General features: G+C 42.6%; 1 protein-coding gene across 1 annotated transcript; it reads right to left on the minus strand.

Annotated features, from left to right (window-relative positions):
• Window positions 1-12,398: 12,398 nt before the first annotated feature.
• On the minus strand, window positions 12,399-78,964 carry LOC140716073 (immunoglobulin superfamily member 1-like). Its single transcript, XM_073028761.1, has 16 exons — window positions 78,846-78,964; window positions 68,273-68,305; window positions 66,787-67,080; window positions 64,905-65,207; window positions 55,112-55,405; window positions 47,037-47,330; window positions 38,962-39,255; window positions 28,459-28,758; window positions 27,310-27,399; window positions 24,455-24,482; window positions 22,933-22,982; window positions 19,646-19,673; window positions 18,202-18,251; window positions 14,214-14,254; window positions 13,890-13,989; window positions 12,399-13,312 (listed from the first exon to the last, which is right to left on the minus strand). Exons 1-15 carry the CDS (start codon window positions 78,874-78,876, stop codon window positions 13,924-13,926), a joined length of 2,196 nt encoding a protein of 731 aa, XP_072884862.1. The 5' UTR covers window positions 78,877-78,964; the 3' UTR covers window positions 12,399-13,312; window positions 13,890-13,923.
• Between the last annotated feature and the right edge of the window lie 65,215 nt (window positions 78,965-144,179).

Genomic DNA, 144,179 nt, shown 5'->3' on the forward strand with positions numbered 1-144,179 from the left:
AAATAAATAAAATAAATAAATAACAAATGTCTGAGCGCTGCTAATCACAGATGCAGACGGTTAAGCCAGTGCAAGGTTGTCGTGTTAAGATCAAAGTGGGATCGGCTTCTTTCACGAGCATATGAGAATATGACTAAATAAAATGATCAAACGTGAGCTGTTGGCCTTACAGCCTTAACGAAACCAACACACTAATCTTTAGTTGCAAGAGCATCGAACAAGGTAATACAGTAAATGAAATAGGACAGAGATAACCCAAGTAACTATTGCAACAGAGAATGTATCAGTCAAGGGAAGCATATAATTGCTCCGTTTACTCGAGAATATCCTACATGCTCCAGATGTCAAAGATAGTCAAAGTTGCAAATACAGAGAAGTACCTACACTTTAACCCCGGGAGTCCTGTTATCCGCCTCCGCCCCCCCCCCAAAAAAAAACCCTGCGCATCAGTTCCTATGGATGGCGTAAAGTACGAATCAGAGAATAAGTATCGCTCACAATCAAATCACGTATAGGTTGCGAGATGATGCATGGGTCCCTCCACGCAATTCACTTCTCTATGCTAGAATTATGTCCCATTCAATTTTTAAAATAAAAAATGCATGCTTTTTTAAATATAATGCTGGATGTAACCTACTCGGCGGCCCGAAGATGAATAGTCAACTCTCTCAAAGAAAGGACTTATATCTTAAATGATAATAAAAGGAGGATTTTCAACTCCCTTTTTGTTTCTTTGTTCGCGGTGTTAACTTGAGATCAGCATCTGTACAAAATTAAAATCAAGGCATCAATGTTTAAAATACTACATACAACATTTATAAAAGCCTGGTTAGATGCGGTCTTTCTGAGGTTTCCAATTACCCAAAAACCTACACGCGTATTTTTGCAGGAGGAAAGAAATGGGATCACCCTAAAGAAGGGACGTGCAAACTCGTGACAGACAGCGCCAGAGCTCAGAAGTGAATTGTGGATACATGTGACGTAGCTGCGTAGCGGTTTCTTTCACTGCGTCATGAACTGCTGTTTCATCTATCTGGGAACCTTTGCGTGCTCTGCTTGGCGGTGGTTGCTTACTTATTTGCGATATCCCACAAGACTTAGGAGCAGAATAAGGCCATTCGGCCCCTAGCAGTTGCATTGTGATTTGTTCATGGCTGATTTAGTTTTCCTCCCAATTCCATTCTCCTTTCACTCTGTAACCATTGACGCTCTCCCTAATGAACAACTTTCCAATCTCCGCGTTAGTATAGCCAATGACTTGTGTTCTACAGCCATCCTTGGCAAAGAATTCCACAGATTCACTACCCTATGCATAACGAAATCCCTTCTCTTCTCTGTGGTATGCAATTCCCTGCACTGAATTCTCTCTGCTATATCTTTGCCCATTCTTCTATTCTGCGAAAGTCCTACTGTAGACTGCTTACTTGATCACGCTGCCTGCCCTTCCATCTATTTTCCGATCTTCCACAGATATGGCCACCAAAACCACTAATTCGGCTCTCCATATTATTAACTAATAACTAATATGGTCCCCAAAACAACCCCTCTGGTACACAAACGCTCACCGGCAGCCAATCAGAAAGTTCATTGTTTACTGCCCGTTACGCTGCCTGAATTTCAGGAAGCAATAAATTTTTTTTTGTCCAGCTTTTCTGTTGTGTCCCAGGTGTGCTTCAGAGTGTTCAGACGCACACAGATAAACAAGGATGCTTTATTGCTGTTTCTGAAAACAATTGTTTTGACCCGGCACGGTTGTTAGTTTGAACAGAACCCCTAAGCCTTGAGGACAGGTGAACCATTCTCAGCCTGGCCTCTACTCCTCGTCCTCTTTGGCAAAGGTGAGCCAAAGTATAAAGTGCTGACTCCAGCCAACATAGGTCTCTGGGACATTGAGGCACACAAGCTTCCAAATTCTACAACAAGGTTGTAGTGCTCTTGGAGGAGCCAACCAGAAAGCCCCCTACCCCCATTCTAAAGCTTTGCCCCCTGCCGGTCAGCTAATATTTAAGTATTTATTTTATTCAGCATTACATTGCGAAGTAGGAGCCTTTGACCATGCCAAGCTTGTCCTATATCTTACGTTCAGCCCTTGTCAACGGCCTTCTGAACATTCACCGATTCTCATTTAACTAACCTGCAGGTTAATTCCTCAAAGAATTCCGACAGGTTTGTCACCCAAGATATCCCCTTTAGGAAACTATGTTGACTTCGGCCTACGTAATAATTAAATTTGCTTCCAAGTACACGGAAAACTCGTGCTTAATAATGCTCGAGTGATATTTAATCCCCCTAACCGGAACCACTAAACTCAGGCTAACCGGCTTCATAATGGAACAAGTTAAATAACGTCTCAATATTGACACAAACATGGAGGGAGGGGGAGAGGGAGGGGGAGAGGGAGGGGGAGAGGGAGAGGGAGAGGGAGAGGGAGAGGGAGAGGGAGAGGGAGAGGGAGAGGGAGGGAGGGAGAGGGAGAGAGGGAGGGAGAGGGAGAGAGAGAGGGAGAGAGGGAGGGAGAGGGAGAGGGAGAGGGAGAGGGAGAGGGAGAGGGAGAGGGAGAGAGAGAGAGAGGGGCGATTGTGTCTCTGTCTGTGTCTATTTGTGTGCTTGCAGGTGTGTGTGTGTGTGTGTGTGTGAGAGAGAGAGAGGATGAGAACGAGAGGGAGAACGAATGCGCTTGTTTGTATGCGTCTGTGTGCTTTTGCGTGACAAAGAAGATGGAACGAGATAGAGAGAGAGCGTGTGTGAGAGAGGTAACTGAGAGAGCAAAAGTGTGTGTGAGAGAAAGAGAGAGAGAGATTGGGGAAAGAGAGAGACACACACAGCGACGGAGCAACAGAGAGTGAAACAGATAGACACAAAGACAGAAAGAATTGGAGTTGGAGAACGACAGCCCACCTTTTATGTTTGAATAACCGATGGATCTCCTCACCTATTGTGGCAGCTGCCTCTTCAGATTGTGAAAATAAACCAGAGCGGGAGGGGACCATTTCAATAATATCATGACTGATAATCAATTTAAACACAACTTCCCTGTTCTCTATCAATGTCACTCGAATCGTCTCACATCTAGAACGTCATCGAGTGGTGAATGCAATGTGTGTCTGACACCTATAAGCCCTCCAGGACGGACGATTCGATAATATCGCCGTGCTTTGAGCCAGGGAGTAAGGAAATGACTAACGATATCAATCCGCTTGTGGGGACTTTGCATCTACTAATTCCGGACAACACAGTAAAGAGTTTCTTTTTCACGATTCTACCCCGTTAAATCTTTTTAGGGCAGCACGTCAGCGTGGCGGTTAGCACGTAACTTTACATCACCAACGACCAGGGTGCATCTCCCACCGTTGTCTGTAAGGAGTTTGTATGTTATGTCCATCACCATGCGGGTTTCCTCCCACGATACAAAGAATTACGTTTGAGGAGATTTAATTGGTGACTAGGGTGTAATTGGGCGGCGTAGGCTTATTGCGGCAGAACAGGCTGTAATGGTGCTGTTTCTCCAAATGAATAAAATAAAAATATAAAAAGGGGTCATCTCAGAATATTCTAAATTCTAAAGAGTAGAGGCTCAGAGGACACTGAATAAAAGTCTACCCATCCCAGAAACCGCTCTGATGAGGAGTCACTACGATCTCTCTCAGGAGTAAATATATAGGCTGCTTTAAGGAACGATATCTGTAAGCTATGTTTTCAGAAGTGACACTTGTAAATCTAGTTAAGGATGATCGGGCCACCGTTTAATCAGAGGGGCAGCTTGTGAGGGACAACTCTTAAAAAACAAAAGATAATAGAGAGAATTGCTGGGATCCGTTTAGCTTATTTGAGACACCAATTCGCTTAATTAGGCCTAAACATAGTGTTCATGACGTGTCCCAATTAAGCGGAACACACTGTATTTACTACCTCTGCATTACCACAACTTTCTATCTATATTTCTGACAGTCCAATAAAAATGTTGGCTCTCTGCATGCTGTATAGAAGGATAACAAGTACAAGTGGAACTTCACCCTGTCTTAGACCGAACATTCAACAAATCTTTCAAGGAATCCATTCGACAGAATTTTCAATATTTCTGCGTTGTTTTCAGAAGAGGATATGCTCTCTGCCTTACACATTGTAAACTGTAGTCAGCCATGTTGAATCCCAATCCATTCGTCTAAACAAAACTTCAGGAATCCCTTTTCCATCCTCACAGCTACTCTCATTTCCACTTCCAAGGCGCGTGGTGAAATCTCGTTGGATAATTTTGAACGGATCTCAATCAGAACACCAACAAGCTCTCAAAAACCAACATCAGTGAAGTATGCATCAAACGTAGCGCAGATGATGCCTCACAGCCTTTAATACCGGGTCCGATCTCGAATTCTAGCGCTGTGTATTGACAATTTCGGCACCCCACCACTGTTCTCACTCTCTGACTACAGTACAAGATCAATTACCTTGTTCTGTATGTCTCGTGCATTGAAATATAACACTGCAGTCCTGTATTCAACACCCTTTTCAGTTTGCTGCAAATGCTACCAGAAGTTAAATTCTTATCTATTTCTAAAATATTATGTATATTAATTTGCTCTGGAGACTTTTGAAGTCTCCCCTGCACTTTAATTATCAGCACCTCTGCAAACTGTAGATCTGTTGAACCTACTCTTTAGTTTAAAGAAACATTTCAACCCATCCCACAGACAAAAGTTTTGCCCAATCATCTGCTTTCCTTCTTTACAATCTCACTACACATTGGATCTATTTGTATAACAACTGCCCCATCCGCCGCCCTATCACTCTGGTTCCCATTTCTATGCCGAATTAGTTTACACACTCTGCAACATCTTCAGCAAACTTGCCCGGAAGAATACTGCCCAACCTACCCCATGCCCCCGAATCAAGGTGCAACTAATCCTGTTTGTAGAGGTCATATGTTTCCCAGAAGAGATCGCAATGATCCAGTATTCTGAAGCCCTACCCCAATTTTTCAGCCACGATTTCACCTGCCAAAACATCCCTTACTTATCCTCACTGGCGCCTGTGCAGACAGCAGTGTAGAGACAACTACCCTTGAGCTCCTGCTTTCCAGCTTTCTATCTAACACCCCACATTGTCCATTTAGTACTTCATCTCTTTTCTTACTTATTTCGTTGATATCAACATGTAACACAGCTTCTGGTGATTCAGTCTTCCTTGTACAAACATCTCTGATCCTGGCATCTGGTACAATTCGGGTGTCTCTTGCACGTCCACATAATGTCCTGCCTGACCTTCTAACTATGGAATCCCCTATCAGTAGTGCACTCCTCTTCTGCCCTATTTCCCTCTGAGCCACGAATGGAGCCAGACTCACTGCCAGAGATTTGGTTGCCGCGGCTTTGCCCTGGTGGATCATTCCCCCTTTTGCAACACTATCAAAAGTGGTGTACTCAATAATGAGGTGAACGACCAGAAATGTAGTTTGTACAGTCTGTCTATTTGCTTTATCTCCAGTTCCCCAATATGTTGTAAGGAGCTACAGCTGGATGCACTTCGTGCAGATATAATTATATTATTTTATATTATATTTATGTCAGAAGGTATGCACCGGGAGTGAACCCAAATGCAAGACACAGGCACTGAAGTACTCGGTACTGGACTGGACTAGACTTAGGGACGGGACAGGACAAGGAACTGGGAACTAGGAGCCTGGGATTGGACTCCGAGACACAGACTGGACAAGGACCCAGAACCTGGGTCTTGACGCGGGTCTGGACCCCGGAACTAGGCAAGGACATGACGTGGCTGCAGGACTAGACGAGATACAAGGACAGGACGAGATCCCGAAGCCTTGACTTGGTCTTGGCAGAGACAGGAACACAGAGACATGGAACACAGAGCCGGGACCCCTCCTTGGGAACAGGACACTACACAGAGTCAGGACGCCTCCTACGGAACAGGACGTAGGGCCAGGACTCATACACAGAACAGAGGGACAGTTCCCAACACAAGGTAGCGCCAAACGGACAGACCTACCTAGAGAAGACGTGGACACAGAGCAACGATAGACAGTTCCTTTTCTAGACATAGCAGGGCTCCGGTCTTGCTCCAGCGGTAGAAGTTGACAGCAACATTGGCAAGGACGCGGGCGAGGTTTCAGGCAAAGGCTTCCAAAGGAAGGGAAGGGATCCGTCCAGCAAATGAAGTTGAATCCAGGAGCTTTTTATTTAGTAGGCAAAATGAGAATCAGGTACCTCAATTAGAACACTCAATAGAACAAGGGAAAGCCGGAAAACCTGGAATAAGGAACATTGGTCCAGACCGTGAACCGAAAAGTGGACTTCATGGACCAGACCATGACAATTTTGCCTTGACAGTAAAGACGAATGGGATTTGGAGCCGAATGGAGGGAGACATCATCGAAAAGGACCAGAACTCCTCATGACATAGTGGGAGATCATTCTGTCCATCTATTCTGTCAGGGTAATCCCAACTATCACTGCTTCCCATTTTCCCAATGACATACTATCTCAGTCAAATCCTACTGATAGTTATTGGGGGTGGGGACAATTTTACAGTTATTAATAAATCTACAGTTGGGTTTCCCACCATTAAATGACTGCAGTTCATCATCAGCATATTATCACTGAGCTGCCGCATAAAAATTGTTGGTATGTGGCAGCGTTACAATAGAAGACATAAGAAAACTACTGCAGGTTCTAAAGAAAATTAATTAAGTAAATAGTGCAAAAGAAAAGTGGGAACCGGGTGTTCATGGTTTCTTGGACCGTTTGGAAACCTGACGTCAGTGGGGATGAAACTGTTCATAAAGCTTTGTGTGTGAGTCTTCAGGCTGATGTAACATTTCCTAGATGGCAGTAGTGAAAAGATGTTGTTGGTCCCCAATGATGTATCCCGCCTCTTGAAGTGCCACCTTTTGGGGAGTTTGTTCGAAGCTCAGCGGCCACGTGATATTTTTCCCCCGAATATAAACCCGCCCCCCCCTTATCTCAAAGATTTTTCCATGCTCTGTCTCTCCAATTCACCAGCTGTAGGCTGACGGCATCCACGTCGTAGTGATTAAAGCACTGGTTACAATATTTTGTACTTCGCGAGAACCCTGTCTGTTCCAGCCCTTCAGATTTAAGATTTCAGGTTCACCCATTAGCATTCACAGGTTCATTTCCGTCCCTGTAGGCATGAACGTTTGCACGCATTTCCCGTTAAACCGTGTGTTTCCTCCAGCTGCTCGGTTTCCTCCCATTGTCCAAAGACTTAGTGGTTTGTAGATAACTTAGTCGTTGTAAATTGTTCTGCTATGACAACACGGTTGTCTGTGACTCGCCAATATTTAGATCTGTGCATCTCTCATTGCAACATTGAGAGACAAGCTGACCACTTCACAAAAGGATTGCCTAAAGTAGGAAGGCTAACACCTTAGATCAATAGTCGGCTGTATATGTAAAGGACAAGGGACACTCCTTTGATAGGATCTTTGGGATTGTAAGGATGACTTGCAATGGACTGAAAAGCTTGAAAATGTAGATATTAAGGAAGAGGATGTGCTGGAGCTTTTGGAAAGCATCAAGTTGGATAAGTCACCGGGACTGGACAGAATGTAACCCAGGGTACTGTGGGAAGCGAGGGAGGAGATTTCTGAGCCTCTGGGAATGATCTTTGCATCACCAATGGGGGCGGGAGAGGTTCGGGAAGATTGGAGGGTTGCGCATGTTGTCCCCTTATTCAAGAAAGGGAGTAGGGATAGTCCAGGAAATTATAGGCCTGAGAGTCTTACTTCAGTGGTTGGTAAGTTGATGGAGAAGATCCTGAGAGGCAGGATTTAGGAACATTTGGAGAGGCAGAATATGATTAGGAATAGTCAGCATGACTTTGTCAAAGGCAGGTTGTGTCTTACAAGCCTGACTGAATTTTTTGAGGATGTGATTAAACACATTGATGAAGGTAGAGTCGTAGATGTAGTGTATGTGGATTTTAGCAAGGCATTGGTTATGGTACCCAATTCAAGGCTTATTGAGAAAGTAAAGAGGCATGGGATCCAAGGAGACATTGGTTTGTTGATCCAGAACTGGCTTGCCCACAGATGGCTGTGGTGACACAGAAGTGGTTGACCACAGAAGTGGTTGTAGACGGGTCATATTCTGCATGGAAGCCGGTGGCCAGTGGTGTGTCTCAGGGATCTGTTCTGGGACCCCGACTCTTTGTGATTTTTATAAATGACCTGGATGAGGAAGTGGAGGAATGGGTTAGTAAATATGCTGAAGACACAAAGGTTGGGGGTGTTGTGGATAGTGTGGAGGGCTGTCAGAGGTTAAAACGGGACATTGATAGGGTGCAAAACTGGGCTGCGAAGTTCCAGATGAAGTGCTGTGTGTTCATTTTGGGAGTTCAAATATGATGGCAGAATATAGCATTAATGGTCAGACTCTTGGCAGTGTGGAGGGTCAAGCGAACTTCGGGTGTAAGTCCATAGGACAATCAAAGCTGCTACGCAGGTTGACTCCGTGGTTAAGAAGGTATACGGAGCATTGGCCTTCGTCAATCGTGGGACTGAGTTTAAGAGCCGAGAGGTAATGTTGCAGCTATATAGGATCCTGGTCAGACCCCACTTGGAGTACTGTGCTCAGTTCTGGTCACCTCCCCACAGGGAGGACGTGGAAACCATAGAAAGGCTGCAGAGGAGATTTACAAGGATGTTGCCTGGATTGGGGAGCATGCCTTATGAGAATAGGTTGAGTGAACTTGGCCTTTTCTCCTCGGAGCGACGGAGAATGAGAGGTGACTTAGAGGTGTACAAGATAATGAAAGGCATTGATCAGAGGATCAGAGGATCATAGAGGATTTTCCCCAGGGCTGAAATGGCTAACACGAGGACATGTCAGGGGTAAGTTTTTTTTGCGCAGAGACTTGTGGGTGCGTGGAATGGGCTGCCGGCGGCGTTGGTGGAAGCGGAAACGATAGGGTCTTTTAAGAGACGCCTGGATAGCTGCAGTGAGCTTAGAAAAATAGTGGGCTATAGATAAAGACTAGGTAGTTCTAAGGTAGGGACATGTTCGGCACAGCTTTGTGGGCCGAAGGGCCTGTATTGTGCTGTAAGTTTTCTATGTTTCTGTAACAATGTGGACATTTTGGACAGGGATGACAGGTGGTTTGAAAGAGAGATTAATGAAACCATCTTTGTCAAACTGAAAAAAACTCGTCCCTGAACAGAGCGGGTGGGTGTAAGACATCAACTATCAGTCCTAACATCTCTACCCCTGTGTCTCCACAACAGTTCACAGCTGGAAAGATAAGACTAATGTCTCTCATATTACAACTACGACTCTAAAAGATCCTCATGTGATTGCAATACCTTTAAACAATTCACAGACTTTATAAGCTGGAAAACTATCCACCATACATAGAACTGACGAAGCCTCTCGAATGAGTGGCAAAATGTCTGCTAGACAACACAGGAAGTCCAATTGTCTTGATTTACTGCTGCTTGATAGCACGGTAGTAGCAATGTCCGGAATTCCTACGTGCCCAGGGTGTATTTCAGGCCCAACCCTCTTTGTTTGGACGTTGTTTTCCTCTTTGTTTTCCCGGTCGGGTAAAAGTGATAATTATAGCAAAGTCAGAGGCAATAATTAACATGGAATAAATTGGATATATTTTCAGAAGCTGGTCAATTTACTTATAGAAATATAAAAACATAGAAAACCTACAGCACAATATCGGCCCTTCAGCCCACCAAGCTGTGCCGAAAATGTCCTTACCTTAGAAATTACCAGGGTTACCCATAGCCCTATATTTTCCTAAGCTCCATGTACCTATACAGGAGTCTCTTAAAAGACCCTGTTGTACCCACCTCCACCATCTGCCTTCATCAATGTGTCTAGCCACATCCTCAATAAATCCAATCAGGCTCGTAAGGTACTACATGCCTTTGACAAAGCCATGCTGGCTATTCCTTATCATATTATGCCTCTCCAAATGTTCATAAATCCTGCCTCTCAGGATCTTCTCCATCAACTTAACAACTACTGAAGTAAGGCTAACTAGTCAATAATTTCCTGGGCTATCTCTGCTCCCTTTCTTTAATAAGGGAACAGCATCCGCAACCCTCCAAGCCTCCGGAATCTCTCCCGTCCCCACTGATGTTGCAAAGATCATCACCAGAGGCTCAACAATCTTCCCCCTTGCTTCCCGCAGTAGCGTGGGGGTACATCCCGCCCAGTCCCAGTGAATTATCGAACTTGATGCTTTCCAAAAGTTCCAACACATCCCCTTCCCTAATATCTACATGCTCAATCTTTTCAGTCCGCTTTAAGTCATTCTTACAATCGCTAAGATCCTTTTCCGTAGTGAATACTGAAGCAAAATATTAAGTACCTCTGCTATCACCTCCGTTTCCACACTCAGTTTTCCACTGTCACACTTGATTGGTCCTATTTGCTGTCGTCTCATCCTCTTGCTCTTCACATATTTGTAGAATGCCTTGGGGTTTTTCATAATCCTGTCCGCAAAGGCCTTCTCATGGTCCCTTCTTGCGCTCCTAATTTCATTCTTAAGCTCTATCCTGCTGGCCTTATAATCTTCTAGATCCCTATAATTACCGAGTTTTTTTTTAACCTTTCGTAAGCTCTTAATTTCTTCTGGACTAGGTTTACAACAGCCTTTGTACACCACGGTTCCTGTACCCTACCATTCTTTCGCGGTCTCATTGGAACGTACATATGCAGAACCCCACCCAAAATCCCATGAATATTTGCCAGAATTCTTCCGTATATTTCCCCGAGAACATCTGTTCCCAACTTAGCCTCACTTTCTTTCTTTCTTTATCTATCTATCTATCTATCTATCTATCTATCTATCTATCTATCTATCTATCTATCTATCTATCTATCTATCTATCTATCTATCTATCTATCTATCTATCTGTCCATATGTCTATCTCTCTGTATGGATAGTTATCTATCAATATGGACATTCATTCATTACTGTATTGAGATACAGTGCGGAATAGGCACTACCTACCGCCCAACCCGTTTTAATCCGAACCTAATGACGGGACCATTTACAACGACCAATTAAACTACCAACCGGAGGGATTGTGGGAGGAAACTTAAGTACCTGGATGAAGCACACTCGGTCACGGGAAAATTGCACTAAGTTTTTACAGGCAGCGGCTGGAATTGAACCTGTGCTGCTGATAATGTTAAGCGTTTTTGTAGCCGCTACCGTACCCGACGCCCCAATTGATACGCATGTTGTTTAAAGGCAACGTGTCAAATGAAATTGATTAATTATATGCAGTTCATAAACTCTTGAAGCAGCAATTAAACAGAAACTCCACCCGAAGGAGCACAACACTTGATGGATGGGCAAATGTAGAATAATATTTCCATTAACTCTAAAATCAGGATCACAGCCAACCAGTCTCTAAAACCAATTGGTTCTTGGACCAACATGCAGACCCTAAGTTTAGTAACAGTGTGACAACATGGAACACGGTTCTCTGGATATTTTTGTTCTACTTGTGTTCGTTCTTAAACAGATTGTGTATAATTTATGTTTAATTTATATTTTATTTTCTTGTGAATGATGCTTATATGTTGCCCTGGGCGTGTGATGCTCCTGCATGTAAGTTTATCGTTGCACCTGCGCATATATGGACGTGCTGTTGACTATAAACTCAACTTACCCACTGAATCTTCCCCGACAGCTTGTAAACATCTGAGTATCATACAACTAATAAATTATGTTCAGTTGCCATCAATTTAATCTGGGGTTATTATTGCATCTGAAAATCGTTGCATGTGTACCTAGCTTTTTTTCCTCGATTTTGACTTAGGACTGCTTTTGGAATAAGTTTCTACACAACTGTGGGTGTCGAATCACAAATTAGACAATGGAGTAAAGTCATTTGGATTTCGGGTCGACAGGTAGTTGTATCCAGTGATATTGGATTAGCACCATGAGGTGGCGCCGAAAGAAATGATCAGCCACTATCCTGATCAGTGATTGGCCTGGCGCCATGACGTAATGGACTGCTTCCATTACCGTATTTCATTACAAAATCTGAATTCAAATTCTGGGACTGAAATACTGTGATGGCTCTTAACGCAAGCGGCATACTTCACTGTATGTTTAAGTGTACAGTGCTATAAATAAATTATTCTGAACCTGAATCTTAATATGAATCTGAATCAGGCTCCATGGCCTGTTCCTGATGCAACGGACTTGGATCCGAGTCCAAATGAGCTGCACAGAAGGTATGAGAGATATTAATGTTTCAATTTAATATCAGAAAACGTATTCAGGATGCAACCTGAAACTCTTACTCTTTGCAGGCATCTACAAAACTGCGAAAACCCCAAATAATGGACAGAAAAATACCCCCCACCCACGCAGAAGCAGCAGCAAAAGATTCAGCATTTCTCCCCCCTCCCCTAGCTTCGCTTGCTACAGCAAAAAACATCAACCCTCCAGCACCCACCAGGAAAGCAATAGTGAAGCTTCCAGAGACCATGATCTAGAGTTCATCAAAAGCTACTGTCCATTCAAACATTTCGACATCTCAAGCAGTCTCTGTGTCTCACTCTCTCACAAATGTGGGTGACAGGGAGTCATCGCTCCTGCCACACGAAATTGGACACCAATAGCTCGCAGTTTTGGTGTTACAATTTGACGGGTCGCTTGTACAGGCCCCCGACTCGAAGACCATCAGACTCTCACGGGAGAGAAAGAGACAGAGAGAGATCGATCTAATGGGCGTGTGTGAGAGAATGCGAGTGTGTGCGTGTGTGCGTGTGTGTGTGTGGGGAGGAGGAGAGAGAGAGGCAAAGACAGAATTTATGGACGTGTGTGTGTGTGAGAGAGAGAGACAGGAAGTGGGGGCAGAGACAGAGTGTATGGGTGTGTGTGTGTGAGAAAGCGAGTGTGTGCGTGGGAGGGGAGAGAGAGTGTGAGAGTAAGTGACGGAGAGGCAGAAACAGTGTATATTTGGGTGTCGATGTGTGTGAGAGAGTATGTGCATATGGGTGTGTATCTGTGTGTGTGTGAGAAAGAGCGCGACAGAGATTTCTCGACTGCAGGGACCTCGAAAGGCTACGCACACTACCAGCTGTCTCGGTGTTTCAATCTCCCGCGACGTTTCAGTCGACGACAACGGCGAGGAGTCTTGCCGTCCTCAGGGTCTCATCGCGAAGATGCGCGACGAAACATCGAAACATCGAAACGCCAGGACGCTCGGCGAGTTCCGAAAGCAAGAACCCACCAGCCATGTAGAACCGTAGTTTGAGCTGCAGCTGCAAATTATGGTCTCCGACAGGATCCCAGCCACCTTGAAAAGGAGAAAAAAAGAGACACGAGTAGAGAAAAATTAAACTGTTTAGGTCAGATCCGGAAAAACCTCTGGCGCCTTCTTTAGCTCCTCCCACTCCTATTGCAATGGAGATGGCAAAATGTAATTCAAATATGGGATTATCTATGGCAGTCAAGAGAAAATCTGCAGATGCCAGGAGTCTGAGCAACACCCACAAAATGCTGGAGAAACTCAGCAGGCCAGACAGCATCCTGAGTTCCTCCAGACTTTTGTGTGTGTTTATCTATGGCAGTGTTAAATGGTGGGACGGAATCCACGAGTTTGAACCTTTTCCCCAGTTCTCTTTTTTTCTATCATCCGGGAACACAGACGTCAGATTACTTGAGAAACAATGAATGAAACAATGAATTAGCTGGTGACCAGATCGCAAGGCACATAGGTGTGTCTTTGTGCTATGTCTTCAATGGATTGTCAGGAAGGTAAGATGAATTTGCCTTCTTCACTCATTTCAAAACTGTTTGCAACTAGTAAATATTGGTGGGTAATATGGGGCAGTCCAAATTCCACTTGATCATGGTCTTGATCGGCACCTTACCTCTTGGTGAATATCGAGAAGCCTGTTTCCCCTTCTACAGCTTGATTTCTGCATAGACCGTGCTGTCATCGGCGTGGGTTTCAAAGCGTTTTTTCTTGCCCTGAATGTCAAAATTCGTTAGTGAATCATTTGGACGTATTCATGTAATTCACTTCTCTATGTTAGTATGATGTTCCATTCAAATTTCTTTATAAAAAAAAATGCATGCATTTTCAAACATAATGCTGGAAGAAACCTACTGGGCAGCCCGAAGATGAATAGACAACTCTCTCAAAGAAAGGACGCAAATCATAAATTACAACAAAAGGAGGATTTTCAACTCACTTTTTGTTTCTTTGTTCGCGGTGCTAACTTAAGATCAGCATCTGTACAAAATTAAAATCAAGGCATCAATGGTTAAAATACTACATTCAACATCTATAAAAGCGTGGTTAGATGCGGTCCTGTTGCAGGTCCAATTAAACCATAAACCTCCACGCGTATTTTTGCAGGAGGAAAGAAATGGGATCACCCTAAAGAAAGGACGTGCAAACTAGAGACATACAGCGCCGGAGGTCAGGACTGAACTGTGAACAAAAGTTGAGGCAGCTGCGTTCCCGGCATCATGAACGGCTATCTGGTCTATTTGGGAACCTCTGCGTGCTGTGGTTGTCGGAGATTTTGCGGTTTGCCTTCAGGCATTGAAGCAGAATAAGGCCATTTGGCCCCTCTCAGTGCGATTCGTTTATGGTTGATTTATTTTTCCTCCCCATCCCGTTCTTCTTCCACTCAGTAACCTTTGACGCTCATCCTAATGAACAACCTTCCAAGCTCCGCGTTGGCTATAGCCAATCACTTCGTGTGCACAGCCGTCCTTGGCAAAGAATTGCACAGAATCACCATCCCATTTATAACAAAATCCCGTATTATCCCAGTTTTATGCACTTCCCTGCACTCATAATCTGTCCAAATCCCCCTGAAGACTCCTTATTTCCTCACACTGCCTGCCCTTCCACCTATTTTCCTATCTTCCGCAAGCATGGTCCAAAAGCCACCAGTTCCGCTATCCATATTATTAACTAATAATGTGAAAACAAATGGCTCCAACAGCAACCCCTCTGGTACACAAACCCTCACTGGCAGCCAATCAGAAACTTAATTGCTTACTGCCCGTTACACTGCCCCAGGTGTGGTTCAGAGTGTTCAGTCGCACACAGATATAGAAGGATTCTTCATTGCTATTTCCGAAAAAAAGGGTTAACCAGTCAGGTTTGTTAACCCTGAACTGAACTCCTGAACCTGGAGGACAGGTGGACCACCCTTAGTATGGCCTCTACTCCTTGTCCTCTTTGGACAAGGTGAGCCAAAGCATAAAGTTCTGACTCCAGCGAACATAGGTCCCTGGGTCATTGAGGCACACAAAGCACCAAATCCTACAACAAGATTGTGGTGCTCTTGGAGGGGCCAACCAGAAAGCCCCCCCCTCCATTCTAACTCTTTGACCCCTGCCGGTCAGCCAATATTTAAGTATTTATTTTATTCAGCGTTACAATGCGAAGCAGGACCTTTTGACCATGCTATGTTTTCTTATATACCATGGATCTTACGTTCAGATCTTGTCAACGGCCTTCTGAACATTCACCGATTCTCATTTCTTTGAGAATTCCTCAAAGAATTCCTGCAGGCTTGTCACGCAAGATTTCCCCTGAAGTCAACCATTCGGCCTACATAATAATTATTTGGCTTCCAAGTACCCGGAAAACTCGACCTTAACAATGCTTGACTCATGCTTAATCTCCCTAACCTCAACCACTAAAGTTAGGCTAACTGGCTTCATAATGGAACAAGTTGATGACGTCTGAATATTGACACAAAAAATGTATCGAGCTGGAGACACAGAGGGAGAGAGATATAGGGAGGGATAGAGAATGAGAGAGAGAGAAATAGGGAGAGAAAGTAGAGAGAGGGAGGAGAGAGAAGAGAGAGGGAGAGGACGAGAGAAGAGAGAATATAGAATAGAAGGTGAGACAGAGAGAGGGAGAGAGAGACTGTGTGTGAGGGGTGATTGTGTGTCTGCAGGTGTGTGAGGGAGAGGATGAGAAAGAGATGGAGAGCGAATATGCTTGTTCGTGTGTGTGTGTGTATATATATAGATGTGTGTGTGCATGCGCTTGTGTGTGTAAGAAAAAGAGAGCTGGAGAAGGAGAGAGAGACACACACACATAGAGGCGGAGTGATAGAGAGTGAAACAGACAGACAGAAAGACAGGAAGAGTTGGAGTTGTAGGACGAATGCCCACCTTTTATGTTATGAATAGCCGATGGATCTCCTCATCTATTGCCTTTGCTGCCTCTTCAGATTGCGAAAAGAAGCCAGAGCGGGAGGGGACCATTTCAATAACATCATGACTGATAATCAATTTCAACACAACTACCCTGTTCTCTACCAATATCACATCCAGAACGGCAGCGAGTTGTGAATCCAATGTGTGTCTGAGACCTACAAACCCTCCAGGACTGGCGATTCGATAATATCGCCGTGCTTTGAGTCAGGGAGTAAGGAAATGACTAACGATATCAGCCCGCTTGTGTTGACTTTCCACCTACTTATTCCAGACAACACAGAGAACAATTTCTTTTTCAGCGTTTCTACCCCGTCGAACCTTCATAGGACAGCACGTCAGTGTATTTCCCACCGCTGTCTGTAAGGACTTTATATGTTCGGTCCATAACCATGTGGTGGTCCTCCCGGTGCTCTGGTTTCCTCCCACATACCACAGAAATACGGTTGAGAAGGTTAATTGATGACATAGGTGTAATTGAGCGGCGCAGCCTCGTTGTTCCAAAACCGTGTTGTATCTCTAAATACATGCAAATATGCAAGGAGATCATTTCAGAATATTCTAAGTTCTAAAGAGTAGAAGCTCAGAGGATATTCTATCATTGTCTGCTCATCCCAGAAACCGGAATGATGAGGAATCACTACTATCTCCCTCAGGAATAAATATATGTTCAGTTAAAGAACGACATCTGCATGTTTTTTTTCTCAGAAATGACACATATAAATCTAGTTAAATATATACGGGTCACCATTTAATCAGAGGCACAGCTGATTTGGGACAACTCTTGAAGAACACAAGCTAATCGAGAGAATTACCAGGATCCCTTGAGTTTATTTGGGCCTGCTGCTTAATTAGGCCTAAACGTAGTGGCCACGATGTGTTTCAATTTTGCAGATCGCACTTTATTAACTACAACTGCACTACTACAACTTTATTGGAACAGAGAACAAAATATTTCTATCTATATATCTGACTGTCCAATAAATATGCAGGCTCTCTGCGTGTTGTACAGGACAACGAGCAAGTGGAATTTCACCCTGCCTTAGACTGAACATTCAACAAACCATTCAAGGAATTAATTCGACACGATTTCCAATATTTCTGCATTGTTTTCAGAAGAGGATATGCTCTCTATCTTACACATTGTAAATTGTAGCCAGCTATGTTTAATCCCAGTCCATTTGTCTAAACAAAACTTGAGGAATCCCTTTCCATCCTCACAGCTACTCTCATTTCCACTTCCAAAGCACGTGATGAAATCCGGTTAGATGATTTTGAACGGATCTGAATCAGAACACCCAATAAGCTCTCAAAAAACTAACATTAATGAAGTGTGCATAACGCTTTGACAGCCGCATCATAGCATAGCACAGGTGATGCCTCATAGACATCAGTACCAGTTCGACCTCAAATTCCAGCGCTGTCTTTGGGCAATTTCAACAGCGCACCATTGCTCCCATGTTTCAATTTCCTCCCACGTTTCACTTGAAAAGTAGAGGGTGCTTTAAATTCCTCCCATTCGCATAGATGTCTATTTATGACAAAATAGAATAATGTCAACGCTGTAATTCTGCAAAGTGCGGAAGGGGCGCAAATACTCGGCAGCTCAGCCAGTAACCATGGAAATAGCAAAAAGGTCAGTATTTCAGATGATTCATTTCACAGGTGCTGACGGACCTCCTAAGTTATTCCAGTATTTTCAATATACTACTTTCCTCTGCATTATGTGTGATCTTCTTTCGTTCCCTTAGGTTGCCAATTGAGCTCCAGGCACAAAATTTATGAAGTATTCGTCGCTTTTTTGCTGAGAGAGCACAATGTTAATACCTGATATTGGATTCTGAACACAGTTCATAGCGTACTCACAAGACTGCCAGCACGTTGCAATGTCACTTGCATTCTGATAACATCACATGCTCGCTGTACTTCATAACATGACATTAAAATAAAATTAAAATATTGTGCAAAATCTATATGTCACACAATACTTACATACGATATTGTCATTGTCATTCGGACCGTGTTCAGGAGATGGAGCGGCCCTGAAAGGAGCATAAATTTGCAGGTCAACCTTTTTTATCTGGAGAATACCGCAAAGGTATTAAAGATGACGCGAAGGAAGTTACAGGAGATCTATCTGGTTGATTTGTAGACTGAGCGATAACGGAGTTGTCTTCAACATGACAGATATGACTAAGGAAGAATAATGTGCCGTTGTGAATGTTAACGGAAAAATCTAAGTATGGTGCGCTTTCCAAACAGCGGAAAACTAAAGTGTGCCACTGTTAGGCGTACTCAAGGTTACCCTGTGACTATGATGCAATGCAAAGAATGAGACTACAGATATTGTCCATACGAGCATGAGGGATGGGAAGAGCAAAGCTATGCCAGTCCCTGTCACCACACAGGTCTCATCATGTATGAAGCGCCAGTTATCGACATACTGTTTACAATGTTATCCTGTGTAGTAAATGCATCTTATTATTTGCTAATTTATTTACGGTAATATATATTTTATGTGTGTTGTGGGTGAGTTAAAGTATATGTACTCTACTGTGCGCCTTGATCTGGAAGAACATTGTCTCGTTTGGCGGTATATACATGTACATGGTTAAAATGACAATAAACTTGATGTTCAACGTGACTTGAACTTGGGATGACTCAGGGAGTATTCTCAATATTAGCATGTAACGCTTGGGCAATTCTGACTTCAGTCAATCGATGTAAGACCTTTAGTGCTTTCAAAAACTACAATCGGATAACGGCCAGAGGTGTACCATACGAGATCAAGGCGGGAAGAGGACGTGGAAAGATTGTGGCTTGAAAAGTGGAGCGAGAGAGAGAGGTGAGTGGAAGAGGTCGAAATGGTATTAAGAGGAAAGCGAATGATAAACAAATGGAGAAAGCACATTAAGATCCCACAAAGAAGTGAATAATCAAAAACTGAGAAGGTAAATAATGAGGGAAGTCAGCAAGAATTAATTATGAACCGTATCAGATCGATTCTGATAATGCAGCGAGTGTGTATGCGGACTATTGATTGCACAGTCAATCGGTTAGGCCTCCTACATGCGGGATGTATTTTCTTTTGCAGAAATGTGCATGTCTTTAGTTTCGGTGGGCGCGGTTCCTGGATCTCATACTGTGAGGTGTCCATCGTGTACCGTCACTAACATGACACAATATAAACGTTGAACCATACTGCTCCATTGCCGTTCTTACTCTGCGGAAACTCGCGAGAGAGAGAGGCCAACGTAGAGCATGTGATTTATTTGGAGAGACGCTTCAGGGAGCTGCCACTGGGGTCAATGATCAAACGGGAATTCATTTGCGTCATGACACCACTCTACAATTGACACTCCTGAATATCAGGTAAAAGCATTTCGAGATGACGCTCTGAATTCTAAAACTTTCCCCAACGAAATCATGTTCTCACCTGAATTCTGCGCGACCTTTGGACTTCCCTGTAAATTAAACGGAGAATAAAAAGAATTTTTAAAAAAGAAGCAGTAACGAGCCACATGGAGAACAGCAGGCTAGCGTGAACATTTGCAATTCATGCGTCTTCGCACAGAATAAAATCGGGACCAAATCCACAATTGTTTGAAGAATACAAGCATGGCCCCTAAGGTGAGAAAGAGATTGAAATTAAATCAACTAACAGAAAAGAAAAGGAAAACAGTCAAAATATGGCTAAGATGTTGGAAAACCTATCATCGGACTGGATTATTGCGGCTATCATCAACACGATTATGTGCTGTGTCATATTGCGAGAGCGATCACGGTCTATCCATGGTCATAGTTGTCGGAACATTTATCCATCTCAGTGGTTTGTCATTGCCTTCTTCTGGACAGTGTCTTCACAAGATGGGTGACCCTAGCCATAATCAATACCCTTCTGAGATTGTTTGCCTGGCGTCAGTGCTCGCATAAGCAGGACTTGTGATCTGTACCAGCTACACTTACGGCTATTCATCACCGCTCCCATGTTGACCTGATCGTGGGGGGGGGGGTCGGTGGGAGGATGGTCTAGGCAAGTGGAGCACATTGCCCAACGGTGACCTGCAGGCTAGCGGAAGGAGGGAGCCACCCCGTCAGCAACCTGTGAAAAATACTGTACATAATCGGACTCAGGACTCGATGACCTGGGCTTCCAAGTTCTGCATGACGATCTGGGCGCACTGTCAACTTTCCATGTCATAAAGTTCATATTTTTCTTGCAGTTGTAGACATGAGGGAAACAGAGGTGGGGTGGGGAGAGAGGGAGAGGGAGTGGTAGAGAGAGAGAGAGAGTGGGAGAGGCCGAGGCCGACAGCGAGAGAAGACAGAGTATATTGTGTTGGTGAGAGATGAAGACAGGGACAAATAGACAGATAGAGAGAGACTGAGTGAGTGAGTGAGTGAGTGAGTGAGTGAGTGTGTGTGTGTGTGTGTGTGTGTGTGTGTGTGTGTGTGTGTGTGTGTGTGTGTGTGTGTGTGTGTGTGTGCGCGCGCACGCGCATGCGTTAGAGAGAGTGAGGTCTGTATAAATTGAGGTTACAGTTTTTCAGTGTCATGTCTACCAAGCACGTAATGAAGATGAAGGTATATGAAATAGTGAACTGTTAAAGCCATAGATACTCAAAAACGAAAAACAGGGCCAAGGTATGCACTTACCTGATAAGGATGTGACAAGTGTGAAAACCCGAGATAATCAACTAAGGTGCCTATCACGTTCGGATTGATACTGAGAGCCATCTTTGGAAAAGATGATGTTTGTAATATTAAACCTGATTCTGACTCTGAACTTCTGTCCTTAAACTGTGAAGGAATTGTCCATTTCATTGTCATCCTTACATTACATCTCCTGTAAATTCAGCCTTTTCTATTTCGCATGGCAGTCCATAATCTTTTTCTATTTATTGTCCACATTTGGGCGATGAGCGTTAGGCAAGCTTAAGAGGGATTAAAGTGGGAAAACAATCCCACTTTAAAGTGGATACCAGACAACACAGACAAGAGTTTCTTTTTCAGCGTTTCTACCTCGTCAAACCTTCTTCGGATAACACGTCAGTGTAGCAGTTAGCACGTAACTTTACAGCCCCAACATTTCCCACCGCTGTCTTTAAGGAGTTTGCATGTTCTGTCCATAACCATGTGGGTTTCCTCCCAAAATACAAAGAAATACGGGTGAGGAGGTTTAATTGCTGACATGACTGGAATTGGGCGGCGTAGGCTTATTGCCGCAGAAGAGGCTTTAATGGTGCTGTCTCTCTAAATAAATAAAATAAAAATATACAAAGAGGTCATCTCAGAATATTCTAAATACTAAAGAGTAGAGGCTCAGATGATACTGGATCAAAGTCCAGCCATCCCAGAAACGGCTCTGATGAGGAATCACTACAATCTCTCTCAGGAGTAAATATATAGGTTGAATTAAGAAACGACATCTGCATGTTATATTTTCAGAACGGACGCATATAAATCTAGTTAAGGATGAACGGGCCACCGTTTAATCAGAGTGGCAGCTTATGTGGGACAACTCTGAAAGAACAAAAGGTAATCGAGAGAATTGCCAGTATCCCTTTAGCTTATCTGAGACACCATGTCGCTTAATTCGGCCAAAACGTAGTGGTCACGATGTGTCCCAATTAAGCGGAATGCAATGTATTTATTACAACTGCACTACTACAACTTTCTTGTAACACAGAACAAAATATTTCTATCTGTATTTCTGACAGTCCAATAAAAATGTTGGCTCTCTGCGTGTTGAAAAGAAGGATAACAAATGCACGTGGAACTTCACCCTGTCTTAGACTCAACATTCAACAAATCATCAAGGAATTCATTCGACAGAATTTTCAATATTTCTGTGTTGTTTTCAGATGAGGATATGGTCTCAGCCTTACACATTGTAAACTGTAGCCCGCCATGTTTAGTCCCAATCCATTCGTCTAAACAAAACTTCAGGAATCCCCTTTCCATCCTCACAGCTACTCTCATTTCCATTTCCAATGCGCGTGATGAAATCCCGTTGGATGATTTTGAACGGATCTGAATTGGAACACCAACAAGCTCTCACAAATCAACACCAGTGAACTGTGCATAACGTGTAGCGCAGAAGATGCCTCATAGTCTTCAGTACCTGGTTCGACCTCGAATTCCAGCGCTGATTTTTGACAATTTCAGCACCCGACCGCTGTTCACATGCTTCAATTTCCCTCCACATTTCATTTGAACAACTGAGGGCGCTGTAGATCCATCTCATTCGCATAGATGTTTATTATGAAAAAAAATAGAATGTCGACGCCGCAATTTTGCAAAAAGGGGAAGGGGCACAAATACTTAGCAGCCCAGTCAGTAACCATAGAAATGGGAAGAAGGTGAACATTTCAGATGAGATTCATTCCCACAGGTGTTGACGGACCTCCTGACCTATTCCAGCATTTTCCATATACTTCTTTCTTCCGCATTAAATGTTATCAGCTTCATTCGTTCCCTCAGGTTGCTAATTGAGCGCCTGGCATAAAATTTGTGAAGTATTCTGCTCCTTTTGCCGAGAGAGCAAAATGTTAATTCCAGATATTGGATCCTGAACACAGTTCATAGCATACTCACAGGATTGTAAGCACGTTGTAACGTTATTTGCATTATGATAACACCACCCGCTCGCTGTACTTAATAAAACAACAAACAAAATACAATTAAAATCTCATGAAAATCTAGATGTCACGCAATACTTACATACGACATTGTCATTGCTATTGGGACTGTCTTTAGGAGGTGAAGCGGCCCTGAAAGGAACATAAATTTACAAATCAACTTATTTTAATTGGAAAATAATAATTAAATATTAAAAAATAATTAAATATCGCAAAGATACTGGTGGTGGCTAGAAAGAAATTGCAGGACATCTATCTGGTTGATATGTGACTGCGTGATTAGTGAGTTGTCCCCAACTGGGACAGATGTGATTAAACGAGAAGAAAGTGCAATTGAGAATGTTACCGGGAGAATGGAAGTGTGGTGCACTTTACAAACGGTGGAAGACTTAAGTGCGTCAATGTTGCGCAAGCCCAAGGGTCCCCTGTGATTATGATGCAATGCAAAGAATTAGAATACAGATATTGTCCGGACAAACATGACAGATGGGAAGAACAAAAGTATGGCAGTCTCTGTCACCACACAGGTTTCATCATGAATGAAGCACCAGTTAGCGATATACTGTTTACATCATTAACTTGTGTAGTAAATGCATCTTACTATTTGCTAAATTATTTGAGGTAATACGTAATTTATGTGTGTTGTGGGTGAGTTAAAGTATATATACGCTACTGTGCGTCTTGGTCCGGAAGGAGATTGTCTCGTTTGGCGGTATACATGTACATGGTTAAAATGACAATAAACGATGTTCAACTTGACTTGAACTTGCGATGACTCAGGGAATATTCTCAATATTAGCATGTAACGCTTGGGCAATTCTGACTTCAGTCAATCGATGTAAGAGCTTTACTGCTTTCAAAAACTACAATCGGATAACGGCCAGAAGTGTACCATACGAGATCGAGGCGGGAAGAGGATGTGGAAAGATTGTGGCTTGAAAAGTGGAGCGAAAGAGAGAGGTGAGTGGAAGAGGTCGAAATGGTATTAAGAGGAAAGCGAATAAAATTGTATTAAGAGCAAAATGAATGATAAACAAATGGAGAAAGCACATTAAGATCCCACAAAGGAGTGAAAAATCAAAAACTGGGAAGGTAAATAATGAGGAAAGTCAGCAAGAATTAAGTATGAACCGTATCAGATCGATTCTGATAACGTAGCGAGTGCGTATGCGGACTATCGATTGCGCAGCCTTCTACATGCGGGATGTATTTTCTTTTGCGTATATTTCAAGTGTGCATTTCTTTCGTTTCGGCGGGCGCGGTTCCTGGATCTCATACCGTGAGGTGTCCATCGTGTACCGTCACTAACATGACACAATATAAACGTTGAACCATACTGCTCCGTTGCCGTTCTTACTCAGCGGAAACGCTACAAGAGGAGTCAATGTGGAGCATGTGATCTATTTGAAGAGACTCTTTCGGGAGCTGCCACTGGGATCAATGATCAAACGCGAATTCATTTGCGCCCTGACACCACTCTACAATTGACACCCCTGAATACCGGGTAAAAGCATTTCGAGATGACGATCTGAATTCTAAAACTTTACCCAACATTTGAATATGAATGTCATATACATTTAGTTCTGCCGAAATCATGTTCTCACCTGAATTCTTCGCGGCCTCTGGACTTCCCTGTAAATTATACGGAGATTTAAAAGAAGTTTAAAAGAAGCATCAAAGAGCCATACAGAGAACAGCAGGCTTGTGTGAACATTAGCAATTCCTACTTCTTCCCACAGAATAAAATCCTGACCAAATCCACAATTGTTTGATAAATACAACCATGGCCCTAAGGTGAGAATGAGATTAAAATTAAATCAACTAACAGAAAAGAAAAAGAAAATAGATAAACATCACTTAGATGCTGGGACTTTGCCGTTAGATTTCAAGTAGAAAACCCATCGTCAGAACTGGATTATTGTGGTGATCATTAACACGATTTTGTGCTGTGTCGTATTGCGGGAGCAATCACAGTCTATCCATGGTCATAGTTGTCAGAACATTTATCCACCTCAGTGGTTTGCCATTGCCTTCTTCTGGACAGTGGCTTCACAAGATGGGTGACTCTAGCCATAATCAATATCCTTCTGAGATTGTTTGCCTAGCGTCAGTGCTCGCATAACCAGGACTTGTGATCTGTACCTGCTGCTCTTACGACCGTCCACCACCGCTCCCGTGGCTTCAGATTTCAGATGAGCTGATCGGTGGGGGCGGGGGGAGGGGGAGGGGTGGGTGGTCTAGGCAGGTGGAGCACCTTGCCCAAGGGTGACCTGTAGGCTAGCGAAAGGAAGGGGTCACCCCATCAACAACCTGTCAGAAATACTGGGGCATAATCGGACTCAGGCCTTGATGAACTGGGCTTCGAAGATCTGCATGATGACTCAGTGCACTGCTACTTTTCAATGTTATAATGTTCATACTTTTCTTGCAGTTGTCGATGTGAGGGAGGTAGGTTGGGGAGAGAGGAAGAGAGGGAGAGAGGGAGAGGGAGTGGGAGAAAGAGAGAGGGATAGAGAGAGGCAGACAGAGGAGAAAACAGAGTATATTGTGTTTGTGAGAGGGAGTCAGAGACAGTCAGACAGACAGAGACAAGAAGTTAGAGAGAGGGACTATGTGTGTGTATGTGTGTGTGTGTGTGTGTGTGTGTGTGTGTGAGAGAGAGAGAGAGAGAGAGAGAGAGAGAGAGAGAGAGAGAGAGAGAGAGAGAGAGAGAGAGAGAGAGAGAAAGTGTGTTTGTGCGTTTGTGTGTATGTGTGTGAATGTGTGAATGTTTTCTGTAGTGGAAGATTTTAAGACCAGAAGACACAGCCTCAGAACAGAGGGGCGTCCTTTCAGAACGGAGGTGAAAAGGGATATCTTTAGCCAGAGAGTGGTGAATCTGTGGAATTCGTTCCTACAGACAACTGAGGAGGCCAAGTTTTTATGTATATTTAAGGAAGTGGTTGATAGATTCTTGATTAGTTAGGGCATGAATGGAAATGGGGAGAGAGCAGGAGATTGGGCCTGAGAGGGAAAATGGATCAGCCGTGGTGAAATGGTTGAGCAGACTCGATGACCCAAATGGAATGACTCTTTTAATTCTGCTCTTACATCTTATCTGAGTGAATGTGTGCGTGTGCGTGCGTGCGTTGCAGAGAGAAAGAGAGAGAGAGAGAGGGAGAGAGAGTGAGTGAGAGAGAGAGAGAGAGAGAGAGAGAGAGAGAGAGAGAGAGAGAGAGAGAGAGAGAGAGAGAGAGAGAGAGAGAGAGAGAGAGAGAGAGACAGAGAGAGAGAGCTGTTTAAGTTGAGGTTACAGTTTTTCAGTGTTATGTCGATCAAGCACATAATGAAGATGGGAATATATAAAATAGTGAACTGTCAAAGCCATAGATACTCAAAAACGAAAAGGGGGCCAGGGTATGCACCTACCGGACAAGGTTGTAACAAGTGTGAAAACCCGAGACAATCGACTAAGGTGCCTACCACATTCGTACTGATACTTAGAGCCATCTTATGAAAAGATAATGTCGGTAATATTAAATCTGGTTCTGACTCTGAACTTTTGTCCTTAAAGTGTGAAGGAGTGGTTCAGTTTATTGTCATCCTTACATTAAATCTCCTGTAAATTCAGCCTTTTATATTTCGCATGGCAATCTATAATCTTTTGTCATTTATGGCCTACATTTAGGCGATGAGAGGCAGGCCAGTACAAGAGGGACTCAACAGCAGCTTCATAGCAAAGAAAGCCCAGCAGCGTCTCTACTTTCTGCGAAGGCTGAGGAAAGTCTATCTTCCACCCCCCATCCTCATCACATTCTACAGGGCTTGTATTGAGAGCATCCTGAGCAGCTGCATCACCGCCTGGTTCAGAAATTGCACCATCTCGGATTGCAAGACCCTGCAGCGGATAGTGAGGTCAGCTGAGAAGATCATCGGGGTCTCTCTTCACGCCATTACGGACATTTACACTACACACTGCATCCGAAAAGCAAACAGCATTATGAAGGACCCCACGCACCCCTCATGTAAATTCTTCTCCCTCCTGCCGTCTGGGAAGAGGAATCGAAGCATTCGGGCTCTTACGACCAGAGCATATAACAGTTTCTTTCCCCAAGCTCTCAGACTCCTCAATGCCCCGAGCCTGGACTGGCACGAACTTACTGCCCTCTTCTTTGCCTATTGTCTTATTTATTATTTATTGTAATGACTGCACTGTTTTGTGCACTTTCTGCAGTCCTGGGTAGGTCTGTAGTTTAGTGTAGCTTTTTCTGTGTTTTTTTAAAAATGTAGTTCAGTGTAGTTTTTGTACTGTTTCATGTAGCACCATGGTCCTGAAAAACGCTGTCTCATTTTTACTGTGTACTGTACCAGCAGTTACGGCCGAAATGACAAAAAAAGTGACTTGACTGGACTTGAAGTGAGAAAACTATCTTCCTCCTGCTTTCTGTACAATTGGTTCTTATTCATTGGTGTCGCCTACCTTTTTTCCAGCAGTAAACACCCAATACTCCAAACATTAACACCAGGGCCACGACAGGTAAAGCCAGAATCCATGGCTGAATGGACTTTGCTAAAACAGATAAATAGGCGAGATTAGGTCAGGGTGGTTGTTGCAGACACATGCTTTCAGCAAGAAAGCAGAATAAGGTGAGGCATCTGTTGAAGAAAATTCAAAATTGCCTACATTCTATCTGAAGTTGACTGTTAGTCTCACTTCACAGGGTTCTGTTGTTTTCAAAGAATATGCTGAAATATTTAACATGCAAAAGATAAACTTCTACTTTTCGGATTATAGTTCATTCCCAAAGGAGACAAAGTCTTAGAACATTTCATTATGGCTCATATGCGTCCTGTCGTTTCATTAATGTGTTTTTGTTTACTAAAAGGAATACAGGTAGAAATGTTTGGTAACACATTCTAGATTGCTAACACACTTGTCGGTATCAAGAGCATCTTGATGTACAAGGAACTTCGTTATAACAGCGCATCAGAGGGAAAGGGCATGAAGCACGAGGTCGGTATCACGGGCATCTTGTTACATTATATAGATATACAGCGTGGAACAGGCCCCTCCGGCCCCTTGAGCTACACCGTCCAGCAAACCCCCGACAACCCCAATTAAACCCTAACCTGATCACGGGAAATAGTACACGGTACATCTTTGCACTGTGAGAGGAAACTGGAGGACCCTGGGAAACCTACACATTGTATGGGGATGACCTAGAGATCCTCCTTATAGACGACGCCGGTAATGAATTCTGAACTCCGGGGCAATACCGTCGCAATAAACGCTATGCCATTATGCAGAGAACAGGGAGAAAGAATGGCGGGGATGGATAGCAGATGGACAAAAGAGAAGCAGCTGTAGCTGTAGGTTGAAAGGCGCCTAACCCCATGAAGGGTTAACTTCCCAGTAACTGGAAGACCCATAAGTTCAAGATGACAGAGTATTCACCGAGACAGACCAATGGAACTGTTGTTAGTCATGGCCATACCTGCGGTATAATTTGACTCATGTCAGTGGAGTAAAATAAGTCACATTCAACAAGAAATTGAAAGATAAATTTTCCCAATCCATGCTTTTCTGGAAGATGAAGTTTAGCTGCAAGTTTGGTTTGAATGTACTTACCACGTACAGAGAGAAACACAGCATCACTGGGCGCCGACGTTAGATTCCTGTCTCCTGCCAACAGTTGATAGACACATGTGTAATTTCCACTATTTCCTGGATCTACATTCTGGATGGTGAAAGTAGCTGATTTCTTCTGTGCATCTGCACTCCGGGGAACCGAGTCATTCAATTGAACGCGGTTCTTGTATAAGTTGAATGTATCGACCGAGGTGCTTTTCGTGGATGTGCAGTTAAACGTAATGTCTTCACCTTCAGAAACATGACTGGGGACTAGTGATATGATTGGTTTGGGCAGATCTATCAACGAAACACAAAACACATGGAAGCCAATTTTAAATTGAAAGATCAAAGTATATTATTATCAAAGTATGTTTTCATTATACAACCTTGGGATTTGTCTTTTAATAGGGAGCCAGGAAACAAGAAACCCGAAAGATCCCATTAAAAATAAACGACTGTGAACCACGCAATGGGTAGAGAGAAAAAAAATCATGCAATCCATAACGGAAACGAACAGCTGCGGCACACAACTATTTCGATGAACCTAGATACAATAATATGATATAGTAGTAAAATGAAATATTTTGGAACATAAATCTACTCCGCCATTCCAGGTTTATTATGCCTCTTATCCCGATTCTCCTGCTTTTCAACCACCATCTTTGACTCCCATACTAATCAAGAACCAAGTTCCGCTTTAAATCTACCCAAATGACTTGGCCTCCACTGACGACTAAGGAAATGAATACCACAGATTCATCACCCTCTGGGAGAAGAAATACCTTCTCATCTCTGTTCAATAGGACAATCGTTCTACTATGAGGCTGTGCCCGCAGGTACAAGGCTCTCCGAATTTGGGAAGGTCCTCTCCACATCCACTCTGCATTGGCCTTTCAAATTCAAAACCTTTCAATGAGATCACATACGCCTCATTTTTTAAAACTCCAGCCTGTGGGGCCCAGATGCTCAAACGCTGCATATACGTTAACCCTTTATATGCTGAAACCGTCACGTGAAACGCCATTGGAATGTCTCCAATACCAGCAAATACTTTCGATATTTGCCCTCCAGTCCCAGACTCTCCATATATAATTTACCAGAAAGTGCATGTGATTATAGAGGGTAAATATTATCGATTACAAAACAAATCGAATTTAGTGTGGTTTGTGATGCAGGAAAACGACGATCACGAGGACAGAAACACTTCGAGCAGACAATTGCGGATGGGAATTAAACCTGAAATTGACGAACGTTGGATTTAAATTCGGAGCATGAGGGAGATTTAATATGAATATTCTATAAAGCAACTCAAGAATCGTGATAGGACCTTTTTAAAAATACTTCGAACAAACCAGGAAATTAGATCAAAGTGACACTGCCGGACAATATAGAGAAGGGTTGACCCAAAAGCAGAACAGAGAAAACAGGTTAACAATAAACAAAATCATTAGTAATAGACAAGCCACCGGAGGGGGGGGGGGGGGGGAGTAAATAGGAGACAACAGAAACGAAACACAATAGGTAACAGAGTAAACTTTAGGCTGGAAGAGTGAAGATGATGAACAACTGGTTGAAGCTGGATGGTTCAATGAGTGAAAAAGGGTTCCTCCTCCTCCTCCTCCTCCTGCGGTTGGCACCCAGCTTGATGGTGTATTACCGCCATCTTCTGCTCTGGCGTGTGGACCAGATGAAAGACTTACATTCTAAATCCCTTCACCCATTCACACACACACAACCACAAACCCTAATCTACACTTTATCCCTTCTTTCGCCTTCCTAGTACCCTATTCCTGCTTATTCATCATATTCCATAAAAAAACCCTGTAACCCTTAAGAATGTTAATAGTACCCTGACCTGTGATCTCTCACCCATGCCAAATAACCCTTTTAATGTGAATTCCTGCACCGCCAATTCCCTTAGATTAATTCTCATCATCTCTCTCTGTATCCCATACTTCCTGCAACTCGGAATTACATGTTTATTCAGTGCACAGTGCCCCGGCTTTAACCTAGTCCACACAGTTTCTTCTCTTCTGTATCCACTGTCTACCCTAATACCTGTAATACTCTTCTGTATTTGATATAGATGCCTCCCTTTCCCCTCTCTGTCCCATCTTTCTTGCCACATTTGGATGATTTCCCCCCCAAATTATACACTTAGCCTCTGCTTTACTGATACTAATGTGCATTTCTATATTTTCTTTCTTTAACGCCCTCTTTGCCAACTCATCCACCCTCTCATTCCCCTTCACCCCTACATGAGCTGAAACCCATAGAAATTTCACCTGACCTCCCTGATTTGCAACTCTTGTGACTGACTGAAGGACTTGATAAAGTACATCTTGCCAACTGTTTGAGTGAAAAAGACCTTAAACTCGCTAGAACTGAGGATGAGTCTGAGCATATCAACGCTTTGACTAGTCTAGCTTTCTCCACCCATCGCAACACAACCAACACTGCCAATATCTCCACTGTATACACCCCTAACTTTTTAGATGTACTTCTGCTAATTCCAATTTCTTTTGCTGTATAGCCATCCCAAACCCTGTCACTCCTGTTTCAGGTTCCTTAACACCATCCGAATAAATCTGCGAAAACTCACTATACTGTTTCATCAAATGGTAGTTAAATGCACTTACCAAATCACTTTTATATTTTTCTTTCCTTTTTACCTCTAACAAATGCCAGTCTATGTCAGGCCATACAATCTTCCATGGAGCTACAACCGGATAAACTATTGAAGGGCATATCCTTAGATCAAACACTCCACATTTTATAGCAATATCATTCCTTACCCGACTAAAGGTCTCCCTTTGAAACGTCCCATTCTCCCAGTACTCCTGCAACACTCCTTTTGCGGGGTGAGAATCATTGTGCCCCTGCAAATTAGCCCAGTAGTTTACCATCAATTGCATCCTTCTTAGTTCCAAATGCATTACTCCCAATTCTACCTGTAGTGCTGAATCTGATGATGTTTTAAAAGCCCCACTGCACATTCTCAAAGCCTGTGCCTGAATCACATCCAGTTTCCTTATAAGAGACCTGGCTGTTAATCCATATCCTGTATTTCCATAGTCCAACACAGATCTTACTAAAGCCATATACATTCTAATCAACACTGAACAACTTGCTCCCCATTCCCTGCCAGTCAAGCATCTCATCGCATCTGTTACTTTTTTACATTTCTCCTCAACTTTCCTGATATGTCTGCCCACGTTAACCGTGAATCAAATATAACTCACAGAAATTTAAATGATCCAACCCTTTCTAATTCGATCCCATACATCCTTAACTTCTTCCCTACCTCAAATTTTTCCTGGTGAAACACACAGTTTGAGCTTTTTCTACTGAAAATCTACATCCTTAATCATAATCCCACTTCACCGCTTCATCAATTACTCCTTGTAGATTCCTGATTATATGCTCCATGTTCCTGCCTCTTTTCCACAAGGCCTCATCATCCACAAACAGTGACCTACCAATATTCAATGGTACCTTTGTGAAGACATCATTGATCATAATGATGAAAAGTGACGGGCTAATCACACTACCTTGAGGTGTGCCATTTCCCACTATGTACTGATTTGATAATTCTGACCCAATCCGAACTTGAATTTAACTACCAGACAAAAAATCTTTTATCCAATTAAAAACTCTTCCACCAACCCCATCTTGTGCAGTTTAATTAACAGTCCTTCCTTCCACATCATGTCATGAGTTTTTTTCCATGTCAAAAAACACTGCAACTACTGATTCTTTATTTGCCTGGGCCTTTCTTATTTCAGTCTCTAACCTTATCACTGAGTCCATGGAATTCCTTCCCTTCCTAAAACCACTCTGATAACTTGCCAACATTCCCCTCTTCTCAAGATCATACGATAACCTTTCTGTTATCATCCTTTTCATTATCTTGCATATATTTGATGTTAATGCTATTGGCCTGTAGCTAGTGGGTGTTGATGGATCCTTGCCAGTTTTCCTTATTGGAATTACTACTGCTTCTTTCCAAGCACTTGGTAATCATCCCCCTCCCACACTCTGTTGTAAAGATGCAGCAACTTCAAAAGCGCTCCTTCTCCTGGATTTTTTTTTAGCATAACATAGCATATCAGATCTTTCCCTGGGGAGGTTGGTCTCGATCTCTTTATTGCTCTCACCATCTCTGCCAACGTAAATGGTTCATCAATTATATCATCAGTTTCTTCCCTCCTGTTTGACACAGCTGGGTGTTGACTCTTTGTTCTTTTCCTTCTCCATTCTTCAGACAAATTTTCTGAACTATGCATCTTTACAAACGACGTGGCCATGATCTCAGCCTTATCCGTACTGGAGGCTGCTGCTTCCTCCTGAGATATCATTACTGGATATTCCCATTCCCTTCTATCTCCTCCCATCCTCTTAATCATTCCCCATACCTCTCCCACAGGCGTTGTTCTTCCTATTTTGTTTCAAAGCTCCTCCAACTTGCCCTTTTAGCTTGACGTATAGTTCTTCTCACCACTGCCTGTATCTTCGTATATTGAATCAAATGCTGCATATTATGGGTTCTTTAAACTGGTCTGAATGCTCTATTTCTGTTTTTTTTTTTTTTACAGCCTCGCAACATTACACTGTCCACCATGGTACCAGTTTTCTATTCATCTTATTTTTACTCCTGGGTATAGATCCTTCTGCTGCCGTAATAATTGCTAAAATCACCTGACTGTTTAATTCATCTATATTTCCAGAAATGTCAATCCTAGTCAATGCTTCTGCACTCAACTTCTGGAACTTACCCCAATCTGCTTTTCCACACACCCACTTTGGGATTACACCACCTGATCTTACACCCACTGAACATGAAACTGGTTAGTGATCGCTGCCTACTGTTGAAGCAGTCCAAACTCCCCAGTTACTAACTCCAGCCAAGGTATTAGACACTAATGTCATATTTAATACTGACTCAGTTCCTGTTGTTATGTTTATCCTTGTTCCTCTACCATCATTCATACACACTAAATCATTTTCTTCCATCAAATCTTCAATTACCTTTCCATTTGAATCTGTAAACGAATCCGCCCATATTGTGCTACCAGCATTGAAATCTGCACACCACACTGCTTTATGTCTGTTTTGTCGTTGTATCCTTATTAGGCTATCCAAATTCTTTTACATGGACTGTGTTAGTTAACTATAACCACTTCCTCCCCTCTCTCCCACACATCCACCACTATGTATTCCTGATCATCTCCCTTTTCCGGTACCCTATATGGTATACCTTGTTTGATTAATATAGCACAATGCCCTCCTCCCCCTAGATTTCTATCTTTCCTTATTGTATATCCATATACAACAAAATCTAAAGCTGGTTTCAACCAAGTCTCCTGGTTTTATAACAATTTCTTTAATTAACTGCTTGAATTCCTGGCTATTGGTCAGTAAGCACCTTACATTCCATTGCAAAAGAATCACCATAATTAGTATTAACCAATCCATGACACTTCCTGGTTTGACTGATTAGTGAAGTTCTCCCTCACTTCTTCCCTTGTTAATTCTACTAACCCTAAATGGTTCATTGCTAGTTTGACAACCAGGTGATTTTTTTTCACTCTTTGACTTTACCTCAGCCCTACTTTTAATCACTCCTGCAATGAATGTAACTAGAGCCTTTTTGTCTACATAAATTCCATAATTTGTGTTGGAAGCTGTTCAGGGGGATGACCTGGTAAAGGACAACCACAGCGATCGGATCTCTGGCACAGAGCCTGGTTCCGTGATGCAGAAGGGAAAGAGGAAGATGAAGAATGCAGTAGTCATAGGGGATTCCAGAGTGAGGGGAACAGACAGGAAGTTCTGTCAGCCTGATAGAGATACAGTATGGAGTGTTGCCTCCCAGGTGCCAGGGTACGGGATGTCTCAGATCTGGTGAAGAGTATTCTGAAGGGAGGTGATGACCAGTCAAAAGTCTTGGTACACGTTGGTACCAACGACATAGGTAGAAAAATGAGGAGGTCCTAAAGAGAGAATTCAGGGAGTTAGGTAGGAAGCTGAAAGGCAGGACTCTAGGGTAGTAATCTCAGGATTGCTGCCTGTACCACGTGTTAGCGAGTGCAAGAATCGCATTATCAGACCTATTAATGTGTGGCTATGAGACTGTTGTAGGGGGCAGGGCTTCAGATTCCTGGATCATTGGGGCCCCTTCTGAGGGAGGTACGACCTGTACAAAAAGGACGGATGCACCTGGATCAAAAGGGGACCAATTTCCTAGCGATCACATTTAATAGAGCTGTTAGGGAAGGTTTAAACTAATTTGTCCGGGCGATGGGAACCGGAATGATAGGGCCGAGGACGGGGAAAACAGAAATAATCAAAAATAGTGTGCAACAGAGATTACAGAAAGAACAGGTAGGATATGAGGCTTAACTAAAGTCAGTGTCACGAGTTGCAGGGCTATAGAGGCGTGGTCCATTTAACAGAGAAAGCAACAAATACTGGACTGAAACTGTTGTATTTGAATGCACGCAGTATAAAGAATATAACAGACGATCTTTAAATTCAGCTACAGATTGGCAAATATGACCTAATATGACCATTACTGAAACTTGGCTAAAGACTGACTGCCATTGGGAGATGAGCGTCCAAGGATATGTAGTATATTGGAAAGATAGGTCCGTTTACAGAGGGGTGTGTGGCTCTCTGTATAAGAAATAATATTAAATCATTGGAAAGAGATGACATAGGATTGGAAGGTGTTGAGTCTCTATGGGTTTAGTTCAGAAATGGCAAGCGTAAAAGCATCCTAATGACAGTTGTATACAGGCCTCCAAACAGCAGATGTGGACGTGTATTACAAATTATATCAGGAGAGAGAAAAGGTGTCTCACAAAGGCAATGTCCTGATATACATTGAGGACTTTAACATGAAAGTGGATTGGGAAAACCAGGTCTAGACTGGACCTCAAGAAAGAGAGAATTGGTAGAATGTCTAAGGGATGTCTTTTTAGAACAGCTTGTTGTTGACCCCACCAGGGGATCGGCTATGTTGGATTGGGTGTTGTGCAACGATCCAGAGGTGATAAGAGAGCTTAAGGTTAAGGAACCTCTAGGGAACAGTGATCACAATATCACGGAGTTGACATTGAAATATGAGGCGGAAACATAAAATCCAATGTGTCGATATTTTAGTGGAATAAAGGAAGTTACAATGGCATGAGAGAGGCATTGGCCGAAGTTAACTGTAAAGGGACATTCGCAGGAAGGACAGCAAAGCAGCAATGACTGGGGCTTCTGTAAAAAATGAGGGAAGTACAAGACAGATATATTCCAAATAAGAAGAGATTTTCAAGGGGAAGATGGACATCACCATGGCTGACCAGTGAAGTCAGAGAGAAAATAGAAGCAAAGAGAGGGCATACAAGGAAACCAAAGCTAGTGGGAAGATAGAGGAATTGGGGAGCTTTTAAAAACTTGCAGAAGGAAAATAAGAAGGTCATTCGTAAGGAAAAGATGAATTATGAGAGGAAGCTGGATACTAATATCAAGGAAAATACTAAAAGCTTTTAGAAGTATATAAAGGGCAAAAGAGAGTCAAGGGCAGATTATAGGACCAATAGAAAATGACGCTGGAGATATTGTAATGAGAGATGCAGAGATGGAAGAGGAACTGAATGCGTATGTTATATCAATCCTCACAGTAGAGGACGTCTGCAGTATACCGGACATTCAAGAGTGTCAGGGAAGTGAAGATTGTGCAGCGAAAATTACGAGCGAGAAGGTGCACAGGAAGCTTAATGATCTGAGGATGGATAAATCTGCTGGACCTGATGGAATGCACCCTCAGCTTCTGAGGGAAGTAGCTGGGGTGATTGCGGAGGCAATAACGATGATATTTCAAAAACCAATAGATTCTCACATTGTACCGGACAAATGGAAAATTGCAAATGTTACTCCAGTATTTAAGAAGGGCGGGAGGCAGCAGAAATAATACTTTAGACCTGTTAGCCTGGTAACAGTGGTAGGGAAGCTGTTGGAATCCATTGTTAGGGATTAGATTATGGAGTACCTGGAGGCACCTGACAAGATAGGTCAAAACCAGCATAGTTTCCTGTTAGGAAAATCCTGCCCGACAAACCCTACTGCAATTCTTTGAGGAAATTACAAGCAGGGTAGACGAAGGAGATGCAGTAGACGTGGTGTACCTGGATTTTCAGAAGGCCTTTGATAAGTTGCCGCACATCAGGTTGTTTAGGAAGATAAGAGAACATAGAATTACAGGGAAGTTACTAGCATGGGTGGAGTGCTGGCTACTAGTGGAGTTCCACAGGGCTCGGTGTTAGGACTGCTGCTTTATACGATTATGTCAATGATTTGGACTAAATTTTTAATGGATTTGTGGCTACATTTGCCGATGACACAAAAAGTGGTGGAGGAGCGGGTAGTGCTGAGGAAACAGAGAGCCTTAGATAGTTCAGGGGAATGGGTAATGAAGTAGCAAACGAAATACAATGTTTGAAAGTGTATGGTCATGCACTTTGGAGGAGGAGATAAACGGGAAGACTATTATTTAGATGGGGACAGTATTCAAAATGCAGAGATGTAAAGGGAATTGGGAACCCTTGGGGAAGATACCCTAAAGTTTAACCTCCAGGTTGAGTTGACGGTGAAGAAGGCGAATGTAATGTTGATATTCATTTCTAGAGGTATAAAACATAAGAGCAGGGATGTGCTGTTGGGGTTCTATAAGGCACCTGTGAGACCATAATTGGACTACTGTGTGCAGTTTTGGGCTTCTTAATTTAGAAAGGATATACTAACGCTGGAGAGGGTTCAGAGAAGATACACGAGAATGCAAAAGGAACGTTTGGCAGCTCTTGGGTTGTATACCCTGGAGTTCAGGAGAATGGGGGGGGGGTTCTCAGAGAAACATTCCGAATATTAGTAAGCCTGAACAGATTAAATATGACAAAGTATCATGGTATCATGGTAGGGGATTATACGACAAGAGGGCACGACTTCAGGATTGAAGAACTGAGATGTGGAGAAATCACTTTAGTCAGAGGGTGGTAAATCAATGGAATTTGTTGCCATGAGCGGCTGTGGAGGCCAGGTCATTGGGTGTATTTAAGGCAGTGATTGATAGGTTCTTCATTAGCCAGGAGATCAAAGCGTCCGGGGTGAAAGCAGGGGAGTGGGGATGACTGGAAGAACTTGATCAGCCCATCATTAAATGGCGGAGCAGACTCGATGGGCCGAATGACCTACCTCTGCTCCTACTTTGTATGGTCTAACACAGCTGCAGCACCCATCTATGAGCTTAGTCCCCTGCTCGACTCACTTTACTTTTATGACTGTATGGTTGTGCACAGCTTCAATGCTACATTCAAGTTGTACAGCGAGTGTAAAGTTGTGACGAATTAGCATACAGTAGAGAGATTGATCATATGGCTGAGGCGTGCCATTACAACAAACTATTACAGAAGGAGGAAACCAGAGATCTATGAACCAGACCTGATCAGACTATTAAAGGTGGAAAGGGTCAGCAATGTTACATTGCTCAGTGTTATTCCTTCGGAGGACAGGACCTGTACTGGGCCTAACATGTAACTTTAGTTACGAAGAAAGCACTGAAGATTCGGCATTACATTTACAAACTTAACGAACTACTGTAGATGTGTAGTGAAGCCTATGTTGACTGACTGCTGACTGTATCGCAGACACCAAAAACACATTCTACCTTGAAAGGAACATACTACAAAAAGTAATGGATAACCCCAGTCGATCAAGCGCAAAGCACTCTGCACCACGAAGCATTTCTACACGAAGAATTGTGGGAGAAAATCCGCATTAATTATCAGGGACGCCACAATTCTGAACTTGCGTTCTTCTCGCTGCTTAAACAATAAAAATACACGGGACCTTCAGGATTCGCATCACAAGCTTCAGGAACAGTTACTACTCTTCAGCCATCAGCCTCTTGAACCAAAGGGAAACATTTCACTCAACTTCACTTGCCCCACCCTTAAAATATTCCTACAAGCTATGGACTCACTTTCATTGACCTCATCTCATGCCCACGATGTTTATTGCTTATTTTTGTATTGTTTCTTTCTTTTTGTATTTGGAATTTGTTGTCTTTTGCACACTGGCCGCATTGGTATGGTCACTCATTTATTTTATCATGTTTGTTATTCTACTGTGGTTTGGCTGACTATGTCCGCGAGAAAATGTACCCCAGGGTTGGATATGATGCCATATATATCACTACAATAATAAACTTATGTTGAACTGCGAACTTCCAATTGTGCCCATCGTGTTCGAATGTCTGCAAAAAATGTGATTCACGAGGGGAAGATTGAAGGAGGTAGTACGCTTGGCTGTAGTACACAAGCGTCCAACTAAGATGAGTGTGAATGTAAATTTTGTTTGCTGTACAATAGGAGAGCCCTCTCGATCGAAATATTATTGTTCCAATCGCGGGCATATATCAACTGGTTGAATCGGAAAGCGGAGAAATAAACTCACCCACGACCGTAATTGTTAATGAGTTGCTTTGTCTTGAGGATATGCTTCTACCGGACACCGTGCGCGTGTAAATACAATAGTAATCCCTCGGAGCATCTCCTTTGTTCGCGATGGTGAACGTCGCTCTGTCTCGCCGTGACAGCTCTTCATTTACTAGTTGTCCGCCATTGTACAGCTGAAAGGTGCCACCGGAATGTACCCATTCAGTTGTCCAACAAGTAAATATAATCGACTCATCTGACGCATAGACCTTATCAGATCGGTCACTTGATATTTGAGGTTTTGGTGGCCGAACTGCAAGGAAAGAAAATGAATTGATTCAGACTGTGCACAAGCGTACCGAATCAAATTTCTCATTATCTCCGGTGCAAAACACTTTCTGTGCAACTACTTATATCTCATGCCTAATTACCGTTATATACCTCGCCTCCCTCTGAAGTTGTATCAGCAGAAATAGATTTTGCTGGAGACAATAAGTGTTGTATATCTGTATGATTGAATGAACGATCTACTAGAGAGCTTTGCTAAGTTAAATGGTAGCACCTCCAGAGTTACGACCTTGTCAGGACGCTGAAGCAGGGATCCAATCGCAGAACATCTACTGTGCGCACTATGATATTTACAGAGTAGCAAAGTGTGGTGGTGGGGGGGGGGGGGGGTAACAAAGTCGGAGTCAAGGTTCAGGTGCTGATGAAAAATTCCAGGGTAATCAAAAAACCAGAATCAGGAAACAGGGAGAGTCAACATTCAGACAGAGATCACATACAAATGCTGGAAAGGTTCAGGGAAACTCACTGACACAATCTGGCAACAAGCAGGTGAAAACGCAAGACTAAAATACACTGAGCAATAAACAGAGAGACAGATGATAGGTGGAGGACAATGAGGCCAGGTGGCAGCAATACAGATAATAATTAGTGACGGAGTACTCAGTAACACAGGGGCCAGAGTAGAGAAGAAGCGGGGACAGGAGCACATGGCAATACAAAACCACAGACCGAGAGCTAGGGAGAAACACACAAAAATAAAAGTTCATCTGGAGGTACTGACAGACCTGCACGATTGCTACTCGTGTCATGTTTTAGTGAAGGCTGAAATAAGAAAATTATACAGTTTAACACGCGGCCAAGGATTTGCTACAGGAGGGAGAGCATCGGATGTTTGTGTCATTGGGCTCTCTTCTACCGAAGTTTAGAACTGTAGAGAAGAGACGGTTTGCAGCTGAATAGTTTGGGGACTAGTATCCCAACGGAAAGTTTTGCTAATGCTGCAGGGGCTGGGGCAGAGTATTGGTGAGGAACTTTTTCCTCTTCAATTTCAATCATTACTGATTCACTTTCCTTTTTCACTTCCTCCTTTGTTGTTTTCAGTCTGTGAACATGCATTACTTCTCCTCCTTTGATATTCCTCTTTAACTCCTCTATATTTATTCTCATTGGTACCCGCGATGTCACTTTTTTATATCCACCACCATTTCGTGCTCCCACCCTTCCTGTTTATTTCACCTTATGTTTTCCTATCTCTCTTAATTTGAGTGCTTTCTCAAGTTGTTCCTCATTCGCACATCTTACCAATAGTTTGCCGTCATTAAGGACTTTTGCAAATACTATTTCCCCTATCTTATTTGCCAGTGTTGTTGTTAGCAGCAACGGGTTAATTTTCTTCATGTTTCCTAAGCCTTCTCATTAAATCTTATTGTGACAACACCTTCTCTCTGAACTTGTTCATCTTCCTCACTTTCAGAGCGCTCTCCACTACCATTTTTTATTCTTTTACTCCCTTTGTCTCGGTTTTCATTCATCCGTCTCCTCACTGTCTCCTCACTCCTTTTACTTCCCCCTTCACAGCCATCCATTTCTCTCCAGCTGCCTGCCTCTGATCCACTCACCCCACCCCCCCCGCCCCCCAGTAGTTCAGCAACAAATCCTCAGGCTCCCCCCCAGGACACTGCTCTCGATTCCAACTAATGCAACATCAATAGGCTCCAGCACAGCCCCCTAACCTCTTTGGTCTGGGGCACTCCATCAACTGCTCCCCCGCCCACAAAGGCCCGAGTGAAGACCCGGAACCAACACCCACCTCTAAGTCGTGAAATAGGGCTGTGGGTGATAAGGGAATAAATAGGTGATGAACCTGGAATAAGTGGCAGGTGACTCCCATTAGCGTGGAGACTGGGCGTGGTATGTATTTGCAGGCTGGGGAATAGGAGTGGAAGATGACGTAATACTTATGGCATGGAAGCGCGTGGAAATAGCCGGTCGAAACATTTAACAGTCTTGGATATTTATCAGAGTCCAGAAAATATACCACGAGATACATGATGAAACTTGGGAGAGGATCTTACAGAATTTCCCACAAAAAGTCCTCTTCCATAACAATAAACGCAGCGAGAAGTCAGTGAAGGTTAAGAGGTGTGATTCTCTTCAGCAACTACATATTTATTCTAACATGCGCCCAATTTGGCTAGCGGACCAATAGGTCCACATCAGATGCCATGTCACTGGCTCTTCACACAAGTCAAGAACATCTGAACAACATATTTGCATGCATAATGATGTTCTTTTCGACTGCAACTCCGCCCTCAATACCATCATCAGCACAAAACTAATCAAGACCTTGGCCTCGTTGTGCACTTGCATCCTACATTTCTTTGCTTGTACATCCCAATTCAGATTGGCAGCAATATCTCCTCCTCGATCTCCATCAACGGCTATTTTGTGCGAGACCTATCAGCGGCGGCAACTAAGCTCGATGAACTAAATAGAAGTATAGAAGGGATAAGCGGAGCGACCATTGTTGGGAGTAGACCAGTGATGAGAGTAGAAGCAACAGGCTTTTTCTCATCGAGGCTTCGGAGAAAGGGGGCTTCGGCGAGGTAAGTGGGTAAGTGGACTTCGTTTTTTGGTTTATCTTTGCATTCTTTGGAGGAACAGAGAGCATGTTGGTAGGGTTAGTACTTTGCTCTGGGTATCGGATGTGGAAATCCTGGGAATCCTCCAGTCTCCCAAATAGCACCATCTGCGCCAGGTGTACTGAGATGCAGCTCCTGAGAGACTCTGTTAGGGATGTGGAGCTGTCGTTCGATTACCTACAGCTCATTAGGGAGAATGAACAGGAGAGTGAGAAGAGCTACAGGGAGTTAATCATCCCGAGGCTTCAGGAGTTAGATAAGGGAGTTACAGTCAGGGAATCGAGGGAAGGGGCTCAGATAGTAGAGAGCACCCCTGTGGCCATCACTTCAGTAGTCGTTATCTTGTGTTGGAAGCTGTTCAGGGGGATGACCTGCTAAAGGACAACCACAGCGATCGGCTCTCTGGCACAGAGCCTGGTTCCGTGATGCAGAAGGGAAAGAGGAAGATGAGGAATGCAGTAGTCATAGGGGATTCCAGAGTGAGGGGAACAGGCAGGAGGTTCTGTCAGCCTGATAGAGATACAGTATGGAGTGTTACCTCCCAGGTGCCAGGGTACGGGATGTCTCAGATCGGGTGAAGAGTATTCTGAAGGGAGGTGATGACCAGTCAGAAGTCTTGGTACACGTTGGTAACAACGAGATAGGTAGAAAAATGAGGAGGTCCTAAAGAGAGAATTCAGGGAGTTAGGGAGGAAGCTGAAAGGCAGGACTCTAGGGTAGTAATCTCAGGATTGCTGCCTGTACCACGTATTAGCGAGTGCAAGAATCGCATTATCAGAACTATTAATGTGTGGCTATGAGACTGTTGTAGGGGGCAGGGCTTCAGATTCCTGGATCATTGGGGCCCCTTCTGGGGGAGGTACGACCTGTACAAAAAGGACGGGATACACCTGGATCAAAAGGGGACCAATATCCTAGCGATCACATTTAATAGAGCTGTTAGGGAAGGTTTAAACTAATTTGGCCGGGGGATGGGAACCGGAATGATAGGGCCGAGGAAGGGGAAAACAGAAATAATCAAAAATAGTGTGCAACAGAGATTACAGAAAGAACAGGTAGGATATGAGGCTTAACTAAAGCCAGTGTCACGAGTTGCAGGGCTATAGAGGCGTGGTCCATTTAACAGAGAAAGCAACAAATACTGGACTGAAACTGTTGTATTTGAATGCACGCAGTATAAAGAATATAACAGACGATCTTTAAATTCAGCTACAGATTGGCAAATATGACCTTGTGGCCATTACTGAAACTTGGCTAAAGACTGACTACCATTGGGAGATGAGCGTCCAAGGATATGTAGTATATTGGAAAGATAGGTCAGTTTACAGAGGGGTGTGTGGCTCTCTGTATAAGAAATAATATTAAATCACTGGAAAGAGATGACATTGGATTGGAAGGTGTAGAGTCTCTATGGGTTTAGTTAAGAAATGGCAAGCGTAAAAGCATCCTAATGACAGTTGTATAGAGGCCTCCAAACAGCAGATGTGGACGTGGATTACAAATTATATCAGGAGAGAGAAAAGGTGTCTCACAAAGGCAATGTCCTGATATACATTGAGGACTTTAACATGAAAGTGGATTGGGAAACCAGGTCTAGACTGGACCTCAAGAGAGAGAGAATTGGTAGAATGTCTAAGGGATGTCTTTTTAGAAGAGCTTGTTGTTGACCCCACCAGGGGATCGGCTATGTTGGATTGGGTGTTGTGCAACGATCCAGAGGTGATAAGAGAGCTTAAGGTTAAGGAACCTCTAGGGAACAGTGATCACAATATCACGGAGTTGACATTGAAATATGAGGCGGAAACATAAAATCCAATGTGTCGATATTTTAGTGGAATAAAGGAAGTTACAATGGCATGAGAGAGGCATTGGCCGAAGTTAACTGTAAAGGGACATTCGCAGGAAGGACAGCAAAGCAGCAATGACTGGGGCTTCTGTAAAAAATGAGGGAAGTGCAAGACAGATATATTCCAAATAAGAAGAAATTTTCAAGGGGAAGATGGACATCACCATGGCTGACAAGTGAAGTCAGAGAGAAAATAGAAGCAAAGAGAGGGCATACAAGGAAACCAAAGCTAGTGGGAAGATAGAGGAATTGGGGAGCTTTTAAAAACTTGCTGAAGGAAACTAAGAAGGTCATTCGGAAGGAAAAGATGAATTATGAGAGGAAGCTGGACACTAATATTAAGGAAAATACTAAAAGCTTTTAGAAGTATATAAAGGGCAAAAGAGAGTCAAGGGCAGATTATAGGACCAATAGAAAATGACGCTGGAGATATTGTAATGAGAGATGCAGAGATGGAAGAGGAACTGAATGCGTATGTTATATCAGTCCTCACAGTGGAGGACGTCTGCAGTATACCGGACATTCAAGAGTGTCAGGGAAGTGAAGTTTGTGCAGCGAAAATTACGAGCGAGAAGGTGCACAGGAAGCTTAATGATCTGAGGATGGATAAATCTGCTGGACCCGATGGAATGCACCCTCAGCTTCTGAGGGAAGTAGCTGGGGAGATTGCGGAGGCATTAACGATGATATTTCAAAAACCAATAGATTCTCACATTGTACCGGATAAATGGAAAATTGCAAATGTTACTCCAGTATTTAAGAAGGGCGGGAGGCAGCAGAAATAATACTTTAGACCTGTTAGCCTGGTAACAGTGGTTGGGAAGCTGTTGGAATCCATTGTTAGGGATTAGATGATGGAGTACCTGGAGGCACCTGACAAGATAGGCCAAAATCAGCATAGTTTCCTGATAGGAAAATCCTGCCAGACAAACCCTACTGCAATACTTTGAGGAAATTACAAGAAGGGTAGACGAAGGAGATGCAGTAGACGTGGTGTACTTGGATTTTCAGAAGGCCTTTGATAAGTTGCCGTACATGAGGTTGTTTAGCAAGATAAGAGAACATGGAATTACAGGGAAGTTACTAGCATGGGTGGAGTGTCGGTTACTAGTGGAGTTCCACAGGGCTCTGTGTTAGGGCTGCTGCTTTATACGATTATGTCAATGATTTGGACTAAAGTTTTAATGGATTTGTGGCTAAATTTGCCGATGACACAAAAAGTGGTGGAGGAGCGGGTAGTGCTGAGGAAACAGAGAGCCTTAGATACTTCAGGGGAATGGGTAATGAAGTAGCAAACAAAATACAATGTTTGAAAGTGTATGGTCATGCACTTTGGAGGAGGAGATAAACGGGAAGACTATTATTTAGATGGGGACAGTATTCAAAATGCAGAGATGCAAAGGGAATTGGGAACCCTTGGGGAAGATACCCTAAAGTTCAACCTCCAGGTTGAGTCGACTGTGAAGAAGGCGAATGTAATGTTGATATTCATTTCTAGAGGTATAAAACATAAGAGCAGGGATGTGCTGTTGGGGTTCTATAAGGCACCTGTGAGACTATAATTGGACTACTGTGTGCAGTTTTGGGCTTCATAATTTAGGAAGGATATACTAACGCTGGAGAGGGTTCAGAGAAGATTCACGAGAATGAAAAAGGAACGTTTGGCAGCTCTTGGGTTGTATACCCTGGAGTTCAGGAGAATGAGGGGGTTCTCAGTGAAACATTCCGAATGTTAGTAAGCCTGAACAGATTAAATATGACAAAGTATCATGTTATCATGGTAGGGGATTATAGGAGAAGAGGGCACGACTTCAGGATTGAAGAACCTAGATGTGGAGAAATCACTTTAGTCAGAGGGTGGTAAATCAGTGGAATTTGTTGCCATGAGCGGCTGTGGAGGCCAAGTCATTGGGTGTATTTAAGGCAGTGATTGATAGGTTCTTCATTAGCCAGGACATCAAAGCGTCCGGGGTGAAAGCAGGGGAGTGGGGATGACTGGAGGAACTGGAACAGCCCATCATTAAATGGCGGAGCATACTCGATGGGCCGAATGACCTACCTCTGCTCCTTTTTTTATGGTCTAACCCAACTGCAGCACCCGTCTATGAGCTTAGCCCCCTGCTCGACTCACTTTACTTTTATGACTGTATGGTTGTGCACAGCTTCAATGCTACATTCAAGTTGTACAGCGAGTGTAAAGTTGTGACGAATTAGCATACAGTAGAGATATTGATCATATGGCTGAGGCGTGCCGTAACAACAAACTATTACAGAAGGAGGAAACCAGAGATCTATGAACCAGACCTCATCAGACAATCAAAGGTGGAAAGGGTCAGAAATGTTACATTGCTCAGCGTTATTCCTTCGGAGGACAGGACCTGTACTGGGCCTAACACGTAACTTTAGTTACGATGAAAGCACTGAAGAGTCGGCATTACATTTACAAATTTAACGAACTACAGAAGATGTGTAGTGAAGCCTATGTTGACTGACTGTTGACTGTATCGCAGACACCAAAAACACAATCTACCTTGAAAGGAACATACTACAAAAAGTAATGGATAACCCCAGTCGATCACGCGCAAAGCATTCTGCACCACGAAGCATATCTACACGAAGAATTGTGGGAGAAAATCCACATTAATTATCAGGGACGCCACAATTCTGAACTTGCGTTCTTCTCGCTGCTTAATCAATAAAAATATACGGGACCTTCAGGATTCGCATCACAAGCTTCAGGAACAGTTACTACTCTTCAGCCATCAGCCTCTTGAACCAAAGGGAAACATTTCACTCAACTTCACTTGCCCCACCCTTAAAATATTCCCACAAGCTATGGACTCACTTTCAATGACCTCATCTCATGCCCACGATGTTTATTGCTTATTTTTGTATTATTTCTTTCTTTTTGTATTTGGAATTTGTTATCTCTTGCTCACTGGCTGCATTGGTATGGTCACTCATTTATTCTATCATGTTTGTTATTCTACTGTGGTTTGGCTGACAATGTCCGCAAGAAAATGTACCCCAGGGTTGGATATGGTGCCATGTATATCAGTTCAATAATAAACTTACGTTGAACTGCGAACTTCCAATTGTGCCCATCGTGTTCGAATGTCTGCAAAAAATGTGATTCACGAGGGGAAGATTGAAGGAGGAAGTACGCTTGGCTGTAGTACACAAGCGTCAAACTAAGATGAGTGTGAATGTAAATTTTGTTTGCTGTACCATAGGAGAGCCCTCTCGATCGAAATATTATTGTTCCAATCGCGGGCATATATCACCTGGTTGAATCGGAAAGCGGAGAAATAAACTCACCCACGACCGTAATTGTTAATGAGTTGCTTTGTCTTGAGGATATGCTTCTACCGGACACCGTGCGCGTGTAAACACAATAGTAATCCCTCGGAGCATCTCCTTTGTTCGCGATGGTGAACGTCGCGCTGTCTCGCTGTGACAGCTCTTCATTTACTAGTTGTCCGCCATTGTACAGCTGAAAGTTGCGGTGGGAATATACCCATTCAGTTGTCCGACAAGTAAATGTAATCGACTCATCTGACGCATAGACCTTATCAGATCGGTCACTTGATATTTGAGGTTCTGGTGGCCGAACTGCAAGGAAAGAAAATGAATTGATTCAGACTGTGCACAAACGTACCGAATCAATGTTCTCATTAGCTCCCGTGCAAAACACTTTCTGTGCAACTACTTATATCTCATGCCTAATTACCGTTATATACCTCGCCTCCCTCTGAAGTTGTATCAGCAGAAATAGATTTTGCTGGAGACAATAAGTGTTGTATGTCTGTATGATTGAATGAACGATCTGCTAGAGAGCTTTGCTAAGTTAAATGGTAGCACCTCCAGAGTTATGACCTTGTCAGGACGCTGAAGCAGGGATCCAATCGCAGAACATCTACTGTGCGCACTATGATATTTACAGAGTAGCAAAGTGTGGTGGTGGGGGGGGGGGGGGTGTGGTAACAAAGTCGGGATCAAGGTTCAGGTGGTGATGAAAAATTCCAGGGTGATCAAAAAACCAGAATCAGGAAACAGGGAGAGTTAACATTCAGACAGAGTTCACATACAAATGCTGGAAAGGTTCAGGAAAACTCACTGACACAATCTGGCAACAAGCAGGTGAAAACTCAAGACTAAAATACACTGAGCAATAAACAGAGAAACAGATGATAGGTGGAGGACAATGAGACCCAGGTGGCAGCAATACAGATAATAATTAGTGACGGAGTACTCAGTAACACAGGGGCCAGAGTAGAGAAGAAGCGGGGACAGGAGCACATGGCAATACAAAACCACAGACTGACAGCTAGGGAGAAACACACAAAAATAAAAGTTCATCTGGAGGTACTGACAGACCTGCACGATTGCTACTCGTGTCATGTTTTAATGAAGGCAGAAATAAGAAAATTATACAGTTTAACACGCGGCCAAGGATTTGCTACAGGAGGGAGAGCATCGGATGTTTGTGTCATTGGGCACTATTCTACTGAAGGTTAGAACTGTAGAGAAGAGACGGTTTGCAGCTGAATAGTTTGGGGACTAGTATCCCAACGGAAAGTTTTGCTAATGCTGCACGGGGCTGGGGCAGAGTATTGATGAGGAAATTTTTCCTCTTCAAATTCAATCAATACTGATTCACTTTCCTTTTTCACTTCCTCCTTTGTTGTTTTCAGTCTGTGAACATGAATTACTTCCCCTCCTTTGATATTCCTCTTTAACTCCTCTATATTTATACTCGTTGGTACCCGCGATATCACTTCTTTATATCCACCACCATTTCGTGCTCCCACCCTTCCTGTTTATTTCACCTTATGTTTTCCTATCTCTCTTAATTTGAGTACTTTCTCAAATTTGTTCCTCATTTGCACATCTTACCAATAGTTTGCCGTCATTAAGGACTTTTGCAAATACTATTTCCCCTATCTTATTTGCCAGTGTTGTTGATAGCAGCAACGGGTTAATTTTCTTCATGTTTCCTAAGCCTTCTCATTAAATCTTATTATGACAACACCTTCTCTCTGAACTTGTTCATCTTCCTCACTTTCAGAGCGCTCTCCACTACCATTTTTTATTCTTTTACTCCCTTTGTCTCGGTTTTCATTCATCCGTATCCTCACTGTCTCCTCACTCCCTTTAGTTCCCCATTCACAACAATCTATTTCTCTCCAGCTGCCTGCATTTGATCCAATCACCCCCGCCCTCCCCAGTAGTTCAGCAACAAATCCTCAGGCTCCCCCCCAGGACACTGCTCTCGATTCCAACTAATGCAACATCTCTAGGCTCCAGCACAGCACCCTAACCTCTTTGGTCTGGGACACGCCACCAACTGCTCCCCCGCCCACAAAGGCTCGAGTGAAGACCCGGAACCAACACCCACCTCTATGTCGTGAAATAGGGCTGTGGGTGATAAGGGAATAAACTGGTGATGAACCTGGAATAAATGGCAGGTGACTCCCATTAGCGTGTAGAGTGGGCGGGGTATATATTTGCAGGCTGAGGAATAGGAGTGGGAGATGACGTAATACTTATGGCATGGAAGCGCGTGGAAATCGCCGGTCGAAACATTTAACAGTCTTGAATATTTATCAGAGTCCAGAAAATATACCATGAGATATATGATGAAACTTGGGAGAGGATCTTATAGAATTTCCCACGAGAAGTCCTCTTCCATAACAATAAACGCAGCGAGAAATCAGTGAAGGTTAAGAGGTGTGATTCTCTTCAGCAACTACATATTTATTCTAACATGCGCACAATGTGGCTTGCGGACCAATAGGCCCATGTCACTGGCATGTCAGTTGCCATGTCACTGGCTCTTCACACAAGTCAAGAACATCTGAACAACATATTTGCATACATAAGGATGTTCTTTTCGACTACAATTCCGCCCTCAGTACCATCACCAGCACAAAACTAAGCAAGACCTTGGCCTCGTTGTGCACTTGCATCCTACATTTCTTCACTTGTACATCCCAATTCAGATTGGCAGCAAGATCTCCTCCTCGATCTCCATCAACGGCTATTTTGTGCGAGACCTATCAGCGGCGGCAACTAAGCTCGATGAACTAAATAGTATAGAAGGGATAAGCGGAGCGACCATTGTTGGGAATAGACCAGTGATGAGAGTAGAAGCAACAGGCTTTTTCTCATCGAGGCTACGGAGAAAGGGGGCTTCGGCGAGGTAAGTGGGTAAGTAGACTTCGTTTTGTGGTTTCTCTTTGCATTTTTTGGAGGAACAGAGAGCATGTTGGTAGGGTTAGTACTTTGCTCTGGGTATCGGATGTGGAAATCCTGGGAATCTTCCAGTCTCCCAGATAGCACCATCTGCGCCAGGTGCACTGAGATGCAGCTCCTGAGAGACTCTGTTAGGGATCTGGAGCTGCTGTTCGATGACCTACAGCTCATTAGGGAGAATGAACAGGAGAGAGATAAGCGATACAGGGAGTTAATCACCCCGAGGCTTCAGGAGTCAGAGAAGTGGGTGACAGTTAGGGAAGCGAGGGGAAAGAGCTCAGATAGTAGAGAGCACCCCTGTGGCCATCACTTCAGTAGTCGTTATCTTGTGTTGGAAGCTGTTCAGGGGGATGACCTGGTAAAGGACAACCACAGCGATCGGATCTCTGGCACAGAGCCTGGTTCCGTGATGCAGAAGGGAAAGAGGAAGATGAAGAATGCAGTAGTCATAGGGGATTCCAGAGTGAGGGGAACAGACAGGAAGTTCTGTCAGCCAGATAGAGATACAGTATGGAGTGTTGCCTCCCAGGTGCCAGGGTACGGGATGTCTCAGATCGGGTGAAGAGTATTCTGAAGGGAGGTGATGACCAGTCAAAAGTCTTGGTACACGTTGGTACCAACGAAATAGGTAGAAAAATGAGGAGGTCCTAAAGAGAGAATTCAGGGAGTTAGGTAGGAAGCTGAAAGGCAGGACTCTAGGGTAGTAATCTTAGGAATGCTGCCTGTGCCACGTGTTAGCAAGTGCAAGAATCGCATTATCAGACCAATTAATGTGTGGCTATGAGACTGTTGAAGGGGGCAGGGCTTCAGATTCCTGGATCATTGCTGCCCCTTCTGGGGGAGGTACGACCTGTACAAAAAGGACGGGATACACCTGGATCAAAAGGGGACCAATATCCTAGCGATCACATTTAATAGAGCTGTTAGGGAAGGTTTAAACTAATTTGGCCGGGGGATGGGAACCGGAATGATAGGGCCGAGGAAGGGGAAAACAGAAATAATCAAAAATAGTGTGCAACAGAGATTACAGAAAGAACAGGTAGGATATGAGGCTTAACCAAAGCCAGTGTCACGAGTTGCAGGGCTATAGAGGCGTGGTCCGTTTAACAGAGAAAGCAACAAATACTGGACTGAAGCTGTTGTATTTGACTGCACGCAGTATAAAGAATATAACAGACGATCTTAAATTCAGCTACAGATTGGCAAATATGACCTTGTGGCCATTACTGAAACTTGGCTAAAGACTGACTGCCATTGGGAGATGAGCGTCCAAGGATATGTAGTATATTGGAAAGATAGGTCAGTTTACAGAGGGGTGTCTGGCTCTGTGTATAAGAAATAATATTAAATCATTGGAAAGAGATGACATAGGATTGGAAGGTGTAGAGTCTCTATGGGTTTAGTTCAGAAATGGCAAGCGTAAAAGCATCCTAATGCCAGTTGTATACAGGCCTCCAAACAGCAGATGTGGACGTGGATTACAAATTATATCAGGAGAGAGAAAAGGTGTCTCACAAAGGCAATGTCCTGATATACATTGAGGACTTTAACATGAAAGTGGATTGGGAAAACCAGGTCTAGACTGGACCTCAAGAGAGAGAGAATTGGTAGAATGTCTAAGGGATGTCTTTTTAGAACAGCTTGTTGTTGACCCCACCAGGGGATCGGCTATGTTGGATTGGGTGTTGTGCAACGATCCAGAGGTGATAAGAGAGCTTAAGGTTAAGGAACCTCTAGGGAACAGTGATCACAATATCACGGAGTTGACATTGAAATATGAGGCGGAAGCATAAAATCCAATGTGTCGATATTTTAGTGGAATAAAGGAAGTTACAATGGCATGAGAGAGGCATTGGCCGAAGTTAACTGTAAAGGGACATTCGCAGGAAGGACAGCAAAGCAGCAATGACTGGGGTTTCTGTAAAAAATGAGGGAAGTACAAGCCAGATATATTCCAAATAAGAAGAGATTTTCAAGGGGAAGATGGACATCACCATGGCTGACAAGTGAATTCAGAGAGAAAATAGAAGCAAAGAGAGGGCATACAAGGAAACCAAAGCTAGTGGGAAGATAGAGGAATTGGGGAGCTTTTAAAAACTTGCAGAAGGAAAATAAGAAGGTCATTCGGAAGGAAAAGATGAATTATGAGAGGAAGCTGGACACTAATATCAAGGAAAATACTAAAAGCTTTTAGAAGTATATAAAGGGCAAAAGAGAGTCAAGGGCAGATTATAGGACCAATAGAAATTACGCTGGAGATATTGTAATGAGAGATGCAGAGATGGAAGAGGAACTGAATGCGTATGTTATATCAGTCCTCACAGTAGAGGACGTCTGCAGTATACCGGACATTCAAGAGTATCAGGGAAGTGAAGTTTGCACAGCGAAAATTACGAGCGAGAAGGTGCACAGGAAGCTTAATGATCTGAGGATGGATAAATCTGCTGGACCTGATGGAATGCACCCTCAGCTTCTGAGGGAAGTAGCTGGGGTGATTGCGGAGGCAATAACGATGATATTTCAAAAACCAATAGATTCTCACATTGTACCGGACAAATGGAAAATTGCAAATGTTACTCCAGTATTTAAGAAGGGCGGGAGGCAGCAGAAATAATACTTTAGACCTGTTAGCCTGGTAACAGTGGTTGGGAAGCTGTTGGAATCCATTGTTAGGGATTAGATTATGGAGTACCTGGAGGCACCTGACAAGATAGGTCAAAACCAGCATAGTTTCCTGTTAGGAAAATCCTGCCTGACAAACCCTACTGCAATTCTTTGAGGAAATTACAAGCAGGGTAGACGAAGGAGATGCAGTAGACGTGGTGTACCTGGATTTTCAGAAGGCCTTTGATAAGTTGCCGCACATCAGGTTGTTTAGGAAGATAAGAGAACATGGAGTTACTAGCATGGGTGGAGTGTTGGCTACTAGTGGAGTTCCACAGGGCTCGGTGTTAGGACTGCTGCTTTATACGATTATGTCAATGATTTGGACTAAATTTTTAATGGATTTGTGGCTACATTTGCCGATGACACAAAAAGTAGTGGAGGAGCGGGTAGTGCTGAGGAAACAGAGAACCTTAGATAGTTCAGGGGAATGGGTAATGAAGTAGCAAACGAAATACAATGTTTGAAAGTGTATGGTCATGCACTTTGGAGGAGGAGATAAACGGGAAGACTATTATTTAGATGGGGACAGTATTCAAAATGCAGAGATGCAAAGGGAATTGGGAACCCTTGGGGAAGATACCCTAAAGTTTAACCTCCAGGTTGAGTTGACGGTGAAGAAGGCGAATGAAATGTTGATATTCATTTCTAGAGGTATAAAACATAAGAGCAGGGATGTGCTGTTGGGGTTCTATAAGGCACCTGTGAGACCATAATTGGACTACTGAGTGCAGTTTTGGGCTTCTTAATTTAGAAAGGATATACTAACGCTGGAGAGGGTTCAGAGAAGATACACGAGAATGCAAAAGGAACGTTTGGCAGCTCTTGGGTTGTATACCCTGGAGTTCAGGAGAATGAGAGGGTTCTCAGAGAAACATTCCGAATATTAGTAAGCCTGAACAGATTAAATATGACAAAGTATCATGGTATCATGGTAGGGGTTTATAGGACAAGAGGGCACGACTTCAGGATTGAAGAACTGAGATGTGGAGAAATCACTTTAGTCAGAGGGTGGTAAATCAGTGGAATTTGTTGCCAAAGGGCGGCTGTGGAGGCCAGGTCATTGGGTGTATTTAAGGCAGTGATTGATAGGTTCTTCATTAGCCAGGACATCAAAGCGTCCGGGGTGAAAGCAGGGGAGTGGGGATGACTGGAAGAACTTGATCAGCCCATCATTAAATGGCGGAGCAGACTCGATGGGCCGAATGACCTACCTCTGCTCCTACTTTGTATGGTCTAACACAGCTGCAGCACCCATCTATGAGCTTAGCCCCCTGCTCGACTCACTTTACTTTTATGACTGTATGGTTATGCACAGCTTCAATGCTACATTCAAGTTGTACAGCGAGTGTAAAGTTGTGACGAATTAGCATACAGTAGAGAGATTGATCATATGGCTGAGGCGTGCCATTACAACAAACTATTACAGAAGGAGGAAACCAGAGATCTATGAACCAGACCTGATCAGACTATTAAAGGTGGAAAGGGTCAGCAATGTTACATTGCTCAGTGTTATTCCTTCGGAGGACAGGACCTGTACTGGGCCTAACATGTAACTTTAGTTACGAAGAAAGCACTGAAGATTCGGCATTACATTTACAAACTTAACGAACTACTGTAGATGTGTAGTGAAGCCTATGTAGACTGACTGCTGACTGTATCGCAGACACCAAAAACACATTCTACCTTGAAAGGAACATAGTACAAAAAGTAATGGATAACCCCAGTCGATCAAGCGCAAAGCACTCTGCACCACGAATCATTTCTACACGAAGAATTGTGGGAGAAAATCCGCATTAATGATCAGGGACGCCACAATTCTGAACTTGCGTTCTTCTCGCTGCTTAAACAATTAAAATACACGGGACCTTCAGGATTCGCATCACAAGCTTCAGGAACAGTTACTACACTTCAGCCATCAGCCTCTTGAACCAAAGGGAAACATTTCACTCAACTTCACTTGCCCCACCCTTAAAATATTCCTACAAGCTATGGACTCACTTTCATTGACCTCATCTCATGCCCTCGATGTTTATTGCTTATTTTTGTGTTGTTTGTTTCTTTTTGTATTTGGAATTTGTTGTCTTTTGCACACTGGCCGCATTGGTATGGTCACTCATTTATTTTATCATGTTTGTTATTCTACTGTGGTTTGGCTGACTATGTCCGCGAGAAAATGTACCCCAGGGTTGGATATGATGCCATATATATCACTACAATAATAAACTTACGTTGAACTGCGAACTTCCAATTGTGCCCATCGTGTTCGAATGTCTGCAAAAAATGTGATTCACGAGGGGAAGATTGAAGGAGGTAGTACGCTTGGCTGTAGTACACAAGCGTCCAACTAAGATGAGTGTGAATGTAAATTTTGTTTGCTGTACCATAGGAGAGCCCTTTCGATCGAAATATTATTGTTCCAATCGCGGGCATATATCAACTGGTTGAATCGGAAAGCGGAGAAATAAACTCACCCACGACCGTAATTGTTAATGGGTTGCTTTGTCTTGAGGATATGCTTCTACCGGACACCGTGAGCGTGTAAACACAATAGTAATCCCTCGGAGCATCTGCTTTGTTCGCGATGGTGAACGTCGCTCTGTCTCGCCGTGACAGCTCTTCATTTACTAGTTGTCCGCCATTGTACAGCTGAAAAGTGCCACCGGAATGTACCCATTCAGTTGTCCAACAAGTAAATATAATCGACTCATCTGACGCATAGACCTTATCAGATCGGTCACTTGATATTTGAGGTTTTGGTGGCCGAACTGCAAGGAAAGAAAATGAATTGATTCAGACTGTGCACAAGCGTACCGAATCAAATTTCTCATTAGCTCCCGTGCAAAACACTTTCTGTGCAACTACTTTTTTCTCATGCCTAATTACCGTTATATACCTCGCCTCCCTCTGAAGTTGTATCAGCAGAAATAGATTTTGCTGAAGACAATAAGTGTTGTATATCTGTATGATTGAATGAACGATCTACTAGAGAGCTTTGCTAAGTTAAATGGTAGCACCTCCAGAGTTACGACCTTGTCAGGACGCTGAAGCAGGGATCCAATCGCAGAACATCTACTGTGCGCACTATGATATTTACAGAGTAGCAAAGCTTTGGGGGTGGGGGGGTAACAAAGTCGTAGTCAAGGTTCAGGTGCTGATGAAAAATTCCAGGGTAATCAAAAAACCAGAATCAGGAAACAGGGAGAGTCAACATTCAGACAGAGATCACATACAAATGCTGGAAAGGTTCAGGGAAACTCACTGACACAATCTGGCAACAAGCAGGTGAAAACTCAAGACTAAAATACACTGAGCAATAAACAGAGAGACAGATGATAGGTGGAGGACAATGAGACCCAGGTGGCAGCAATACAGATAATAATTAGTGACGGAGTACTCAGTAACACAGGGGCCAGAGTAGAGAAGAAGCGGGGACAGGAGCACATGGCAATACAAAACCACAGACCGAGAGCTAGGGAGAAACACACAAAAATAAAAGTTCATCTGGAGGTACTGACAGACCTGCACGATTGCTACTCGTGTCATGTTTTAGTGAAGGCTGAAATAAGAAAATTATACAGTTTAACACGCGGCCAAGGATTTGCTACAGGAGGGAGAGCATCGGATGTTTGTGTCATTGGGCTCTCTTCTACCGAAGTTTAGAACTGTAGAGAAGAGACGGTTTGCAGCTGAATAGTTTGGGGACTAGTATCCCAACGGAAAGTTTTGCTAATGCTGCAGGGGCTGGGGCAGAGTATTGGTGAGGAACTTTTTCCTCTTCAATTTCAATCATTACTGATTCACTTTCCTTTTTCACTTCCTCCTTTGTTGTTTTCAGTCTGTGAACATGCATTACTTCTCCTCCTTTGATATTCCTCTTTAACTCCTCTATATTTATTCTCATTGGTACCCGCGATGTCACTTTTTTATATCCACCACCATTTCGTGCTCCCACCCTTCCTGTTTATTTCACCTTATGTTTTCCTATCTCTCTTAATTTGAGTGCTTTCTCAAGTTGTTCCTCATTCGCACATCTTACCAATAGTTTGCCGTCATTAAGGACTTTTGCAAATACTATTTCCCCTATCTTATTTGCCAGTGTTGTTGTTAGCAGCAACGGGTTAATTTTCTTCATGTTTCCTAAGCCTTCTCATTAAATCTTATTCTGACAACACCTTCTCTCTGAACTTGTTCATCTTCCTCACTTTCAGAGCGCTCTCCACTACCATTTTTTATTCTTTTACTCCCTTTGTCTCGGTTTTCATTCATCCGTCTCCTCACTGTCTCCTCACTCCTTTTACTTCCCCCTTCACAGCCATCCATTTCTCTCCAGCTGCCTGCCTCTGATCCACTCACCCCCGCCCCTGAGGATTTTAGTTCAGCAACAAATCCTCAGGCTCCCCCCCAGGACACTGCTCTCGATTCCAACTAATGCAACATCAATAGGCTCCAGCACAGCCCCCTAACCTCTTTGGTCTGGGGCACTACATCAACTGCTCCCCCGCCCACAAAGGCCCGAGTGAAGACCCGGAACCAACACCCAGCTCTATGTCGTGAAATAGGGCTGTGGGTGATAAGGGAATAAATAGGTGATGAACCTGGAATAAGTGGCAGGTGACTCCCATTAGCGTGGAGACTGGGCGTGGTATGTATTTGCAGGCTGGGGAATAGGAGTGGAAGATGACGTAATACTTATGGCATGGAAGCGCGTGGAAATAGCCGGTCGAAACATTTAACAGTCTTGGATATTTATCAGAGTCCAGAAAATATACCACGAGATACATGATGAAACTTGGGAGAGGATCTTACAGAATTTCCCACAAAAAGTCCTCTTCCATAACAATAAACGCAGCGAGAAGTCAGTGAAGGTTAAGAGGTGTGATTCTCTTCAGCAACTACATATTTATTCTAACATGCGCCCAATTTGGCTAGCGGACCAATAGGTCCACATCAGATGCCATGTCACTGGCTCTTCACACAAGTCAAGAACATCTGAACAACATATTTGCATGCATAATGATGTTCTTTTCGACTGCAACTCCGCCCTCAATACCATCATCAGCACAAAACTAATCAAGACCTTGGCCTCGTTGTGCACTTGCATCCTACATTTCTTTGCTTGTACATCCCAATTCAGATTGGCAGCAATATCTCCTCCTCGATCTCCATCAACGGCTATTTTGTGCGAGACCTATCAGCGGCGGCAACTAAGCTCGATGAACTAAATAGAAGTATAGAAGGGATAAGCGGAGCGACCATTGTTGGGAGTAGACCAGTGATGAGAGTAGAAGCAACAGGCTTTTTCTCATCGAGGCTTCGGAGAAAGGGGGCTTCGGCGAGGTAAGTGGGTAAGTGGACTTCGTTTTGTGGTTTATCTTTGCATTCTTTGGAGGAACAGAGAGCATGTTGGTAGGGTTAGTACTTTGCTCTGGGTATCGGATGTGGAAATCCTGGGAATCCTCCAGTCTCCCAAATAGCACCATCTGCGCCAGGTGTACTGAGATGCAGCTCCTGAGAGACTCTGTTAGGGATGTGGAGCTGTCGTTCGATTACCTACAGCTCATTAGGGAGAATGAACAGGAGAGTGAGAAGAGCTACAGGGAGTTAATCATCCCGAGGCTTCAGGAGTTAGATAAGGGAGTTACAGTCAGGGAATCGAGGGAAGGGGCTCAGATAGTAGAGAGCACCCCTGTGGCCATCACTTCAGTAGTCGTTATCTTGTGTTGGAAGCTGTTCAGGGGGATGACCTGCTAAAGGACAACCACAGCGATCGGCTCTCTGGCACAGAGCCTGGTTCCGTGATGCAGAAGGGAAAGAGGAAGATGAGGAATGCAGTAGTCATAGGGGATTCCAGAGTGAGGGGAACAGGCAGGAGGTTCTGTCAGCCTGATAGAGATACAGTATGGAGTGTTACCTCCCAGGTGCCAGGGTACGGGATGTCTCAGATCGGGTGAAGAGTATTCTGAAGGGAGGTGATGACCAGTCAGAAGTCTTGGTACACGTTGGTAACAACGAGATAGGTAGAAAAATGAGGAGGTCCTAAAGAGAGAATTCAGGGAGTTAGGTAGGAAGCTGAAAGGCAGGACTCTAGGGTAGTAATCTCAGGATTGCTGCCTGTACCACGTATTAGCGAGTGCAAGAATCGCATTATCAGAACTATTAATGTGTGGCTATGAGACTGTTGTAGGGGGCAGGGCTTCAGATTCCTGGATCATTGGGGCCCCTTCTGAGGGAGGTACGACCTGTACAAAAAGGACGGGATACACCTGGATCAAAAGGGGACCAATATCCTAGCGATCACATTTAATAGAGCTGTTAGGGAAGGTTTAAACTAATTTGGCCGGGGGATGGGAACCGGAATGATAGGGCCGAGGAAGGGGAAAACAGAAATAATCAAAAATAGTGTGCAACAGAGATTACAGAAAGAACAGGTAGGATATGAGGCTTAACTAAAGCCAGTGTCACGAGTTGCAGGGCTATAGAGGCGTGGTCCATTTAACAGAGAAAGCAACAAATACTGGACTGAAACTGTTGTATTTGAATGCACGCAGTATAAAGAATATAACAGACGATCTTTAAATTCAGCTACAGATTGGCAAATATGACCTTGTGGCCATTACTGAAACTTGGCTAAAGACTGACTACCATTGGGAGATGAGCGTCCAAGGATATGTAGTATATTGGAAAGATAGGTCAGTTTACAGAGGGGTGTGTGGCTCTCTGTATAAGAAATAATATTAAATCACTGGAAAGAGATGACATTGGATTGGAAGGTGTAGAGTCTCTATGGGTTTAGTTAAGAAATGGCAAGCGTAAAAGCATCCTAATGACAGTTGTATAGAGGCCTCCAAACAGCAGATGTGGACGTGGATTACAAATTATATCAGGAGAGAGAAAAGGTGTCTCACAAAGGCAATGTCCTGATATACATTGAGGACTTTAACATGAAAGTGGATTGGGAAACCAGGTCTAGACTGGACCTCAAGAGAGAGAGAATTGGTAGAATGTCTAAGGGATGTCTTTTTAGAAGAGCTTGTTGTTGACCCCACCAGGGGATCGGCTATGTTGGATTGGGTGTTGTGCAACGATCCAGAGGTGATAAGAGAGCTTAAGGTTAAGGAACCTCTAGGGATCAGTGATCACAATATCACGGAGTTGACATTGAAATATGAGGCGGAAACATAAAATCCAATGTGTCGATATTTTAGTGGAATAAAGGAAGTTACAATGGCATGAGAGAGGCATTGGCCGAAGTTAACTGTAAAGGGACATTCGCAGGAAGGACAGCAAAGCAGCAATGACTGGGGCTTCTGTAAAAAATGAGGGAAGTGCAAGACAGATATATTCCAAATAAGAAGAAATTTTCAAGGGGAAGATGGACATCACCATGGCTGACAAATGAAGTCAGAGAGAAAATAGAAGCAAAGAGAGGGCATACAAGGAAACCAAAGCTAGTGGGAAGATAGAGGAATTGGGGAGCTTTTAAAAACTTGCTGAAGGAAACTAAGAAGGTCATTCGGAAGGAAAAGATGAATTATGAGAGGAAGCTGGACACTAATATTAAGGAAAATACTAAAAGCTTTTAGAAGTATATAAAGGGCAAAAGAGAGTCAAGGGCAGATTATAGGACCAATAGAAAATGACGCTGGAGATATTGTAATGAGAGATGCAGAGATGGAAGAGGAACTGAATGCGTATGTTATATCAGTCCTCACAGTAGAGGACGTCTGCAGTATACCGGACATTCAAGAGTATCAGGGAAGTGAAGTTTGTGCAGCGAAAATTACGAGCGAGAAGGTGCACAGGAAGCTTAATGATCTGAGGATGGATAAATCTGCTGGACCTGATGGAATGCACCCTCAGCTTCTGAGGGAAGTAGCTGGGGTGATTGCGGAGGCAATAACGATGATATTTCAAAAACCAATAGATTCTCACATTGTACCGGACAAATGGAAAATTGCAAATGTTACTCCAGTATTTAAGAAGGGCGGGAGGCAGCAGAAATAATACTTTAGACCTGTTAGCCTGGTAACAGTGGTAGGGAAGCTGTTGGAATCCATTGTTAGGGATTAGATTATGGAGTACCTGGAGGCACCTGACAAGACAGGTCAAAACCAGCATAGTTTCCTGTTAGGAAAATCCTGCCTGACAAACCCTACTGCAATTCTTTGAGGAAATTACAAGCAGGGTAGACGAAGGAGATGCAGTACACGTGGTGTACCTGGATTTTCAGAAGGCCTTTGATAAGTTGCCGCACATCAGGTTGTTTAGGAAGATAAGAGAACATAGAATTACAGGGAAGTTACTAGCATGGGTGGAGTGTTGGCTACTAGTGGAGTTCCGCAGGGCTCGGTGTTAGGACTGCTGCTTTATACGATTATGTCAATGATTTGGACTAAATTTTTAATGGATTTGTGGCTACATTTGCCGATGACACAAAAAGTGGTGGAGGAGCGGGTAGTGCTGAGGAAACAGAGAGCCTTAGATAGTTCAGGGGAATGGGTAATGAAGTAGCAAACGAAATACAATGTTTGAAAGTGTATGGTCATGCACTTTGGAGGAGGAGATAAACGGGAAGACTATTATTTAGATGGGGACAGTATTCAAAATGCAGAGATGTAAAGGGAATTGGGAACCCTTGGGGAAGATACCCTAAAGTTTAACCTCCAGGTTGAGTTGACGGTGAAGAAGGCCAATGAAATGTTGATATTCATTTCTAGAGGTATAAAACATAAGAGCAGGGATGTGCTGTTGGGGTTCTATAAGGCACCTGTGAGACCATAATTGGACTACTGTGTGCAGTTTCGGGCTTCTTAATTTAGAAAGGATATACTAACGCTGGAGAGGGTTCAGAGAAGATACACGAGAATGCAAAAGGAACGTTTGGCAGCTCTTGGGTTGTATACCCTGGAGTTCAGGAGAATGAGGGGGTTCTCAGAGAAACATTCCGAATATTAGTAAGCCTGAAGAGATTAAATATGACAAAGTATCATGGTATCATGGTAGGGGATTATAGGACAAGAGGGCACGACTTCAGGATTGAAGAACTGAGATGTGGAGAAATCACTTTAGTCAGAGGGTGGTAAATCAGTGGAATTTGTTGTCATGAGCGGCTGTGGAGGCCAGGTCATTGGGTGTATTTAAGGCAGTGGTTGATAGGTTCTTCATTAGCCAGGACATCAAAGCGTCCGGGGTGAAAGCAGGGGAGTGGGGATGACTGGAAGAACTTGATCAGCCCATCATTAAATGGCGGAGCAGACTCGATGGGCCGAATGACCTACCTCTGCTCCTACTTTGTATGGTCTAACGCAGCTGCAGCACCCATCTATGAGCTTAGCCCCCTGCTCGACTCACTTTACTTTTATGACTGTATGGTTGTGCACAGCTTCAATGCTACATTCAAGTTGTACAGCGAGTGTAAAGTTGTGACGAATTAGCATACAGTAGAGAGATTGATCATTTGGCTGAGGCGTGCCGTAACAACAAACTATTACAGAAGGAGGAAACCAGAGATCTATGAACCAGACCTCATCAGACAATCAAAGGTGGAAAGGGTCAGAAATGTTACATTGCTCAGCGTTATTCCTTCGGAGGACAGGACCTGTACTGGGCCTAACACGTAACTTTAGTTACGATGAAAGCACTGAAGAGTCGGCATTACATTTACAAATTTAACGAACTACAGAAGATGTGTAGTGAAGCCTATGTTGACTGACTGTTGACTGTATCGCAGACACCAAAAACACAATCTACCTTGAAAGGAACATACTACAAAAAGTAATGGATAACCCCAGTCGATCACGCGCAAAGCATTCTGCACCACGAAGCATATCTACACGAAGAATTGTGGGAGAAAATCCACATTAATTATCAGGGACGCCACAATTCTGAACTTGCGTTCTTCTCGCTGCTTAATCAATAAAAATATACGGGACCTTCAGGATTCGCATCACAAGCTTCAGGAACAGTTACTACTCTTCAGCCATCAGCCTCTTGAACCAAAGGGAAACATTTCACTCAACTTCACTTGCCCCACCCTTAAAATATTCCTACAAGCTATGGACTCACTTTCAATGACCTCATCTCATGCCCTCGATGTTTATTGCTTATTTTTGTATTATTTCTTTCTTTTTGTATTTGGAATTTGTTGTCTTTTGCACACTGGCCGCATTGGTGCGGTCACTCATTTATTCTATCATGGTTGTTATTCTACTGTGGTTTGGCTGACTATGTCCGCAAGAAAATATACCCCAGGGTTGGATATGGTGCCATATATATCACTTCAATAATAAACTTAAGTTGAACTGCGAACTTCCAAATGTGCCCACCGTGTTCGAATGTCTGCAAAAAATGTGATTCACGAGGGGAAAATTGAAGGAGGAAGTATACTTGGCTGTAGTACACAAGCGTCAAACCAAGATGACATACGTCAAACGTATGTCCATCCAAGAACTGTCATAGGAATGGCAGATAAGCTCAGGGCATGGAACAACAGCTGGAAGCTTGATATTGTAGCCATTAGTGGAGACTTGGCTGCAGGACTGGACACTCGATATTTCGAGCTTTGGTTGTTTTAGACACTGCAGAGTGGGAGCGATTGAAGGATGGGAGGTGGTGTTACTAGTTAGAGAAAATGTCACGGCAGTGCTGTAAGGACAGACTGGAAAACTTGTTTAGTGAGGCTCTATGAGTGGAACGGAGGAATAAGAAAAGTATGACCACGTTAACAGGGGAACATTATAGACCACCCAACAGTCTGAGCGATTTAGCAGAACAAATTTGTAGAGATAGAAGATTGTTGCAAGAAAAATAAGGTTGTTATAGGAGATGATTTTAACTTTCCACATATTGACTGGCAATCCCATTCTGTAAAACGATTGGATGGGAGAGAGTTTGGAAATGTGTTCAGGAAAGTTACCTGAATCAGTATGTAGAAGCCTCAAGCAAAGTCTGTGTGATACTTTAACTGATATAAGGGAATAATATACGGCATGTGACAAAAGTTTGTGCAGGGTAACACTTTGCATCTAGTGAGCATAATGCGTTAGTTTCAGAGTAAATCTGAAAAATAGATTGGCCTGGTGCTCAGTTTGAGGTGCCAACTTAGAGAAAGGCCAACTTAAAGGATCCGGCAAGAGTGGATTGGGACAGGCAGTTTCCTGGCAAAGGTGTACTTGGGAAGTGGGACGTCTGCAGAAGTGAACACCAGAAAGTACAAACCCTGTATGTGTCTGTCAGAATAAACGATAATGATAATAGATGTAGGTAGTGAAAACAGGTGTGGATAAACAAAATATATTGAAAACTGCGCTTCTTTAGCAGACAAGGTGACGAAGATTCCTAAGACCTTCTGCAGATATGTTCAGAGCGAAATAATTGCATGGGACAAAACTGGTCCTCCCGAAGATCAGAATGGTCATCCATGCGTGGCGACAAAAGAGTTGGTGGATATTTCAGGTCATTTTTTTGCATCTGTATTTACTAAGGAGATACACACAGATGGCATCAACTTCATGAATTGCAACGGGATCTGGTTCAGATAGCAGTCAGTGCAGAAAATTTCAAGTTGTTGCAGTTTTGTAGGACCAGCCAAGGTAGGTCTTACACTGTCAACGGTAGGGAACTGACGAATGTGATGGAACAAAGAAATATAGGGGATACTCGTCGATAATTCACTTCAAGTAGCGTCACAGGTTGATACTGTCGGAAAAGGAAGGTTTTGGCATATTGGCTTTCATAAATCAAAGAACTGAGCACTTAAGATGGGATGTTATATTGAAGGTACGTAAGACATTGATGAGTCCTAATTTCGAGTATAGTGTGCAATTTAGGTCACCTAACCACGGGACGCATATAGGTAAGTTTGAAAAATGCAGAGAAAATTTACAAAAAACAAATACTGCCGTATCTGGACGCCCTGATATATATGGAAAGACTGAATAGGTTAGGACTTAATTCTTTGGGACATAGAAGATTGAGCGGAGATTTGACCGAGGTTTACGAAATTATGAGTGGTACAGTTTGGGTAAATGTTGAGATTTCCGGGAGATAATGTGGGGCATCTATCTGCATGAATGCAGGAGGGGTTGTACTTGTCCAATTTACACTGCAGGGAAAGGCAGAAAGGTGTCGAAGGACAGTGATAGAAAGTATAGTTTATTATTCTTTTACATCTTCAGATGACATCTGCCCTTTCAAGTATTTTTCTGTGAACCGTGAGCACCATTACATACTACACATACTTAAGTCTATAAACGTTAAACTTACCTACTAAATCTATCGAAACTGGTGTACTTTTATGCGATTCTAAAATTCTGCCAAGCACATGGCATGTGTAAGAACAGGTGTAAGATTTCGAGCCGGTCCCTATTTCCCGGAAAGTAAATGTGGCGCTGTATCGCCCAGAACTGTACATGGGTTCCCTTGACTCACGTTGCACTCCGTTGTACAGGAGAAAGCTGCTGATCGATTCTTGACGCTCTGGTGTTGTACAGGTAAAACTGACCCATTCATTGAACATATAAACTTTGTCCTTCCGGTCTGGAGACAGTAGAGGTTTCTCTGGACGAGCTGGAGGTAGAAAAGATTCTAATTAATCACACTGCGCATAGAATCAATTTTCTCTTTACAAGTTTTCAAAAGGAATTCATTATTAGACTACATCCGACCACCCAAGTATTATTCTACCTGATGCGGGTGTCAATAGGGGCAATGGATGCTGATGTAAAGAAATTGTGTCATAGAGAGCTGGTTAGCTGTTGTAGCAAAGTGCAAGCATTCTGTGTTGTTAGAATGGAATACTATAATAACCTTACTTATTTTGTTATCAAAATTTTCCAAATTGTTGGCTTGGACAGCAATTTCTGCAACTTCCTTTAACATTTTTCCGCCATTCTCCTTCTTCAATTCCTCACACTGGGCTCTTAACTTTGTCGTCACATGTCTATCACCACCTCCGTCCCTTTATCCAATGGTTAACTCTAATCTCTTACAAGATTCCTTTTTCTCCAGCCTATAATCGTCTCCATCTAATTATAATTGTTTAGCAATATGGCTCTGAAGAGGCCCTTCTGATTCTTAGAGATGTTATGATATTCTCACGCGTGTCCGATATGAGATAGATCTTTCTTAGGATTTAAAAAAAAGCTAATTTTGAATTCCAGCATGTGAATAACAAACGGCACTCCATTTAATGCAATTTCTGAACACTTTAGATATCTCACATTGCATAGCGGATGTCTGCTGCCTTTTACAAATTGGTGAGAATTCGGTACCTTTCGGGTTGGTGTAAAACACATATTCTAAAAATGTAGACTTCACAGGTGGATTTCTTGTACATATTTTATTTATGTAACAGTGATGGGTTCTATATCCGCACTTGCATTGATTATTTTCGGAATGGAATTAGAAATTCCATTGCATAAAACTGTGAAATTGTAAGCTCTGCTTTCGAATGTTGAGAAACCCTCGTGTCCTATTTGATTCTTTATATTGACCTTTTAACACACTCTCTCCTTAATGAATGCACTGTGCATCTATACTATCTCACAATATTTCCTCCTATCTCCCTGAAATAGCATTTCCATGAACTGAACCAAAGAATAGCAGTGCCTCTGGTGTTTACTCCTGATACGTGTAGATTACTGTGAAGCATATCAGAGCCGTGGAAACATTCGAGACACCAGATAATGTTGGTTTGATCAAGTAACACCGACCAAGCAGCAAGATAGAACTCCGGCATTCAAGGAACAATCTATAACATTTAGCAATAAATTGGAGAAAATAAATCGAATTACTCTGCAGAAATCCGGCAAATACGGAAACTTTCTGTTTAATACGCTACAATAATCGTTCAGTGGTATTGCCGTTTTCTGACGTCCGTATACCACCTGCCTGAAACTGTATGTACAAAAATAGTATTCCTGGGAGATAAGGTGAGACATCGGTCTGGATGAATGCAGGAGGGGTTGTACCTGTTGAATTTACACTGTGGACAAAGTTAGAGACGGGTCAAAAGACCATGATAGAAAGTATAGTTTATTATTCTGGTGCACCTTCAGATGACATCTGCCCTTTTAACCATGTTTTCTTCGAATCGCGAGCATCATTGCAAACTATACACACTTAAATTGAGAAAAGTTAAACTCACCTACTATTTGTATCGGCACTGTTGTACTTTTATCCGATTCTACTATTGAACCATTCACATTGCATGTGTAAGAACAGGCATAAGATTTCGAGCCGACCCATCGTTCTGTGATCCAAAATGTGGCGCTGTATGGCGCTGAAGTGTAGGTGGGTTCCCTTGATAAACGTTGCACTCTGTTGTACAGGAGAAAGCTGCTGATCGATTCTCGACGCTCTGGTGCTGTACAGGTTAAAATGACCCTTTCACCTGACACGTAGACTTTGTTCTGCCGGTCCGGAGATAGTAGAGGTTTCACTGGATGACCAAGAGGTAGAAAAGTTACTAATTAATCACACTGCATATACTATCAATTTTGTCTTTAAAAAAATTCAAAAGGAATTCATCATTAAATGACATCTGCCCGCCCAAGTATTATTCTACCTGACGCGGGTTTCAATGGGGGAAATGGATCCTGATGTCGAGAAACTGTGCTGTAGAAAGGGCATCAGCTGCTGTGGCAACGTGCAAGCCGCCTGTGTTGTTAGAATGGAATATTAAATTAACCTTACTTGTATTGTTATTATAATTATCCAAATTGTTGGCATGGACAGCAACTTCCTTTAACATTTTTTCTGCCATTCTCCTTTTTCAATTCCTCCCTCTGGCCTCTTACCTCTTGTCGTCACATGTCTATCAGCACCCCATGATGCCCCGCCTTCTTCCATTTAACGCATAATCTCCCTTATGAGATTACTTTTTTCTGCAGGCCTTTCCCATCTGTCTATCTATAATTTATTCAGCGACATGGCGCGGAATCGTCCCTTCATGTCCGATATTGTCACCTGCGTCGGTCCTGAGATTACTCTTGCCCAGGACTGTTCAAATGCTAATCTTGAACTTAAGCCCACATAATTTTATGTAATTTCAGTTTCCATTAGACATCTTATATTTCATAGAGGATGTATGTTTCCTTTTACAAGTTGGCTGGAATTCGATATTTTTTGGTGGGGAGTGGTTGGTGTTGGCAAAAAGCACAGATGCTAAGGATGTAAACTGCACAGGTTCCAATGTACAATATACATTTCTATTCTCGTGACGTTGATGGGTTCTATATCAGCACTTGCGTTCATTACCCTGGTATGCTCGGAATTAAATTATTGCAGGAATTCCTTTATATGGAACAGTGGAATTATAACTTTTACTTTCCAATGTTGAGAAAATTTTGTGTCCAACTTGATTCTTCAAATTAACCCTTTTTAACAATTTCTCCCGAGGAATGCAGTCTGCATCTCTAGTGGTATATTATAATCTTTCTGCCTTATTTCCCTAAAATATCATTTCCATGAACTCAGTGAAGGAATAGCAGTTGTCTGCGGTGCTTACTGTTGATAGCAGTATGTTTGTATTAATCGTATCAGAGCCGTAGAAAAATTAGAGACAGCAGATATTGTAGATTTGATCACATAATACGTCGACCAAACAGCAAGATAGAGCGTTTATCACTCACCTAGAACATATTCTCCCTGGGCCTTCACGACCACTGAAAATGGAAAATTATAATAAATTACTTCAGCTCCACATTATATCTGCATAAAATCTTCAAAGCCGCTTTACAGAAGCAACCCATCATTATTCCGTGACTTCCTATTGGCAGCGTTCTCTTCTCACAAACCCCATTCTCAGTCCTCTCCATCTGATGAAGCAGCAGCTCTAAAACTTTGATGTCTGTCAGTCAGGCACTCGCTCTGCTGGAGATTCTTCGCCCCATAGAACAGAGTCATGACGGAAACAGAAAGACCAGTTCGGTGGATGGAAACAGCTCAATGATCGGCATTTAGTTATTCCATGATCGCACTCGTATTTCAAAGTCACCATTTCACCGTTACCCGTCATTGTATAAATCACTGGATCTGATCATCTGCTACACACTGAATGGAAGTCTCGGGCATGGACAGAAACACAAAATACGCACACGATCATGGTCAGTCGAATCACATGCTTGCTTGTGGATTAAGCAAGTATTAAAAACACAAAGATTCCCGGTACCTACAAGCGATGAAGCTGATAATTTAGATTAGATTAGATTAGGTTCAACTTTATTGTCATTGTGCGTCGTACAGATACAAAGCCAATTTGCACCATTTCTTGGAAGGAGAGTTCGGTCATGACGTATATAATCTGTACACATTAAAAATCTCTTTATCTATCTATCTATCTATCTATCTATCTATCTATCTATCTATCTATCTATCTATCTATCTATCTATCTATCTATCTATCTATCTATCTATCTATCTATCTTACAATCTATCCGTCTGTTTATCTATCTATATTTCTGTCTATCCAGATTTCACTCAGCTATTCGGTTGGCTGGGACTCAGAGGAGACCAGCGGGTAGCGCGACAGACACCCAATCTCAACAACGAATCGGACCGATATAAACGCGAGTAGTCGGCGGAAGCAACGCTGAATGCCAGTTCGACTGGTAACAAAACGTTTTGGACCTGACCTCCAGGCTCGGCGTACAACTTTACAATCAAAGTGCAACCCGAGTTACCAATCTTATCTTCCATCTATCTGTCTCTCTGTTTGTCTATCTGTCTCACAATCTACTTATCTATCTATCTATCGACCTCTCTCTCTAACTATTCTATCTGTCTATCTATCCACCTAGCCATCTATCTCATTCTATCTACCTATCTATCTATTTATCCGTCTGCCTGTCTATCTATCTATTTACTTCTCTACCTCTCTGTTTAATTATGGTTCAGCAGCTTTGAATTAATTTTGATTGCAAAGCCTCATCATGTGACGTGGGACTAAACGAGGATTATCAAAAACAAATTAGTATTTGCACGAAGTGTAACTAATATTTAGTTCAATTTCTTTGGAGTAATCATGTCCATTTGGGCTGTGAGAGCAAAAGCCATTCTTCTCCGGTTTTAGACCTGTATATATCTCACACCGTCATCCTTCCTTGCAGCCAACCTTCCTTGCATTTAAACCTGTTGGATAAAATTGTGCACGGATCTGTTTGCTCTCTCGGAGAGCTGGAGCAAGTGAAATGGCGAAGTGAGGAGAGGAAAGCAAAGAGTTAATCATTGACAGTGAGGCGGTACATTGGTTTAAACAGGGGTGGGTGTTTGTACTTGCTGAAACGCTACTTTTCTCAGAAGCAGCAAGTTCGAATGTGGGTATTTTGGTCAATCCCATATTTCGCAACAAATGTTAAATGCAGAAGGTTAACAAGTAACTATTGTAGAGCTTCAGCATTGTCGTTATTAGCAACATTTTTCTACCCCGTTCTCTGAAATTACCTCCTTCAATTATTAAGTCGAAGATATTGAATAGGTTATATGGAAAGATTCAGAAAAGACCATTTGTGCAAGTGACTATTGTGCATTACTTTTCCAGTTTTTGAGCCTCGTTTCAGAAGTGCATGAACACGTGACTCTTCTACAGGAACAGGGAAGTAAATGATTGACATTGAAAGTAGCTGATTTGATAGCAAATTATTTACAGCCCTGGGAGTACGTTTGTTGCCTCTCCTAAAACTGTTGTGTGTCTGAAAATGTTTCAACTAGATGCTGAGGGCAGTTTAATTTTCTCCATCTGCATTCTTTTTGCACGGCACTTTCTCTTTCTCTTCATTGCATCTATCGACCTGTCTTTCTTTCTTCCTTTCTTCAATTTTGCCTTTTTTTTCTGCCTCTGTCTCTCTGTTTCTTCTTTTCATTCTTTATTTCATACTTCATTTCTTTCTCACTTCATTTTGTTCTTCCTTCTTTCGGTATTTTCATCTTTCTCCCTTCTTTTGTTTTCTCTTCATTTCTTCTCATCCTTCTCATCCAAAAACACTTTCCCCATGAAAGGCAAATACGAAGAAATCTGCAGATGCTAGATATTCAAGCAACACACACAAAATGCTGGTGGAACACAGCAGGCCAGGCAGCATCTATAGGAGGAAGCACTGTCGACGTTTCGGGCAGAGACCCTTCGTCAGGACTAACTGAAAGGAAAGATAGTACGAGATTTGAAAGTAGGAAGGGGAGGGGGAAATGCGAAATGATAGGATAAAACCAGAGGGGGTGGTTGAAGCTGAGAACTGGAAAGGTGATTGTCAAAGGGGATACAGAGCTTGAGAAGGGAAAGGATCATGGGACGGGAGGCCGAGGGAGAAAGTCAGGGGGAGGGGAGCACCAGAGGAAGATGGAGAACTGGCAGAGCGATGGGGGGGGGGGAGAGAGAGAGAGAGAGAGAGAGAGAGAGAGAGAGAGAGAGAGAGAGAGAGAGAGAGAGAGAGAGAGAGAGAGAGAGAGAGAGAGAAAGGCCCTCACCGCCTTATTTGCACCATTGCTACACCTTTGGTTCCTCCCACTTCCTCCAAACCAAAGGTGTAGCTATGGGTACCCGTATGGGTCCCAGCTATGCCTGCCTTTTTGTTGGCTTTGTGGAACAGTCCATGTTCCAAGCCTATACGGGTATCCGTCCCCCTCTTTTCCTTCGCTACATCGACGACTGCATTGGCGCTGCCTCCTGCACGCATGCTGAGCTCACTGAGTTCATTAACTTTGCCTCCAACTTTCACCCTGCCCTCAAATTTACCTGGTCCATTTCGGACACCTCCCTCCCCTTTCTAGATCTTTCTGTCTCCATCTCTGGAGACAGCTTATCTACTGATATCTACTATAAGCCTACAGATTCTCACAGCTACCTGGATTATTCCTCTTCCCACCCTGTCTCTTGCAGAAATGCTATCCCCTTCTTAGAATTCCTCCGTCTCCGCCGCATCTGCTCTCAGGATGACACTTTTCATTCCAGGACGAATGAGATGTCTTCCTTTTTTTGAACAAAGGGGCTTCCCTTCTTCCACCATCAACTCTGCTCTCAAATGCATCTCTCCCATTTCCCGCACAACTGCCCTCACCCCATCCGCCCGCCACCCCACTCGGGATAGGGTGCCCCTTGTCCTCACCTACCACCCCAACAGCCTCCAGGTCCAATGTATAATTCGCCGTAACTTCTGCCACCTCCAAAGGGATCCCACTACCAAGCACATCTTTCCCTCCCCCCTTTCTGCTTTCCACAGGGATCGCTCCATACGCGACTCCCTTGTCCATTTGCCCCCCCCCCATCCCTTCCCACTGATCGCCCTCCTGGAACTTATCCTTGTAAGTGGAACAAGTGCTACACCTGCCCTCACACTTCCTCCCTCATCACCATTCAGGGCCCCAGACAGTCGTTTCAGATGAGGCGACACTTGACCTGTGAGTCGGCTGGTGTGATAAGCTGCGTCCGGTGCTCCCGGTGTGGCCTTTTATATATTGGTGAGACCCGACGTAGACTGGGAGACCGTTTCGCTGAACACCTACGCTCGGTCCGCCAGAGAAAGCAAGATCTCCCAGTGGCCACACATTTGAATTCCACGTCCCATTCCCATTCTGATATGTCTATCCATGGCCTCCTCTACTGTCAAGATGAAGCCACACTCAGGTTGGAGGAACAACACCTTATATAGCGTCTGGATAGCCTCCAACCTGATGGCATGAACACTAACTTCTCTAACTTCCGTTAATGCTCCCCTCCCCTTCTTACCTCATCCCTGATATATTTAGTTTTTTCCCCCTTCCCCTTTATTCTCTCTCTCTGCCCATCACTCTTCCTGTTCTCCATCTCCCTCTGGTGCTCCCCTCTCCCTTTCTTTCTCCTTAGGCCTCCCGTCCCATGATCCTTTCCCTTCTCCAGCTCTGTATCCCTTTTGCCAATCACCTTTCCAGCTCTCAGCTTCACCCCACACCCTCCGGTCTTCTCCTATCGTATCGCATTTCCCCGTCCCCCTCCTACTTTCAAATCTCTTACTATCTCTCCTTTCAGTTAGTCCTGACGAAGGGTCTCGGCCCAAAACGTCGACTGTACTTCTTCCTGTAGGTGCGGCTAGGCCTGCTGCATTCCACCAGCATTTTGTGTGTATTCCACCTGAAAGGATTTAGTTTTGTTGAAAATTCCGGTAGCATCTGGAATTCTGAATGGAATTAATTTGTTCGTTGTCTAAAAGAAAACTGGTGATTTCAGTAGGTCGGTGTGATACTGTGTTTTCTAAAGCATCCGGGGTTCGCACCTCTCTTGCTGATCTGTATCTCGGCGAGGCGCCTTTGCAGACCCAGTAAGGAGGTGAGTTTAGATGCGCTTTAGGGTATACCACATCTCTTAGAGATGTTCCACGTGTTCTGGAGTTTCACATAAATCCTCTGGATGACATACAGGACAAAATAAAGCAACGGTAAAATTTTAATGAAAAAATAAATCTTTCAACTGATAGTTTTTATCTGTAGCGTTCATCTAGAAAGCTATGACAACGACTATCAGTGGTTTTATCTCAGTCAAGTTCTGATACAAAGAAGACTGCGCCGTCGCAAAAAGGTTTCAGAGAACAATCAACCGAAAACTGTTTTCAGATATATCCGGTCTCTGTATTTAATGTATATTCGTCTCTGTGTAAATTGCTAGTCACAAGCGGAGGATGTTGCACACAATAGCCTCCTGATACCACAGCTCATTTCACAGAACTGAACGTGGGGACAGTAATTATTTCTGACAACTTTTAGTAAAGTTGACCTCTTTGACGATGTTATCGCAGCTCCAGTAACCGGTATCTGCTGTTTGCTGAACTTTATTTCTATGCGCTACTGGCCTCGATCGATTGATCGTGACTGCGTCATTTCCCCAGTCTGATTTGTCAATAATCACCTTAATACCCATTCTGCAGAATTACAACTGTATCAACAAACTATCAACGCGATAGTTTTACTTTTTTAAATAAAGATTATTTAAAAGTAGACGTTATTCCTGGTGATGCAGTAGAGAGTTACTATAATCTGGAAACATAACTATTTTAGAATTTATATATGTTTTATATTTTCTTACCTCTTATGAGTGGTGTTTATATTTATTTTTCTCTCCATCCTGGGTCCTTTACCAGAAGCCGGGGACCCTGAGGGTTCGGCGCAGTATCCTTACTACTCCTAGTAGTGCTCTCTTCTGGACCGAGATCTCAGATACTGTTCACGGGATTTGTTGGAGCCACTCTCCTTATCCAGGTGGCAGAGCTCTAAGTTAGCCTATCATCACCGGGATTACTCTGGGTATAACATAACCTTCCACACACTTTCTGTCTGTTCTTTCAACCCCTGGTGTTTCGCCAAGTTCTCAAATTCGTTCATCCTGATGTAACTGTCATTCGGGATTGGCATATCTATCACTATTGCTTTTTTTCAGTCCCCGGTACCTGTTTATCAGTTGGTATTTGAAAGTCCCACAGCATCTTAGTTTTGTCATTCTGCACTACATTCTCGGGTGTTTGTCATTTGGACTTGGGAGAGTCTACTTCCTGCGACTTGGTTCTGCTGTTCAGTGAATGCTGTCCCTGCCTGCATCTTACATCCTGCTACTACGTGCTGGATGGTTTCCGCGGATTCCTTTCACAGTCTGCACCTTAGGTCTTGTCTGGAGTGAAAGACTTCTGCTTTTAATGCTTCTGTGCTCAGCACCTGTTCTTGTGCAGCCATAAGCAGCGTCTCTGTTCTACCCGCAGCCTGCCATTTCCAGTCATTGTCAGGACTTCCTTACGTCGGCCACCTGTGCTGTCTGGCGATTGTACATGGCGTGCGGTAGCTTTTCCTGCTATGGCCTCTATCATTATTTCTGCATAGATCTTTGAAAGCAAAGTGTTGAAACGGAAACGCGGTTTCAGCTCAGATACATATCATGCCGGATGACCTGCGGCAAGTGTATATTTTACCAAGTTGCTAACAACGTAAAACAAATGTCCACATTTCGCAATGTGATTTATTGATATCAACTGATTAGCAGGGGTGGAGAATGCACGGGGCATAAGATGAATTTGCAGTAGAAGCTTTAAGATGTGTTTATTTTAACGCAAGGGGTATTCTGAACAAAGCAGATGAGCTTAGAGCGTGGATCGGTACTTGGAGATATGATGTGGTGGCCATTACAGAGACTTGGATGGCTCAGGGACAGGAACGGTTACTTCAAGTGACGGGTTTTAGATGTTTCAGAAAGACAAGGAGGGAGGCAAAAGAGGTGGGGGCGTGGCACCGTTGATCAGCGATAGTGTCACGGCTGCAGTAGGAAGTCATGGAGGGATTGTCTACTGAGTCTCTGTGGGTGGAGGTTAGGAAGAGGAAGGGGTCAATAGCTTTACTGGTTGTTTTTATAGCCCCTCCCAATAGTAACAGGGATATCGAGGAGCAGATATTACACCTGGAAAGGTGTAATAATAACAGAGTTGTCGTGATGGGCGATTTAAATTTTCCAAATATCGATTGGCATCTCCCTAGAACAAGGGGTTCAGATGGGGTGGAATTTGTTAGGTGTGTTCAGGAAGGTTTCTTGACACAATATGTAGATAAACCTACAAGGGAAATTGCTGTACTTGATTTGGTATTGGGATATGACCCTGGTCAGGTGTCAGATCTCGCAGTGGAAGAGCATTTTGGAGATACTGATCATAGTTCTGTCTCCTTTACAATATCATTGGAGAGAGACAGGAGCAGACAAGTTAGAAAAGTGTTTAATTGGGGTAAGGGGAATTATGAGACTATCAGGCAGGAAATTGGAGACTTAAATTGGAAACAGATGTTCTCAGGGAAAAGTACAGAAGAAATGTGGCAAATAATCAGGGAATATTTGTGTTGTACATTATAGGCATCTGTTAGTCTCGTGAGGCCATGGATTTGCGCGTCGGAAGGTTTCCAGGACGTAGGCCTGGGCAGGGTTGTATGGGAGACCAGCAGTTGCCTATGCTGAAAGCCTTCCCCTCTCCGCACCACCGATGTTTTCCAAGGGAAGGACACTAGGACCCAAGCAGCTTGGCATCGGTGTCATCGCACAGCAATGGTTATTAAGTGTCTTTCTCAAGGACACAAAACGTTGCCTCAACTGAGGCTCGAACCAGTGACCTTCAGATCACTAGACATGCCTTATCCACAAGGCCACGCGCCAACAAAAAGGCTGTAATAAATCTAGTCAAGTTGAAAAGAAAAGCTTACAAAAGGTTCAGAGAGCTAGGTAACGTTAGAAATCTAGAAGATTAAAAGGCTAATAAGAAGGACATTAAAAGAGCCAGAAAGGGCCATGAGAAGGCCCTGGCGGGCAGGATAAAGGAAAACCCCAAGGCATTCTACAAGTATGTGAAGAGCAAGAGGATAAGACGTGAAAGAATGGGACCTATCAAGTGTGACAGTGGGAAAGTGTGTATGGAACCGGAGGAAATATCAGAGATACTTAATGAATACTTTACTTCAGTATTCACTATGGAAAGGAACCTTTGTGATTCCTTTGTCAAATATGATGGCAGAATATAGTATTAACGGTAAGACTCTTGGCAGTGTGGAGGATCAGATGGATTTTGCTGTCCGAGTCCATAGGACGCCAAAAGCAGCTGCGCAGGTTGACTCTGTAGTTAAGAAGGCGTACGGTGTATTTGTCTTCATCAATCGTGGAATTGAATTTAGAAGCTGAGAGGTAATGTTGCAGCTATATTGGACTCTGTTCAGACCCCACTTGGAGTACTGTGCTCAGTTCTGGTCACCTGACTGCACGAAGGATCTGGAAGCCATAGAAAGTGTGCAGAGGAGATTTACAAGGATGTTGCCTGGATTGGGGAGCATGCCTTATGAAAATAGGTTGAGTGAACTCGGCCTTTTCTTCTTGGAGCGACGGAGGATGAGAGCTGATCTGGCAGAGATGTAGAAGATGATGAGAGGCATTGATCCTGTGGATTGTCACAAGCTTTTCCCCAGGGCTGGAATAGTTGCCACAAGAGGACACAGGTTTAAGGTGCTGGGGAGCAGGTACAGAGGAGATGTCAAGGTTAAGTTTTTTACTCAGGGAGTAGAGCTTGCGTGGAATGGGCTCCCGGCAGCGGTTGTGGAGACGGATACGATAGGGTCTTTTAAGAGATATGTAGATAGGTACATGGAGCTTAGTAAAATAGAGGGCTATAGGTAAACACGAGGAAATCTGCAGATGCTGGAAATTCAAACAACAACACACACAAAATGCTGGTGGAACACAGCAGGCCAGGCAGCATCTATAGGGAGAAGCGCTGTCGACGTTTCGGGCCGAGACCCTTCGTCAGGACTAACCGAAAGTAAGAGATTTGAAAGTAGTGGGGGGAAGGGGAAATGCGAAATGATAGGAGAAGACCGGAGGGGGTGGGATGAAGTTAAGAGCTGAAAAGGTGATTGGCGAAAGTGATACAGAGCTGGAGAAGGGAAAGGATCATGGGACGGGAGGCCTCAGGAGAAAGAAAGGAGGGGTGGGGAGAGCACAAGAGGGAGCTGGAGAACAGGCAAACGACTAAATATGTCAGGGATGGGGTAAGAAGGGGAGGAGGGGCATTAACGGAAGTTAGAGAAGTCAATGTTCATGCCATCAGGTTGGAGGCTACCCAGCCGGTATATAAGGTGTTGTTCCTCCAACCTGAGTTTGGATTCATTTTGACAATAGAGGAGGCCATGGATAGACATATCAGAATGGGAATGGGACGTGGAATTAAAATGTGTGGCCACTGGGAGATCCTGCTTTTGCTGGCGGACCGAGAGTAGGTGATCAGCGAAACGGTCTCCCAGTCTGCGTCGGGTCTCACCAATATATAAAAGGCCACACCGGGAGCACAGGACGCAGTATACCACACCAGCCGACTCACAGGTCAAGTTTCGCCTCATCTGGAATGACTGTCTGGGGCCCTGAATGGTGGTGAGGGAGGAAGTGTAAGGGAAGGTGTAGCACTTGTTCCGTTTACAAGGATAAGTACCAGGAGGGAGATCGGTGGGAAGGGATGGGGGTTGGGGGACGAGTGGACAAGGGAGTCGCGTAGGGAGCGATCCCTGCGAAAAGCAGAAAGAGGGGGGCAGGGAAAAATGTGTTTGTTAGTGGGATCCCGTTGGAGGTGTCGGAAGTGCCTCCCGTCCCACGATCCTTTCCCTTCTCCAACTCTGTATCACTTTCACCAATCACCTTTCCAGCTGTTAGCTTCATCCCACCCCCTCGGTCTTCTCCTATCATTTCACATTTCCCCCTCCCACCACTACTTTCAAATCTCTTACTATCTTTCCTTTCATTTAGTCCTGACGAAGGGTCTCGGCCCGAAACGTCGACAGCGCTTCCCCCTATAGATGCTACCTGGCGTGCTGTGTTCCACCAGCGTTTTGTGTGGGCTATAGGTAAGCCCAGTAATTTCTAAGTATGAACATGTTCGGCACAACTTAGTGAGCCGAAGGGCCTGTATTGTGCTGTTGGTTTTCTATGTTTCTAAACAGCAGCAGTAATGTAACAAGTTTAAATCAAGCCACATGATCATGCTTTTAAGCAGTTAATAAGAATAAATGTTATTATCATTAATAATATATGCATTGTGAAACTGACTGTTTCTGGTACAGCGTACAAAGTGCCGGATGTCATAAATTAAAGAGGCACTTTCAACTGAAAGTAACAGTAAATCAGGGAAAGGGGAACTTGTCTGCACAAGGCACAAGCTTCCATACAACACAGCTAAGTATAGTGTAAACTATCCGCCGATTTTGGGAAACATCTTGCATCGTTTCTTCCTCTTTGAACTCCATGCATGCACATTTTCTACCATCAAAAACAATAGGCTATCGATTGAACAGGGCAAATATTTACAACCCATATTGTAGAATTTAGTTTAGCCGCTAAGCATCCCTCAGTATTTTCTCGTAGCCAAAAGTAGTTGTTTTTTTAAAAAAAAAATCAGTAAACAATCACAAATTGGAAAAGTACAGCGACGCGGGTTTAGACGAACAAAATACAACTGAAGCAGGTAAGCGTATCAATTTTGCAAAAAAAAAACATAACAGTTAAAATGCATGTTCGCGGGACAGCAGTTGGAGGAATTCCATAAATTTGTGTCGAAATGTTGGTTATTTCCCTAGTTTCCGGCACTACAGTAGCTTACGAGGAGCGTTTAGCCTACACACTCTGACTATCAAGGTAAGTTCCCGGTACTGAATACAGATACAGATAGTTTCACGACTCACCAAATAACAGCAACAAAGCGACGGTGATCATGATCTATTTTGTACCGCTTGGACACATCAGCGTTCTGCGCGGAGAGGATTCTGAGACTGCTGTTACTTCCAGGAATGGTTAAGAATATGTCTGCAGAAGGGAGGAGCTGAAAGGAACACGTGACCTTGGACAGACCACGTGGGAGCAGAATTAGGCAATTCGGCGCATTGAGTCTGCACCACCATCCCATCCGGGGTGTTTTATCATAACTATGAAACCCATCCTGCTACTTTATCCGCGGAACCTTTGATTTAGTGACTGGGCAAGAACCAATCAACATCCAAATTAAATATACCCAATATCATGCCGCCTCAACTATGTCAAGCAATGAATTCCACAGAGTAGCCTCTCTATTGTTAAATAAATTGCTGCTTATCTCTGTTCTAACAGATGGATACACTATTGACCTGAAAGGAAATAACAGTGTGACTGTAGCATTACAAGTGCACAGATATATAGAAATATCAGAAGACAAGTAAAAAGATTAAAAAATAAGTTGCATCAAACAGTCTAACAGGAGGGAAATCATCACTTCCTCTGCTATAGGTTCACTTATTATAGACCCTAATAGCCAAGGTAAGAATGACCTCATAGCGCTCTTTGGAGCAGGGCAGTTTTAGCAGTCTATTCCTAGAAGCGCCTCTTTATTCAGCCAAAGTGGCATTTAGAGGGTGGGAAACATTGTCCAGAATTGCTAGGATTTTCCGGAGTGTCCTTCGTTCTTCCACAGGCTCCAGCGTGTCCAGTTTGACTCCAAAACAGAGGCAGCTTTTCTAATCCGTTTGCTGAGCCTGTTGGCATCACACATTTTAATTCTATTTCCCCAACAGACCCACACATAAAAGATTGTACTGTTAAAAGCACGCTGGTAGAACATGTGAAGGAGTGGCTTGCACACTCCAAAGGATCCCCATCTTTTCAAGACGTGGACGCGACTCTGGCCCTTCTTGGGCACAGCGTCTGTATTGGTACTTCACTCACGTCTGTAAACCAGGTGCACACCGAGGTATTTATAGGCCCTCACCACATACAATGGCATGAGAGGGGAACTGGCCAAGGTTGGCTGTAAAGCAGTGGTTCCCAACCTTTTCTATGCCCCACACCCCTAGGAAATGTTTGATTAATGTTTGCACCCCCTACAAAAGTAATATCACATTTGAAGATGAAGAAGTCTAATTTCTAATTTTTGAACCACATACAATACTGCGGGTGAACAACTTGAACTTAAAAAAATAAGCTTTTTACTCAGTGCATAAAATGCAAATATAAATTGAGCAATTAGATTCTAATTTATTCAGAAAAAATTGTAAAGAGTAAAATCAATCCCAATGGTGAACATAAAATTCAATGACTTCTTTGCTCCTGCTTCTCATTCATGATTTTGTCAAAATGGGGAATTTTCTTGCTGACTGCGATCCACAGGTCTGCCTGTAGATTCAGGCGATTCCTAGATTTTGTCTTGATTGACAAAAGAGAACTGAATCCAGATTCACACAAGTATGTTGTTGCAAATGGAGTGAGGACACGGAGTGCTTTTCCAACAAGTCTTGGGAACATATCCAGTGGTGCACACCAAACCTCCTTCAAAGTCTTGCTTTCAAATTGCATTTCAAGAGCTCGATTTGTCGGCAAATAAATAAGATCTTCCTTCAGCTCTTCATCATCTGACATTTTCTCCAAATTGTAGGAATATGGATTTATGATCCATTCTTCTGAAATCTTCAGGTCTCCAGCAGCAAAATATCCATCAAACGATTCTGACAGCATTTCCAAATGAGCCACAATTTCTTCACTCACAGTAGAAGTTATGGATCCAGAATCATCAACCATCTCTTCTAGTGAAGGAAAATTTGAGAGACTGCCTCTTTCCATCCTTCGACGTCAAAGACGTAACTTTTCTTTGAAGGCATTCAACTTTTCACAAGCCTTCAATATGTTTATCCCTTTTCCTTGAAGAGAAACACACAGGCCATTCATACGAGTGAAAATGCCAGCTAAGTAAGGCAGCATTTGGGTGAACTCCTGTGATTCCATTGCCCCAACCAGATCACATTCACGCTCCTCCAGAAAAATTTTGATTTCTTCCCGCAGTTCAAATAAACGGGTTAAAGCTTGTCCTCGTGACAACCAACGGACTTCATGTGTGGAAAAGCCAAACTGAATGCTCACTTCCCAGATCCTCACAAAATGATTTGAAGATGCGATGGTTCAAAGCATGCCCCCGATCCAGTTGATGATCTTCACACAAGTATCAAGGACTTTTTTCAAATTTGGAGGCAATGTTTTTGATGACAAAGCATGCCGATGAAGAAAACAATCGGTAACTTGCAAATCTGGAATCTCCTTTTTCATCAATGCAGAAAAGCCTGATTTATTTCCAAGCATTGCAGGTGCCCCGTTAGTGCACATAGAACCAATGACTTTGATATCTAAATCATGTTTGGCAAAGAAGTCTTTCACCAGCTGCATCACATCCTTTGCAGTTGTGTTTGTTTTCAGATCTTTACAAAAAAAGAAATCTTCCTTCACAGCACCATCATTGACATACCTCACTAATGTGATGAGTTGACTACAACTGGAGACATCAGTTGACTGATCCAACTGAATAGAGATTTTAAGAGGACTAGCTCTGACATCTGAGATGACTTGTCCAAAATATCTTCACTCAAATCACTGATTCAGTTGTGATTGTCATTATTTGACAGAGGCACCTGTTCAAATTTTTTTCTTGCTTCTTTGCCCAGGATAATTGTTGCCATTTTCAGTGCAAATGGCTTGATGAGATCTTTCGCAATTGTATGGGGCTTAATGGATTTGGCCACTTGATATGCCACTTGGTATGAAGCAAGATGTAGTGGGTTTTCAACAGAAATGAAACCTAATTTTGGAAGAGGTCCTTGTGAATCAAAACGAGCTCTTTTGATTTTCAATGACCCAACATCATGTCCTTCAACATCAGTTCCGCCATGCTTGTTCTTGAAGTGCTCTTGAAGCTTGGATGGCTTCAGATTTGAGTTGGAAAACAAAACGCTACAAAGAATGCACTGGTGTTTTTGCAAGCCATCATTTCCTGTTGTGTAAGTGAAACCAAAGCACGCATAGTCATCATTCCATTTCCTTCTTTTTGACATGATGAAGGGTTAATGAAGGGTTAAGGGTAAAGAGAATAATATGAGCTAATATGAGAAAAACTATGTGACTAAGTCAGGGATGACTGCTTTACTCAATCAGACACGCCTATAGCAAAGTATCGCGAGAAATACGCTTTCGAATATTATATTACGATATTATCTGTAGTTACGCCAAGGTAAATCGTCAGGTGGAAATGCTACAGGGACACAACGCAACTTATTAGGCTACTCTCTACTGAGTTTACACACCTATTTCCGATAATTACCGGAGATATGAACTCCCATCACACGATTCAAAGTCCTCTGTGCTAAACATGATAGATGCTCAGCTAACACAATTCAAAATTATCAACGATTCAAGAAAAAAACCTTTTAAGAGAAAAAAAACCTTTGAAATTCAAACATTTCTTTAATGCATTGAGACAAATACAAATGAATGACTTCAGCTGCTTTTCATCAAAATGCGGCTTTTTAAAATTTTATAATTGAATAATTTACCTTCTGTCTGCGGGTTTGGTTTTAACGCGAAGTCGTTACTCGATGGTTGATTCGGGATGTATGAAGATTTTGGCATTATGAGATGATTTTTAACTCCGAGATGTAACCTTCTAGCTAACATTGATGAGAGTCCGCAACTCTGAGGTGTAACTTCCCAGGTAACACTGATGAGACTCCTCAACGCTGACTCGGGCAGCGGGAGACTGGAGTGTGCTTGGGACAAACGTTACTATCACTTCTCAAGGAACACTGGCAGCTTGCTGAGTGATGACTCGTGACTCGTCACTCAAGGGCACAAACCATTCTTTGTCACACCCCCTGAAATTCCATTTCGCACCCCTTGGGGGTGCGGGCACCCCAGGTTGGGAACCCCTGCTGTAAAGGGACACTAGCGGGAAGGATAGAAGAACAGAAATGGCTGGAATTTCTGCGAAAAATGCGGGAAATGCAGGACAGATAATTTCCAAATACGAATATATTTTCGAATGCAAGAAGGACACTACCATGTTTGAGAAGTGAAATCAGAGCCAAAGGAAAAGCAGAAGAGAGATCAGACAATGAAGCCAATGCTAGCAGACAGATAGCGGATAAGGAAGCTTTAAAAACTTGCCGAAGGAAACTAAAAAGGTCAGTAGGAAGGCAAAGATGGATGATGGAAGGAAGCCGGCGACTAATATCAACGAAGGTACTAAACCCTTTTTTATATAAGGGATAAAGAGAGGTAGATATAGGACCAATAGAAAATGACGCTAGAGAAATGCAGAGATGACAGAGGAACTGAATGTCTATTTTACATCAGTCTTCACAGAGGAAGACATCTGCAGTGTACAAGATATTCAAGCGGGTCGCGGAAGTGAAGTATATACTGTGCAAATTATAACTGAGAAGGTGTTCAGGAAGCTTAATAGTAACAGTTAAGATAAATCTCCTAGAAATTATGGAATGCACACCCGGGTTCTGAAGGATGTAGCTGGAGAGATTGCGGAGGCATTAAAGATGATCGTTCAAGAGCAGAAAGATTTTGGTATTGTACCGGATGAATGGAAATTTCCAAATGTTACTTCGCTATTTAAGAAAGATGGGAGGCAGCAGAAAGGAATCTATAGACCTGTTAGCTTGACATGAGTGGTTGGAAAACTGTTGTCATCGATTGTTAGGGATCAGATTACGGAGTAACTGGAGGCATATGACAAGATAGGCCAAAGCCAGCATGGTTTCCTGGAATAAAAATCTTGCTTGAATAACCTAATTTAATTTTTTTGGGGAAATTACAAGCAGGGTTGGCAAAGGAGATGCAGTGGATGTGGTGTAATTGGATTTTCAGAAGGCCTTTGACAAAGTGCCGCACAGGAGGTAGTTCAGCATGATATGAAATTACAGGTAAGTTACTAGCACAGGTGGAGAATTGATTGTTCGGTAGAAGCAGAGAGTGGGAATAAAAGGATCCTGTTCTGGCTGGCTGTCGGTTACAAGTGGAGTTCCAGAGGGATTGGTGTTGGGACCGCTGCTTTTTACGATGTGTCACAATGATTTGCTCTTTGGGATTAATGGATTTGTGTCGAAATTTGCCAATGATACAAAGATAGGTGAAGGAGCCGACAGTACTGTGGAAATATGGAGCCTGCAGAGAGACTTAAATAGTTTAGGGGAATGGGCAAAGAACTGGCAAATGAAATACAGTTTGTAAAGTGAATGCTCATCCACTTTATTGGAAAAGTAAACGGGAAGTCTATTATTTAGATGGAGAGAGAATTCAAAACGCAGACGTGTAAAGAGCCTTGGGAGTCCTTGTGCAGGAAACCCTAAAGGTTAACCTTCACGTTGAGTCGCTAGTGAAGAAGGCGAATGCAATGTTGGCATTCATTTGTAGAGGGATAGCACATAAGAGCACGGATGTTGAGTCTCTGTAAGGCACTCCCGAGACCACAATTGAAGTATTGCGTGAAGTTTTGGGTTTCTTATTTTAGAAAGGATATACTGACATTGGAGAGGATTCAGAGAAGGTTCCGAGAATGATTTCAATTATGAAAGGTTTACTGTATGAGGAACGTCTGGCAGCTCTTGTGCTGTAGTCCCTGGAGCTTAGCAGAATGGGGGCGATCTCATGGAAACATTCCGAATGTTAAACGTCTAAACAGATGAAATATGGCAAAGTTATCTTCCATGGTAGGGGAGTCTATGACAAGAGGGCACAAATTCAAGATTGCAGGACGTCCACTTAGAAAAGAGCTGTGAAGAAATGACCTTAGTCAGAGGGTGATTAGTCTGTAGAATTTCTTGCCAATCACGGCTCTGGAGGACGAATCATTGGGTGCATATACGGCAGAGATAGATTTGTTCTTGATTTTCCAGGTCATCAAAGGGTATGGGGAGAACGCAGGTCTGTTGGGATGACTGGAATTGTGATGATTGGATCAGCCATGATTGAATGCTGGAGTAGATTCGATGGGCCGAATGGCCTGCTTCTGCTCCTATAGCTTATGGTCTTCCTTGTCTTTACCATCAACAGTAACAAGGAACAGTGCAATCTGAGTCTTCCTTAAGTCCATCACCATCTCTTTTGCCTAACTGTTGAGCTTCAGCTGATTCAGCTTGCAGCATTTAACAACGTCTCCACCAGTGCCCTGAATTCATCGTCCCGTCCTCCCTTTATACATTCAACTTCGTGCGGAGCCATCACAGAATCTCCACAGATGACATGACTCAGTGTTGTATCTAAAGTCTGAGGTATACAAGGTAAACAGGAAGGTAGCCAATACAGTCCTCTGTGGGGCCATGTGCTGCGCAGAGCCATATCTGACATCCAGCTCTATAACCGCACAAACGGTGGTCTGACAGTCATTATCCAGGATGTAATGGAAGTGCTAACATACATTGAACGGAAGATTTTCCCCCAGCAATGAGGGCTGGATGGTATTGAAGATACTTGAGAAAAAAATCAAAAATAAGATCCTCACAGTGCTGCCGTGCTTATCCAAATGGGAGTAGCCTCTGTTCAGCAGGTAGGTGACACCATCGTCGACTTCAGTGTGTTCCAGGTTGGCAAACGGCAGCGGATCGAGGACTGATCTGACGAGGGCTCGGAAGTGAGCTAGGACCAGCCTCTCTAGTGTCTGCATGATGTGTGAGGTCATGGCCTCTGGACGGCAGTCATTCAAAAATTTCGGTTGGCCTTCCGTGGGTACTGGGACCCCACATGATGTTTTCCACAGTCGAGACCCTTTCCAGGCAGAGACTCAGATTGAAAATGCGCTGGAGAACTCCACACAGCTGATCGGCACACTCCTTCAGAACCTTGAGGTTCACCCCATCCGGTCCCAATGCTTTGCCGTGTCTGAGTTTCGCCAGAGCACTTCTCACCTACTCAGTAATGTGGGTTGGTCCAAGGAGTTTGGGGAACTGGTAGAAGGTGGGGTTGGGGGAGGTGGAGTTCAGGAAGATATAAGTTGGTATGTGGAGGTGTGAATAGGTGGTTCAGGGCAAGGAGGGTACCTAGACAGTGCTGTTGATCAATGTGTTGAACTAAAGGCGGTAGGAGGGAAGAGGGGAGGCGTTGGTGCCGAAGGAGCATTTTGTGCTTCGACACCTGGATTGGTGTGCTAATGGGAGTGTGGACAAGAGCGCAATTGTCAAACTTATTGAGAATAGGTCTTCTGCCTCCTTCAATTCTTAATAATTGTAATTTTATAGACCTGCACTGCAATTCTAACTCAGGAGTACCCTATCACTACTACATTCTGTTTATTTCCCATTCCTCTCAGAGTCACAGAGGCAGACTCAAGTGCCAGAGATTCAGTTGCTGCTGCTGTGGATCGTCCCTCCTCCCGCAACAGTATCGAAAGTGGTAGACTTATTAATAAGGGTAATGACCAGAAGGGTAGTCTGCACGCCTTCAATTTCTTATCCCTCTCTGCTACGTGGCTTCTGCAGAATAGCGGAGACTACAACTCTTTAGCTCCTATTTATCACATCTTCATTCTCCGATACGAGACAAAGGTCAGTAAGATTGAGTTGCAGTTCCTTAACACATTTGTCAGGAGCTGCAGCTGGATTCAAATCGTGGAGCTTTAATTATATTATATAACATTTAACTTCGAGAGTTCAGACTTATAAATATGAATCAGGTCTGCAGCTGAGATATGGGAGGTTAGTCACTGAATGAGGGTGATTTAATCGAAGTAAAATCATTGAAACGGGACAGAGCTTCTCGTGACATAGAGGGAGACCATTCAATCAGTTTATTCTGTCAGAGTAATTTCATATATCATTGTTTCCCATTTTCCCAATGACATATTATCTCAGCAAAATCCGACTGGTCCAAAGTGCTCCGATGGACACGAAGAACACTTTTACAGTTATTAATAAATCTATACTGAATTTCCAATAGATATAGGAGTATAGTTTATCATCCGCTGTGAGCTGTGTCGGAAACAGTGTTGAGATGTGGCAGCATTACAGTCGAAAACTTAGAAAATATAATACAAATTACAAAGAAAAGTAAATAAATCAATAGAGCAAATGAGAAACGGTAGTGCAGTGTTCATGGTTTCTTGGACCATTCAGAAATCGGACGGCAGTGTCGTCATGCTCCTGTAAGTTTTCTTTGATGGCTGTGATGCGAAAAGGGCACTTATCGGATGACGAGGGCCCTTAATGACGGATGCATCCTCCTTGAAGCACCGCATTTTCTGGAGTTTCACCGTTCTCAAGCGGCAGTGTGAGTTTTTTTCCCCGGATGTTCCATTCTCCCGCATCTCAAAGCATTTGGGACATGAATATTAACCGCCCCCTGTACTTGCGAAGAGTGTTGCTAAGTCGTGGGATCAGGAAGGAAGATATGAAATTTGCCAGGGATGCGTGTAGGTGGGAATTTAATCGTCGGCAGTGACTCGGCGGGCCAAAGGTCCTGTGCCATGATTTATCTCTCCATACCATGCATCAGAGAATCAGGATGATGGGTCCAGCCCGAGCATACCGACCATAGAATTCATATCTGTCCTGATGCCATTCACGAGCAAGCAGTCTGAGGGCTTCCACATGGTATTGTTTGGTGCTGATCATGATATTTCTTAAACGTCGCGAGAATATTTATTTGTTCCACCCCATCAGGCATTCAAAGTAAATTTCAAAAAAACAAAAAATCCCACAATACAACCAATAAGAAAGCTGCACCCAACGAAGCACCGACAAATAAACAAGAAAAGAGAATCAAATGTGTACCTCGCTATCAGGTGTGGATAAACGTGCCAGTCGAGAGTCACCCGTTGAACAATAACAGATGGTAAGCTGCAACTGCATGTTAGATGAAAGGGGTTTTACTTTATGCCAGGTGGGGAAAAAAGAGCAAAAACTGCCCAGAGTTGTGAAGAATAAAAGTATTTGCAAATAGACAAATGAAGTGATACATGAATGTACATAAATATACAGAGGCTTTCTCTACGATACACTTGGTTGTTAACTTTCAATATATTATTCACCAACCGTCAGATCCACCCTCTCGGCAAAGCTAGACTGCCTGCGTAGGATGTAGTGCACCTGCTCCCACTAATCCAGGTATTATTTTAGGATGACCAAACTGTCCATCAGGTCTTTGGAGGCCGGACTGCCGTCTACAAACCAATGTAAATCTGTGAATGAAAATAAATGAAACTATTTTGAAATGCCTGTGTCTAGAATCCTTATTTTTATGAGTTATAATCCTGCAGAGCACGTTAACTGAAGGGTTTGTATTGATTACACAAGCCAGCGATTGTTTTACGGTTGGGGCGTGTAAATGCTGAACTCCCGAGAACTGCAGAATGGGAGGGCAAAGTGTGCGGAATACAGGGGAAATTAGAACAGCGACAGAACAAGGGGAACTAACCGGGCAAAGGAGCAAGTTTAACGGGAGGATTAGCATTGCCAAACTGTTTGGCCTGCTCTTCTAGATTGCACTAGATGGGCAATCCAGAGAGTCAGTTTGCCATGACGTTGTGCTGTCCTGCCTAATGACGAATGTTCAACCGGATCCGTTGTAGAATCAGGTATCATCTCATGGTGCGGGAGTTGTGGTCATTCCTGGAGTGGAGCTAGGTGAGACCTTGGTCTTCAGGATGAATACTCCACCTAACAGGTAGTAATTGAGTGTCTCGAAGGCCCTTTTATGGCAGGAGCTTCCTTATCAACAGTGGAACACCTTGTCTTCCGTGGTAACAGCTATAAACTAAAGCGCAATACAGGTGGTTCTTCTCCTTCCTTCATCTGGGCGGGACGGCTCCAATCCCCACTGCTGAGGCGCCGACTTAGATGGTGAATGATTTGATGAAGTCTGGGTTGATGAGGTCCAGCCGGGAACACAAATTCTCCTTCAGTCGCAAAGACTTCCTCACATTCTATAGTCCACCGGAACGATTCTTTGTAGATTTCAGAGTCGCTTCTGTTAGTAGGACCGGCAAGCTGGCAAACTGAAGGATAACACGGCGATACCACTGACTAGCCCCAGGAAGGGCTGGACCTGTTTCTTCGCGTGGGGCCGGGGACTATTTGTGATGGCCTCCACCTTGTTGACAAGTGACTGAACTAGTCCTTGCCCTAGATGCTAGTCCAGGTACCGTGTCCTAACGCGGGCCCACTTTATTTGACATCTTTACCCAGCTGTGTCCATTTACCCCAAAGCAATTGTAATCGCGTCAGAGAGTCGTATAATTATATAGCACCGAACGAGACCCTTGACCTAACTCGTCCGTGCGGACGGAGAAATCTATCCATTCTCGTCCCATCAGACTAGATTGTCTTTGTAAAGATTTATTTGCATACAGAACTCTAACTGAAGTTTAAAATGTTAATTGTAGCCGATTCCAGAACTTGCTTTGGCATCTCAATACATGTTACCATTCGCGTCTGACTGACTGCGTTTCCTCTTGCGTGCATTATAACATTTCCATCTGAGTTTACATCTATGTTTTACGTAACAACAGGAAGAAAAAGACTGCAAAGATGTACCAGATCTACGTCCCTCGTGCATTCATAAACCTCTACAAGGTCACTCATGCTCCTAGCTTCCTGGTGAACAGTCCCAACCGATCCAGTCGCCGTTCATAATTGAATGCATCCGGTCCGTGTAAAATCCTCGTGAAGGTCCTCTTCCATCGTTCCAGTTTTGTGACATTTTTTTGGATTTCGGATTTCAGGACAGAGGAATATTTCAAGTAGACCGGAATCCGCTATGGTCGTTGAATTTTATTAAAATTAATCTCATATCGTCATTTTATATCCGCCTGCGCCATATCTGTTGAACCGGATCCAGTAATAACAAAGGATATTGTCTTAAAAAATGACGATGCTGGTCGTTCAAGAATTGAGAAATCCCGCCATGTAGCGGTAATGATTATTCACTACAGCAAGTGTTGCCACACGTGCAGAGGAAATATGTCAGAAATGTTCAGCGTGTGTGTTATGCATTATAAATATTGGGAAACATTGGGTCAAATATTGGACTGCAAAATAAATGCACGATGTGCAGGAACACTCGTTAGGTCATGCAGAATTGCAGTTCGAAGGTCCTCCGTCAGAGCAGGGGAGGACAACTGAATAGTGTTTTAAAAAAATATTGCAGGTAGTAGGGAGGCCTAAAACGAGCGTGATCTCAGCTCTGGGGTGAGAAATAATTGCGTAAGGATAATGTGCCATGTGCAATATGGTAACTGAGGGGGTGGGGGTGGGAAGTGGTTGAGCATTTCCCTGTAACAAACACAAAATGCTGGAAAAACCCGGAAGGACAGGCAGTTTAGATGTAAAAGAGTAAACAATTAACGTTACAGGCCGGTACCCTTCATCAGGATTGAAAAAAAAAGTGAGGTTGGAGAAAGAAGGGTAGGGGGAGAGAAAGAAGTACCAGGTGATAGGTGAAACTGGGAGAGGGGAGGGGTGTAGTAAAAAGCTGGGAAGTTGATAGGTGAATGGGATAAAGGGCTAGTGGGGGGAAGATGAAAGGAGACAGCAGAAAGTCATGGAAGAAAAGGGAGGGGAAGAGCACCACAGGGAGGGGATAGGCAGGTACAGATATATGATGAAAGAGGGACACGGGAAGGAGAATGCCGAATGGGGTGGTGGCGGGGTGTGGCAGTTAACAAGAGTTCTAGAAATCGATGTTCATGCCATCAGGTTGGAGGCTACGCAGACGGAATATCAGGTTTTGCTACTCGAACCTGAGTGTGGCCTCATCGCGGCCGTAGAGCAGGCAATGGACTTACAATGACGGAATGGGAAGGAGAATTGAAATGAGTGGCCACCGGAACATTGTCTAATGAAGAGGGAACACAAAAATAAGCCCTATGTCATATCCATCCGCTTACCACTACGGGCGAGGCGGTGGTGAGTGATTTAATAGAGTCATGCATTTACTGTCTGAGTTCAGTTGGTTAGGACGGCCAACACCCAGCTGCACGATGGTATATATAGACCGAGGAGTCGGAGTTTGTTCACCAACTCCCAGTTTATATATTTAGGGATGACACAGAGTCGGAAGATGTGAAGACTCTACAGCTTGCGTTAAGAAATAGCAAGGCAAGAAATAGCAAGACCCTGATGGCAGTTCTATACATGCCTCCAAACAGCAGCCGGGATGTGGATTACAAGTTACAGCAGGAAATAGAAAATGCGTGTCAGAAGGGCGATGTCACGATAATGGTAGGGGATTTTATCATGAAAGTGGACTGGGAAACCAGCTCAGTATTAGACAACAAGAGAAAGAATTTGTAGAATGTCTACGGATAGATTTTCAGAACAGCTTGCTGTTGAGCCCACTGGAGATCGGCTGTGCTGGATTGGGTGTTGTGCAATGATCCGGAGTTGCTAAGAGAGCTTAATGTAAAGAAACCCTTGGGGAACAGTGATCACAGTATGATCGAATTCACTTTGAAATTTGTGAAGGAGAAACTAAATTCCAATATGTCGGTGTTTCAGTGGAATCAAATAAATTAAAATGGCATAAGAGTGGAACTGGCCAATGTTGACTGGAAAGGGACACTAGCAGGAAGGTCAGCAGAGCAGCAATGGCTGGAGTTTCTTCACGAAATGAGGTAACTGATAGACAGATATATTCCAAAGAAGAAGAAACTTTCGAATGAAAGAAGGAAACTATCGTGGCGGGCAATTAAGGTCAGAGCCAAAGTAAAAGAAAAAGTGGGGACACACAAGGAAGCCAAAGTGCAGAGATGTAACCACATGAAACCCTGAACAATCTCAGTAAAGACAAGAAAAAACAAAAAAATAGAATGAACGAAAGACTGGATAGAACAGGATGGGCACCAACTAATGTGCAAAAACAAAGTGAACTGCGCAAATACATAAAGAACGTGAATTGATCATGATAATAACAATAATAATGATAAAACAAAGTTCACACAACCAAAGCTAAACGAAAACACAAACCAGAAAAATAAAATCATCAGTATAGAAGAAACGGTTGACCAATGGAAGTGTATAACCCTCCATGCAATATATCAGCACGGTCTGAACAGACGAGATGTCAACAAGAACGTGCCGAATACCCGGCACACAGACAGAGACCTTGTCACAGAAAGAGAATGGTTTCTTACGAGCAATACAGGATCAGTGTTCACGCACACACAAAGGGAATATACACAATTGAAGACCAACACATTGAAGGTGATAAATGCAGAAAATACCAAGGTAAACAAGAAGCAATCCGACACACGATATGTTCCTGCAGCAATTTATTTCAATCTGATTACTTACACAGACACAATCAAGTGGCAAACGTCATTAAGGAAAAGCTTACTTTAAAATACAAACTCAAAAAGAAATAAAATTTTAATAAACATTGCTACAGCGGTATGAAAGTTATCAACGGTTGAATTTAATATAGAGAATATACACGTTATACAACTTGAAATCCTTCCTTTTCGCAGACATCCAGGAAATAGAGGAAAACGCAAAAATTGAAGGACAGAAAATGTTACAACCCCAAAACTCTCCTCCCGCCTACCATATCCAAGCAGCAGCATAAGTTTCAGCCCTCCCGCCTCCCTCCACTTGCTCCAGATAAAGAATCAACCGTAGACCAGCAACCATGAAAGCAAATCTTCATCGGCGAGTAATCGTGTCGGCCTCTGGGCCGCACCCCTTTGGCGCATATCTTCCAGGCCGCACCTGGAGACATCAAAAAGTCAGGCCGATCTGCGAGATCCGAAAGCGAGAATCCACTGCACGTGAGGAAGTAGCTTGATTTGGAACAGTAGATCACCGTCTCCGGGACGATGCCAGCCGCCTTGAAAAAAAAAGACAAACACTTGAGAAGAGATGACTTCACCTGTTTCATTCAGGTCCAGAAAAACCATTGGACATATTTTTAGCTCCTTCTACTTCTGTTGCAGTGAGGATGGCAAAATATAATTCAAATGTGGAATTATGTATGAGAGTGTTGAATATTGGGACGGAATCCAAGACTACGAATAGTTAACTTTTCCGAAAATTTTCTATATTTCCCATTAAGAGGGAACACAGAGGTAACCTCGCCTGAGAAATAATGAATGGAAGGCGACCTCATCAGCCCGGTAACCGCATCGCAAATAGACATAAATTTGGCTTGGTGCTGTGTGTTGCAAGGAATGCCAGTAGAGTAAGATGAAAATTGCCCATTACAAACATTGTCTTGATTGGCACCTTAACTCCTGGCAAACTGGAACAAACGGACGTAAGACCATAAGATATAGGTACAGAACTAGATCAATCAACCCTTCGAGTCTGGTCCGCCATTTCTTTATGGCTAATCCCGGTCCCACTCAACCCCATACACCTGCCTTCTCGCCATATCCTTTGATGCCTTGACCAATCGGGAAACTGTTTACAGCAGCTTTAAATATACACACCTCCACCGCAGTCCGTGGCTGAGTATTCTGCAGATTCAGTATTCTGGCTAAAACAGAGTACTCCCCTTACCTCTGTTCTAATAGTACCCTCCTCACCTCTGCCCTCAAAATGTCACTCGTCACTTTTAAGGCAGTAGCATCTAGTTCTGAAGTCCCCCAACACAGGGAACATACCCCTCCTTGTCCTTTCACACTTGGTAGGTTTCAATGAGATTCACCCGCATTCTTCTTAATTCCAGTGAATACAGGCCCAAAGCTGCCAAGCGATGCTCATATGCTGAACCCTTCATTCCCGTGAACCTCCTTTGCACTCACTCCAATGGCAACACATCCTTTTTGAGATACGGGGGGCCAAAACTGTTGACAATGCCATAAGTCCGGTCTGCCGAGTGCTTTATAAAACTTCGTTTTATCTCCTTGCTTTTCCATTCTCTTGAAATAAATGATAACATTGCATTTGCATTCTTTACCATATAGTCAACCTGCAAATGAACCTTCTGCGAGTTCTACACGAGGACTCCCATGTCTCTCTGCATCTCTGACGATTGAAATTTCTCCCAGTTTAGATAATAGTCTGCTTTATTGTTCCTTTTACCAAAATGCATTATCGTAGATTTCCTAACATTGTATTCAATCTCCCATTTTTTTTGCTCATTTATCCAATTTGCTTAAGTTCTGCGGCAATCGCATTACCTCCTTAGCAATACCTACTGTTCTACCTATCATTGTCTCCTATGCAAACTTGGCGACAAAACCAACAATTCCATTATCTGTCAGCCATTCCTCTGTCCAGGCCAATAGGTTTCCTGTAACGCCATAGAAATTCATCTGTTTAAGCAGCCTCATGTGTGGCAGCTTATCAAGTGCCTTCTAAAACCTCAAGTAAATGACATCCACTGCCTCTCCTTTGTGCAACCTGCCGGTTTCTTCCTCGAAGAACTCTAACAGATGTGTCAGGCAATATTTCTCTTGACAGAAACCACGCTGGCTTTGATTTATTTTATCATTATTGCCCAAGTACTCCGAAATCTTATCCTTACTAATAGAATCCAACACATTCTCAACCACCGAGTTTAGGATAACTGTTATATATTCCTTCCTTTAGCCTTCCTCCTATCTTAAGGAGTGAAGTGACACTGAAATCTTCCAATCCTCCGATACCATGCCACAATGAAGTGATTCTTGAAACATCATGACCAATGTATCGACTATCTGTTCAGCAAAAACTCTCAGGTGCCTGGGATGTAGTCCATCTGGTCCAGGTGACTGATCCAACTAAGACCTTTCAGTTGGTCATGCACGTTTTCGTTCGTATTAGCAATGGCACTCACTCCTGCTCTCTGACACTCACAGACCTCTGGCACACTGCTAGTGTCTTCCACAGTGAAGACCGATGTTCAGTACTCAGTAGGTTCTTACACCATTTCTTTGTCTGCCATTACTACGTCTCCAGCATCATTTTCCAGTGGTCCAACATCACCTGTCATTTTTCTTTTACTCTTTACATAACTGAAAATAACTTTCAGTATCGACCGTGGTTAGTTTGCCTTCATATTTTATCATTTTCCTTCATATAGCTTTTCCAGTTGCCCTTCGTTGGATTTTAACAGCTTCCCAATCATTAGACTTTCCATTCACTTTTTCTACCTTATACTCCAAAGATTATTACTTAAAGTAAAAAATCATGGGATTGGGGATAATATTCTGGCATGGGTGGAGGATTGGCTTTCTAACAGAAAACAGAGAGTTGGGATAAATGGTTTATTCTCAGACTGGCAGTTGGTGACTAGTGGTGTTCCGCAGGGGTCGGTGTTGGGACCCCAACTCTTTACAATCTATATTAATGATTTGGAGAAAGGGACTAAGTGCAACGTATCGAAGTTTGCTGATGACACAAAGATGGGAGGGAGTGTAATGAGTGCGGAGGACATTGAAAGCCTGCAGGGGGACATAGATAGGCTGAGTGATTGGGCAGACATTTGGCAGATGAAATATAATACCGACAAGTATGAGGTCTTGCACTTTGGCAGGAAAAATAATAGAGCAAGTTATTATCTAAATGGAGAGAAACTGGAAAGTGCTTCTTTGCAAAGGGATCTGGGGGTCCTGGTGCAGGAAACACAAAAAGTTAGTATGCAAGTGCAGCTGGTGGTCAAGAAGGCCAATGGAATGCTGGCTTTTATTGCTAGGGGGATGGAGTATAAGAACAGGGAGGTCTTACTGCAGTTGTTCCGGGTATTGATGAGACCACACCTGGAGTACTGCGTGCAGTTCTGGCGTCCATATTTAAGAAAGGACATACTGGCTCTAGAGGCAGTGCAGAGAAGTTTCACTAGGTTAATTCCGGGGATGGGTGGGTTGATGTATGATGAGAGGTTGAGTAGATTGGGACTCTACTCATTGGAGTTCCGAAGAATGAGAGGCGATCTTATTGAAACATATAAGATTGTGAAGGGGCTTGATCGGGTGGATGCGGGGAGAATGTTCCCAATGATGGGTGAAACTAGGACTAGGGGGCATAATCTTAAAATAAGGGGATGCCGTTCCAGGACTGAGATGCGGAGAAATTTCTTCACTCAGAGGGTAGTGGGGCTGTGGAATTTACTGCCCCAGAGAGCTGTGGAAGCTTCTACACTCAATAAATTCAAAACGGAGATAGACATTTTCCTGGATAAAAATGGCATTAGGGGATACGGTGAGCGAGCAGGTAAGTGGACATGAGGCTAGGTTTAGATCAGCCATGTGATCTCCTGGACCAGTTTTCGATAGCCTGGATGGGTCGGAGAGGAATTTTCCAGATTTTTTCTCCTCAATTGGCAACTTGGTTTTTTTCCCCCCGGGTGATCACATGGGTTTGGGCGGGATGAATAATAAAATAAAATGGGCGGCATGGTGCCCTGTTGGTTGACACTGTTGCCTTGTGGGATTCGGTGAAAACTAGAGTTAAGATTGGATCAGCCATGATCTTGTTGAATGGCGGAGCAGGCTTGAGGGGCCGATTGGCCTACTCCTGCTCCTATCTCTTATGTTCTTATGTTCTTATACCCTTTTCCTTGGCTTTTACACAGTCTTTAACTTCTCTTGTCAGCCAGGGTTGTCTACTCCTGCTATTTGAGAACTTATTCCTCTGTGGGGCCTATTTATCCTGCGCCTTGTAAACTATTTCCAGAAACGTCAGACCTCTCTGTTCTGCCGTCATCCCCACCATTATCCTCCTCCAATCAGTCTGGGCAAGGCCGAACTCATGCCTCCTTTGTTCCCTTTATTCTATTGCAATACTGATACGTGTGACTTATGCACCTCCCTCTCAAATTACAGAATGAATTCAATCATAATGTAATCACTTTTTCCTAAGTCAACACGAGTGAATCTGCAGATGCTGGAAATAAATAAAAAACACAAAATGCTGGCAGGACTCAGCAGGCCAGCCAGTATCTATGGGAGGCGGTAGTGACGACGTTTCGGACCGAAACCCTTCATCAGGAGTCAGTTCCTAAGTTGTTCCTTTACGTTAAGCTTTCTAATATGATCTGGGTTATTACAGACTATCCAATCTAAAGTAGCCTTTTCCCAAGTAGGTACACGCACAAACTGCTATTTAAAAGACATTTCGGAAGTTCTCAATAAATGTCCTCTCTTGCAATCTGACACCAACCTGATTTTCCCAGTCGCCTTGCATTCTGAAGTACGCCATTCGCCCTCTTGACTTTTCCCTCTGAGGTACAATTTAACTCTGGGTCAGTCACCCATTAGGCTTGTGATGACTACATTCCTGCAGCTCCCCTTCACTTTCCCTAACAAGCCGGAGGTCATCGAACTGCAGTTCCATTTCCTGAACATGGTCTCTAAGGAGTTGCATCTAGATGCACCTGGTGGATATGTGACCATGGAGGAGATTGGTTGTCTCCCGGAAATTCCAAAGCTGACACCCAGAACAGAACACTGGCCCTGCAGGCATACCCCTAATCTCTTCAGAGTTAAATGAGAGAAAAATAAATAGGAAATAAGGAATGAACGTACCAACAGCCCATTGTCCCTTCTACAGCATGATATCTGCAGAGACCGTTCTATCATCCCCTTGGGGTCCAAAGCGTTCTTTCTTGCCCTGAGGAGGATGTTCAAATTCGTCAGTGCATCGGTTGGACCTCCTTCTATCAGTTAATGGTTGAAAAGCAATCTACCGACAAATGAGCGGTTGCAACAAGCGGTAACAACAAACTGTTCATAGTCGGACTGGAATATTTCTACGGGCGCAGCGAAAGCGCAGCGGTTAGCGGGGCTGTTTTACAGATTGGAGGGGTCTGTTCCGCGCTGCATCATGGAATAAATAAAGTAAATAAAAACGCCTGTCGTCTGAGCGCTTTCAATGTCAATTACAGATGTAGATCGTTAAGCGAGCGCAGCTTTGTTGTGTTAAAATCAAAGTGGAAGCAGCTTTTATCACGAGCACCTGAACGTTACCTAATACAATGATCAAACCTAAACTGTTGGCCTCAGGGCATTATCGAAACAAAGGCAAGAACATTGAACAAGTTAAGATTTAGAACGAGACGGAGATAATCCCACTAATTATTGCAACAGGGAGTTTTTCAGTTAAGGGAAGCATATACAGTACTGTAATGTTCCGGTTTATTGGACAATATCCAACACGTTTCAGATATTAACGGTAGTCACCTTACAAATACAGAGAACTATCTACACACTTTATCCCTGCTGTGGGAGATCGGTCACCATAAAAAACGATACTGCGCATCACTTCCTACAGATGGCGCAACTTTACAAGTCAAGCAATAAGCATCGCATCGCTCACATACATGCATAGATACATACACACACGCGCGCGCGCACACACACACACACACACACACACACACACACACACACACACACACACACACACACACACACACATACATATCGCTGGAAGAAACCTACTGAACAGCTTGAAGATAAATAGCCAATTTTCTAAAAGCAAGGACGAAAATTATAAATTATAACTGAAGGAGGATTTTCAACTCACTCTTTGTTTTTTCGACCGTGGCACTACATTACGATCAGCAACTGTACAAAATTAAAATAAAGACATCAATGTTTAAAACAGTACATTCAACATTTATAAAAACGTGATTCGATGCGCCTGTTGATGTTTTCAATTAACCCACAAGGCTTCGTGCGTATTTTGAAGGAGGAAAGAAACGTGAACACCCCAAAGAAAGGAAGTGCGAAGAAGAGGCAGACAGAGCCGGAGGTCAGAATTGAACTGTGAACAAATGTGAGGTAGCTACGTTTCGGGGTAGTTCACTCCGTCGTGAACAGCTGTCTGGTCTATTTGAGAACCTCTGAGTGCTGTGCGTGGGCGAGGTTACATATCAGCTGAAATTTGTCATAAAACATGCGAACAGAATAAGGCTATTCGGCTTCTCTCAGCTGCATCATAATTCGGTCAAGGCTGATTTATTTTTCTGACCAATCACATTCTCCTTTCACTCCGTAACATCTGAAGCCCTTACTAATGAACAACCTTCCAAGCTCACCGTTACCTATAGCCAATGACTTGGTCTCTAGCCGTCCTTGGCAAAGAATTCTGACGTCCTTGGCAAAGAATTCTGAAGATTCACCACCCAATGCATAAAAAATCCATTCTCACCTCTATACAATTCCCTGCAGTGGTTCCTCTCTGCTACACCTTTGCCCATGTTTCTAATCTATCCAAGTCCTCCTGCAGTCTTCTTATTGCCTCGCATCGCCTGCCCTTTCATCTATTTCCCTCCCTTCCGCAGACATTATCTCAAAGCCACCAGTTCCGCTATCAATATTAACGAATAACGTGAAAAGAAATGGTTCCAACAGCAAGCACTGTGGTACACCAACATTCACCGGCAGTCAACTAGAAACTTCTTACTGCCCGTTGCGCTGCTGGTGTTTAGTGCAGCTACGAAGATCCTGTATCTTTCTCTGTCTTTGGCCATCTTTTCTGCTGTGCCCCAGATGTGGTTCAGTATTCAGTCGCACACAGATATAGAAGGATTCTTCATTACTGTTTCCGAAAAAATTGCTTTGACCAATCAAGGTTGTTAGCAATGAGCTGAACCCCTGGACCTGGTGGACAGGTGGACCAGTGTTAATCTGGCCCCTATCATTTGACCTGTAAGGCAAAGGTGACGCTACCAAGAGCCAAAGCATAAAGCGCTAACTCCAGATAAAATAGGTATCCGGATTGTTGATGCACACAATCATCCAAATCCCATGACAAGGTTTTGATTCTCTTGGAGGATCCAACCAGAAAAAGGTCCCGATGTTTGTCTCTTACCAGTCAGCTAATGTTTATTTATTTATGTCTGTGTTAGAGCGCGGCGTAGGACCCTTGGTACATGCCATCCTTTCACGGGTATTACGTTAAGTACCTTGTCAACGGCCCTCTGAAAATTCAAGTAAACACTACCCCCTGAATCTCCTTTGTCTATCCAGCAGGTTATTTCCTCAAATAATTCCTATAGGATTGTCACGGAAGATTTCCCCGAAGGAAACCATGCTGACTTCCGGGATCGGTCTGATGAGCAAACACGACTATCTTCCTCGGGAGTAAATATTTAGGTTTAGGTGAGGAACCATTTCTGCATGTAATACTCACGTTCGGCATCAGAAAGGAACATATAATTTTAGTTAAGTGTATACAGGCCACTCTTTAATCAGACCTACAGGTTATTTGAAACAACTCTTAAAAAACAAGAACTAACCGAGGGAATTGTTGGGATGCCTTTAATTTATTTGGGACATCATGCCGCTTAATTAGGTCAAAGCGTAGTGGCCACGATGTGTCCCAGCTAAGCAGAACCCAGTGCATTTGTATTTCTACTACAACTTTCTTGTATCAAAGAACAACATATTTCTATCGCTATTTCTGACAGCCCAATAAATCTGTTAGCTCTCTGCATGTTGTTCAAAAGGACAACAAAAGCCAGTGGAACTTCACCGTGTCTCAGACTCTACATGCAACAACCCATTCAATACTGTATTCTTCGACAGAATGTTAGTATTTATGCATTGTTTTTAGAAGCGGAAATGCTCTCTGTTTACACATTGCAAACTATAGCCAACCATGTTCTATCCCACTCTATTCGTCAAAACAAAACTTCAGGAATCCCTTTACTATCCTCACAGCTGCTCTCATTTCCACTTCCAATGCGAGCTATTACATCCCTTTTCGATTATTTTGAACAGATCTGAATCAGAATACCAACAAGCTGTCAAAAAGCAACATCAATGAAGTGTGCATAACGCTTCGGTAGTGACATTTTATCGTAGCACAGCCTTCGGTACCGGGTTCGATCTCGTATTCCAGCACTGTCTTTGGCAATTTCAACACCCCACCACTACTCCCATGCTTCAATATCCTCCCACATTTCATTTTAACAGCAAGGGGCACCGTAAATCCCTCTCATTTGCTTGGACTTATATTTATGTAAGCGTGGAATAATGTAGATTCTACAATTCAGCAAAAGGGGGCGGGACACAAACACTCAGCAGCTCCTTCAGTGACAATGGAAATGGAAAGAAGGTCAACATTTCAGATCAGATTCATTCCCACAGGTGCCGACGGACCTCCTGAGTGATTCTAGCATTTTCCTTAAGTCCTTTGTTGCGCATTATGTGTGACCTGCGTCTTCTGTTCCCCCAGGCTTCTAATTGAGTGTCAGACATACAATTTCTGTAGTATTCGGCGCCTTCTGCTGAGAGAGCACAAGGCTGATTCCTGGTATTGGATTCTGAACAGAGTTCATAGCGTACTCACAAGATTGCGAGCAAGTTGCAAAGTCACTTTCATTCTATTAACATTACATGCTCTCTGTACTTCATGGAATGACAATAAAATATAATTAAGATCTCGTGACAAGCTAGGGTGTCACAATACTTACTTACGATATTGTCATTGGGACCGAACTTACGAGGCGGAGCGGCCCTGAAAGGAATATAAATTTGCAAGTCATCTTATTTTATTTGGGAAATACTGCAAAGATACTGATGGTGGCGGGAAAGAAATTGTAGGAGATCTATCTGGTTGACACGTGGACTGCACGATTAGTGAGCTGTACCCAACAGGACAAGTGTGATTAAACGAGAATAACGTGTAATTGTGAACTTTAGCTGTAGAATGGAAGTGCAGTGTATTTTACAGACGGCGAATGATTTAACTGTGTCACTGTTTGGCGTGTTCGAAATCAGCCTGTGACTATGATACAATGCAAAGAGTTGGAGTGCAGATGTTGTCCAGACAGGCATGAGAGATGGGAAGGGCAAATGTGTGGCAGTCCCTGTCACCACCCAGGTTTCACCATAGACGATGCGGCAGGTAGTGACATACTGTTTACATTAGTAACTAACAGAAGCTTATTATTTGCGAATTTATTTGTGGCAATGTGTAACTTGTATGTGTCGTGCGTGAGTTACAGTATAGGTACTGTACTGTGTATCTTGGTCCGGAAGAACATTGTTTCCTTTGGCGGTATACATGTACATGGTTGAAATGACAATAAACTTGAACTTGAACTTGAGCTTGGGATGACACAGGGAATACTCTCAACATTCGCAAGTAAGGCACAGACAATTCTGACTTCAGTGAATCCATATAAGACCTTCATTGCTTTCAAAACTAGAATTGAATGAGGAAACCCCATGACGGCCAGAGGTGAACTATATCAGATAGAGGCGGGAAGTGGATTTGGAAAGATTGTGGTTTGAAAAGTGGAACAAGAGGAAGAGGTCAACTGGTATTAAGAGGAAAACGTGGAGGAAAATGTATCATCAATGAAAGGTGAATGTACATTCAGATCCCGCCAAGGAGTGGAAAAAAAACACAAAAATAAAAAAAAAAACTGGGAAGAGAAATATTGAGGAAAAACAGCAAGAATTGATTATTAAACCGTATCGAATCGATTGTGAAAATGTGGCAAGTGCGTATGCGGCCGATCAATCGTGCAGGAAGTCGACTGGGTCTCCTACATGCTGGAAGTATTTTCTTTTGGTTGCGCGCCTTCAAGTGTGCACGTCTGTCGTTCCGGCGAAGACTGTTCGTGGATCGCATACCGCCACTCATATGAAACAGTATGAACGTTGACTCATACCGCTCTGTTGCCATTCTTACCCCGCGAAAACGCATCAAGAGGGGCTAATGCGAAGCATGTAAACTATTTGGAGGGATGCTTCGGGAGCTGCTACTGGGGACAATGATTAAAGGGGAAATAATTTGCGTCATATTACCGTCTTCCGAACTGACACTCCAGAATATCAGGTAAAGGTGTTTCAAGATGATGTTGAGAAGTATAAAACTTTCCCCAACATTTGAATATGAATGTTACATCCATTTAGTTCTACCGAAATCATGTTCTCACCTTAATTTGCCGCGCCCTCTGCATTTTCCTGTAAATTATGAGATGGTTTGAAGAAGTTAAAACGATGCAACTAACAGCCATCTAGAGAACAGTATGCTTGCATGGAGATCTGCAATTACTGCTTCTTGCACAGAATAAAATCCTGACCAAATCCACAACTGTTTGATGAATATTAACATGACCCCTAAGGTGAGAACGAGGTTGAAATTAAAGAAACTTAAAAAAAGCAAAGGAATTAAGAGATGACATAGATGCAGGGAGAGAGGGAGAGGAAGAGGGAGGGGGAGGGGAGAGGGAGAGGGCGAGAAAGAGAGAGTGTGACAGACAGCCAGGGAAAGATTATGTATGCGTATGTGTGAGTGAGAGTGTATGTACATGTATGTGAGTGTGTGTGAGAGAGAGAGAAAAGGAGAGAGGGAGTGGAAGATAGTGTATGTGTGTGTGATAGAGAGAGAGCGATAGAGAGGGACAGAGAGGGGGAGATGAAGAGAGAGTGTGGAAAAAGTTGCGAGTGAGAGGGAGTCTGTGTGTGACAAAGAGTGAACGTGTGTGTGTGTGTGTGTGTGTGTGTGTGTGTGTGTGTGTGTGTGTGTGTGTGTGTGTGTGTGTGTGTGTGTGTATGTGTGTGTGCGTGTGTGTGCGAGTGTCTGTGTTTGTATTTCGGAGGGAGAGACAGTGATCCGCATACGTTCAGGTTACAGTTTTTTTTCCTGTGCTATTGGGTACAGCAACTACGTAATTAAGATGATGGGAGTATATAAAATAGGGAACTGACAAAGATATAGATACTCAAAATGAAAACGGGGTCAAGTTATGCATCTACCTGACATGGGTGTGGCAAGTGTGGAAACCCGAGACAGTCGACCGGGGTGCTTATCACATTCAGACTGATTCTGAGAGCTTTGTTTTGAAAAGACGACTTCTGTATTTTGATGACATGATGAATGTGTGGCTAGACATAACTCAAATACCAGCTATAAATTTGGTGATGATAGAATTATTGTAGACAGAATTTCCGATGGTGAGGCAAGGGCGTACGGGAGCGAGATATACCAGTTAGTTGGGTTGTGACGCAGCAACAGCTTGCACTAAAAGTTAGCAAGGCTAAAGAGCAGATTGTAGACTTCAGAAAGGATAGGTCGAGGGTACACAAACCAATCCTCACAGAGGGATCAGAAGTGCAGAGTGTGAGTAACTTCAAATAATTGGGTATCAATATGTCTGAGGACCTGACATGGACACAATATACTAGTGCAGCTAAATTTCACTTGACGTTTCAGGAGATTTGGTTTGTCAACTGAGGGACTGGAAATCTTCTACAAATACAACGCGAAGAGCGTTCTGACTAGTTTCATCACGGTCTGGAATGGGTATGGGATGGGGCTACTGAACTGTAAAATTAGTCAGTTCCTTTATGGATACTGCCTACCCACATTTTCAAGCAGTGTTGCCACCGAAAGGCGACGTCCACGATTAAGTACCCCCACTATCTAAAATATGCCTTCTGCTCATTATACCTGTCGGGGACGAGGTGGAGAAGCCTGAAGGTACACACTCGGCGATTTAGCTTCTTCCCCTCTGCCATGCGATTTCTAAATGGACGTTGACCACATGAACGTTACCTCACTACTATTCTATTTGTTTTTCTATCTCGCACTATTCATTTTAACTTAACGATTTAACACATACACACACACACACACACACACACACACACACACACACACACACACACACACACACACACACACACACACACAAATATGTGTACATATTTACTGTTATACTTTTTTTCATATTTGTTTATCATGGCATTTGATTGTACTACAGCCATAAAGTTCGTAAACTTCATGACATATGCCGGTGATATTAAACTCAATTCTGATTCTGAGCTTCTGTCCTTAACGTGTGTATCCTGATGTTAAATCTCCTGTAAAATCAACCTGTGGATTTCGCATGGCAATTCATTATCTTTTGCCAATTATGGCCCACATTTAGCCGATCAGAATTAAGCTGTTGCAAGAGGGATTAAAGTGAGAAAACAATCTTCCACTTGCTTTCTGTACAGTTAATTCTCATTCGCTGGTACCGCCTACCTTGTTTCCAGCAGTAAATACCCAATACTTGAAGCATTAAGATTAGAGTCACGACAGGTAAAACTGGAATCCATGGCAGAATCGACTTTCCTAAAATAAATAAATACGCGACATTATATCAGGACAGTTGTTGTAGATATATGCTTTCAGCAAGAATGCAGAATAAGGTGAGGCATCTACTGAAGAAAATTGAAACTTTCTATTACATTCCTATCCGAGATTGACCGTCAGTGCCGGTCTTCACAGAGTTCTGCAGTTTGTATTTCAGCAAAGCGTACGCTGAAATATTTGACATGCAAAAGATAAACTTCGACTTTTCGGGTCATAGTTCATTCCCAGAGGATGAAAACTCTCACATCATTTTATTATGGCTCAGGTGTGTCCTGTCATTTCTCTAATGAGCTTTGTTACTAAAGGAAATTTGTTTGAAATTCTTGGTAACACATTCCGATCTGGTGACACGCTTGTCGGTGTCAAAAAAACATTTAGTATAAAAGGAACGTCGTTATGAACCCAACAACATCGCATTAGAGTGAAAGCGGATGAAACACGCGGGACAGCCCAAAGCAGATATTACGGATATCATGTTACATTATTTAGGCTTCAGCGCCGAATAGACCCTTGAGACCCTTCCAGACATATCGCCAAGCAACCTGGACACCTCGAGCTGTCATAGCTTCGCACTATCTGCTACGCTACTGTGGCGAGAACGGGGAAAATAAGATGAAAAGGAGAGAAGGAAAGACAAGATGGCAGTAACAGCTGTAGGTTGAAAACCGTCTAACCCCATGAAGAGTTAACTTCTCAGCAAGTTGGGCACCCATAAGTTCAAGAAGATGCCAGAATATCCACCCAGATAGTTCAATGGAAGTGTTGTCATTTCTTGCGGGTACCTGCGATATGATAAAACTGATTTCAGTGGACAAGGCTAAGTCACTTACAACAAGGAACTGGAGGATTTTGTTTTTGAATTTACGCCTTTCTGGAAGATAATGTTTAGCTGCATGTTTGGTTTGAATAAACGTACCGTTTACGGAGAGGAGCACAGCATCACTGGGCGCCGACGTTAGATACTTGTCTCCTTCCAATAATTGATAGCCACATGTGTAATTTCCACTATTTCTTGCATCTACATTCTGGATGGTGAAAGTGGTTGATTTGTTCTGCTCATCTGCACTCTGTCGAACCGTGTCATTCAACCGAACGCCGTTCTTGTATACGTAGAATGTTCTGTTCGAGATATTTTTCATCGATGTGCAGTTAAGCGTCACGTCTTCGCCTTGAAAGACATCAGTGGAAGCCACTGATATACTAGGTCTGGGCAGCTCTGTCAACGAAAGAGGAAATACAGTGTAGTCGAATTTTAAGTTCAAGGTTCAAAGTATTTTTATAATCAATGTATGTATGCGTATGCATACACTATGCAATCCTGGGATTCGTCTTTTAATGGACAGCCAGAAAACAAGAAACAATCAATTAAAAAAGATGGTCAACTATCCAATGTGCAAGGAGAAAATGAACAGAAATAAAACAATGAATAATGCAAGTAAATAGCTGCGGCAGGCAACCATTTCCGTGAAGCGAGGTATAAGAACACAAGATATAGGAGCAAAATGAGATCATTATGTCCATAAAGTCTGTGTCGCGATTTCAGATTAATTACCCCCTCAACACTTTTTTTTAAATCTGGTTTTGCACTGCATCCTTTGACTCCCATACAGATCAAGAACCGATCATGGCCCGCTTTCAATATACTCAATAACCTGCCCTCCATTGACGACTGTCGAAATGAATACCACTGATAGACACTCTCTCGAAAATGAAATTCGTCCTCGTCTCCGTTCTACCTATGCCATATGCCATTATGCTATATAAGATTTCACACTAACATTAACACTGTTTTCACTAACACTGTTTTCCACGGAACCTCCAAGGGAAATGCCACGGAGATCTCTTGTGTCGCAGGGAGCATGAGGCCCTGTTACAGAAACGGAATTGTGAGAGACGGGTGTTTGTGAGAAGGGGCACTCAATAGTCAGACGAATGGAAAATAAATTCTGTTGATGGGAAAGGGACACACGAATGGTCTTTTCCCTCCCAGGTGCCAGGGTCATGGCCGATTCCGATCGCGAGCATAGCATTTTGGAGACCGTGCGGGAGAGGGAAAATGTGTTGGTACAAGAGACATTAAACAGAATGGATTTAAAGTGCTGGGACTCAGGCTATTGAGCATGACTACGAGTGGCACGTATCAGTTTGGGTAGAAATAGAATGATTTGGCAGTTAAATGTGTGGCTGAGAATTTGGAGCAGAGGGGCACTTGGATCAGCTTCTTGGATCATTAGGATCTCTTCTAGGGGCCGTTTGACCTACACAAGAGCGAAGTATTGCAGCTGAAGCCGATTAAGATCAATATTCTCGCGCATTGGTTTCTCCCAACTGTTGTGGAGAGTTTAAACGAATGTTGCAGGGGGATAGAAACTGAAGAGAATGGGCACCGGATAAGGCAGATGATAAACTAGCAAGGATAGCGTGCAGTCAGACTTTTAGGAGGGCTGCAGATGATCGAAACAAACTGCTGCCAGCAGAGTGCATATCAGTGCATTGAGGACGTAGAATCAAAAAGCGTTTCAATGCCTGTTCTCAAAGTCCTATAAAGTATATTAAATGTGTGTACTCACACATTATCACTCCTACAGAGACAGACGTCAGTGAATACTTCAGTTCTGCTCTGTCTCCACAGGAATGTTACAAGTTGTCAGACTAACATTAGTCCATATAGCAGTCAGTAGTATCGTAGCCCACATCGGATGCGGTGCAGTGGAATCACCTATAATATTTACTGCACACGCGTCTTAAGTCAGCGAGAGAATGTAGTTATATGAAGGAATATTGTGCTCTAACATCTCGATGAAATTTGACAATAGACAATAGACAATAGGTGCAGAAGTAGACCATTCGGCCCTTCGAGCCTCCACCGCCATTTTGAGATCATGACTGATCATCTATTATCAATACCCGGTTCCTGCCTTGTCCCCATATCCCTTGATTCCCCTATCCATAAGATACCTATCTAGCTCCTTCTTGAAAGCATCCAGAGAATTGGCCTCCACTGCCTTCCGAGGCAGTGAATTCCAGACCACCACAACTCTCTGGGAGAAGAAGTTTTTCCTTAACTCTGTCCTAAATGACCTACCCCTTATTCTCAAGCCATGCCCTCTGGTACTGGACTCTCCCAGCATCTGGAACATATTTCCTGCCTCTATCTTGTCCAATCCCTTAATAATCTTATATGTTGCAATCAGATCCCCTCTCATTCTCCTTAATTCCAGCGTGTACAAGGCCAGTCTCTCTAACCTCTCTGCGTAAGACAGTCCGGACATCCCAGGAATTAACCTCGTGAATCTACGCTGCACTTCCTCTACAGCCAGGATGTCCTTTCTTAACCCTGGAGACCAAAATTGTACACAATACTCCAGGTATGGTCTCACCAGGGCCCTGTACAAATGCAAGAGGATTTCCTTGCTCTTGTACTCAATTCCCTTTGTAATAAAGGCCAACATTCCATTAGCCTTCTTCACTGCCTGCTGCACTTGCTCACTCACCTTCACCTTGCATCTGTATGCTATCCTGTGAGGATCATTGCATAAATTCACATTTTTTTACTCACAGCAACTGCAAGTGGCTGGCCTGATTATTACAAGATAAAATCTTCGTTATTACCAATAGAGATAAAGAAGAAACAAAGATGTTTTTAGTTCTATCCCTACCTTATGGAGAACATCCTCTTCACGTCCACTCTATGCAGGCCTTTCAAAGTTCAAAAACTTTCAATGAGACCGCGCCCCCTCATTCTTTTAAACTCCATTGTGTAGGTTCCAGAGCTTTGAACGCTGCGTATAAGTCATTCTATTCATTTGCTGAATCTATCACGTGAAATGCCATTGGACCGTCTCCAATACCAGCACATCTTTTCCCATCTTTGCCCTCTAGTTCCAGACTGCACGACTACAGGAAATGTCGTCGACGCATCCACTTTATCAGGACGTGCTTGTGATTATATGGGAAAAATATTGTGGATTACGAAAGAGAATCAGATTTAATATGGCTTGTCATGCAGCAAAACAGGATCCCGAAAATAGAAGCAGCCAAGCAGAAAATGACAGATGGCAATTAACGCAAATACTTATGAATATTCAGTTTAAATTCGGAACACGTGGGAGAGTTAATATGAATTGTTCATACAGGAGCAATGCAGCTAAAGAATAGTGCCAGAAGTTTATTGCAGTTCTTCAAACAACCCAGCATATTAGCTGAAAGTGACAGCGTCGGAAAATATAGAGAAGGCTTGGCCCAAAGACCTCGTACCACGCGTGAATGATGGCAAAAATATGAAGATTAACACGTGGCTAAGGATTTGGTGCAGGAGTGAAAGCATCAGATGTTTGAATTATTGGGCAATCTTCCAGTGAAGGTGAGTCCTGTACAGAAGAGGCGGCTTGCAATTGAACTGGAAGTGGACTAATACGGAAAGTTTTGGTAGTAATGCACAGGGCTGGTGGATGTTGGATCATCCCAGAGATGCAGCGAGATGGGGACCACCGTGCCAGAACAGTTAGTGGACAGGTTGTGGAGGCAGATGTTGTTAAGAGCTCAGAAAAAGGCTGGTATCAAAATGTTGAGCATAGTACGTCTAAAGTCGTGAGCTGCATAAACGCAATGCCAAAAGAAGAGCTACTATCAAAAAGCAGATGAGTTCAGATGAGGGCATGGATCAACAGCTGGACTTATGATATTGCCGCCATCAGAAAACAAGAAAAAGCAAGAACTGACTCACGACTTTATTCTGTAGCTTTTTACTGATAATGTTCTTGTACCGGGCAGAGTGCACGTGTAAACATAACAGTAATCGCTCTGAACATATCCTCTATTCGCGATGGTGAAGGTCGCGCTGTAACGCTGTGAAGTGCATGACGGCTCTTTATTTACTTTTTGTCTGCCGTGTACAGGTGAAAGGTGCCATCGGAATGTGCCTGATCAGTTGTCCGACAGGTAAATCTGACCAATTCATCTGACACATAGACTTTATCAGCTCGGTCACTTGATATTTGAAGTTTCGATGGTCGAGCTCGAAGCAAAGAAAATGGATTGATTCAGAATGCGCACAAGTGGAAGGAATCGAAAATCTCACTCTGTGGAAAACTCATTCTGTGCGACTGCCTATATTGTTATGACTAATTCACAGTAGATAACAGCCGCCCCGCCCTCCCCCGTCAGTTTTAACTGCAGGAAGAGACTTTGCTAGAGACCATAAGTGACTTAAGTCCGTATGATTGAATGATAGATCTACTAGAAAATTTTGCGAAGTTAAACGGCGGCACCTCCAGGATTATGACCGGTACGAATGCTGATCGTACAACATATTCCCCAGACCAGAACTATGGAGATTATACAGTTTAACACGTGGCTAAGGTTGTTGTACAGGTGGGAGGACATCAGACGTTTGGATCATTTTGCTCTTTTCCAGTGAAGGTGGGTCCTGTTCGGAAAAGACGGTTGAGCTTGGTCCGCATAAAGCCCTGAACAGTACGTCCATGCAAGAAGTTGCAGGGCATGGAACACCAGCTGGAAGTTTGATATTGTAGCCATTAGGGACACTTCACTCTAGGACTGGAAACTCAATATTCTGAGCTTGGGTTGTTCTAGACACAGCAGAGCGGGAGCGATTGAAGGATGAGGGGTGGTGTTACCAGTCAGAGAAAATGTCACGGAGGAGCTGGACGGACAGATTGGTGAACTCGTTTATTGAGGCTCTATGGGTGGAACTGTGGAATAAGAAAATTATGACCACGTTAAAAGAACGATATTACAGACTGCACAACAGTCCCAGCGATTCATAAAAACAAATTTGTGGAGTGGTCGCGAATTGTGCAAGAAGCATAAGGTTGTTATAGGAGATGATTTTAACTTTCCGCATTTAACTGGGAATCCCATTATGTAAAAAGAGTGGATGAGAGAGGGTTTGTGAAATGTGTTCAGGAAAGTTACCTGAATCAACACTTAAGCCTCATGGAGAGACTGTGAGATACTTTATTTGCTATAAGGGAATAGGATACGGCAGGTGACAGAGGTTTGTGCAGGGGAACACTTACTATCCAGTGATCACAATGCATTAGTTTCAGAATTGGAATCAGGTTAATTATCACCGGCAGGTGCTGTGAAATTTGTTAACTTAGCAGCAGCATTTCAATGCAATACATAATATAGAAGAAAATATGTTAATAATAATAATAATAAAATCAATTACAGTATACTGTAAGTATATTGAAAAGATTAAAAATCATTCAAAACAGAAATAATATATATTATACAAGAGGGGTTGTGTTCAAGGGTTCAATGCCCATTTACGAATCGGATTGCAGAGGGGAAGAAACCGTTCATGAATCACTGAGTGTGTTTCTTCAGGCTCTTCTACCTCCTACCTAATAGCAACAGTGAGAAAAGGGCATGGCCTGGGTGCTGGAGGTCCTCAATAATGGAAGCTGCCTTTCTGAGACACTGCTCCTTGAAAATCTCCTGGGTACTTTGTAGGTCAGTACCCAAAATGAAGCCGACTAAATTTACAACACTGTGCAGTATCTTTCGGTCCTGTGCAGTAGCATACCCAACCCACACCCACCCGCCAACCACCGCCCCGACCCATTCCAGACAGTGATGCAGTCTGTCTGAATGTTCTCCACGCTACATCTGTATATTAGAACCATCCTTCTACTCTGAGGCTATGCCCTCTGGTCAAGACACTGCCAATGATGGAACTTCCTCTCCACGTCAATTCTACGTCGGCCTTTCAAATTCAACATCTTTCAATGACATCGCACACCGCTCATTCTTTAAAGTCTAGAGAGTAGAGCCCAGAGCCACAAACGCTGCGTGTACGTTAACCCTTTCATTTGCTGAACCTTCGTCGTGAAATGACATTGGACAATTTCCAATTCCGACACATCCTTTCTCATCTTTGCCGTCTAGTCCTAGGCTCACCCATTATCGAAAATATAGTCTCCATATCTATTCTACATGAACATACTTGTGATTATAGTGGGTAAATATTATCGAATACAAACATAAAATAAAATCGGATTTAGTGTGGCTTGCGATGCAGGAAAACAAAGGACAGAAACACCTAAGCAGACAATTGCAGATGGCAATTAAAACAGATATATAAGAATATTAGGTTATTCAGACCTTGAGGGATATTAATATGAATAGCTCATAAAGCAGCTCAGGAATAGCGAAAACAGTTCTTTGCAATTCTCCGAACAAACTAGGAAATATAGAGAAGGCTTGACCTAATAGATATGACATGGAAGCGCATGAATATAGCCGGTGGGAACATTTAACAGTCTCCATACCACCACATTTCTAATGAAGCTTTGGAGACGATCTTCCAGTATTTCCCACAAGATGTTCTCTTCAATAACAGTAAACGCAGCGAGAAATCAGTGAAGGTTAAGAGGTGTGGTTCTCTTGAGCAACTGCATATTGATACTAATATGCACCCGATTTGCCTACTGGAGCAACAGGCCCACAACCTACGTCATGTCATTGAGTCATCAGGCAACCCAGGAACATCTGAACAACAAATCTGCATACATCAGGATGTTCTTCATCGACCACTACTCGGCACTCAATACCATTATCCACGCAAAACTAATCAAAATCTTCAAGACCTTGGCGTCTATAACTCATTGTGCAAGTATATCCTCAATTTCTTCATTTGTAGTTCCCATTTATTTCAGCTTGGCAACATTATCTCCTCCTTGATCTCCATGAACACAGGTGCAGCTATGTGCTTAACCTCCTCCCCCGCCCCTCGCCCCGTCATCGCTCTACTATCCTTAGACTTCTCACAGCTTTAATGCCATATTCAAGTTTGATGACGATACCAAGTCGAAGGCTGAATCAAAGATTCAAATCAAATCAAAGATTCCGCATGCATGAGCGAGATTGAAAATCTGTCTAAGGCGTGCCATAACAATAAATTATTACACAACGTGATCAAGATTAAGGAGATGAATGTTGAATTTAGGAGTAAGGAACGTGAGTCAGTCCTCATCAGACGACTAGAGGTGGAAAGGGTCAACAATGTTACATTGCTCCGTGTTATTACTTCCAAGGACTTGTACTGGGCCTGGCACATAACTGTAGTTAGGAAGAAAGCACAGCACCGCCTTTACTTACTTTGGAGGTCGCGCAGATACCGCCTTACATTTACAACTTAGACTAACTTCTATAGATGTGTAGTGGAACTGATATAGACTGACTGTATCACAGCCTGGTACGAAAAAATGAACTACCTTGAACGGAACATCGTAAAAAAACGTAATGGATATGGCCCAGTCCACAACACCAGCACTAGGAACAGTTATTACCCTTTAGCCATCAGGATCTTGAACCAAATGGGAGAACTTTACTCAACTTCACTATCCCCGTCATTGAAATATCCTACAACTTATGAACTCGCTTTCAATGACTCTTCATCTCATGCTCCAGTTATTTATTTCTTATTTCAGCTTTATTCGTATTATTTCTCTCTTTTTGTATTCGGAATTCGTTGTCTTTAACACACTGATTGAGCGCTGTCTTTCATTGATTCTATTATGGTTGTTATTCTATTGTGGATTCATTGAGAATTCCCGCAAGAAAATGTACCTCAGGGTTGGATATGGTGACGTATATGTACTAAAGCAATAAACTTACTTTCAACTTCGAACTTTCAGTTGTGTGACTATCTGGAAAAATATGATTCGCCGTGGCAAAAATTCCCGTTTTAGGAAAGATGTCAACAAATTAGAGAGAGTACAGAGAAGATTTACTAGAATGTTACCTGGGTTTCAGCACCTAGGTTTCAGGGGAAGGTTGAACAAGTTAGGTCTTTATTCTTTGGAGCGTAGGAGGCTGAGGGGGGACTTGACAGAGGTATTTAAAATTATGAGGGGGATAGATAGAGTTGACGTGGATAAGCTTTTTCCATTGAGAGTAGGGGATATTCAAACAAGGGGACATGAATTGAGAGTTAGGGGGCAAAAGTTTAAGGGTAACACGAGGGGGAGTTTCTTTACTCAGAGAGTGGTAGCTGTGTGGAACGATCTTCCAGTAGAAGTGGTAGAGGCAGGTTCGGTATTGTCATTTAAAGTAAAATTGGATAGGTATATGGACAGGAAAGGAATGGAGGGTTATGGGCTGAGTGCAGGTAGGTGGGAATAGGTGAGAGTAAGCGTTCGGCACGGACTAGAAGGGCCGAGATGGCCTGTTTCCGTGCTGTAATTGTTATATGGTTATATGGTTATATGGGAAGATTGAAGGAGGAGGTATATTTGGTGGTAGAATTTGCCGGAGACAATTAGTGTCTTATGTCTGTACGATTGAATTAAAAAGCTGCAAGAATACTTTGTCAAATCAAAGGGCAGACACCTCCGGGGTTATGAGCTCCACGATTTCTACGCACTCCACGTGTTGGTGACGGCAGAAATAAAAAAGATTACACAGTTTAACACGTGACTAAGGATTTGGTGCAGGAGGGAGAGCATCAAAAATTTGGATCATTGGACTTTCATCCAGCGAAGGTGATTCCTGTTCCGAAGAGATGGATTGCAGCTGAACTGGAAGGGGAGAATTTTCACAACAGATAGTTTTGGTAGTGCTGCACGGGGCTGGTGGATCTTGGATTATCCTAGTGATGCAGGGGGGATGGAGACGACGGTGCCAGAAACGTTAGTGGACAGGTTGTGGAGTTAGATGTTGTTAAGACCTCATATTAACTGGAAATCCCATTCTGTAAAAGCAGTGGATGGGAGAGGGTTTGTGAAATGTGTTCAGGAAAGTTACCTGAAACAGTACTTAGAAGCTTCAAGGAGAGATTGTGTGATACTTTATCTGCAAAAAGGGAATGAGATAGGGTAGGTGACAAAGGTTTGTGTAGGAGGACACTTTACATCTAGTGATCACAATGCATTAGTTTCAGAATCAGAATCAGGTTAATTATCACTGGCATGTGCTGTGAAATTTGTTAACTTAGCAGCAGCATTTCAATGCAATACATAATATAGAAATTATTATTATTATTATTATCGATTACAGTGTGCGTATGTTCAATAAACTAAAAATCTTGCAAAAACAGAAATGATATATATTAAAAGAGTGAGGAAGTGTTCAAAGGTTCAATGCCCATTTAGGAATCGGATGGCAGAGAGGAAGAAGTTGTTCCTGAATCATGGAGTGTGTGCCCTTAGGCTTCTGTACCTCCTACCTGATGGTAAAAGTGAGAAAAGCGCATTCCCCTGGGTGCTGGAGTTCCTTAATAATGTAAGCTGCCTTTTTGAGACACCGAAGATGCCTTTTTGAAGATGTCCTGGGTACTTTATAGGCCAGTTCCAAGATGGAGCCGACTAAATTTACAACACTCTGCAGCATCTTTCGGTCTTTTGCAGTCGCATCCCCACTCCGCCCCGACCCATACTAGACAGTGATGCAGCCTGTCTGAATGCTCTCCACTGTACATCTGTATAAATTTCTGAGTGTATTTGTTGACATACCAAATCTCTTCAAACTACTAATGAAATATATTCGCTTTTCGCCTTCTTTATAACTGCATCGGTATGTTCAGACCAGATTAGATGCTCAGAGATCTTGACGCCCAAGAACTTGAAACTGCTTATTCTTCCACTTCCGAATCCTCTATCAGGATTGGTATCTGTTCCTTCGTCTTACAATTCCTGAAGTCCATAGTCAACTCTTTTGCTTTACTGACGTTACTGCAATATCCCTCCACTAGTTAGTATATCTTGCCCCTCTACGCCCTCTTGTCACCATCTGAGATTCTACCAATATAGTTGTATCATCAGCAAATTTATCGATGGTATTTGAGCTATGCCTAGCCACACAGTCATGAGCATAGAGAGAGTAGACCGGTCGGCTAAGCACCCACCCCTGAGTCGCACTAATGTTGATCGGCAGCGAGGAAGAAATGTTATCACTAATCCGCACAGATTGTGGTCTTCCGGTTCGGAAGTCGAGGATCCAATTGCAGAAGGAGGTGCAGAGGCCCAGGTTACGTAGCTTCTCAGTCAACATTGTGGGAATGATGGTATTAAATGCTGAACTATAGTCGATGAACAGCACCCTGACGTAGGTATTTGTGTTGTCCAGGTGGTCTACATCCGTATGAAGAACCATTGAGATTGCATCTGCCGTTGAGCTATTGTGGTGACAGGCAAATTGCAATCGGTCCAAGTCCTTGATGAGACAGGAGTTCAGTCTAGTGATGACCAACTCTGTAAATCATTTTATCACTGTGGATGTGGGAGCTACTGGGAGATAATCATTAAGGGAGCTCACATTAATATTCTTAGGCACTAGTATAATTGTTGGCTTTTTGAAAAAAGTGGGAACTTCTGCCCATTACAATGTGAGGTTGAAAATGTCCTTGTATACTCCCGCCAGTTGGATGGCACTCCATCGGTACCTTCCCGCTTGCGAGGGTTCACTCTCTTTGAAGAAAGCCTAACATTGGCCTCTGAGACAAAGATCGCAATGTCATCAGGTGAAGCGGGGATCTGCATAGCTGTAGTTATATTCTCCCTTTCAAAGCTAGCATAGGAGGCGTTTAGTTCTTCTGGTAGTGAAGCATCGCTGTCATTCATGCTATTGGGTCTTGCTTTGTAGGAAGTAATATCTTGCAAACCCTGCCAGAGTGTCGTACATCCGAGGTCGCCTCCACCATCCTTCGAAATTGTGTCTTCGCGCTTGGGGTAAACATCTGCAAATCATACCTGGTTTTGTGGTACAGTCCTGGGTCGACAGAATTGAATGCCACAGAGCTATCCTTCAGCATACAACGTACTTCCTCGTTCATCCACCGCTTTTGGTTAGGGAATGTACAGCAATATTTTCTAGGCACACACTCATCCGCACAGGTTTTACCTTCTTGATCCTCACTGTTGGTGCTGCAGTGTTCAGTGTAAATCTGAAAAATTGATAAGCCTTGTGCTTGGGTTCAAATCCTAAATTTGAAAAAGCCAGTTTTGATGGTAACAGAAAGGATCTATCAAGGATGGATTGTGACAAGCTGTTTCCTGACAAAAGTGTACTTGGTAAGTGAGACGTCTTCAGAACCACAAAGTCTGTATCTGTCAGAATAAAAGGAAACGATAGTAGATTCAGGTAAAGAAAACAGGTGCGAATAAACAAACTCTACTGAGGACCTGGTTAAGAAAAAGAGGAGGTGCATTGCAAGTAGAGGCCGCTGGGAAGAAATATGCTTATGGAGTATAAGAAATTCACGAGAACACTTAAGAAAAAAATGAAACAGGAAGATTAAAAGAAAACATGAGTGCTTTAGCAGACGTAGTGCAGGAGAATCCTAAGGGTTGCTACAAACAAGTTCAGGGCAAAAGGATTGCAAGGGACAAAACTGGTCCTACGGAAGATCTGAATGGTAATCCATACATGGCACCAAAAGAGATGGGGAAGATCTCAAACGGTATTTTTGCATATGTATTTACTCAGGAAATGGATATACAGTCCGCAGAAATGAGGGGAAACGGCATCAACTTCATGGTCCCTTATAGGTAACGAGCACAAAGTGTTTCCTGTCTTGATCAAATCCCCACAGTATGACAGTGTTCCATCGGACCAGTCATCTTTAGGACAGGTGACATATCAGAGGATTAGGGGATAGCCAATATTGTTCCGCTGTTAAAGGAAAGATCGAAAAATAAACACGGGAATTATAGGCCGGTGAGCCTGCCATCAGTAGACGGAATGGTATTGGAAGTTATTCAAGCGACCGGATATATGGGTATTTGAATATACTTGGACTGATTAAGGATAGTAAGCATGGTTCCATGTGAGGTAGGTCGTGTATAACCAACCTTATAGAGTTTGTGGTGGAAATTACTAAGAAGGTTGTTTAAGGCAAGACAGTGGATGTTGTCTATATAGACTTCAGCAAGGTATCTGAATCTGAAGTTCAGCATGGGAGTTTCGTAAGGAATTTTCGGTCACTTGGTATTCGAGCTGCGGTAGAAAGTTAGATTAGACTTTGGCTTTGTGAGAGAGCCAGAAAGTGGCCCTACTCTGGGACTAGTAGAACGTCGCATGGGTCGGTGCTGAGTCCGTTGTTGTTTGCCATCCATATCAACAATCCGGATGACAATGTTGTTAACGAGATCAGCAAAGTTGTGGATGACACAATATTCGAGATGCTGTGGACAGCGGGAATTACTATCATGGCTTGCAATGAGATCTGGTCCAGCTGGAAAAATGGGCTGAAAATAGCAGCTAGAATTTAGTGCAGAAACCTGCGAGCTGTTGCAGTCTGGTAGGACCAACCAGGGTAGGTCTTACACAGTGAAAGAGAGGGACTTGCGTAATGCGATAGAAGAAAGCAATATGGGAATACAGGTGCATAATTCACTGAAAGTAGCGTCACAGATTTATAGGATCGTAAAGGAATGTTGTGACATATTGGCCTTTACAAATCAAAGAACTAAGCATTTGAGATTGGATGTTATATTGAAGGTATATATCACATTGTTGAGACCTAATTTGGAGTATGGTGTGCAAATATAGTCACCTAACTGCAGGTCAGATATAAATAAGTTTGAAAAGTACGGAGAATATTTACAAGATGCTGCCTGTTCTGGACGACCTGAGATATATGAAAAGATTGGATAGGTTGGGAATTTGATCATTGGAACGTAGAAGATTGAGAAGAGATTTGATAGAGGTATACTAAATTATAAGGGGATAGTTATAGTAAAAGTGAGCAGGCTTTTTCCAATGAATTTTGGTGGGACTACAATTAGTGGAAATGGGTCAATAGTGAAAGGTGAAAGTTTAGGAGGAATATCTGTGGACACGTCTCCCCCCACCACACAGAGAGTGGTCAGAGTATGAATAGAGATTCCAGAGCAAGTGATGCATTTAGGTTCAATTTCAAAGCGTGTCTGATGTTTGGCGAGGTACATGAATAGCAGGGGTAAGGAGAGGGATGTCTCTCTGAAGGTCGATGACAGCATGCAGTCTAAATGTTTCAGCAAGGACCAGATACACCCAGATGCCTGATTCAATGATCGACTGTTTTGTGACTCTAGGACACAAGTTGAAGACACTCCCATTCCGAAGACACAGGAGTCCAGTCAGGAGACTGTAGAAGTTTTTTTTCTGGACGAGTTATATTAAAAACAATATAAATTAAATCACAGTGCGCACAGACAAAACCGAAGGAATTTCCTCTACGAAAGATTTCAAACAAAATGCATCAGATGACATCGTACGCCCAATTATTATTCTACTAAAAGCGGGCTACAATACATACGATTAATACAAATTTCGAGAAACTCTTTCCTTGAAAACTGGTTAACTGCTGTACGAACCTATAAACATTCTATGTTATTAGAATGGAATATTACCATATCGGTACTTCAGTTGTTATAATGATTATCCAAAATGATAGCATGCATATTGATTACTCCAATTTCCATTATGTTTCTCTTTGGCATTATCCTTTCCTCTTCTCAAATCCAAGCTCAGATCTCTTTCTCTTCTGTCCTTCACTTTTAACATCTATCTATCATTTATTCAGAGATCTGAAGCTGAATCGGCCCTTCTGGACATTCAGGCTACAATCATCATTCCGTGGAGCTGCATCCTCCCTCTCTGAAGATGTATTTACAAAATTCGACTTCCCGGCAGACAAGGAGTGAATGCAGCGGGAATTGTACTTGTTCAATTCATACTGTAGGAGAAGGTAGAAACGTGCCGAAACACTAAGATGGAAGGTATAGTTTATTCTGGTACATCTTCAGCTGACATTTGCCCTTTCAAGCATTTTCTCGCGCACCGCTAGCATCTTTGAATACTATACATTCCAAAGTCAATAAAAGTTAAACTCACCTACTGCATTTATCTGCACTGATGTACTGTAATCCGACTCCACAATTCTGCCAAGCAGTTTGCGTGTGTAAGAACACATGTAAGATTTCGAGCCGGCCAAATTTTCTGCGATCTTAAACGTGACTCCGTTTCGCGCAGAAGTGTACTTGGGTTCTATTGATACACGTTGTCCATCCTTGTATAGGAAAAAGCTGTTTATCGAATATCGACCAGGCGGTGGTCTACATGTAAAAGTGACCAATTCGCCTAACACATAGACTTTGTCCGGGCGATCAGGAGACAATAGAGGTTCCTCCGGACGATCTGGAAATTGAGAAAAAAAAAAACAGTAAGTAAACCATACCGCGCAGAGAAGGCACAAAAGATAACTTCTCCTTTAAGCATTTGGAATGTTATTTAACATTAGATGACACCCGGTCGCCTAGGTATCAGTAATGGCAATTGATCCTAATTTCGAGAAACTATGTCGTGGATAGCTTTTTAACTGCTGTAGGAAGTTGCAATCATTCTGTGTTATTGGAATGGAATTTTGTGTTAACGGTGCTCATATTGTTATTATCATTATCGGAACTGATGGCAGGAACATTGATTGTTTCTTCCTGTAACATTTTTTCGCCATCTTCCTTCCCTCTTCTTCAATTTCCTTACATTAGACTCTCATGTCTTGCCGTCACCTTTCTATTAGCGCCCGGTGATGCTCCCCCGGCTTCCCATTCGCCCATAGTCGACTCTGCTCTCCTATCGGATTCTTTTTTCTTCCGCGTTTTATTTATTCTATACATTTATAATTTATTGAAAGCTGCTGCGCAGATTAGGACTTTCCGGTTCTATGAAATGCTATGATTTTGCTGCACTCTTGCGGTCTGAGATTGACTTTGCCAGGGACATTTAAAAGTTACCTTTGAGATCCACCTTGTGAATAAGCAATAGCATAGCATTTTAAGCATTTTCAGTTCCCTTTAGCGACCTTACTTTGCATAGCCGATGACTGTTCTCTTTTACATGTTGGAGAGAATGGGGTATCAATTCAGTCGGCGAAAAACATATATAAAAAGGTAAACTGCATACATCCCAATGTACCAACGTCAGCTCTGCCTGCACTTCATTAAGAGTACTTATTTTGTTATCGTCATTATCCAAACTGATGGCATGTACATCGATTTCTCCAACTTCTTGCACCGAATATTCGCAATTCTTTTCTCCTCTTCCTCATTTCCTTACTATAGCCTCTTACCTCTCGTCGTCCCATATCTATCGCCACACATGCTCCTTTCTCCTGTAGCTCACTCTCTTATCCCAGAAGTTTCCTTTTTCTCCAGCTCTTAATCTTCTTGATTTTCTTATAATTTGTTTAATGATACAGAGCGGAATAGACTCTTATGGTTCTTCGAGCTGCTATGATATTCTCACTCTTTTCCAATCCGAGATTGACCATGACTCGATTGTTGAAAGCTTATATTGAATGCCGCCAGGTGAATACTAAACATCACATTATTTAAAGGAATTTCATAACACTTTGGAGATCTCACATTGCATAGCAGATGTCGGTTCCCTTTTACAAGGTGAGATTTCGGTAAGTTTAGAGTTGGCGTAAGACACATATGCTAAAAGTATAGAGCACACAGATTTCAAACTACTTTATACAGTTCTTCTCGGGTGAGGCTGATGGGCTCTATATCGGCATTTGCGTTGTGATGTTCGGAATGGAATATTACAGAATATCATTAGCAAAAATCTGAAATTATAAGCTCTGCTTTCGAATGTTGAGAAAATCTTGTATTCACTTTAGTTCTTCATATTGACATTTTTAAGCAATCTCCCCTCTTATTGAATGAACACTGCATCTCTACAATCTGATAATGTTTCCTCCTATCTCCCTGAAGTAGCATTTCCATGTCCTGAACCAAGGAACAGCAGTTGCCTCCGGGATTCACTCTTGATATCTATAGGCTTGTTTAATCACATCTGAGCCGTCGAAAAAAAAGCAGAGGCACCAGATAATGTTGATCTGATCAAGTAGCACCGACCAAACTGCAGGACAGAAAAACAGCATTCAAGGAACAATCTACAAAACTTAGCAAAAAAAAAAGAGAAAATAAATCGAAAGGGACGGCAGAAAGCCTACAAATCCGGAAATTTTCTGTTTAATGTGCTACGATAATTGTACCGTGGAACTGCCTATTTCTCACGTCTGTATCCCACCTGTCGTAAACAGTTTGTACAAAAATGGGCTTCCCGGAAGATAAGGTGTCAAATCTGACTGGATGAATGCAGGGGCAGTTGTACTTGTTCAATTTACACCGCAGGGAAATGCAGAAAAGTGTCGAATGACCGTGATAGAAAGTATAATTTATTATTCTTGTGTATCTTCAGATTAACTAGGACATGGATCGTAGGAACGTAGCAGATTGAGAGAAGATTTGATACAGGAATCAAAATTATAAGGAGTACAGTCAGGAAAATGCGAGCAGGCTTTTCCCACTTTGTTTCGGTGGAACTACAACTAGAGGTCGCGGGTCAATAGTGAAAGGAGGAAGTTTAAAAAGAGTACGTGTGGAAACTTCTTCCCCCACAGAGACGTCAGAGTACAAAATGAGCTCCCAGAGCAAGTGGTGCTTCCCGGTTCAATTTCAACGCTTAACAGATGTTTGGAAAGGTACACGGATAGCAGGGGTAAGGAGAGCGATGTCACTCTGAAAGTCGCTGACGGTATGCAGTTTAAATGATTCGGCAAGGACCAGATAGGCCGACATGCCTGAGTAAATCCTCGATGTTCTGTGACTCTAGCATTCAAGTTGAAGACACTCCCATCACCAAGACAGATAGGAGTCCAGTCAAAACTGTAGAAGCTTTTTTGTGGGCCTGCTATATTCAGAACAATATAAATTAAATCACACTGCGCAGAGACGACACCGAAGGAATTTTGACTTTAGACGTTTCAAACAAAATGCATCCGATGACATCGTCCGCCCAATTATTATTCTACGAAGTGCGGCCAACAGTACATACAATTGGTACTAATTTTTCAGAAACCGTTTCCTGGAAAGCTGGTTAACTGCATGTACGAACCTACAAAACATTCTGTGCTGTTAGAATGGAATATTACTATATTTGTACTTGAATTGTTATAATGATTATCCAAAATGATGGCATGCATATGGATTTCTCCAATTTCCATTATGTTTCTTTTTGCCATTATCCTTTCCTCTTCTCAAATCCAAGCTCAGATATTTTTCTCTCCCGTCCTTTAATTTTACCATCCATTTATCATTTATTCAAATATCTGAAGCTGAATCGGCCCTTCCGGATATTCAAGCTACAATCATCATTCTGTGGAGCTCCATCCTCCCTCTCTGAAGATGAATTTACAAAATTAGACTTCCCGGCAGACAAGGAGTGAATGCAGGAGGAATTGTACTTGTTCAATTCATACTGTAGGAGAAGGTAGAAACGTGCCGAAACACTAAGATAGAAGGTATAGTTTATTCTGGTACAGCTTCAGCTGAAATTTGCCCTTTCAAGCTTTTTCTTGCGCACCGCAAGCATCTTTGAATACTATACATACCAAAGTCAATAAAAGTTAAACTCACCTACTGCATTTATCTGCACTGGTGTACTGTAATCCGACTCTACAATTCTGCCAAGCAGTTTGCGTGTGTAAAAACACATGTAAGATTTCGAGCCGGCCAAATTTTCTGCGATCTTAAACGTGACTCCGTTTCGCGCAGAAGTGTACTTGGGTTCTATTGATACACGTTGTCCATCCTTGTATAGGAAAAAGCTGTTTATCGAATATCGACCTGGCGGTGGTCTACATGTAAAAGTGACCAATTCGCCGAACACATAGACTTTGTCCGGGCGATCAGGAGACAATAGAGGTTCCTCCGGACGATCTGGAAGTTGAGAAAAAAAAACAGTAAGTAAACCATACCGCGCATTGAAGGCACAAAAGATAACTTCTCCTTTAAGCATTTGGAATGTAATTTAACATTAGATGACACCCGGTCGCCCAGGTATCAGTAATGGCAATTGATCCTAATTTCGAGAAACTATGTCGTGGATAGCTTTTTAACTGCCATAGGAAGTTGCAATCATTCTGTGTTATTGGAATGGAATTTTGTGTTAACGGTGCTCATATTGTTATCATCATTATCGAAACTGATGGCAGGAACATTGATTGTTTCTTCCTGTAACATTTTTTCGCCATCTTCCTTCCCTCTTCTTCAATTTCCTTACATTAGACTCTCAAGTCTTGCCGTCACCTTTCTATTACCGCCCGTTGATGCTCCCCCGGCTTCCCATTCGCCCATAGTCGACTCTGCTGTCCTATCGGATTCTTTTTTCTTCAGCGTTTTATTTATTCTATACATTTATAATTTATTGAAAGCTGCTGCGCAGATTAGGACTTTCCGGTTCTATGAAATGCTATGATGTTGCTGCACTCTTGCGGTCTGAGATTGACTTTGCCAGGGACATTTAAAAGTTACCTTTGGGATCCACCTTGTGAATAAGCAATAGCATAGCATTTTAAGCATTTTCAGTTCCCTTTAGCGACCTTACTTTGCATAGCCGATATCTGTTCTCTTTTACATGTTGGAGAGAATGGGGTATCAATTCAGTCGGCGAAAAACTTATATAAAAAGGTAAACTGCATACTTCCCAATGTACCAACGTTAGCTCTGCCTGCACTTCATTAAGAGTACTTATTTTGTTATCGTCATTATCCAAACTGATGGCATGTACATCGATTTCTCCAACTTCTTGCACCAAATATTCACAATTCTTTTCTCCTCTTCCTCAATTGCCTTACTATAGCTTCTTACCTCTCGTCGTCCCATATCTATCGCCACACATGCTCCTTTCTCCTGTAGCTCACTCTCTTATCCCATAAGTTTCCTTTTTCTCCAGCTCTTAATCTTCTTGATTTGCTTATAGATACAGAGCGGAATAGACTCTTATGGTTCTTCGAGCTGCTATGATATTCTCACTCTTTTCCAATCCGAGATTGACCATGACTCGATTGTTGAAAGCTTATATTGAATGCCGCCAGGTGAATACTAAACATCACATTATTTAAAGGAATTTCAGAACACTTTGGAGATCTCACATTGCATAGCAGATGTCGGTTCCCTTTTACAAGGTGAGATTTCGGTAAGTTTAGAGTTGGCATAAGACACATATGCTAAAAGTATAGAGCACACAGATTTCAAACTACTTTATACAGTTCTTCTCGGGTGAGGCTGATGGGCTCTATATCGGCATTTGCGTTGTGATGTTCGGAATGGAATATTACAGAATATCATTAGCAAAAATCTGAAATTATAAGCTCTGCTTTCGAATGTTGAGAAAATCTTGTATTCACTTTAGTTCTTCATATTGACATTTTTAAGCAATCTCCCCTCTTACTGAATGAACACTGCATCTCTACAATCTGATAATGTTTCCTCATATCTCCCTGAAGTAGCATTTCCATGTCCTGAACCAAGGAACAGCAGTTGCCTCCGGGATTCACTCTTGATATCTATAGGCTTGTTTAATCACATCTGAGCCGTCGAAAAAAAGCAGAGGCACCAGATAATGCTGATCTGATCAAGTAGCACCGACCAAACTGCAGGACAGAAAAACAGCATTCAAGGAACAATCTACAAAACTTAGCAAAAAAAAAAGAAAATAAATCGAAAGGGACGGCAGAAAGCCTACAAATCCGGAAATTTTCTGTTTAATGTGCTACGATAATTCTACCGTGGAACTGCCTATTTCTCACGTCTGTATCCCACCTGTCGTAAACAGTTTGTACAAAAATGGGCTTCCCGGAAGATAAGGTGTGAAATCTGACTGGATGAATGCAGGGGCAGTTGTACTTGTTCAATTTACACCGTAGGCAAATGCAGAAATGTGTCGAATGACCGTGGTAGAAAGTATAATTTATATTCTTGTGTATCTTCATATTAAATAGGACTTGGATCGTAGGAACGTAGAAGATTGAGAGAAAATTTGATAGAGGTATCAAAATTTTAAGGAGTTTAGTCAGAGAAAATGCGAGCAGGCTTTTTCCACTGAGTTTTGGTGGAGCTACAACTAGAGGTCATGGTTCAATAGTGAAAGGAGGAAGTTTAAAACGAGTACGTGTGGTAACGTCTTCCCCCACAGAGACGTCAGAGTACTAAATGAGCTCCCAGAGCAAGTGGTGCTTCCGGGTTCAATTTCAACCCTTATCAGATGTTTGGAAAGGTACACGAATAGCAGTGGTAAGGAGAGCGATGTCACTCTGAATGTCGCTGACAGTATGCAGTTTAAATGTTTTGGCAAGGATCAGATAGCCGACATGACTTTGTAAATGCTCGATATTCTGTGACTCGAACATTCAAGTTGAAGACACCCCCATCACAAAGATGATAGGAGTCTAGTCAGGAGACCGTAGAAGCGTTTTTGTGGGCCAGTTATATTCAAAATAATATAAATTTAAATCACACGGCGCACAGACGACACCGAAGTAATTTTGTCTTTAGACGTTTTCAAACAGAATGCATCAGATGACATCGTCCGCCCAAATATTACTCTACCAAGTGCGGCCAACAACACATACAATTGATACTAATTTTTGAGAAACCGTTCCTGGAAAGCTGGTTAACTGCATGTACGAACCTACAAACATTCTGTGCTGTTAGAATGGAATATTACCATATCTATACTTGAATTTTTATAATGATTATCCAAAATGATGGCATGCATATAGATGTCTCCAATTTCCATTATGTTTCTTTTTGCCATTATCCTTTCCTCTTCTCAAATACAAGCTCAGATTTCTTTCTCTCCCGTCCTTTATTTTTACCATCTATCTATCATTTATTCAGAGATGTGAAGCTGAATCGGCCCTTTCGGACTTTCGAGCTACAATCATCATTCCGTGGAGCTCCATCCTCCCTGTCTGAAGATGCATTTACAAAATTAGACTTCCCGACAGACAAGGAGTGAATGCAGGAGGAATTGTATTTGTTCTCTTCATACCGTAGGAGAAGGTAGAAACATGCCGAAACACTGAGATGGAAGGTATAGTTTATTATTCTGGTACATCTTCAGCTGACATTTGCCCTTTCAAGCATTTTCCCGCGCAACGCTAGTATCTTTGAATACTATACATACCAAAGTCGAAAATAGTTAAACTCACCTACTGCATTTATCTGCACTGGTGTACTGTATTCCGACTCTACAATTCTGCCAAGCAGTTTGCGTGTGTAAGAACACATGTAAGATTTCGAGCCGGCCAACTTTTCTGCGATCTTAAACGTGACTTCGTCTCGCTCAGAAGTGTACTTGGGTTCTATTGGTACACGTTGCCCATCCTTGTATAGGAAAAAGCTGTTTATCGAATATCGACCAGGCGGTGGTCTACATGTAAAAGTGACCAATTCGCCTAACACATAGACTTTGTCCGGGCGATCAGGAGACAATAGAGGTTCCTCCGGACGATCTGGAAGTTGAGAAAAAAAAAACCAGTAAGTAAACCATACCGCGCAGAGAAGGCACAAAAGATAACTTCTCCTTTAAGCATTTGGAATGTTATTTCACATTAGATGACACCCGATCGCCCAGGTATCAGTAATGGCAATTGATCCTAATTTCGAGAAACTATGTCGTGGATAGCTTTTTAACTGCTGTAGGAAGTTGCAATCATTCTGTGTTATTGGAATGGAATTTTGTGTTAACGGTGCTCATATTGTTATCATCATTATCGGAACTGATGGCAGGAACATTGATTGTTTCTTCCTGTAACATTTTTTCGCCAACTTCCTTCCCTCTTCTTCAATTTCCTTACATTAGACTCTCAAGTCTTGCCGTCACCTTTCTATTACCGCCCGTTGATGCTCCCCCGGCTTCCCATTCGCCCATAGTCGACTCTGCTGTCCTATCGGATTCTTTTTTCTTCAGCGTTTTATTTATTCTATATATTTATAATTTATTGAAAGCTGCTGCGCAGATTAGGACTTTCCGGTTCTATGAAATGCTATGATGTTGCTGCACTCTTGCGGTCTGAGATTGACTTTGCCAGGGACATTTAAAAGTTACCTTTGGGATCCACCTTGTGAATAAGCAATAGCATAGCATTTTAAGCATTTTCAGTTCCCTTTAGCGACCTTACTTTGCATAGCCGATATCTGTTCTCTTTTACATGTTGGAGAGAATGGGGTATCAATTCAGTCGGCGAAAAACTTATATAAAAAGGTAAACTGCATACTTCCCAATGTACCAACGTCAGCTCTGCCTGCACTTCATTAAGAGTACTTATTTTGTTATCGTCATTATCCAAACTGATGGCATGTACATCGATTTCTCCAACTTCTTGCACCAAATATTCACAATTCTTTTCTCCTCTTCCTCAATTGCCTTACTATAGCCTCTTACCTCTCGTCGTCCCATATCTATCGCCACACATGCTCCTTTCTCCTGTAGCTCACTCTCTTATCCCATAAGTTTCCTTTTTCTCCAGCTCTTAATCTTCTTGATTTGCTTATAGATACAGAGCGGAATAGACTCTTATGGTTCTTCGAGCTGCTATGATATTCTCACTCTTTTCCAATCCGAGATTGACCATGACTCGATTGTTGAAAGCTTATATTGAATGCCGCCAGGTGAATACTAAACATCACATTATTTAAAGGAATTTCAGAACACTTTGGAGATCTCACATTGCATAGCAGATGTCGGTTCCCTTTTACAAGGTGAGATTTCGGTAAGTTTAGAGTTGGCATAAGACACATATGCTAAAAGTATAGAGCACACAGATTTCAAACTACTTTATACAGTTCTTCTCGGGTGAGGCTGATGGGCTCTATATCGGCATTTGCGTTGTGATGTTCGGAATGGAATATTACAGAATATCATTAGCAAAAATCTGAAATTATAAGCTCTGCTTTCGAATGTTGAGAAAATCTTGTATTCACTTTAGTTCTTCATATTGACATTTTTAAGCAATCTCCCCTCTTACTGAATGAACACTGCATCTCTACAATCTGATAATGTTTCCTCCTATCTCCCTGAAGTAGCATTTCCATGTCCTGAACCAAGGAACAGCAGTTGCCTCCGGGATTCACTCTTGATATCTATAGGCTTGTTTAATCACATCTGAGCCGTCGAAAAAAAGCAGAGGCACCAGATAATGTTGATCTGATCAAGTAGCACCGACCAAACTGCAGGACAGAAAAACAGCATTCAAGGAACAATCTACAAAACTTAGCAAAAAAAAAGAAAATAAATCAAAAGGGACGGCAGAAAGCCTACAAATCCGGAAATTTTCTGTTTAATGTGCTACGATAATTGTACCGTGGAACTGCCTATTTCTCACGTCTGTATCCCACCTGTCGTAAACAGTTTGTACAAAAATGGGCTTCCCGGAAGATAAGGTGTCAAATCTGACTGGATGAATGCAGGGACAGTTGTACTTGTTCAATTTACACCGCAGGGAAATGCAGAAAAGTGTCGAATGACCGTGATAGAAAGTATAATTTATTATTCTTGTGTATCTTCAGATTAACTAGGACTTGGATCGTAGGAACGTAGCAGATTGAGAGAAGATTTGATACAGGAATCAAAATTATAAGGAGTTTAGTCAGAGAAAATGCAAGCAGGCTTTTTCCACTGAGTTTTGGTGGAGCTACAACTAGAGGTCATGGTTCAATAGTGAAAGGAGGAAGTTTAAAAAGAGTACGTGTGGTAACGTCTTCCCCCACAGAGACGTCAGAGTACTAAATGAGCTCCCAGAGCAAGTGGTGCTTCCGGGTTCAATTTCAACCCTTATCAGATGTTTGGAAAGGTACACGAATAGCAGTGGTAAGGAGAGCGATGTCACTCAGAATGTCGCTGACAGTATGCAGTTTAAATGTTTTGGCAAGGATCAGATAGCCGACATGACTTTGTAAATGCTCGATATTCTGTGACTCGAACATTCAAGTTGAAGACACCCCCATCACAAAGATGATAGGAGTCTAGTCAGGAGACCGTAGAAGCGTTTTTGTGGGCCAGTTATATTCAAAATAATATAAATTTAAATCACACGGCGCACAGACGACACCGAAGTAATTTTGTCTTTAGACGTTTTCAAACAGAATGCATCAGATGACATCGTCCGCCCAAATATTACTCTACCAAGTGCGGCCAACAACACATACAATTGATACTAATTTTTGAGAAACCGTTTCCTGGAAAGCTGGTTAACTGCATGTACGAACCTACAAACATTCTGTGCTGTTAGAATGGAATATTACCATATCTATACTTGAATTTTTATAATGATTATCCAAAATGATGGCATGCATATAGATGTCTCCAATTTCCATTATGTTTCTTTTTGCCATTATCCTTTCCTCTTTTCAAATACAAGCTCAGATTTCTTTCTCTCCCGTCCTTTATTTTTACCATCTATCTATCATTTATTCAGAGATGTGAAGCTGAATCGGCCCTTTCGGACTTTCGAGCTACAATCATCATTCCGTGGAGCTCCATCCTCCCTGTCTGAAGATGCATTTACAAAATTAGACTTCCCGACAGACAAGGAGTGAATGCAGGAGGAATTGTATTTGTTCTCTTCATACCGTAGGAGAAGGTAGAAACATGCCGAAACACTGAGATGGAAGGTATAGTTTATTATTCTGGTACATCTTCAGCTGACATTTGCCCTTTCAAGCATTTTCCCGCGCAACGCTAGTATCTTTGAATACTATACATACCAAAGTCGAAAAAAGTTAAACTCACCTACTGCATTTATCCGCACAGATGTACTGTATTCCGACTCTACAATTCTGCCAAGCAGTTTGCGTGTGTAAGAACACATGTAAGATTTCGAGCCGGCCAAATTTTCTGCGATCTTAAACGTGACTTCGTCTCGCTCAGAAGTGTACTTGGGTTCTATTGGTACACGTTGCCCATCCTTGTATAGGAAAAAGCTGTTTATCGAATATCGACCAGGCGGTGGTCTACATGTAAAAGTGACCAATTCGCCTAACACATAGACTTTGTCCGGGCGATCAGGAGACAATAGAGGTTCCTCCGGACGATCTGGAAGTTGAGAAAAAAAAAACCAGTAAGTAAACCATACCGCGCAGAGAAGGCACAAAAGATAACTTCTCCTTTAAGCATTTGGAATGTTATTTAACATTAGATGACACCCGATCGCCCAGGTATCAGTAATGGCAATTGATCCTAATTTCGAGAAACTATGTCGTGGATAGCTTTTTAACTGCTGTAGGAAGTTGCAATCATTCTGTGTTATTGGAATGGAATTTTGTGTTAACGGTGCTCATATTGTTATCATCATTATCGGAACTGATGGCAGGAACATTGATTGTTTCTTCCTGTAACATTTTTTCGCCATCTTCCTTCCCTCTTCTTCAATTTCCTTACATTAGACTCTCAAGTCTTGCCGTCACCTTTCTATTACCGCCCGTTGATGCTCCCCCGGCTTCCCATTCGCCCATAGTCGACTCTGCTGTCCTATCGGATTCTTTTTTCTTCAGCGTTTTATTTATTCTATACATTTATAATTTATTGAAAGCTGCTGCGCAGATTAGGACTTTCCGGTTCTATGAAATGCTATGATGTTGCTGCACTCTTGCGGTCTGAGATTGACTTTGCCAGGGACATTTAAAAGTTACCTTTGGGATCCACCTTGTGAATAAGCAATAGCATAGCATTTTAAGCATTTTCAGTTCCCTTTAGCGACCTTACTTTGCATAGCCGATGACTGTTCTCTTTTACATGTTGGAGAGAATGGGGTATCAATTCAGTCGGCGAAAAACTTATATAAAAAGGTAAACTGCATACTTCCCAATGTACCAACGTCAGCTCTGCCTGCACTTCATTAAGAGTACTTATTTTGTTATCGTCATTATCCAAACTGATGGCATGTACATCGATTTCTCCAACTTCTTGCACCGAATATTCGCAATTCTTTTCTCCTCTTCCTCATTTCCTTACTATAGCCTCTTACCTCTCGTCGTCCCATATCTATCGCCACACATGCTCCTTTCTCCTGTAGCTCACTCTCTTATCCCATAAGTTTCCTTTTTCTCCAGCTCTTAATCTTCTTGATTTGCTTATAGATACAGAGCGGAATAGACTCTTATGGTTCTTCGAGCTGCTATGATATTCTCACTCTTTTCCAATCCGAGATTGACCATGACTCGATTGTTGAAAGCTTATATTGAATGCCGCCAGGTGAATACTAAACATCACATTATTTAAAGGAATTTCAGAACACTTTGGAGATCTCACATTGCATAGCAGATGTCGGTTCCCTTTTACAAGGTGAGATTTCGGTAAGTTTAGAGTTGGCATAAGACACATATGCTAAAAGTATAGAGCACACAGATTTCAAACTACTTTATACAGTTCTTCTCGGGTGAGGCTGATGGGCTCTATATCGGCATTTGCGTTGTGATGTTCGGAATGGAATATTACAGAATATCATTAGCAAAAATCTGAAATTATAAGCTCTGCTTTCGAATGTTGAGAAAATCTTGTATTCACTTTAGTTCTTCATATTGACATTTTTAAGCAATCTCCCCTCTTACTGAATGAACACTGCATCTCTACAATCTGATAATGTTTCCTCCTATCTCCCTGAAGTAGCATTTCCATGTCCTGAACCAAGGAGCAGCAGTTGCCTCCGGGATTCACTCTTGATATCTATAGGCTTGTTTAATCACATCTGAGCCGTCGAAAAAAGCAGTGGCACCAGATAATGTTGATCTGATCAAGTAGCACCGACCAAACTGCAGGACAGAAAAACAGCATTCAAGGAACAATCTACAAAACTTAGCAAAAAAAAAAGAAAATAAATCGAAAGGGACGGCAGAAAGCCTACAAATCCGGAAATTTTCTGTTTAATGTGCTACGATAATTGTACCGTGGAACTGCCTATTTCTCACGTCTGTATCCCACCTGTCGTAAACAGTTTGTACAAAAATGGGCTTCCCGGAAGATAAGGTGTCAAATCTGACTGGATGAATGCAGGGGCAGTTGTACTTGTTCAATTTACACCGCAGGGGAATGCAGAAAAGTGTCGAATGACCGTGATAGAAAGTATAATTTATTATTCTTGTGTATCTTCAGATTAACTAGGACTTGGATCGTAGGAACGTAGCAGATTGAGAGAAGATTTGATACAGGAATCAAAATTATAAGGAGTATAGTCAGGAAAATGCGAGCAGGCTTTTCCCACTTTGCTTCGGTGGAACTACAACTAGAGGTCGCGGGTCAATAGTGAAAGGAGGAAGTTTAAAAAGAGTACGTGTGGAAACTTCTTCCCCCACAGAGACGTCAGAGTACAAAATGAGCTCCCAGAGGAAGTGGTGCTTCCCGGTTCAAATTCAACGCTTAACAGATGTTTGGAAAGGTACACGGATAGCAGGGGTAAGGAGAGCGATGTCACTCTGAAAGTCGCTGACGGTATTCAGTTTAAATGATTCGGCAAGGACCAGATAGGCCGACATGCCTGAGTAAATCCTCGATGTTCTGTGACTCTAGCATTCAAGTTGAAGACACTCCCATCACAAAGACAGATAGGAGTCCAGTCAAAACTGTAGAAGCTTTTTTGTGGGCCTGCTATATTCAAAACAATATAAATTAAATCACACTGCGCAGAGACGACACCGAAGGAATTTTGACTTTAGACGTTTCAAACAAAATGCATCCGATGACATCGTCCGCCCAATTATTATTCTACGAAGTGTGGCCAACAGTACATACAATTGGTACTAATTTTTCAGAAACCGTTTCCTGGAAAGCTGGTTAACTGCATGTACGAACCTACAAAACATTCTGTGCTGTTATTATGGAATATTACTATATTTGTACTTGAATTGTTATAATGATTATACAAAATGATGGCATGCATATGGATTTCTCCAATTTCCATTATGTTTCTTTTTGCCATTATCCTTTCCTCTTCTCAAATCCAAGCTCAGATATTTTTCTCTCCCGTCCTTTAATTTTACCATCCATTTATTATTTATTCAAAGATCTGAAGCTGAATCGGCCCTTCCGGATATTCAAGCTACAATCATCATTCTGTGGAGCTCCATCCTCCCTCTCTGAAGATGAATTTACAAAGTTAGACTTCCCGGCAGACAAGGGGTGAATGCAGGAGGAATTGTACTTGTTCAATTCATACTGTAGGAGAAGGTAGAAACGTGCCGAAACACTAAGATAGAAGGTATAGTTTATTCTGGTACAGCTTCAGCTGAAATGTGCCCTTTCAAGCATTTTCTTGCGCACCGCAAGCATCTTTGAATACTATACATACCAAAGTCAATAAAAGTTAAACTCACCTACTGCATTTATCTGCACTGATGTACTGTAATCCGACTCTACAATTCTGCCAAGCAGTTTGCGTGTGTAAAAACACACGTAAGATTTCGAGCCGGCCAAATTTTCTGCGATCTTAAACGTGACTCCGTTTCGCGCAGAAGTGTACTTGGGTTCTATTGATACACGTTGTCCATCCTTGTATAGGAAAAAGCTGTTTATCGAATATCGACCTGGCGGTGGTCTACATGTAAAAGTGACCAATTCGCCTGACACATAGACTTTGTCCGGGCGATCAGGAGACAATAGAGGTTCCTCCGGACGATCTGGAAGTTGAGAAAAAAAAAAAAACAGTAAGTAAACCATACCGCGCAGAGAAGGCACAAAAGATAACTTCTCCTTTAAGCATTTGGAATGTTATTTAACATTAGATGACACCCGGTCGCCCAGGTATCAGTAATGGCAATTGATCCTAATTTCGAGAAACTATGTCGTGGATAGCTTTTTAACTGCTGTAGGAAGTTGCAATCATTCTGTGTTATTGGAATGGAATTTTGTGTTAACGGTGCTCATATTGTTATCATCATTATCGAAACTGATGGCAGGAACATTGATTGTTTCTTCCTGTAACATTTTTTCGCCATCTTCCTTCCCTCTTCTTCAATTTCCTTACATTAGACTCTCAAGTCTTGCCGTCACCTTTCTATTACCGCCCGTTGATGCTCCCCCGGCTTCCCATTCGCCCATAGTCGACTCTGCTGTCCTATCGGATTCTTTTTTCTTCAGCGTTTTATTTATTCTATACATTTATAATTTATTGAAAGCTGCTGCGCAGATTAGGACTTTCCGGTTCTATGAAATGCTATGATTTTGCTGCACTCTTGCGGTCTGAGATTGACTTTGCCAGGGACATTTAAAAGTTACCTTTGGGATCCACCTTGTGAATAAGCAATAGCATAGCATTTTAAGCATTTTCAGTTCCCTTTAGCGACCTTACTTTGCATAGCCGATATCTGTTCTCTTTTACATGTTGGAGAGAATGGGGTATCAATTCAGTCGGCGAAAAACTTATATAAAATGGTAAACTGCATACTTCCCAATGTACCAACGTCAGCTCTGCCTGCACTTCATTAAGAGTACTTATTTTGTTATCGTCATTATCCAAACTGATGGCATGTACATCGATTTCTCCAACTTCTTGCACCAAATATTCACAATTCTTTTCTCCTCTTCCTCAATTTCCTTACTATAGCTTCTTACCTCTCGTCGTCCCATATCTATCGCCACACATGCTCCTTTCTCCTGTAGCTCACTCTCTTATCCCATAAGTTTCCTTTTTCTCCAGCTCTTAATCTTCTTGATTTGCTTATAATTTGCTTAATGATATAGAGCGGAATAGACTCTTATGGTTCTTCGAGCTGCTATGATATTCTCACTCTTTTCCAATCCGAAATTGACCATGACTCGATTGTTGAAAGCTTATATTGAATGCCGCCAGGTGAATACTAAACATCACATTATTTAAAGGAATTTCAGAACACTTTGGAGATCTCACATTGCATAGCAGATGTCGGTTCCCTTTTACAAGGTGAGATTTCGGTAAGTTTAGAGTTGGCGTAAGAGACATATGCTAAAAGTATAGAGCACACAGATTTCAAACTACTTTATACAGTTCTTCTCGGGTGAGGCTGATGGGCTCTATATCGGCATTTGCGTTGTGATGTTCGGAATGGAATATTACAGAATATCATTAGCAAAAATCTGAAATTATAAGCTCTGCTTTCGAATGTTGAGAAAATCTTGTATTCACTTTAGTTCTTCATATTGACATTTTTAAGCAATCTCCCCTCTTATTGAATGAACACTGCATCTCTACAATCTGATAATGTTTCCTCCTATCTCCCTGAAGTAGCATTTCCATGTCCTGAACCAAGGAACAGCAGTTGCCTCCGGGATTCACTCTTGATATCTATAGGCTTGTTTAATCACATCTGAGCCGTCGAAAAAAAGCAGAGGCACCAGATAATGTTGATCTGATCAAGTAGCACCGACCAAACTGCAGGACAGAAAAACAGCATTCAAGGAACAATCTACAAAACTTAGCAAAAAAAAAAAAAAGAAAATAAATCGAAAGGGACGGCAGAAAGCCTACAAATCCGGAAATTTTCTGTTTAATGTGCTACGATAATTGTACCGTGGAACTGCCTATTTCTCACGTCTGTATCCCACCTGTCGTAAACAGTTTGTACAAAAATGGGCTTCCCGGAAGATAAGGTGTCAAATCTGACTGGATGAATGCAGGGGCAGTTGTACTTGTTCAATTTACACCGTAGGCAAATGCAGAAATGTGTCGAATGACCGTGGTAGAAAGTATAATTTATATTCTTGTGTATCTTCATATTAAATAGGACTTGGATCGTAGGAACGTAGAAGATTGAGAGAAAATTTGATAGAGGTATCAAAATTATAAGGAGTTTAGTCAGAGAAAATGCGAGCAGGCTTTTTTCACTGAGTTTTGGTGGAACTACAACTAGAGGTCATGGTTCAATAGTGAAAGGAGGAAGTTTAAAACGAGTACGTGTGGTAACGTCTTCCCCCACAGAGACGTCAGAGTACTAAATGAGCTCCCAGAGCAAGTGGTGCTTCCGGGTTCAATTTCAACCCTTATCAGATGTTTGGAAAGGTACACGAATAGCAGTGGTAAGGAGAGCGATGTCACTCTGAATGTCGCTGACAGTATGCAGTTTAAATGTTTTGGCAAGGATCAGATAGCCGACATGACTTTGTAAATGCTCGATATTCTGTGACTCGAACATTCAAGTTGAAGACACCCCCATCACAAAGATGATAGGAGTCTATTCAGGAGACCGTAGAAGAGTTTTTGTGGGCCAGTTATATTCAAAATAATATAAATTTAAATCACACGGCGCACAGACGACACCGAAGTAATTTTGTCTTTAGACGTTTTCAAACAGAATGCATCAGATGACATCGTCCGCCCAAATATTACTCTACCAAGTGCGGCCAACAACACATACAATTGATACTAATTTTTGAGAAACCGTTTCCTGGAAAGCTGGTTAACTGCATGTACGAACCTACAAACATTCTGTGCTGTTAGAATGGAATATTACCATATCTATACTTGAATTTTTATAATGATTATCCAAAATGATGGCATGCATATAGATGTCTCCAATTTCCATTATGTTTCTTTTTGCCATTATCCTTTCCTCTTTTCAAATACAAGCTCAGATTTCTTTCTCTCCCGTCCTTTATTTTTACCATCTATCTATCATTTATTCAGAGATGTGAAGCTGAATCGGCCCTTTCGGACTTTCGAGCTACAATCATCATTCCGTGGAGCTCCATCCTCCCTGTCTGAAGATGCATTTACAAAATTAGACTTCCCGACAGACAAGGAGTGAATGCAGGAGGAATTGTATTTGTTCTCTTCATACCGTAGGAGAAGGTAGAAACATGCCGAAACACTGAGATGGAAGGTATAGTTTATTATTCTGGTACATCTTCAGCTGACATTTGCCCTTTCAAGCATTTTCCCGCGCAACGCTAGTATCTTTGAATACTATACATACCAAAGTCGAAAAAAGTTAAACTCACCTACTGCATTTATCCGCACAGATGTACTGTATTCCGACTCTACAATTCTGCCAAGCAGTTTGCGTGTGTAACAACACATGTAAGATTTCGAGCCGGCCAACTTTTCTGCGATCTTAAACGTGACTTCGTCTCGCTCAGAAGTGTACTTGGGTTCTATTGGTACACGTTGCCCATCCTTGTATAGGAAAAAGCTGTTTATCGAATATCGACCAGGCGGTGGTCTACATGTAAAAGTGACCAATTCGCCTAACACATAGACTTTGTCCGGGCGATCAGGAGACAATAGAGGTTCCTCTGGACGATCTGGAAGTTGGAAAAAAAAAACAGTAAATAAACCATACCGCGCAGAGAAGGCACAAAAGTTAACTTCTCCTTTAAGGATTTCGAAAGTAATTTATCATTAGATGACACCCGGTCGCCCAGGCATCAGTTATGGCAATTGATCCTAATCTCGAGAAGCTATGTCGTGGATATCTTTTTAACTGCGGGAGGAAGGTGCAATCATTCTGTGTTATTAGAATGGAATTTTGTGTTAACGGTGCTCATATTGTTATCATCATTATCGACACTGATGGCATGAATATTGATTGCTCCTTCCGTTAACATTTTTTCGCCATTTTCCTTACCTCCTCTTCAATTTCCTTACAATAGTCTCTCATGTCTTGCCGTCACCTTTCTATTACCGCCCGTTGATGCTCCCCCTGCTTCCCAATCGCCCATAGTCGATTCTACTCTTCTGTCGGATTCTTTATTCTTCAGCGTTTTATTTATTCTGTATATCTATAATTTATTTAAAGCTGCTGCGCAGATTAGGAATTTCCGGTTCTAAGAATTGCTATGATGTTGCTGTACTCTTGCGGTCTGATATTGACTTTCCCTTGGACTTTTAAAAGCTACTTTTGAGATCCACCTTGTGAATAAGCAATACCATGTCATTTTAAGCATTTTTAGTTCCCTTTAGCGATCTTACGTTGCATAGCCGATAACTGTTCTCTTTTACATATTGGAGATAATGCGATATCATTTCAGTCGGCGAAAAGCGTATATAAGAAGGTAAACTGCATACTTCCCAATGTACCACCGTCAGGTCTGCGTGCACTCCATTAAGGGTACTTATTTTGTTATCATAATTACCCAGACTGATGGCATGAACATCGGTTTCTCCAACTTCTTGTACCGATTTTTCGTAATTCTTCTCTCCTCTTCTTCAATTTCCTTACTATAGCCTCTTACCTCTTGTCGTCCCATAGCTATCGCTACACCCGTCCCTTTCTCCCGTAGTTCACTGTCCTTTCCTATAAGATTCCTTTTTCTCCAACTCTTAATCTTCTCCATCTAAGCATAATTAGCTTAATGATATTGTGCAGAATAGGCTCTTACGGTTCTTCGAGCTGCTATGATATTCTCGCTCTTTTTCCAATCCGAGATTGAGCATGACTTGATTTTTGAAAGCTTATTTTGAATGCCGCCAGGTAAATACAAAACAACTCATTATTTAATGCAATTTCAGAACACTTTGGAGATCTTACATTGCATAGCAGATGTCTGTTCCCTTTTACAAGTTGGCGAGATTTTCGTAAGTTTAGGTTTGGCGTAAGACAGATATGCTAAAAATATAGAGCACACAGGTTTCATTGTACCTTGTACAGTTCTACTCGGGTGACGTCGATGGGCTCTATATCGGCTTTTGCGTTGTGATGTTCGGAATGGAATATTGCAGAATTTGATTTGCAAAAGTCTGAAATTATAAGCTCTGCTTTCGAATGTTGAGAAAATCTTGTATTCAATTTGGTTCTTCATATTGACTTTTTAAGCAATCTCCCCTCTTAATGAATGCACTCCGCATCTCTACAATCTGATAATGTTTCCTCCTATCTCCCTGACGTAGCATTTCCATGTACTGAACCAAGGAACAGCAGTTGCCTCTGGGGTTTACTCTTGATAGCTGTAGGCTTGTTTAATCACATCAGAGCCGTAGAAAAAGAACGGAGGCACCAGATAATGTTGCTTTGATCAAACAGCACTGACCAAACAGCATGATAGAGCAACGGCATTCAAGGACCAATCTACAAAACTTAGGGGGAAAAAAGAGAAAATAAATCGAAAGGGACGGCAGAAAGCCGACAAATACGGGAACTTTCTGTTTAATATGCTATGATAATTGTTCCGTGAAACTGCCTTTTTCTCACGTCTGTATCCCAACTGTCTTAAACAGTTTGTACAAAAATCGGCTTTCCGGAAGATAAGGTGTCACATCCGTCTGGATGAATGCAGAAGAGTTGTACTTGTTCAATTTACAATGCAGGCAAATTCAGAAAAGTGTCTAATGACTGTGATAGAAATTTTAGTTTATCATTATTGTATATCGTCAGATTAAATAGGACTTTGATCCTTGGAACGTAGAGAATTGAGAGAAAATTTGATAGAGGTATACTAAATTGTAAGGAGTATAGTTAGAGAATTGCGAGCAGGCTTTTTCCACTGAGTTTTTGTGGAACTACAACTAGAGGTCATGGGTCAATATTGAAAGAAGGAAGTTTAAGAGGAATACGTGTAGTAACGTCTTCCCGCACAGAGTCGTCAGTGTACGAAATGTGCTCCCAAAGCAAGTAGTGCTTCTGGGTTCAATTTCAACGCCTATCAAAAAGCATAGCAGCGGATACGCTTCAGCTATAAACGAAATTGTTAGTAATTGACAATGCACCAGCGAGCACAAACCAGGAGAGAACAGAAACTGAAAACAATGGGGAACAGTATAAACATTAGGCAGGAAGAGTGAAAGGCTGTTATTCCAGCTGTCCTTGACTGCAAGGCAACCAGATACAGAAGATGCTGATTTAAATGAGAGTCTCGGCTCTTCATTGTTCAGACTGACATTTGAGGTATGAATAACGTATTGAACTCCCAATTGATCAGTTATTGCTTCTATTTGCTATGTGTTTGAAGAAGGAGAAATTACTGATAATCTGGATATTGTTGCAAGGGCAGGAATTATTGTTTATTCCCTAGCATTTCAGTAGAGCATTCAAGAGTTAGCCATCTTTCTCTGAAACACACAGACCGAATTGGGTAAGAACATGAGCTTTCTTGAAGGACAATTGCAAATTAATTGGGTTTTACAACAACCTGGCAGTTTCATGTCACGCTTCTTGAGATGTGTACAAGACAAACACATTAGAGATAAATATATGGAACCATATGCTTAGGATACACCACAAAATGGTCAATTACACTACTTCGTTATTTGTTCCAAAATAACTTGTCATTGAAATACCTCATGCCACAGGAAGAGCTTCGGTTGTTCTAAGCACAACAGAGCTAGAACGATTGAAGGATGAGGGGTTTTGTTACCAGTCAGAGAAAATATCACGGAGGAGCTGGAAGGACAGATTGGAGAACTCGTTTATTGAGGCTCTATGGGTGGAACTGAGGAATTAGAAAAGTATGACCACGGTAAAAGAACAATATTACAGACCGCCCAACAATCCCAGCGATTCAGAAAAAAAATTGTAGAGTGGTCGTTAATTGTGTAAGAAGCATAAGGTTGTTATAGGAGATGATTTTAAATTTCCGCTTATTAACTGGGAATCTCATTCTGTGAAAAGAGCGGATGGGAGAGGTTTTGTGAAATGTGTTAATGAAAGTTACCTGAGTTAGTACTTAGAAGCCTCAAGGAGAGACTTTGTGATACTTTTTTTGCTATTAGGGAAAATGATACGGCAGGTGACAGGCTTGTGTCACCAAGTAACCAAGATGGAGCCGACTAATTTTACAGCACTCTGCAGCATCATTTGGTCCTGTGCCGTAACATCCCCCACCCCCTCCCTGACCCATACCAGGCAGTGATGCAGCCTGTCTGAATGATCTCCATGTTACATCTGTATAATAGCACAACCCTTCTACTCCGAGGCTGTGCCCTCTGGTCAAGACTCTCCCACTTTAGGAAAGTTCTCTCTACGTCCACTCTACATCGGCATTTCAAATTCAACATCTTTCAAAGAGACTGCACACCCCTCAATCTTTAAAGTCTAGTGAGTAGAGGCCAGAGCCTCAAACGCTGTGTGTACGTTAACCCTTCATTTGGTGAACCTTTTGTCGTGAAATGCCATTGGATAGTCTCCAATACCGGCACACCCTTTCTGATGTTTGTCCTCTAGTCATAGGCTCACCCAGTATCGGAAATGCCATCTCTATATGTATTCTACCTGAACATGCTTGTGATTATAAGGGGTAAACATTATCGATACAAAAAAATACATAAAATCAGATTTAGTGTGGCTTGCGATGCAGGAAAACAAAGGACGGAAACACCTACAAGCAAACAATGGCAGAAGGCAATTAAAACAGACATTTAAGAATATTAGGTTATTCGGAGCATGAGGGAGATTTAATATGAATAGTTCCTAAAGCTGTCAAGAATAGGGAAAGTATTTTTTTTTTTACAATTCTCCGAACAAACCTGGAAATTAGCTCAAATTGATCGTGCCAGGAAATATAGAGAAGACGTAACCCGAAAATCAGAGCAGCGGAGACGGTTTAGCTATAACCGAAATCGTTAGTAATTGACAATGCACCAGCGAGCACAAACCAGGAGAGAACAGAAACTGAAAACAATGGGGAACAGTATAAACATTAGGCAGGAAGAGTGAAAGGCTGTTATTCCAGCTGTCCTTGACTGCAAGGCAACCAGATACAGAAGATGCTGATTTAAATGAGAGTCTCGGCTCTTCATTGTTCAGACTGACATTTGAGGTATGAATAACGTATTGAACTCCCAATTGATCAGTTATTGCTTCTATTTGCTATGTGTTTGAAGAAGGAGAAATTACTGATAATCTGGATATTGTTGCAAGGGCAGGAATTATTGTTTATTCCCTAGCATTTCAGTAGAGCATTCAAGAGTTAGCCATCTTTCTCTGAAACACACAGACCGAATTGGGTAAGAACATGAGCTTTCTTGAAGGACAATTGCAAATTAATTGGGTTTTACAACAACCTGGCAGTTTCATGTCACGCTTCTTGAGATGTGTACAAGACAAACACATTAGAGATAAATATATGGAACCATATGCTTAGGATACACCACAAAATGGTCAATTACACTACTTCGTTATTTGTTCCAAAATAACTTGTCATTGAAATACCTCATGCCACAGGAAGAGCTTCGGTTGTTCTAAGCACAACAGAGCTAGAACGATTGAAGGATGAGGGGTTTTGTTACCAGTCAGAGAAAATATCACGGAGGAGCTGGAAGGACAGATTGGAGAACTCGTTTATTGAGGCTCTATGGGTGGAACTGAGGAATTAGAAAAGTATGACCACGGTAAAAGAACAATATTACAGACCGCCCAACAATCCCAGCGATTCAGAAAAAAAATTGTAGAGTGGTCGTTAATTGTGTAAGAAGCATAAGGTTGTTATAGGAGATGATTTTAAATTTCCGCTTATTAACTGGGAATCTCATTCTGTGAAAAGAGCGGATGGGAGAGGTTTTGTGAAATGTGTTAATGAAAGTTACCTGAGTTAGTACTTAGAAGCCTCAAGGAGAGACTTTGTGATACTTTTTTTGCTATTAGGGAAAATGATACGGCAGGTGACAGGCTTGTGTCACCAAGTAACCAAGATGGAGCCGACTAATTTTACAGCACTCTGCAGCATCATTTGGTCCTGTGCCGTAACATCCCCCACCCCCTCCCTGACCCATACCAGGCAGTGATGCAGCCTGTCTGAATGATCTCCATGTTACATCTGTATAATAGCACAACCCTTCTACTCCGAGGCTGTGCCCTCTGGTCAAGACTCTCCCACTTTAGGAAAGTTCTCTCTACGTCCACTCTACATCGGCATTTCAAATTCAACATCTTTCAAAGAGACTGCACACCCCTCAATCTTTAAAGTCTAGTGAGTAGAGGCCAGAGCCTCAAACGCTGTGTGTACGTTAACCCTTCATTTGGTGAACCTTTTGTCGTGAAATGCCATTGGATAGTCTCCAATACCGGCACACCCTTTCTGATGTTTGTCCTCTAGTCATAGGCTCACCCAGTATCGGAAATGCCATCTCTATATGTATTCTACCTGAACATGCTTGTGATTATAAGGGGTAAACATTATCGATACAAAAAAATACATAAAATCAGATTTAGTGTGGCTTGCGATGCAGGAAAACAAAGGACGGAAACACCTACAAGCAAACAATGGCAGAAGGCAATTAAAACAGACATTTAAGAATATTAGGTTATTCGGAGCATGAGGGAGATTTAATATGAATAGTTCCTAAAGCTGTCAAGAATAGGGAAAGTATTTTTTTTTTTACAATTCTCCGAACAAACCTGGAAATTAGCTCAAATTGATCGTGCCAGGAAATATAGAGAAGACGTAACCCGAAAATCAGAGCAGCGGAGACGGTTTAGCTATAACCGAAATCGTTAGTAATTGACAATG

This window comes from Hemitrygon akajei, chromosome 24 (assembly GCF_048418815.1).
Source record: "Hemitrygon akajei chromosome 24, sHemAka1.3, whole genome shotgun sequence".
In the NCBI taxonomy this organism is placed as follows: Eukaryota; Metazoa; Chordata; class Chondrichthyes; order Myliobatiformes; family Dasyatidae; genus Hemitrygon; species Hemitrygon akajei.

What these genes read in the sequence shown, in the direction of transcription:
- LOC140716073 (XM_073028761.1), bottom strand. Translation starts at nt 78,876, where the DNA reads ATGATCACCGTCGCTTTGTTGCTGTTATTTG. An exon ending in ATTAACAATTACGGTCGTGG is followed by an intron (nt 47,331 to 55,111) that starts GTGAGTTTATTT and finishes CTTTCCTTGCAG; the next exon opens with TTCGGCCACCAGAACCTCAA. An exon ending in TGTGTTTCTCTCTGTACGTG is followed by an intron (nt 27,400 to 28,458) that starts GTAAGTACATTC and finishes TATCTGTTTTAG; the next exon opens with CAAAGTCCATTCAGCCATGG.